The sequence below is a fragment of the Etheostoma cragini genome, chromosome 15, assembly GCF_013103735.1.
Source record: "Etheostoma cragini isolate CJK2018 chromosome 15, CSU_Ecrag_1.0, whole genome shotgun sequence".
NCBI lineage: Eukaryota > Metazoa > Chordata > Actinopteri > Perciformes > Percidae > Etheostoma > Etheostoma cragini.
Window position 1 is genome coordinate 8,265,274 of NC_048421.1, and position 133,465 is coordinate 8,398,738.

At 39.9% G+C, this 133,465-nt stretch overlaps 12 protein-coding genes and 1 pseudogene across 25 annotated transcripts in view; 7 read left to right on the plus strand and 6 right to left on the minus strand.

Annotated features, from left to right (window-relative positions):
- Positions 1 to 11,180, plus strand: part of LOC117957795 (heparan sulfate glucosamine 3-O-sulfotransferase 6-like) — a 12,482-nt gene extending 1,302 nt beyond the window's left edge. Inside the window, exon 2 of the mRNA XM_034893838.1 lies at positions 9,618 to 11,180. Within this exon, the coding sequence (XP_034749729.1) occupies positions 9,618 to 10,236 (619 nt within the window). The 3' untranslated portion in view covers positions 10,237 to 11,180. The remainder of the gene's footprint in view (positions 1 to 9,617) is intronic.
- Positions 11,181 to 17,956: 6,776 nt separating this feature from the next.
- Positions 17,957 to 19,050, minus strand: fahd1 (fumarylacetoacetate hydrolase domain containing 1). Its single transcript, XM_034893850.1, has one exon. The coding sequence runs from the start codon at positions 18,826 to 18,828 to the stop codon at positions 18,166 to 18,168; it is 663 nt and encodes a 220-aa protein (XP_034749741.1). The 5' UTR covers positions 18,829 to 19,050; the 3' UTR covers positions 17,957 to 18,165.
- A 2-nt stretch (positions 19,051 to 19,052) lies between these two features.
- LOC117957797 (hydroxyacylglutathione hydrolase, mitochondrial-like) lies at positions 19,053 to 23,288 on the plus strand. Its single transcript, XM_034893842.1, has 9 exons — positions 19,053 to 19,315; positions 20,062 to 20,246; positions 20,858 to 20,922; positions 21,303 to 21,420; positions 21,506 to 21,614; positions 21,825 to 21,928; positions 22,121 to 22,222; positions 22,318 to 22,397; positions 22,505 to 23,288. Exons 1-9 carry the CDS (start codon positions 19,249 to 19,251, stop codon positions 22,602 to 22,604), a joined length of 930 nt encoding a protein of 309 aa, XP_034749733.1. The 5' UTR covers positions 19,053 to 19,248; the 3' UTR covers positions 22,605 to 23,288.
- A 133-nt stretch (positions 23,289 to 23,421) lies between these two features.
- Positions 23,422 to 26,904, plus strand: LOC117957801 (hydroxyacylglutathione hydrolase-like protein). Of its 2 annotated transcripts, XM_034893847.1 has the most exons (9): positions 23,422 to 23,601; positions 23,811 to 23,958; positions 24,245 to 24,309; positions 24,430 to 24,547; positions 24,672 to 24,780; positions 25,019 to 25,122; positions 25,404 to 25,505; positions 26,108 to 26,187; positions 26,515 to 26,904. In XM_034893847.1, exons 2-9 carry the CDS (start codon positions 23,854 to 23,856, stop codon positions 26,663 to 26,665), a joined length of 834 nt encoding a protein of 277 aa, XP_034749738.1. In that variant the 5' UTR covers positions 23,422 to 23,601; positions 23,811 to 23,853; the 3' UTR covers positions 26,666 to 26,904. The 2 variants fall into 2 exon arrangements, with proteins under 2 accessions (XP_034749738.1, XP_034749739.1); XM_034893848.1 differs by lacking the exon at positions 25,404 to 25,505.
- Positions 26,905 to 27,768: 864 nt separating this feature from the next.
- Positions 27,769 to 31,712, minus strand: narfl (nuclear prelamin A recognition factor-like). The gene is made up of 11 exons (XM_034893828.1): positions 31,592 to 31,712; positions 30,629 to 30,724; positions 30,397 to 30,540; positions 30,139 to 30,268; positions 29,887 to 30,021; positions 29,504 to 29,622; positions 29,245 to 29,374; positions 29,081 to 29,153; positions 28,857 to 28,994; positions 28,430 to 28,587; positions 27,769 to 28,167 (listed from the first exon to the last, which is right to left on the minus strand). The coding sequence occupies exons 1-11, from the start codon at positions 31,655 to 31,657 to the stop codon at positions 27,926 to 27,928; spliced, it is 1,431 nt and encodes a 476-aa protein (XP_034749719.1). The 5' UTR covers positions 31,658 to 31,712; the 3' UTR covers positions 27,769 to 27,925.
- A 1,039-nt stretch (positions 31,713 to 32,751) lies between these two features.
- Positions 32,752 to 39,334, plus strand: e4f1 (E4F transcription factor 1). Its single transcript, XM_034893811.1, has 14 exons — positions 32,752 to 32,932; positions 33,197 to 33,318; positions 33,411 to 33,495; positions 34,038 to 34,219; positions 34,388 to 34,508; positions 34,603 to 34,755; positions 35,100 to 35,290; positions 35,500 to 35,736; positions 36,343 to 36,454; positions 36,657 to 36,874; positions 36,970 to 37,168; positions 37,256 to 37,419; positions 38,422 to 38,484; positions 38,669 to 39,334. Exons 1-14 carry the CDS (start codon positions 32,836 to 32,838, stop codon positions 39,041 to 39,043), a joined length of 2,319 nt encoding a protein of 772 aa, XP_034749702.1. The 5' UTR covers positions 32,752 to 32,835; the 3' UTR covers positions 39,044 to 39,334.
- Positions 39,335 to 40,243: 909 nt separating this feature from the next.
- grid2ipa (glutamate receptor, ionotropic, delta 2 (Grid2) interacting protein, a) lies at positions 40,244 to 66,806 on the plus strand. Of its 6 annotated transcripts, none has more exons than XM_034893797.1 (24): positions 40,244 to 41,371; positions 42,925 to 43,178; positions 43,309 to 43,641; positions 44,302 to 44,456; positions 53,183 to 53,458; positions 54,359 to 54,444; positions 54,664 to 54,733; positions 55,107 to 55,403; positions 56,017 to 56,168; positions 56,391 to 56,561; positions 56,967 to 57,073; positions 57,183 to 57,330; positions 58,461 to 58,792; positions 59,691 to 60,971; positions 61,020 to 62,108; positions 62,244 to 62,331; positions 62,814 to 62,903; positions 63,028 to 63,224; positions 63,343 to 63,498; positions 63,635 to 63,721; positions 63,836 to 63,965; positions 64,064 to 64,182; positions 64,310 to 64,474; positions 65,164 to 66,806. In XM_034893797.1, the coding sequence occupies exons 1-24, from the start codon at positions 41,290 to 41,292 to the stop codon at positions 65,242 to 65,244; spliced, it is 5,946 nt and encodes a 1,981-aa protein (XP_034749688.1). In that variant the 5' UTR covers positions 40,244 to 41,289; the 3' UTR covers positions 65,245 to 66,806. The 6 variants fall into 6 exon arrangements, with proteins under 6 accessions (XP_034749688.1, XP_034749687.1, XP_034749685.1 ...); XM_034893796.1 differs by having other exon boundaries at positions 59,691 to 60,167; positions 60,204 to 62,108; XM_034893794.1 differs by having other exon boundaries at positions 59,691 to 62,108.
- A 359-nt stretch (positions 66,807 to 67,165) lies between these two features.
- slc5a11 (solute carrier family 5 member 11) lies at positions 67,166 to 74,665 on the plus strand. Of its 2 annotated transcripts, none has more exons than XM_034893814.1 (16): positions 67,166 to 67,412; positions 68,112 to 68,258; positions 68,511 to 68,582; positions 68,751 to 68,855; positions 68,962 to 69,021; positions 69,102 to 69,206; positions 69,352 to 69,457; positions 69,572 to 69,652; positions 69,739 to 69,944; positions 70,722 to 70,857; positions 71,086 to 71,193; positions 71,296 to 71,446; positions 72,113 to 72,281; positions 72,581 to 72,796; positions 73,316 to 73,490; positions 73,616 to 73,777. In XM_034893814.1, exons 2-16 carry the CDS (start codon positions 68,112 to 68,114, stop codon positions 73,636 to 73,638), a joined length of 1,860 nt encoding a protein of 619 aa, XP_034749705.1. In that variant the 5' UTR covers positions 67,166 to 67,412; the 3' UTR covers positions 73,639 to 73,777. The 2 variants fall into 2 exon arrangements, with proteins under 2 accessions (XP_034749705.1, XP_034749704.1); XM_034893813.1 differs by having other exon boundaries at positions 67,169 to 67,412; positions 73,594 to 74,665.
- A 94-nt stretch (positions 74,666 to 74,759) lies between these two features.
- arhgap17b (Rho GTPase activating protein 17b) lies at positions 74,760 to 96,993 on the minus strand. 6 transcript variants are annotated; one of them, XR_004659592.1, is made up of 21 exons: positions 96,600 to 96,993; positions 92,457 to 92,496; positions 87,070 to 87,174; positions 86,419 to 86,495; positions 86,106 to 86,217; positions 85,766 to 85,842; positions 85,502 to 85,604; positions 85,052 to 85,120; positions 84,803 to 84,884; positions 84,225 to 84,352; positions 83,551 to 83,662; positions 83,382 to 83,463; positions 83,138 to 83,218; positions 82,103 to 82,216; positions 81,907 to 81,998; positions 80,947 to 81,085; positions 79,889 to 80,173; positions 78,662 to 78,783; positions 78,181 to 78,579; positions 76,818 to 77,043; positions 74,760 to 75,587 (listed from the first exon to the last, which is right to left on the minus strand). XR_004659592.1 is itself a non-coding variant. In XM_034893809.1 (21 exons), the coding sequence occupies exons 1-20, from the start codon at positions 96,650 to 96,652 to the stop codon at positions 76,856 to 76,858; spliced, it is 2,280 nt and encodes a 759-aa protein (XP_034749700.1). In that variant the 5' UTR covers positions 96,653 to 96,992; the 3' UTR covers positions 74,760 to 75,587; positions 76,818 to 76,855. The 6 variants fall into 6 exon arrangements, 4 of the variants coding, with proteins under 4 accessions (XP_034749700.1, XP_034749699.1, XP_034749698.1 ...); XR_004659591.1 differs by having other exon boundaries at positions 76,812 to 77,043; XM_034893809.1 differs by having other exon boundaries at positions 76,818 to 76,863; positions 96,600 to 96,992.
- Positions 96,994 to 99,730: 2,737 nt separating this feature from the next.
- Positions 99,731 to 104,593, plus strand: LOC117958150 (annotated as a pseudogene).
- Positions 104,092 to 114,204, minus strand: LOC117957798 (meteorin-like protein). The gene is made up of 4 exons (XM_034893843.1): positions 114,026 to 114,204; positions 113,075 to 113,481; positions 105,927 to 105,986; positions 104,092 to 104,973 (listed from the first exon to the last, which is right to left on the minus strand). Exons 1-4 carry the CDS (start codon positions 114,109 to 114,111, stop codon positions 104,636 to 104,638), a joined length of 891 nt encoding a protein of 296 aa, XP_034749734.1. The 5' UTR covers positions 114,112 to 114,204; the 3' UTR covers positions 104,092 to 104,635.
- A 2,502-nt stretch (positions 114,205 to 116,706) lies between these two features.
- cbx8a (chromobox homolog 8a (Pc class homolog, Drosophila)) lies at positions 116,707 to 119,530 on the minus strand. Of its 2 annotated transcripts, XM_034893839.1 has the most exons (5): positions 119,251 to 119,529; positions 119,085 to 119,128; positions 118,603 to 118,668; positions 118,140 to 118,206; positions 116,707 to 117,694 (listed from the first exon to the last, which is right to left on the minus strand). In XM_034893839.1, exons 1-5 carry the CDS (start codon positions 119,317 to 119,319, stop codon positions 116,861 to 116,863), a joined length of 1,080 nt encoding a protein of 359 aa, XP_034749730.1. In that variant the 5' UTR covers positions 119,320 to 119,529; the 3' UTR covers positions 116,707 to 116,860. The 2 variants fall into 2 exon arrangements, with proteins under 2 accessions (XP_034749730.1, XP_034749731.1); XM_034893840.1 differs by lacking the exon at positions 118,603 to 118,668 and having other exon boundaries at positions 119,251 to 119,530.
- A 5,203-nt stretch (positions 119,531 to 124,733) lies between these two features.
- On the minus strand, positions 124,734 to 131,976 carry cbx4 (chromobox homolog 4 (Pc class homolog, Drosophila)). Its single transcript, XM_034894721.1, has 5 exons — positions 131,648 to 131,976; positions 131,507 to 131,550; positions 130,849 to 130,914; positions 128,741 to 128,807; positions 124,734 to 127,702 (listed from the first exon to the last, which is right to left on the minus strand). The coding sequence occupies exons 1-5, from the start codon at positions 131,714 to 131,716 to the stop codon at positions 126,287 to 126,289; spliced, it is 1,662 nt and encodes a 553-aa protein (XP_034750612.1). The 5' UTR covers positions 131,717 to 131,976; the 3' UTR covers positions 124,734 to 126,286.
- Between the last annotated feature and the right edge of the window lie 1,489 nt (positions 131,977 to 133,465).

Sequence of the window (133,465 nt, forward strand, 5' to 3'; positions counted from 1 at the left end):
GCATGCTGCACTGTAGATCAAAAGGCTAGTGGGGTCTCTGAGGAGCAGTTCATCATCTTGACAGTAATCTAAACACCATTTATACCCTTCAACATGATATCTTGTATTAACACTTCCACCGTGCTCTGTGTGGTTCTGCAAGAGAAGGAAGTCATGCAACCAGTATAGTGATTATGCTACGCTCATGTTTTCCACATATAAAGGATGTAAGAGCAAATGAATGCCCTTAGTATAAATAGGAACCAATCTTTGGTTCCTTAGGTGCAACCCAGAAGCACATACAGTTTTTGACCACACACACACACCAACACCACACAAGCATATACAAGCAATAATTTGTCTGGACTACCAACTTGTATCTCATGGAACTGGAAGTATGACTTTGACTTTCAATAATCAAAGAGGTAAAAAGTGCATCAATTACTCTACCCGTGGAACGGCACCTCCGGGGCTTAAAGCTTGGGCTCAGCCTCTATAAAGGATATAAACTTGATTGATACAAATTAATTCACAGTAGGTCCTGGCTACATGTCACAATGATGTTGCACATAAAATGTTCAATGTTCAATGTGACAGCAGCTGATTTGGGGTGACCAGGCTGACCAGAGCTATCATTTGGGTGTAGTTAAGGCCGTAAAGAAGGATTTAGGTCTGGATGAAGCTGGTCTTAATCATCTCCAGATGCTCTACAAGCTCCCAGAGAACATCCCAGTTTTGCTTCAAACTTTTCACCAGTGTCAGAATACTATGTTTGACCTGCGAGCATAGTATTGAAGGTGCCATAAGGTGAGACACAGGTTGTACAGGATGAAGAGCACTTATAAACAAGCACTTTGATAGCATGATGGTACTTAAAATGTCAAGGTGTAATTTAATCCTCTCTTGTTTTGTTTTTCCCCCCCCCCTCCACCCCCTTAGCTGTGTTTTAACACATGGAAACACTTTCACCACTGATAATTTTAGCATGCTGCTAAGCTTCCTCTCTGTTTTTCTCACTGCACATAAATACATGCATCACACACACATACACACACACAAACACACACACACGGAGGTTAGCATTTAGCTTTAATTAATACGTTTGCACTTTTCTCTGCTGTAGTCCATCCATCTTTCTCCTTTTATTCAACCTTCTCACCACATTCTTTCCCTCTTCTCCCCTCTCTCGTCTGGTTTTACTTCTTCTTACTTTTATTTAAGTGTAGAGGATGTCTTTATGTGGAAATACCTGTGGCAGACCTGGTGTTTCCATGGCTTGTTTTATGTGTGTTTTTGTGTGTTTGAATTAGCTTGAATGGTGCAGTAAAACGGTTATGCTTTAATGCTGAAATTTTGTTGGTGCTGTAACATTGCACCACCAACATGGTCTGTGAAAGTAAGAGAAGTAGAAATCAGAGCTGCACCTTACAATTAGAGCTTAAGGTGACATATTCCATTTTTTTGTTGTGTTCAATTGACAGCATAAAACCCACCAATACTTAGTTTGCTTTCATATAAGACAAAGTAAAGCTACTTATCCTTGATTTTGAGAAGCTGGAACCCCTCCGATGTTTGGCATTTTAGCTTTAAAAAAGGAGTTAAAGACAAATTGATTATCAAAAAAGTTGCTTTTCTTGTTTATTTTCTACCAAATCTAACTACTACATAATCATTTAATTTCTAATCTAGTGTTTTCTATTCTGGATAGAAGTATACCTAGCTTGAGGAGATGGAGAAGAGTTGGAGGGATCAACACAACAATAGTGACAGCAGAAATGTGATCATGGGTGAAATCACTGAAAGATGAATCTCTTGTTGTTGTTGAATCTCAGAAATTGGGGGAAAGGTTTGCTGTCTCTAGCAGTGACCTACAGAGAAAGTTCAGGAAATCGTCAAGCTCAGCGCTGTGTTTTGTGTGTGTGTGTGTGTGTGTCAGTGACAGTAAGAGCTCAACCATGTGGAACAAGCAAGCACTCCTCACTGTGAATACCAGGTCAACTCACTGTCACATCTGAAAGCTAACACTGCACACACTCACTCACATACACACACACTCACACAAACACACACTCACACACACACAAACACACACACACAGTTTCCCATGTGAGTGATTCGGTGCATGCCTACTGTGTATGGCCGGCTCTGAAAAGTCAACCCTGAGCTTTAAGATTTTATCTTGTTGATGGTCAAAACTTCATCTACAACTCAGCATCGTATTTCGACGATATAGTATATATGGGTATAAATATTTCACTGGATCATTAATTTAATCTTAGTAAATCCCCAATAAACCTACATTGTCTTATTACTTATCGACTCTCCCTTTCAGACACTTATGACCTTTGCATGCTTGTATTTCAGCCATGATCAATACAAAATGCATCCAAATCACAACATTTTTAACCATTTTGTGGACAAGTCATTATAAGTACTAAAAAATAGCCTTTGCCAAAGACGCACATTTTCAGATGAGCATATCTGATAACAATTTGTGCATTGTGATGCTGTTTCCACGTGTCTTGGATGGAGAAATAAGCACAAACTGTAGGGGATTTTAGCAGATGGATGAGAGTCATGCACTCATATTGCTGTCAGATATTGGCGATCTCCATGCTGGAAACAGTTCAATGGCACAGCAGTTCCGTCCCGTGCATGTTGTTCCAACAGCATTGTCTTCTGCGGGACAAACTTAGACCTCATTCATATGCGTTTTCCATTGCTTTTATCTTGAGCGATCCAGTCTGTCTTCTCTCTCTCTTTCCACTCCACCCAGCCTGTCTTTCCGTTGCCTTCTGTCCTTTGCATGTGTGCATACGAGCCCATTTCAGGAATGAAAAAGCCACAAATAGTGCTTTCAGAATTAAGCAAAGATTTAATGAATTTCTGTGTTGTTTTGTGGCTTGAAGGGAACTTCATGGAGTGATACTTTTCATATGGGACTTGAGGGCCACCACACAAAACTATAAAAAACCTCAGCTTTCCATGGCACAATGGTTGTGATTGTCACGTCTTTGTCACTGTGACATGGGCTTGAATGACTAGGTCATAGATTTTTTTTTAAAGTTGTATCTTCAGTTTCTTGGTTATGTTAAAATGAGGACATTTTTTGTTGTTGTTGTGTTGTAGCAGAACAAACCGTTGTGATTTGATTAACACTGTGCAAATACACAGCTTTGGATCTAAAATAACACCCTAGAAAACAAATGACCAGTCTCTATATATTTAATTTATTAAAGAAAACATGCATGTCTGCATTTTTATTTTCTGGAAAAACACTAGTCCACAAGTTCCATCAATATTTTGAAAGCTTGTCAATTGGCTGACCTACAGTCTTGACACCAAAGGCCATGCCCGATAGAATTGCTATTAAAATGTAGTATAAATCCTTAAAAGGCAGTGGCACAAGGGCAAGGAGAAATAACAGCACTGCTAAAAAAGGACATGGTCTTCAAAAAGACGGAGTTTTGTAAATAAAATTATGAAGTGGCAATAACAGGTGATGTATTGATATTGATATAGTCTGTATGTTTTGTCAATGTACTGTACATCATGTTGGATCAATTTTGTTACATGAACAAAGGTGATGATCTTTCAAGATAAAGATTCAAACCCTTACCATTTCAGTCTAGATATTTCACAGTTGCAAATGCGAAGGTGGACTCTAATGCGCATGGGGCAACGTTTTCCAGAGCGAGGATTTTCCCGACACTTCATTCTATGTTCAGCCCCGAGGCCATTAGTGATACTGAACACGGATGATTGGTGTAACAGACCAGGAAGTGGTCTCTGCAGTGTTGAGTTGTACTGTGTTTTAATGGTGGTGGGGTTTGGCTGGTGTTGGGTCTAGGTGGTGTTATAAGGTTTGAAAAGGCCCACACTCACACTCCATATGGTGGGAATTATAATAATTTGCGGCGCATTGTGGTCCATTTTGGGGCGCCTGTCAAATGTTTCAGTTGTGCCGTTTTAGCTCTGGACTGCAGTAAGCTGGTGACAAAAATACTTTGTGTCAGTTAACCAGAATGAAAATGTTTCAGATGCTTGGTAGTCATGCTCAGTTGCGCTGCTTTTTCCAGAAAAGTAGGTGCTGTTGAGATATTCAGTCTCAACAAAAGAAATGGACCAACTTATTTAGTTAAATAAAAAAAAGTTGTTGAACAAATGTTCAAACAATACCTATCCATCCATTATCAGCACATATTTTACATCCTGTTGAGTCTTTTAATTATGATTGGACGCTCATATGCCATGCAGTCACTAATTAGCCCTTAACCGACAACACATATTTAATGTCTTTACAGAAAAGCACGTGTGCATGCACACATACACACACATATGTGCATGATTTTACCCCCTACCCATCCACTTTCCTACAAACATAGATATTGAAAATCATACAATGGAATCCTACTGTAAACCACTAAAGATGAAAATGTACAACACTGTAGTCTCTGTTGGAGTATAGCACTACAGCTAACCTGCTCTTGAGAAGACCCTCCTCTCCTTTAATACTGCATCATTATTCGTAGGGAAGTAGACCATCTGATAACAGTCTTTCTGCCAGTTTCCCAGAGAGATCTAATCCATTTCCTCTCTGTCCATGGAGAGAAGTGATTGCGCAAGAGCGCTGGAAATTCACCTCCAGCCTGACACTTGCATCAAGATATAGTGTGTTTGTGTTGAATATTAGTCCAGCTTGTACATAAACTAGTTGTTGTGAAATATTGTTTATAATGTTGTTGCTCAGTGTTAAGCCCGTCTTCAGGCTACTTAGGGTTTTTGTATGTTAGTTTTTAGTCTTTTCGACTTTGGCGTTCATTATAGTTTGAGGCCTCGTCGCTTACTTAGATTTCTGTTTAGACAAAGAACACATACTAGACAGTATGGCGGCAGTCACCCTTAGTATCCCACAGACAATCATGACTCCTTTTGTGTGTGTTTAGGCTCTTGGGTTGTATCACATTGATAGTAGCATCAGTAGCATGTTGACATTGGCCTATTATTAACTTTCTATCATTAAATGAATAGATTGATAGCGCTATTATTTCAGGGATTGGTACCGTCTCATCTATCTCCAAATAACAAATACAAACAAATAAGACAAAAAAGACAAATAATAGATAAGCGTATCTCCCAAAATGTCAAACTATTCTTTTAACTGCTATATTTACTGCTTGTTAAACGTTTTTTGTTGTTTTTTGGAGAGGAGATTTGCAGCATATGTTTCATCCAGGGATGAAGGCGTAGATCGAGGTTCCCACACTCATCCTGTCAGCCTGACAGGCCGTACGTGGCCCTGAGGCTCCTTCTGTCACCCTCTGAGCACAGCAGTACTGCTGGGAAACGTTTTTTTTTTCAGTTTGTTGTGAGCCCCCCCTCTTATTTTTTACGGCCTTATTTTTCCACTGCTTCGTTAATTGTGTTTTAGCTCTGAAAGCATTGGACATAGAGTCTCTTTCAGCAAGGCAGCGTTTAGCATATATGATCCAGTAAATAAGTATATTAACCCATGTAGGTTTAGATCTGTTTTTGTTGTTAGAAAAGGGCTTGCTAATTGGATTTTTGGGATCTTTTTGTCTACAGTCAGCTTAACTTTCTGTGCAGAATGCCTTTTTTTAGGGCCCTACAGGGGGATGAAACTGCTGCACTTTAATGGGAGAACCCATAATCTCGGGGGCAGGAAGTATCTTGGCCACATCCTTGTTGCCAGGGTTAGTATTTAATCCTCTGATCCAGACTGCCTAGAACATATCAGTAGTGTAATCAGTGAATCAAAAGTGCTACATCCTTTAAGCAGCAGGGAGTTCCAGACCAATATGTCTAGTCAGCAAGGCTTTCCAAGTTACTCTCTTTGCACAACAGCAGACTAAAAGACATGTTTCCTTAAGTCAAATGAAAGAGCTACATAAATACCATAACAATAGATTTACATGTATGGGAAATTGACAGTACATTAATCATCCCCGATCTGTTTACAGTTTCTCCTGCCATCACATACAGGAGCAGATTTATGATAGAAAATGGCTATTATTGATTCTCTGATAATGAGACAGATTGGGATGAGGGATATAGGGACACAGAGAGAGAGGGAGTGGGGAGAGAGCCACAATTCATTAACTATTAACTATTCATGAGTATGGAAAGACAACTTATGGTCAATTACTGAAGTGACACTTATGTGAAGGAGTGAAGGGCAAATCGAGAGGAGTATGGATGAGAGAGGAGAGGACAGAGAGGGAGACGAACACTCATCTTCTCATCAGTAAACACTGACACCTCCGCATTTACATTTGTGTATGAGCATAAGCGCACCCATGCCCACGCACACACACACACACACACACACACACACACACACACACACACACACACACACACACACACACACACTCACAGCACATGCACACAGTGAACAATCTGTCATATAGAGACAGACGTATTGATTAGACACAGATAAACAGGGGACAGAAAGGCAGCGACAGGCCATTTGCAGCTCTTGTACTTAGATAATAATCAATTAATGGTCTTTTATTATAGGGATCATTTGATGGGGGTGGGTTGAAATGACTTAACTTTAAGTAAAGAGGGAAACTCGAAACTTACACAGGAACAAGAATGCTTCTTTCCTTCTTCACACTTATGGTCATAAACTTCTCAATGTGACAACAAATATTTTGTCATATTTACAGAACTAGAGAAGGTTTTTGTATAGTTGCAGCACACTAAATTTAAAACATGCAGTTTTACCTTTTATTTTCCGTTAAGTAGTTATTTTTTGTCTTCTACGCTGTCGGACTTATAGTTGTATTGAGTATGAACTTATTCCAGCTCTTCATTAAAGCTCTTTGATGTTTACACTGATTGATATGTTTGTAAGTACTCCTTATTTTTATGACTTCTATGGAAATAGAATAGTCTTGTGTGGCAATGGAAAACAGGGAGAAGGTCTTAGCTTGACAAATATCAATATGTCTGCTTTTGTTTAATCCTTAAAAAACAACATGTTTTATATTTTATGGGGCACAGAAAATAACTGCACTGGGCCAAGAAATATTCTGGCACATAACCCCCCCCAACCCCTAAACCACATATGTTGCTTTTGAACTTCTGTTTTTGTTCAGTCTAAACAAATCAGATACAATGTGTTAGTTAGTAAGTGTTAGAGATACATTTTGTCACCTTTGGTGCTGGCTGCTGGCGGTAGCTTCTTATTACCATAGCTAAAGACATAACAGCGGTATCCATTTTCTTATCTAACTCTTATCAACGTGTTTTCCAAAATGTCAAAGTTTTTGTTTGAGAGCTCTACTACAATTTGAAATAACCTTATGTGGCTTTGCTGAATGTAATGACTAATGCACATCAGAGTGCTGCTTGTTAAGGGTACACTGTGCTGCATTTGACCTCAGAGTAAGAGTGAAGTCAGTGCAACCTGTACTTTGACCTCTGACTACTGCTCCTATATAGTAGTATAGTCACTACTTTGTGTACTTTACAACTACTAGAGGGTCGTTTTATCAGCATCTTTTTACTCACACATTCAGGCTTTGGCACATTTTATTCTCTCAGCTGGAACATTAAGAAAACATTAATTTTTTTGGCATATGGCATTCAAGAAGTATAGATTCAGTCTGTCTACATGGCAGACAAGAGTGTTTTTTTTTTTTTTTTTAATTGAATAAAATTCCTTCCAAATGTTTGCTTTTGCTGTGGATTTTTAATGCTGACCATCGTTAACTTTTAGTATCCACATCTGAAAGCAAACTCTGGATCTAATGGACAATTACATTATGAATAGCCCAGTTGGCTTTTGAATCTTAGAGCAACTGCCAAATTGAAATTAATTTCCCCTTGGATGTCCATCATTGTAATTTCTTTCTTGCCATTGACATTTGGACTTATTGCAGACTTCCAATCTGAAACAAATAAAGCACACAGACTCCATTACTTGTTTATTTTATAGTAAGCCCCATTAAACTTTCTGATTCCAGTAACAAATAATATGTGTTGATAAATAAACTATGGGCGATTCATTCATTTCAGTTTTAAAAATTGATCTTCATCTGTCTGTCATGCAAAACAATCTGTCTCTGAAATTCAAATCCACCACAATGTGGACACACAAACAAACGTCTGTCGCATACCATTTTACCCACAATGCCTGTTTGCCAGATAATACTGAAAGTGTATAGAACAGCAGATATGCACAGTTAGTGCTTGAAGTTTAGACATGCAATGTAAGCTATATCAGTAGATGTGCAGTCATGGATTACAAATGAAAAGACAATGGATTAAAATGCTAAATGTATTTCTGAAATATAGTAGCACATCATTCAACTGATGTCTTTTTACTGTCGTATTCTACACAGCATCTCTCCTCATTGTAGCCATATGTTCAACACTCTAGCTGAGCTCAGCACCTTGCCATCCTGTTTGCACTTCCTAACATTGGTCTGTTTGAGTCCTTGCAGGAACCCGTAGTTGAGGTGAGGGTAGTGTGTTGGGGGGGGGGGGGGGGGGGGGGGGGGGGGGGGGGGGGGGGGGGGGGGCATTTTGCTCTTGCAGGAAGAAAGGAGGGGGTTGGAAATCTGTAGGAAATTGCTGTTAAGTGGTTCTTGAGGCTTTGTGGTTTTGACTTATCAGGCCCATAGTGGATGGTCCTGTTGTGCAGGCCTTACAGTGAGGCTCCAACAGATGGGCTGTCTGTGGCTCTGGTTCATAAACACTCTGTATGGACCTTTAATCACACAGATTTTGGGCTGCTTTAATGTTTAGCATGGATAATGTGTTTACGTTATCCTTTTGATGTTCTTTTAGCTTTATCAGTTTCTACCCCCACATGTAATGAAATACTAATGGTGCAGTTTCACAAAATGTAAAGCGATAATGCAAATGGCACTCTTTTTTGTTGTTGCATGAAGCAATATTTATATAACTGGTCAAACATACGTGTAATGGGAAAGGGGTTACTCATAGTGTTGGACCCAGAGAGAATTATCACCCAACTGAGCGTTTCCTTCAGCTCCACAGACTGTTTTAGTGTCTTTTAGCCCATTGTTTTGGTTCAACGTCCCATAACTTAAATCTTTTGGTTAACTCTCATTGCTGTGATTAGCAAGGTTTCCAGGTGTAGAATGCAACTGTTTTCAATGAAAAAGCCCTAACAAACCAACTCTACAGCACCTCCCCAACACCCAACAGCAGACAGACATGTAAACAAGCCGGTGAACATTGTAGAGCATTCAGCAGCTGGAGAGCCTAATATTTCCTCAAAGGAGTTGGTGAACGGAGCTAAAATAATCAGAATCATTTTTATTTGCCAGGTATGAGGACACATACGAGGAATTTTGGATTATACATTGCTCACATTGTACTTAGTCATACAAAACCAAACAAACAACTAAAACACACTATAAACACACTGTAACAGTATCAATACAAGCAGGTTGAGGCAATAGTGCAAGGAAGGAGAGTAAAACTTGGATTTACATTTATAAGGTGGACTCAAACACAACTCCAAAATGGATGCAACTATTTGCTGTGTATCTGTTAGCACGTACAGTCTTCACAATTATGGCTCTGAGAGATGAATCAGAATTCTGCATCTGACCAGTTTCTTTTTTTTATTCATTCAGGAACCTGATGCCTCGGACACTGGATGGCCAGATCACGATGGAGAAGACCCCCAGCTACTTTGTCACAAAGGAGGCTCCTAGCCGTGTCTGCATTATGAACTGCCAAACCAAGCTCATTGTTGTGGTTAGGGATCCTGTGACGCGGGCTGTATCTGACTACACCCAGACACTGTCCAAGAACCCAGGCCTTCCATCCTTCCAGAGCCTGGCTTTAAAAAACTCCACCACAGGTCTGATTGACACCACCTGGAGCGCTGTGCGCATCGGCCTCTACGCCAAACATCTGGAGAACTGGCTACAGTACTTCCCCCTGTCTCATTTTCTGTTTGTTAGCGGTGAGCGGCTGGTGTCTGATCCGGCGGGGGAGATGGGCCGAGTTCAGGACTTCCTGGGTCTGAAAAGGGTTGTTTCGGACAAACACTTCTACTTCAACCAGACCAAAGGTTTTCCCTGCTTGAAGAAGCCTGAAGGGAGCAGCAGACCTCGCTGCCTTGGTAAGTCTAAAGGCAGACCTCATCCCCATATCCCATCCGAGATCCTACAGAGGCTCAGAGACTTCTACAGGCCCTTCAACCACCGTTTCTACCAGATGAGTGGACACGACTTTGGCTGGGACTAATAGGGGAGATTCCTGTCATAGCCCAGATAAAAGCCAGTTTTACTGTTTAATGCTCCACAGGACTAACGTTCTCAGGGATCGGGTAGAGGAATACAAAGTCCACCAACTTCTGCCTCAGTATAGACTCAACTTGACATGCAGCACATGGACTGTTACTTTGTTGTTGTAGACTAGAAGCCGACATGAACACAGTGCTGCCAATATGCAAGCTACGATTATAATATTATGGTTAATGGCTTATTTATTACACCATTAAAATATTAATGTTAAGCGGAAGTTAGAAGCAAAGTACATACCAAAGGGATGGAAAAAATATTGCCTTTGAATATAATTTTTGACTATTGTTTATAAAATAAGCTGATATTTATAGTTTCTGTTGATTTGAAAATCAACAGTTACAGATTTATTTTATGAAAGACATGTATTTATTACACAACAAGGCAAGACATAAAACTGAATTATGTTTTCATTGACAGGACATTGGAAAAAATGTCATACTCCATGATACACCACTCTCTTTTTCTCTCTAATTATTAGCAGTGTTACTTTGATTGCATAATGTTTTCATTACATTTTCTGTTTCCAAATGTCCTTTGAAATGTTACGTATCTTAGTTTGATGTGGCAGGGTATTTCTCTGTACATTGCAGTTGATATACCAATGATACCTCATCTGTAAATTTTAAATGTGTTACGATGACCAGAAACCAAACATACACACATTCCATTCGTAGATATTTCTCCTCTCAAAGACACACATATTTGAATTGCCTTGAATAGTACTAACTGTATCCACTGGTACTCACTTAAATAAATTACTGTTTTGATCTGTGATTGTTTCCAACTGTTTCAAATTCTATATGTAAGGTACAGAAAGCACAGTGGTGTGTTTAAAACTGTAGCTCTGATGCTTTGTGTTGTGAAGTAAAGCTGTATCTGACATGACATCCCAAGTACAATGTTTCATCTTTTTTTCATTTCCTGTATTACTGTGAAGTTATCAAGCAAACTGAGGATGTTTCTATAAAGACTGCTAGAAGAATAATATATATACATGTGGCCCTCAAAAAGTAAACCCAATCCAATAATTGTATCTGAAACCTATGCCTATTTTAATACACGTAAAGCTTGACAAGCATAGCAACATTAACTAAGGGGGGCTTAGTGAATGGTCACTTCTTCCATGCTAACCCTGTCAGGGCTGCCCATGGATGCTTTATATTAACGGTGGTTAAATCTGATTGACCAAAATATCTCTCCCTCTTTCTGTCCCACACTTTATTTATGCGTTTAAACTCCTGCGTCCTCTCTTTCTCTCTCACACTGCTTTTCCCTAATGCCACTTGCACACAGTGAGACCACATGTACAGTCTGAGGCCAGTGAGCTGCTGTGATCTTTAATTATGAAACATGTCAGTTCACTCAGAAATCCCCCCTCCTTCCTCTCTGGGTTTAGAATTAGCAGCAAAGCCATTCTCTTTTATCGTGTACACTATCTTGTATGGAAGGAGAAGAAAAAAAACATTTGTTGGCTGGAACAACCCAAATATAAGATACCCACTTAAGATCTGAAAAATACACTGAGCTGCAGATGTTTCTGTTTCTTTGTAACAATGAATGGAAATATGCCTGACCAGTGATCACATAAAATGGTTAAACCAAAAATGTTCAAACAAAACTATCAACATTGAGCTATGTGTTTGGAAATGTAGTGGCTGCTTGCATTAGCGTGGTAGTGTCTACTGTACCTGCAAGTTTGCATGCACATACACCCATTGCCTTGGCTCTTTCCATACATCTTGCCTCCTCTAATTTTACTCAACATTTCTGTCACATTCCCCTTCTGTTTTATATGTCTGGCATTAGTCTTTAGTGGGCCTCGCTAAAATTTAAATGTGCTTGCCTTACTCAATCTGTGCCAACTTTTATTACCAGCCATAGTGATAGCTGCCTTTTTGCTGTGCCAGCCCAGCAGCAGGCATTAAAATGAACTGATTTCCCATTCTGCCATCTGCGAAAGATGTTAGTGTCAGTGTTGGCAGCACCCAGATGTTAAGTTTCATTAAATCAGCAGGACATTCGGATAATCTACGGTTGTCACTAAACGCTGGTAATGATGTGATAAATCGAATTGAGGGTGAAGGAAGAAAGAAGGAAGGAAGAAAGAGCGAGTATAACGTAGACATGATTGAGAATGCGTTCTGTTTAAGCGAGACATAAAGATGTACGTTGGGGTTCTTCAAAATGAGGCACTGAATACTTAATAAACCATAACTTCATCCAACGCTGTGATCTAAGCAAACAAGCCTTACAGTATTCCTTCTGGTCTGTATTTGCACAGACTGCCCTGTAGAGAACATCAGCACTTAGTCATGTTTAATGACTCTGTCATCAATATTGTAGTTGTACAGCAATTCATAAAATTCAGAATTTACGGGATTTAGGATTCACAATTTAAATTCAGGGAGTACGGTGCTGTCACAGTCCCAGACCTGCAGTCCTCACTGCAGCTGCGTAAATGTCTTACTTTTCCATTACAAATTTATTTGAGGATTCAACTTAGGCCTAGTATAGAATACAGTATAAACCATTTTGAGTGGTTTCTCAGCAGCTAATATACAGTAATAAATATCAAAACGTGTTTACAACATCTCAAAAACATGCTTCATCATTTTAGCTTAATGATCAAAACCATTCATTGTTCATCAGATTGAAAACAAAACCCATTGCAATTGAAGGATAAGAGAGGGCAATAAGGAAAAAATTGTAGATATGACTTATCCTTTATGGTTTAGTGTTGATTCTTTTTGTATTGAGGGAAAGTTTGTATGTAACTATCTAAAGAGACAGTTCACCCCAAAATCAAAATGCATATTTTAAATTTGAAAAAGAGATTTCAAACTCAACACCCAAACCACATCCAGATAGAGAGACAATACACTTTTCTCAAACATTTGTTTGAAATCCAGGATATGGTGGATTACGATTGCTTAAAGCAACTGAAATTCATGGACAATAAATCCCAGTGCCATACAACTCCAAATCTTCCCTTCTCATGGGAGTAGTAATTTGTTTAGCTTTGGCTGGCATGCAGCTTCCAAGGATTTTGAGCCCACAATTTAATGCATGCCATCAATTTCTATCATTGTGGATTTGTTTGCATGAGTGAAAATAGCTCAATGTGGATTGAGTTACTGGCCACTATGACCACTTGAGATTAGGCGTGATGAGGGCCATATATTTTGTACGGTGACTCTTGTTTGGGGATAATGGGCACATGGCAGACTAATCAGAAACACCTCAAGGGAGGGATGAACCACTCTGAAAGCTGCATTGAAGGAAAGGGGGAATAATTGCTTCACAACAGATAAAAAGTAGGATTAGAGTGTAAAAGCGCTTCTCCTTTGAGGTGCCACAAATGAAGACGGTTCATACTGAGGACTCCACACATTTTCCACCCATACCGCAGTCTCCTTCGATTCAGAGAAGAGATGCTCGGGTATTTTCTCTCTTCTCTGTGGTTGAGGCCTCACAGCATCTTGTAAAATTGTGACTCCAGCTTTAATTGATGCAAGAGTAATTTGGGTTAGAGAGATTTACAAATGTTCATGGTAGCTCAACTCAAAATGGTGAACTTTTTTAGGGATATGGCATTAGGAACTTTTACAATAGGATTTCATAACAATGTTTTTCTGGAAAAATGTCAGTGCATACTTCTGCTGCCATTTTAGTCAGAAAAATACCAATGGATGGAAACCTTTTAGACTACAAATAAAAACAGCAGTCTTACATTGAAAATAAAACTATTCTAGAAACATCCTAATTTGTATTGAACTTTAAATATTGTATGGAAGAAGCATTCTTAAATGAAATGCTTTGTTAAGATGTCAAACCTACAGTATATTCCATGGCACACTAGCTACTTTGCTTTACACCTGCATCTTCAAAGAAAATGTTAACACACTGCGTGCAGTCAATCACTCTGAATGAAAGAGGCTTGCACCTGGCCTTCATGCATGGGTTCATTTCATTTGCCAAAGACCCCATTCATTATTCTACGAATGAATTACAGTCCTTAAGTTTTACATTTAAAAAAAATCATGATTTTGCTCCATGGTGCAATTAATTTCCAACCACCCACTTGTCCATATAGTATGACATTGATTAACTACATGCACTGTAATTGTTACATGCAGAAGAACCAGTCAAGATGTGTCAATAGTTTTTGAAAAACATGGGGCAAGGACAACTTCAAGGTGTGTTCAATGTTAGCACTTAAACATACACTCAGTGCAGATACGCATGCAGCCATTCTGTCTTTCCTTAAACTAAATAAAATCAATTTCCTGCCCATGTGAATGTGTCTTATTGATGCGATGTGTCATATTCACCCTGTCTGACTCAGTCCTTCCAAAGGTTGCGTGTGTTGGTGGTTTCTTTCTAAGAATGGCCACGGCACAGCACTGTCTAGTGAAACACAGTGCAGCATGCAATGGGAGGCATCACAAATGGTCTTCTTCTGAACACACACACATTGCCAAGTTGTAAATCATTTTCCCATGTTGGACCTTCTTGCCATTAATTTCATCTCATGAGTTGCTGCTTTAATCCACCCAAAAAAGGTCAGTGCAAAATTGCATGTAGGTCAGCGTAAATTTTGTCAGGAAGACCCAACTTTTAATTGATGCACTCCTAAATAAATTCAGCTGGTATCCTAATAATGTACATGTCATCATGCTGTGTATAACTGTCACATATCTGCAAGACTTACTCTTAATCAGTGCTCTACCTAATTTGAATCAGCTGTTGGAGGCGTTCACCTTCCTGCTAAACCAATCAGAATCTTACACAAATTGCAAGGGCCATTACACAGTCACAAGCCTGCTTTGAATCTGTTTCTCGCTTTGCTATTTAGCTGTCGTTGCAGGCAAAGAGTGCAACCCTCCACCTCCCCCTCCATCTCCAGTCATCTACTCCAGCTGACCGGTCCGGAGCCTCCTTTGGTCGGGTCTTTGAGCTCCTTCGTCGCCACCACCGTTGTCTAGATTCCATCTGGGGGTCTGATGGTTCTCTACCCCCATATAAATATATAAAATTAAATTAAAATGAACTTTCTGTCATCTAAGGACATTTGTGCAATTTATGGACAAAAAGATGCTGTTATACGGTTCTTTTTACAAGTTTCTTTTTATAAAAATTAACCTAACTGGGCATACTGGTGAGAAAAAGAAAGAAAAAAAAGAAAAAAGGTACAAAATCGTACTTCCCTTCAGAATCCATGGATACATGTTCAAGCCCATATTCATGTTCAAGTTATTTTCCGTGTGAACCTGAGAGATTTGACCCGGTAACCTTCAGCCGGATAAATGGGCTACTTCTGCACTAAAACTACTGCTAAGCTGATGGCTAGTAACAGATGTTGGATCATGTCTGTGGTAATATACTCATGTATCCTGTCTTATTATTGTACAGTCCCTTTTGGTTTATATGTGGACCTAAATGTGTAATATGCTAGCATGTTTACAATTTTAATTGTTTCTGTGCTGTAATTTTTAAGCTGTGAACTTTGCACTTAATTTCGCACTATAGTGTACTGTGGAAGGACAATAAAGATATGTTGAAATCTTCAATGGGCATTGGGAGCTGTCATTAATAAAGTATTTATGAAACATTTATAAAGTATTGGACAATACAAAATTTGACTTGTTGATTTCACTAGATGAAAAGCCAAGGACTCACCAATTTTATTGGCAATTCGTCTAATAGTAGTTGAGACGTACAATATCTCAATGTAAAAATGTCTCTTAATGCCGTGCTTTTTCAGTACTAGACTACGAGAGAATTCCCTCAGATCTCTCTCTTGCACAGTTACCAACTGGCTTGATTTCATGTCACAGGTCACATCATGGTTTGTGTGTGTTAGATCGGAAGACTGTGGTCTCCCCGTAATCCCCTCTCCCTTGAAAGCGTTACCTCAGCAGACTCCCGCTCGATGACAACACCACTTCATGTGGTGAACGCTAAACCAGAGCTGAGCACAAGCTTTGAAGCCATTGTTAAAACCTTTAAGGGTGTAATACCTTCAGTCAAACAGGGACAATGAACAGTATGAATCCTATCTCATAAAAGATGACACCTGTGTGCACATGCCACACCGTGCACTGCTGTAAACATGTTTAAAAAAATAAGCCACGACTACATTTCCCAGATCCCAAATCTAATTGAATCTGTCATAACTCCTCTGATGATGGACACACATAACCACATAGTCCCCCCAGGGCCAAGGCTTGGGTCCTGTGAGTCTTGGAGATAGCATGCCCCACAGGTGTGGGAAGATGATGTACACAGACTCGGGTTACTGCAGACTGGCCTGGGACAGGTTGATGGAGGCTCTGATTGATCCTGAAAATAGAGAAGCCTGTGGAAGAATTGTAATTGAACCTGGAACAGATGTTAGCAGTCCAGCAAGAATGTGGATATTATAAAGATTCACAGCCGGAAAGTGAAAAATCACACTAGAAGAACAGCAATACTATGACTAGGGGAGTCTTTTCGGTGCGTTGTTAAAGGTCTAACCAGACAACGTACATTAAAGAGGCAACAGGGTTCACTGTGTAGTCACATAATGTATCAAAATGTGGTCCATCAAACTTTCTGTAGAAAACACATCTCAGCTAATCCGACTAGCAGCAAAATGTGTTCCAAATTTACAAATAACCACATGTAGCCAGTGCCAAACCCTCAGTCCTCGAAACTCCCTCATTAACATGACTATTTTCTCAACTTGAACTCATCTGGATAAACTCTACTTTACATTTAAGCTACTGAAGGGAACACCGCATTAATTCAGACTATGAAGCTTAAATTGACTGTAAATATTCTTATCATAAGTACCTCACTTTAGTTAAAATATAGTAATGCATACAGTATGAAAAGTTGAAAATGCTATAGATGTTGGTTCTTTACACTGCTATTGTTAGACCATCACTATAATCCCAACATATATTTACTTTACTTCTAGTAGATCAGTAGTAGTAGTTGTTTAAGCGTATTAAATCAGTAGTATTGAAGCTTAAACATCGTCTCCTCTACATTTTAGAGGGAAATACTTCTTCTACACTATTACTAATAACTCAGATGTTTAATACAAAACCTAATCAACAATAAGATTATGATGTGTTTTTATAGGTTAAGCTTCCCAGCAGTTTATAAAGTAAGATTAGCCACACATTTACCAGCTGCAACATTAAGGTGATGAAAAAAATTAATGCATCAATAATAATATTAAAAAATTCAATTATATATTATTTTGAAATGTGTCATTCTGAATAATTTTGATACCTAAGGTACATTTAGCTGCTAATAATGTTGTACTTCTAATCACGTAAATTTAACATAGTACTTCTACACTGATATATCTGTACTTTTACACAGTACTTTTTCCACCATTGTATTTGACTCAGTATGTACAAATAACAGTATAACGATTTTAAAATAAATAATTCTTAATGCATAATGTAGTAATTCTATAGATAAAAATTAAAAGTACAACACTGACAGGTCTGTTGTCTATATTAATAATAATAACATTTTATAATAATAACATACCTTTTGATCTTTTTGCTGATTATACATTTTTATTTTAACTTTATTTAATAACATGCTTTTTAACAATCCCTGGTTTAAGTAGCTAATGATCATAAGTGGACTCTTGAAATCAATCAATGTTACCAAACTGTTTTATTCAAGTAGCCTGCAATGCAGCATCAGAAATATGGTGCTGATGGCACAGCACTGCCATCTGCTGAACCACACAGATATTGAAAATATATTTTAAAAAATGATTACGTTTACCCTTTAAGTAAAACACTCTCTTTTCATTAATTGGTGTATTCTTTTCACCTAAAGTCAATGGTGTTTTTTGTTTTTTCTACTGGTGTTGTCTGTCCACTCTGAAGCTCATGGTGACAATGTCCTCGATCCCAGCCTGCAGCGTATCATGCTGCTGCACGGCGGAGACTCCTTTCGGGGTCCCCGTCAGGATGAGATCCCCCTCCTCCAGGGTGATGAACTCGCTGATGTAGCTGATAAGATAGGGGATGGAGAAAATCATCTGGGAGGTGCAGCCGTTCTGCCGCAGCTGGTCGTTCACCTTTAGCCACAGCTTCACGTTCCCCGGGTCAGTGATGCGCTCTTTGGGGATGAACTCGCTGATGGGACAGGAGGTGTTAAAAGCTTTAGCCTTGGTCCAGGGCAGACCCTTGGACTTACACTCGTCTTGGACGTCCCGGGCTGTCATGTCCAAGCACAGAGCATAGCCTGCAACGTGCTCCATAGCGGCGGACTGAGGAATGGTCGTGCCCCCTTTCCCGATGACCACTCCTAACTCGACTTCATGGTGCAGGTTACTGCTGTACAAGGGAACCAGGATGGAGGAGCCCTCTCTTACATATGCAGAAGGTGGCTTCAGGAATAGGATGGGCTCTGTGGGAATCGCATTTTTCAGCTCTTTGGCGTGGTCGGCATAGTTTCTCCCTACACAAATTATCTTCCTGCCCCATTCCCAAAATCGAGATATATTTCGTGCTGTCATTGTGGAGAAATGTGAACGCTTAAGCCGCTCTGAAACTGTCAGCAACAGTTAAACCAACCTTTGACCGACACTGGTTCCATAAACGATATTAACCTACGGCAAGCCTGAAAGGACATACAGCAAACTCAACACATCAAGTTAATAGCTGTTATGTCAATCTATTTAGGAAGTTTATCAGGACTAAAATTTCAAATAACTACCAGCCACATGTAACATACTGTATCTTGATGAATTCTTCGTTAAAAAAATGCGGATACAACCAATGTGTTTGTGTTTTTAACGGATTATTCCTGATCTACTCCCCCAGACTTGATTGGTGGAGCCTGAGAGGTTAAAGTTGAAAACGGACGGACGCGGAACTGAACTGAACTAAACTTTTCTGGTTTACGTGAATGCGATAAGGCTTTATCTGCTGTTGCTATGTTATTCAAGTCACTAGTAGGGAGTGCCTGCACTCTGCTTGGAGCTGCAACAGCATTCAAATTTGGTACGTGGTCACGATTTTTCACTATGCAAACATCTATCTTAGCACGTTAGATTGTGCAGTTACATGAATGTAAACTAGTTACTAATGGCTAATGTTGTTCTTTTGTCGTGTCTGAAGAAGAGGGCCGTGAGCACAGCTGGCCTGTCTCAAACACCTGCTCCTAATTACATACAGCTATCTCCATTAACAGTCAAGTTAGATCAATGGTGGGGCAGCTAGTAGCTAGGTGAAAAGAAATAATGCATTTTTAAAGTTAGCATTGAAGCTAACGTTGTTTACTTTATTGTCGTGTTATAGCTTCACCTACAGGTTCACACTTGTCTATGGTCCAGCCAATGGCGAACGTCACGGTTTAATGCCATATGTCCTGTTGTGGCTGCAGTAAATAATATTTTTAGGGAAAGGGTCCCTGTCATTAAGACAGAATATTTTATAGGGAAAAAAATGAATTATGCAAGACCAACAGTGTCCTCATGTCAGTCTAAGCAAGACTAGTCTATATTAGAAAACCACGATATAAGCTATACACATTGTGATAGTAGTGATAATAATATGAGAATATTGACCTGTGTGTGTGTGTGTGTGTGTGTGTGTGTGTGTGTGTGTGTGTGTGTGTCAAAACTGTGTGTATGATTACTAACAAAACAGTGTAAATTGTAATTTCCTTACTGGGGATCACTAAACATTATTATTATTATTATTATTATTATTATTATTATTATTATTATTACTATCGTTTCATGCAGCACCTGTGGAAGTCCAGGCCCAAGCAGCTGCCCTCCTTCACAGTGCTGTGAGGAAATCCTCTTTGGTAGAACAAGCAAATATGAGGGTTGAACTTCTCCCTGCACTCAGTGACAACTACATGTACCTCCTGATTGATGTGGACTCCAGAGAAGCAGCTATTGTTGACCCTGTGGAGCCAATAAAGGTTTGTGTATTATATTGTAGTACTTTTGAGGTACCTTTTAATCAAGCATTTCCATTCTTTGTCACCTTATACTTCTAGTAATACATGGACAGTTAGCGTTTTTGTATTATTAAACTAACCACCATTTAAATAAGTAGTTAAAATTAGCTCCGCATTGACCAGCCGCCACGTCAAAAGGCAGCTAGCTGTTTTTGCATTAATAATCCAATGCAATACTTTTATTTTCAATCCTGCTTTTACAATCTTACTTAAGTGAAAGTAAATTAATATTAGCAAAGACTTAAGCAATAATATTTGTGCTTCCATTGAGGGCTACAACTATTGATTATTATTACATATTGTTCTTTTGACTAATCTTTTAGTTTGTAAAATGTCAAATCATAGTGAAGAATTCCCATCAGAGATTTTCTGAGCGCAATATACTAAGTTCTTCACTCCCAAACCCACAGATATTCAGTTTGTAATGACATAAAACAAAAACAATACAGCATATCTTCACATACAAAAAGCCAGAATTAACTTCTTTTTTTTTATTTTTTACTTTTGCCAGATAAGATTTTAAGCAATCATTTAGGCACTACTGCAGTTTGACCCTTGACTGTGTTCAACAGGTGGTGGAAGCTGTCAGAAAACATGGCGTAAAACTCACAACAATCTTGACCACTCATCACCACTGGTAAGCTGCAAGTTAAGTTAATGTTTTATTTAACACATAATGTTAAAATGGCTATCATTTGTTTACTATATTCATGAGAGAATTCTGAAAACTAGTTCAGAAAACGGCAATGTAGTGCACATCCATGTAGTTGCTGGTGCAGGACAAAAAAGTAAATGTAGAAGGAAGGTAAACTCTCCACAAAAGCTCAATGCTGATTTTACACTTTTATAGTATTTTTCGGATTATTAAGCTGTGAACTTCTTAACTACCTTCTTTTATAATTCTAAAAACTCTCAAATTAGCCAGCCAAAAATGTCAGTGTGCTAAGAAATCATTATATCTGCATAAAATGTTTGCTGAGGAATAGTAACAATACACTTGTCATTTTTCCACCTCAGGGATCATGCTAGTGGAAATGAGAAGATGGTGAAGCTAATGCCGGGACTGAGGGTCTATGGAGGAGATGACAGAATTGATGCTATTACAAAAAAAGTTTCTCATTCCAACAATCTCAAAGTAAGCCCATTAAACTATTTATTCTACCATCCAAATATAAGCCTCAGATGAGTGATGTTTACTCACCAGGGTCATTCTTTCCCAGATTGGTTCACTCAATGTCAAATGTCTGTACACACCATGTCACACAACTGGCCACATCTGCTACTATGTGACAAAAGAAAACAGCACTGAGCCACCAGCTGTTTTCACAGGTACGTCTAATCACATCAAATCAGTCAATTTCATTCTTCACAAGAAGTCGTACAAGGTATAATCGTAGTGAAATGTAATCTGCAGATAAACTGCACAAATAAGTACCAGGAGACAATTAAGTCACTGACAAAAGCCTTAAATCTGTCAAGGTTGATTAGGTATTGATGCAAGCTGTATGTCTGACTTTCTTTTCTTTCTTTTTCATGCAGGGGACACACTGTTTATGGCTGGTTGTGGTAAATTCTTCGAGGGTACAGCAGAGCAGATGTACAAAGCTTTGATAGAAATTCTGGGAAGCCTGCCTCCTGAAACAGTAAATACATGTACTCTACGTACTATATGTAACGTCAGTGTAAAGTGTACTATTGAAAATGTTTTTAAGATGTTTCTTCAGCAGAGATATGAAATACATCTTCCATTTTGGATGTTGAAACTGACATGTTCTGATAAAGTATACCTAAGCTGTATTGCAGACTGACTAACAATGGTGTGTTTGTGTTTTAAGCGTGTTTACTGTGGTCATGAGTACACCGTCAGCAATCTGAAATTTGCCCGTTATGTGGAACCAGACAATGAAGTCATTCAGAAGAAGCTAGCTTGGGCAAAGGTATTTGACTGATGTGTCGCATCAAAGCAGTGATTACCTCAGATGATCAACCCCTGAAACGGAAAATCAAAGTCTGTGTGTTTGTATTTCTGTAGGAGAAATGCAGCAATGGAGAGCCTACCATCCCATCCACTTTGGCAGAGGAATTCACATTTAACCCCTTTATGAGAGTAAAGTATGTAGAGCATGATTTAATTATTATATGTATTTACTTACAACATTTGTATATGTATTGAGTAGTTTTGTTTAGAACTAATTGCAGTTCTTTGATGTTTAATGCAGAGAGAAGTCAGTGCAAGACCACGTCAAGCAGACAAACCCGGTTGAAACCATGAGAAGTCTCCGGAAAGAAAAAGATGGCTTCCGGGTGCCCAAGGAGTGATGTCCAGTGCACTGCTGCATACTGTTTCTTTACTGCTTCCAACTCGGTAGCCCGTCAATAGAGTACTACAAAAAAATATCTGCAATTTGATTTTAAAGCGACTTAAGGTAGATATACTACATTTACTGTCAGTCAAAGCACACATATTTCATCACTATATTCAGCCCCAATATGGCTCTAAACTTCATTTAGTTGTATCTGGGATGATATTGGTGTGATAGTAATATATATGGCCATTAATTGAATGATTTTTAAATTAATAAGAAATACATTTGTTCATCTGTAAATCAGTTTTGGAGTATATTTAGTATTATGTTGTAATATATTCATGTAAAAACCTCAACTTTATGAAGTGTTAAAATTCAAAGATTTTAACAAGCCAGGGAGCTGCTTGAGGAACAAATGTTGGAATATGTGTAAAATTTCTGTAAATTGATTATTTTTTTGTAAAGATCAAATGAATGCTTTATTTAGGAATTGTGGCTTTTGTTTTCACATTTGCTTGGAAGCTGTTAGTTTGACGATGAAAAGCATTTTGTGAGCAATTGTCTACACATTGGTTTGTCAGCATTAAATACTAGTTACCCTGACTACTCTTTTGCATGTAAAGTACAATCTTACAAAGAATATTGCATTGTGTTCTTTGGAAAAAGCAATAAAACACATTAATTCAAGTCAGTGGAATTAAGTCTTGAATTAAAAACCTACTTTAAAATGGCTCATTATGCAGAATGACCCGATCACGATGCTATATTATTGTAATAGTGTGTGTGTATGTATATAATTATATATTTCTATACGACATTTTCAAACATCGAAGATGGAAAGACATTGTTGAATGTTTCCGGCTTGATTAAAATGCCTTCGATTTGACATGACGTCTCGATGATGTCACATTAACTTCACGGTCTGAATTCATAGATGAATAATAACTTTCAGACGGTATAACAGTCGGACAAGGATACAACAGTCTCTAATCGATATCAGATAAACTTTGGTAACTGGGTTTATTTATTGGCTTGTGTTGTTCCATTGTTCAAGCTGTAGAAAACGTTCAGTTTTATGACACATCACCAGAGCCAGCCAGATCGTTTTAACGCTGGTCCTGCAAACCGAAGTCTGAAGACCGTTGCATGCTTTTATTAGCTAACCCTATCGGTGATAAATTCACAACAATAATATTGACTAATTAAACTCTTACTGAAGTGTTGCGCACTGTGGTGCGCAATCGCATGCGTTTAACGGTGCCATGAAGGTAAAGGTGATCTCCATACTGGAGGACAACTACATGTACCTGGTGATTGAGGAGCAGAGTAAACAGGCCATAGCTGTGGACCCTGCTGTACCACACCGGGTGAGGGACAGATCCTCTTTCTGTCCATGTGATGAATATTAAAAATGTGTCATTATCTGGCCTTTTTTGCACACCTAACACAATTATATAACATAGTATCTCACTAATCAGAATGGATTAATGAGATGCAAAAATATTATATAAAAATGCATTGGTTATTTAAAAATAATTATCTGTAGGCTACTGACAATAATATAAATCTTAGATTTTTTTTCCTGTCAGTTGACTAAAAGTTACATGCATATGGGTATTGCTGATAACAGGTATTTGTCTGTTTTTTGTAAAGCTGCTAGAAATAGTGAAGAGAGAGGGCTTGTCTCTGAAAGCTATCCTCACCACACACCATCACTGGTAAGACCACTGGTTTAGTACAGGAGGGCAGTAGCCTTGGCTTAATACAGTAAATAAATAATACCAGAAAACCCAAACAAATCACTAATCATAATTGACCAACCTGTTTTTACTGATCAGGGATCATGCTCGGGGGAATGAGGCTCTGTTGAAGGAGGTTCCTGGGCTGAGGGTGTATGGGGGAGACGATCGGATCGGGGGTCTGACTGATAAAGTCACCGACGCCCAGGAACTCAAGGTACCCAAAACTAAGAGTAAAATGTGTTCAGTTTCCATTTTCAACATTATACAAAAAAAAATCAGATTTTCTTGTTGGGTCTCTGTCATGTTGTCTTTTGACATTTTGTCTTCTCTATTTGCAGTTTATCTCAATCAATGTGAGGTGCCTATTCACTCCCTGCCATACCTCTGGGCACATGTGCTACTTTGTTTGGGAGGATGGGTGCACTGATGCGCCTGCTGTGTTCACAGGTCTTTGTAAAAATTAAAATCTGGGGAACCAGTTGAAACCTGTGAAGAACATTTCTGAACAGCTTATACCTGTACAGCACACGTCATGTGGTATCGATTGTAAATATAGTAACTTCATTTTGAGTGGCTAGAGATATAAATCCTTTTTGAACAGTACAATGTCCATTGTTCTTATTGTTTGAGACAAGGACTGACCACTTTCTTCTGCCTCTGCTTGTCCTTTCTTTTTGGTTGTTAGGGGATACATTGTTTATTGGTGGATGCGGGCAGTTTCTTGAGGGCACGGCAGAACAGATGTTCCACAATCTCACCCAGGTGCTGGGCACCCTACCTCAAGATACGGTTAGTGGAAATAAGAGATTTTTATCGTGGTTATGTGCAGACATCACAGGGTTAAAGATAGCTAACACGACCTCAGATAAGAACTGGTGTAAGACTGCGTCACAGTGATGAACAAACACACGTACAATGAGGTGATTGAGTGCAGCCTGGCTCTCTTTTCTGCCTACACCTAAGTACAAAATGGCCACAAGCCCAGAATGACCAAGATACTCAAACTCTACTTCTATGTGTGCGAGTTAATCAGAAATCCTGCCTTTTAATCATTATGTGTTCATCTGTAGAAGGTGTTCTGTGGACACGAGTACACCATTAAGAACCTGAAATTTGCCATGCTGGTGGAGCCAGAGAATGAAAAGGTTAAAGAGATGCTGAGCTGGGCCAGGGTGAGCAATTCAAGGAAAACTGCTTAAAAGAATAAAACTCATATTCTCTATTTTTTTTATTGTCAACAAAAGATAAAAAAAACTAAAAAAGTCTGTCTCATAATACTTCATTCTCCCATTTCATCCCCAAGCCCACTGAGTCTGACGTAAATCTTTAAAACTAGGTCACAATATAGACTCTTTTTTTTTTTTACAGTATATAGTATATTCAATTTCCTTAAACAGCTGGATACTGTTTCTTTGCAACAATACTCAAAAATGAGTAAATAGTGCATTTGCTGTGAGCTGTTTTCAGCCGTGGAATAATAAATATTTACTCTACATGTACAGTTTTTCTAACAACAGAACAGTGTTTGTGGGAATGAATCAAAGATGAACTACAGTGCATGTTAAGGTAATAAAGTCGGCTCATTGAAGTGTTTTCAGTAGTTGTTTCACAACAATGGAGGTACATAGAACAGTGAAATAAGCTTTACATAACCAGCAAACATTGCTGGTTATGGTCTTTTCATGGCATTGGACAAAAGCTAAAATCTTGCAAGTCTTCTTCTTTGAAAACAAATAGAGAACAATTTATTTTGCTGACAGTTTTTGTTTTGCAGGCGAGAGATGAAGATGACAAACCCACAGTGCCGTCTACCCTAATGGAGGAGTTTGAGTACAACCCTTTTCTTCGCCTCTCGTGAGTTTGAATATTTATATACAACATTTATGAAGGATGAACCTGGTGAGAATATGTCTCCAGACATTTTGATTTGATTTCTAGTTTTTCAACCAATTTAAATTTAGTTTAATTTAGTTTTGGCATGGATGTAGTTTATCTTTGCACTTGTTTGGGTGCTTCTAATAGTTTCAGTACACAGCATATGTTGATCAAACAAGTTTGTTTGGTGAGCTTGTGTTTCCAGATTAATCAGTGGTTTTTAAAATCTGGATATTTCCTGCCACAATTTTGTGTTATACATTGTCTCAGTTGATGTGTCTGTCTTATCTTCTTCCTTTACTGTAGAGAGGAAGGAGTACAAAAGTACACTGGAAAGACAGACCCCATAGAGGTGCTGAGGGTTCTGCGGAAGGAGAGGGACACATTTAAGAAGCCAAAGCAGAGACTTCCTCCCCATGCCATGTTGGCTTTGGAGTGGGGGCTTCTCAGACCCTGAGATCCAGTTTCAGAGATCTAAACATACTCAACTATCAAGGAGAGATGGTTTGAATGACTAAATGCAGCAAGACACAACTCTGTAGAGTGTTATTCGTTGCTCTAACCCTCAATGTAAACCGATGTATACTGCTGGGAACCTGGTTGACCCTAGTGTGTGTTGTTTTAGTAATAATGAAACAATGACTGCACAATAAGCCAGTGTAAAGCTGCTTTCCTTAATTATTCCTTCAAGCTAAATTAATTAAGGGCTGGTCTCCCAGTCTGTTACGCACAAACTAACTGCACCAGGTAATATTTGCTAAGACTAATTTCCTAGATACTGTGTTTTGTTTATTTATTTATTGCTTTAAATAACTGGTTTTGGGGGGGGAAAAAATCTATGCTTTATTTATTTATAACTTATTTCTATTTGAATGTTTAAGTTCTTTGATATGCACTTATTTTCTTTCTGGCAATATTGTTACTGCCAGTGCGTTTTACTTTACTTTATTTACTCATTTCAGTTTGGACATACGGTAAATATACTGCTCTCTTTCTTGCGTTTGCAGTTGGACACAATTGATCTACTAAAAAGACTTTTAATTAAGACTGCACATACACATAATATTGGAACAGTAGTGTGATATGTTGCACTTATACATTGTACAAGGGTAGAAGAAATACGCAGTGTACATCATTATGCAATGTAAATTATTGCTTTTCATCCAAAGTGAATAAATCCTCACTGCTAGAAAGTAAATTAGAGTCAAGATTATTCAACAAAAGATATCAGTCTGAAACATTGTTCTGTTGGAGAGCTTTTAAAAAGAACTTGCAAAATAAATGGCTAGAATTAAATAAAGTCTTTATTTTTATATGTATACACACACATATACATACATACATACACTGTATTGTTTAATTAATCATGAGTTAAATAAGGAATGATTATAATTTGCTTTGTTATTTCAGCTCACGTTCCAGTTCCAGTTCCAGACAATCAGCAGTTTACTGTAATGGCAAATGATTAGACCAAATAAATAATTTTGCTTCAACATTGTGTCTATTATCTACGCCCATTGTCTTCCACTTTGCAAGGCACATCATTTTTAGACGAGGGGAGAAGTGGTTTAAAATGTTATTGGCATACATCCAAACAGCTTATATTTGACTTGACCCATAACCCTGAAGAGAGACAGAAATAGTCAGTAATATTTGGACGGTTCTGTGGTCAGTTTTTGCTGAAAAATGATCTGCTTATCATGGTTTGTAGTTTTCTTCACCACTTCATAGTGAGTCCATTTTTCATCTTCTCCACAGGGTGGTAGTGTGTGTGCAGCAGCTCTTTGGCTCTCTCCTCCCCTACGCTGTGGAGCCAGGACTGGTACAGCTCGGCTACACGGGTGTCGTCTTCTGGCGATAGGGGGCGCTCTGCTTTGTAGAGCTCCTCAACCTTCTGGAGAAGCTCCTTTGGGCTTTGACCAGGTTTGGGCTTCACCTGTCCACCACCATTTAGACAGCCTGCATAATGACAAAAGGTAAGAGGAACATGCTGGGGTTATTGTTTTAATTTGCTTGCAAACATCGGCAAATATCAAATTAGTAAAGCAGTGCTGGTGAGACTACTCTGCAACTTGTGCTCGTCAGTTATTCCTACAACAACTCAATGCGTATGTTTAAATCGCCTGTGTATTTCCACAGATGTGACTGACCGCTGTACCAATCGAGCAAAAGCACAATGGCTCACATTAGGAAGAGTTCATATCTGCATGTATCACTTTACCTGATGGACAAGCCATAACTTCAACAAAGTGGTAAGGCGACTTTCCCCTCTTAAGTTTCTGCACCAGGTTCTGGATGTTGCGGAAGCCGTATGTGGAAGCAAAGTTCAAGAGGACTACTCCATCTTTCTCTAGAGTCACTTCCTGGAAGTCATTATTCCTGTGGCAGAGGGATTAAGTTAGCAAAAACAGGGTTTGGCAGTAAGCTGGTATATTTTGATATGCACATGTAAAGTCTGTAAAATAACATCAATACCCTAGGCTACTGGTTGAGTAATACTATAATTAGGCGTTACCGACAAGCATTTTGGGATCACTGAACTGGAACAGCTCTTCATTTATACTGAATTTAAGCCTGACTATTCCAGAGAAAATGAGCATCCCCAAACACCACTAAACAGGCTTCTTAAGTTGTTGAGACAGACTCACCTGAGGATCTTGTACGTGAGATCCTTCACCTCCTCTCCAAACAGCTGCTTAGCAGCATAGGTGAAGACATGATGGAGGTAACCCCCTGACCCGCTTCCGGCATGGTTCAGGAACTCATCCCCACTCACACTGCTAAACCTGGAATAATGTATAGTGTGTGAGTTCATTTATTCTTCTGGAAATTCATGTTACAGAAAACAAAAACAAAATGTCACAGAACTTACAATGTATCTAGGGGTGCTGGTTCCACATCATTAAGAGACATATTTTTCTCCTCCAGCATTTTCTGAACCTCTCCTATACACGAGACATGAGAAAAGTATAAAAGAGAAGATACTCCACATTCACATAGACCAAAAAAAATGCATCATTACTGTAGTTCTTGTACCAGATGTGATGACACAGTCCACTTCTCGAGTCTCATCTTTTTCCAGGTAGAAATCTGACCTTGAGGCCTCAAGTTTCTTGTCAAAGCAGGGCATAACTGCCACGTGGTAGATCTGCTGTGGACTTAGCCCCTAACAACACACACAATACACAGCTCAATGGCAACTCATTATTTCAAGAAATATATATAATAAAAAGTGTCAGAGTCACTTTCACCTCCATGAGGTGGAGCACACTGTAATCCCTGATGTGTCCGGTACCTGTTGTTCAGCAAAATAGCCTTTAACCAGAGAGCCCATCATCGCCTGGGGGGAGCGAGTGGTACTAATGTATGGAAGAATAAACTCGCCATGGGTCTTCTCTGCATAGCAAATCCAACCTGAGCAACACACACATGTACACAAACAAGCACACACATGCACACACATACACACAATGGGAGAGGTATTTGAACAAATACTGATATAATAACAAATGTACGTATTATTTCATGACAGTGAACGAAGCTGCCACTTCTTGGCTTTTAGTTAAGTATAAGTTATGTGGTCCACCACGAATATGACAAATGAGGTTGACACGCAACAAAGGCCAGCATGGCAGGATGCTCCAACCTTACAACATAAGAGGGTTTGTAGTGGAATACCTGGACAGGCTGATGTCAGCATGGGAAGTCTGTTGCTGTCCTGCTCCTTCCTCTGGAAACGCTCCACGAACTCTCTCTGGCTCTCCAGCAGGCTAAAGGTCCGACTAAAGCTTGTTTCAAACACATGATGAACACCTGCCATAATGATAATAATCTTCATAAGTGACTTTTTATACATCATTTTCATTTCCTTTTTTACTTTGTGCTGTTTGACTTAAATAGAACAGAAAAAAAAGAATATTTTACACTCACCAAGGCCTTTAAAGAAGGATGTGAGCCTCCTGCCTGTCTCACTACTGCTGAGGTCAAAGTATGCTGCGAGGGAGGCTCTGGACTGCGGTGACACCGACACCACCACCACCTTCTGCTCTGTCACGTTTTCCTGTAGAGGGAGTCCAAATTATGCATACAGTGACACTCAAAACTATCACATTCAAAAGGCTGCAAGGGCAATAGTAACCAGACACATATTACACAGGCATTCAAACACATACATACATCCATCTTTACCTCGTTGTTGCGCAGCACTTTTAAGAGCTCCTCGTGGCTCTGCTGTGTGATGAGGACACTCTCAGCTGAGGTGACACAGCCACTGCAGGCCAAACAGTCATTCAGTGAGATCTTTGCTTTCTCCAGCTTCTGCTTCCCGCCATCCTACAAACAGAAGAGGCGAATAAATCCAGGGTAAATAGTGGTGCAATACTTCAATACACGCAGGTTTTGATTAAGCCTCAAAGCCCACCTGGTTGACTTGGACGTAACTGCCATCATCTTCTATTTGAATCTTGGCCAAAGATTTCCCTTGTTTCTTCTCTATTTTAATAGGTTTGACACATTCCTGCAAAAGAAACCACACATGTAAAGCAAACACACTTGTGTGAACTTTATGCACAAGATAAACACAGCAATTTATAACAACACCCACAAGCAGCTGACAGAACTGTGTAAGAACATCTAGCTAAAGAATACATAAGTAGGTAACGAAATACAATTCCAGACAAAAAAAAGTCAACACTCGGTTTTAGATAGACCAATCTTTTAGACTGATTCAACAATCATTTCATGTTTCCCCTCACAAAGATCAGAAGAATTAGTAAATTTATTGCAACAGGTAAGAAATGAGAGTTCATAAGGGAAATGATCAGTATCACTCAGTGCCACACCATAACGTTATTTCCCAGGTGATAATTAAATGATATAAAGTGGCATATACCAGGTCTACACTACCGTTTTTCAAGGACTTTCAGTTAGACAAGTTGGGCAATAACTTAAGCTGCAGTAACGTATTGTCTATTGAGTGAAAGTATAACTTGTATCCACTAAAAACCAAGTTATCACCAACAGAACTATTTCACCGTAGTAGCATCCTTGCTAACATTAGCAGCAAGCTAACTACTTAGCAGGCATTTTATGTTTTTAACATTAGCGGGGTTTGTGATCAGTGACAGTTAAACCAAATAGTTAGCATTGCAATAGCATACGCTTTTGTCAAGCGGGTTTTGTGGTTGTGGTTATTTTGTTGTTGTTCTCTTTCAGCCGGTTTGTAGCATTGACAGAGACCCCAGTTGGCTAACAGTAACCACGAATGCTATGTCGGTACGTTTTCGCTATCGACTGCTTTTTATAAGGGAAGTGAATTATTAGCTGTACCCATGTCTTTTTAAAATAATCCCGATGTTATAATATGTTAGAATAGTTCAACTACCTGAGAGGGTGTGATAAAATCGTCGAGATCTGTCAGTTGCAACACACTGCTAAAGTGCGAAGCCATATTTGCTGCCGTAAAGTGTTTGTTGTTTACTTTTGTGTCGTGAATAGGTATTCTTCTTGATTCAACTCCATTAGAGATAAATCTCACCATCAACCAGATCTTCCTGTGCTTACCTATCATCTTTTATGTATCTTGTCTATGTGTATTTTATTTTTGTTTGTATTATTTTATGTTTTTAACGTACTGTAAGCTTGTAAGAAGAGGAATCAACCAGGTTATAATTTTAAAATGCTGGTACGAGTCATGTTCATCAAAAATAAAGTGATGTCAGGCAAAGACATTATCTTTATAAAAAAATAAAACAGTTACGCCCCTCACCCAGTTATCGGTCTTTCTAAACTGCATCTCTCTCCCTCATTTACATGATTTCTTTTTTCTTTTCAGGGATTTCATATTTATTTTAAATTGTAGCGAGAAATGCAGAACAATAATCATTGTACAGTTTTAAGTTATATGTTTCTTGATGCGGTTACCCATGATCAAATTAAAGAAGTTGATTTTTGAAGTGTTGAATGTAAAGTTGCTGCCTGGATTGACCTTTAGTTACTTGTTTTGTGTGTCGGGAAATCACATGTCATCATCATTGAATTTATGGTCACTTTAAACATGTAAGGAAAAAAATGCACCATGGCTCATCTCCCTTCAGTACCAAATCCTTCTGCACGTTTAGTTTTTATTTAACCTTTATTTAACTAGGAAGTCCCTTTTTGCCGTTGGATTTGTTTTCAATGTTTAAGAAAGCCACTCCATATTCCTGACCACCCATCTTACATTAATACAGCTGAACATGCAGATACTGTTTAAAGATTATTTATCTAAGAGCAAAACATAAATGCATAATGGCTTAAAAATATATATTTTTAATAATCATAGGCTATCACATTGGGGATGAATGGAAGTATATATAAATATGTATATATATATATATATATATATATATATATATATATATATATATATATATATACATAGGCTACATATGTATACATACATTTGTGTTTTAAAATTATTTTTGAACATAATGAAATATATATTTCAAACGATTCTTTTTGTCTCTTATCTGTCGGTGAAAAGACACACGCACGCGCCCTTTTGTTGTTATGACTACGAGGTCGTAAATCCGCCATGTTTTCCTCTCTTGTGGCGGCGTTGCGACAGAGACGGAGAATTCGAACGACATGAATGTAGAAAATAATCATACGGCAGAAACAGAAAGGGAGCAAACGACGAACGGCAACGAGACGATCACCATTAAGACAACACTGGGAGATGAAGGTTAGTTATTATTTAGGTGAAACTAGACTGAACTATTTATCAGATATTTTGTTTGGGCCTAGCCAACTTCCTCCATCATGAAGTGTTGCTAGCAGCTAGCTAGTAACAACATTAACCAGCTAGCGTTAGTTGTAGCTTTACTCCTGCCAGTGAGCAGTCCTTAGAATGGTTTAACGTTAGCTACATCAGCTAGGTGGTAGCTGGCTGCACAAATACATAATGAAGTTGTCTCATTCTGTAATGCGTATATCTCCGTGCTGCCAGATGAAGATGTGCACAAGTGCGGACGCTGTCAGTCCGAGTTTTCAACGTTGGAGGCTTTCATCCAGCACAAGCTGCAACACAACTGCAAACGGGAGGCGAGCAGCCAGGAGGCCAACCAAGAGGTGTGGACTGTGATGTGTGGGTTTATATGCAGGAAACACAATACACAGCAGAGGTAGACCAAATATTCTGTAATGTATCTACTTTTTGCCAGGTTACTGCAGCCAATGGAAGTTCTTCTTCAGAGTTGAAAACAGCTGAAGGTGCATCCTCAGATGAACCAGTGAAGACCACTAATGGTGGGTCCACAAATAAGAGTGCAATTTACTATTTATTATTATTTCTCGATAAATCTTGACAAAATGTCCATTATAATTTTCTGCTGGTGACTAATTCCAAAGCCTAATCTATCCAACTATCAGTCCAAAACCAAATATTTTCAGTTTACTCCAATATATGACAAAGTAAAGTATTTGCACATATTATTTTGCTTGAAATAATAATGAAGCAGTAAACTCAAATAAAATAGCTGCAGATTGTTGTTGATGATGGACTAATACATTTATTCAGTTCAAGTTCCACTTTATTTATCCTTTTTAGAAAAGGAAATTTAGTGTGCAGCAGGATGTCTGAAAAACACATACAAAGAAAAGCACCACCAGATGCCCACAACACAACATTACACAACACAGGACAGACATTAACACATCAGTGGAGACACTCCTTCTCCCAAAACCAATGATGGAATCTACTCATTGACTAGTCAACATAATTTCAACCTGTAAATTAGGTCTCAGATTTGCGGGAAGACTCCTTTTTATTCTGTTTGTTTATCAAACAGATGAAAGCAGTGGCATATTGGGTCGAGGTCGCAGGAAGAAAAACGTTCAGCTCAAAGTCACTGACCACTCGGATGGGACTGAAGGATCATTATCTGACAATGCTGACAGTGACAAGCCTCTTTACAAAGTCAACCAACAGGGACGCTACATTTGCCAACTTTGTGACAAGACATTTAAAACAGTGAGTCAAACATATCAATTGTGTGGTAGTGTCTTTCATGGGAAAGTGTGGGTTTTATTTCCTAGTACCTGAGATGAGTAACATGAGATTTTGTTGTAGTTACCAGGGTATTTATCACACTTTATTCCTTGTGTTGTCTCTCCAATATGTTATATTTTTGCCCAACAGACTAACATCTTGAGAACTCACCTGAAAACTCACAGTGACCAAAAGAACTTCTCATGTGACCTATGTGGGACCTCATTTCGCACAAAAGGCTCCCTGATTCGTCACAACCGTCGCCACACAGGTACAGCCAGTAAACAGGGACAGTTTGTTTTTCTTGAATGGAGGTCCTCTAATACATTTTGATATGACGCTACTTTCTTCCTGGTCTCTTGCAGATGAGCGGCCGTATCGCTGTACCCTATGTGGCCAGTCCTTCAGAGAGTCGGGTGCCCTCACCAGACACCTTAAGGCCCTCACACCCTGCACAGAAAAGATACGCTTTGTTCAGTACAAGGAGATCTTGGTCAGCAAAGATGGAGTACAAAAAGGTCAGATTTTTACAGAAGGAGCTGTTATCTTGTGCCAGGTTTGTCTAGGGCTGGGTACCGCATTAAATACTTTTCAGGCACAGACCGAATTGCCTAAAAAAGTATTAAGTATCGAAAAATGCCTCGCCAGTCAATACCCAAATTCAATACCTAAGGAGTCAATCTTATCAGAGTCAAGGAGCCAATAAGCACGAAGCAGGCTTCTACCAAGATCTAATAATGTTTGTGATTGGTTGTGTAACATTACATGTCGTAGAGGCAGGCAGGAGAAACTCCTAGATTTAGAAATGCCCAAGGAAGTAACAATCAATTGAGTCACTGACCGGTTTGTGTGAATTGTCCAGGAGTCGAAGATGATCACGCTGCAGTGGCTGGGCAGCAGCAGGAGGTAGTGGTTGTGGAGCAACAGCCAGAGGATCAGGAGATGGTAGAGGCTCAGACTGCTGTTGTCAGTGTGGTAGAGGCTGATACCCAAGAGGTCCTCCATCAGGTCCACTTCACAATGGAAGTGAATGGAACAACGCAGGAGCAACAGGTCAGTTAAAGGGTGCACATTTAGCTTAAAGTCCTGTATTTGCTGTAACTAATCATATTTCACACAAACCACATATTCTTTCATTTCCTTAAAATGTTTTTTGCTACATTTTTGCAATGATAAAGAAAAACTGTAGTTGTAGAGATTTTGTTTGAGAGTGTTTTGCCTGTAACTCTAATCTGTTGTTCCGTTGTTCTGCCTCTGGCCAGGTTGTAGTAGAGCAATCACAGGCAGAAGCCCTGGCTGCTGCAGCAGCAGCAGGCAACAACCTCATCTGCCAGGCCATTATCAACTCTGGCATTGCATTGGGGACGGAAGAAGCTGTGGTTGAGGAGACCTCGCAGGCAACTGAGGATAAAAATAAAGTAGTTTCTGAGTGCCCTGATGTTGATGAAAATATCACTGAGATCCAGGTTAAAGAAGAGTTTGTGGAGATGGAGGCAGAGGTAAGGAAAGAGTCATTTGGATTGACCAGTAGATTTACTGCATTTCATTGTGTCGTTAAATGTTTTGCAGTGCTTTGAAAACAGGGTCACCATTCGTTTCACAATTTACACACACAATTTATTTTTCCTTTTCTGCAATGTTTTCACTTTGTCCTTTTGAGTATTAGCTTACTCTGTAAAAAAGTACTGGTTGCCATCACAGACCCCAATAGAAGGAGGGAGCTAAAAATACCACTCAGTATTAAAATATTTTGAGTTGCTCACAAAAACATTGTAGTTTTTCTTAGTTGTAGATCGACAGCTACTCTTTGCATCATGTGTTTATGAGTGACTTAAAATTGTCATTCAATGTAAAACTAGAGGTACGTAAGCTGTGTGTTCAGTTCAGTTAAGTCATTACCATGCCCTGTTTGTGAGATGTCCTTAGCTGCAGAAATCAGATCATATTGTGCTTCTGCAGAAAAGTATACTCTTAGCTGCAAGTTAAATTCAGCATTCAGTTCTGGCAACATTTGAACCAGATCTCAGCAGAGCTCGTGCTGGTGTTGCAATGATTATTTGTATTCCCCTTTATTAGCTTTAGTTTGCTTTTCATTTCGTCTGCAGGAAGCAAGTGATGGTGATGATCAAACAACTTTAAAATTGCACATGTGTCCACACTGTAATCGCTCCTTCAAGGGGCTGAATTACCTCCGCTTTCATGTCAAGGGCCATATGGGTAAGACCATAACTATTAAGAATGACCCAGAGCATGACTTTGCTCTATTCTTATAATCAACTTTTGTGAACAATGTAAAATCAAAAGAAAGCACTTGATGGTACACTGACTGAAAATAAAATACATTTTTGAATTTCATGTACTTTATGGACCTTTTGTTGGACCACAAAACATTGTCTGTGTGATCCTTTCTTTCATGCAGGTTACAAGCCTTTTAAGTGCACACTTTGCCATAAGGAGTTTCTAACTGGTTACCTGCTGAAGAAACACATGGAAGTCCATGTCAGTGAGAGGAGGTACAAGTGTGGTGAGTGTGGCAAACTGTACAAAACCATCGGGCATGTACGTGAGCACATGAGGGCCCACTCAGATGAAAGACCCTACCGCTGTGCCAGATGCAACAAGGGGTACAAGACCAAGGTGAGTTCATTCTTTATTTTATGACCAAGTTATCACTCAGACACAATGAAAAGCAGTCCAGTTCCATCTCTAACAGATCTCCTTGTCTTGCTCAGAATGCCTTGCAGGTGCATCAGCGGACCCATGGTGACGAGAAACCTTATGTATGTGAGTTCTGCTTGAGAGGCTTCAGGGAGAAAGGCTCTCTGGTGCGACATATCCGCCATCACACCGGAGAGAAGCCTTTCAAGTGCCCAAAGTGCGGGCGAGGCTTTGCTGAGCACGGGACTCTCAATCGGCATATGCGTGCAAAAGGTCTGTCTGATTGACTGACAACAAAACTTAAAAAAAGAAAGTATTTGTAGCACTGACACAAACATAATAACGTGCGATTTCCACCAGGAGGCTGCCAGAAGGACGATTCCAGTGAGCAGCAGGATGCGATAACGGAGGAGCAGGCGTCGGTGGACAGCCTCACTTCAGAAGCCATTATCTCAGAGGATCCTCATGCTGTCCTGGTAGAATTCTCCTCAGTGGTGGCAGACACACAGGAGTACATCATCAAGGTGAGACACAGGGAAGCAGGGTTAAGAAAACGTGTGGTTTTTCCCCTTACATCATAGCTTCAAGGTGCATCATGTAAATTTGACCTCTGTCTGAATCAAGGAGGTTGAGGTTGTTTTTTGTTTTTGTTTTTTAAACTAGCAATCAATAACAGGATACAGGCTGTTACATCAGAGAGGAGTCACCATACACTGAATTGACAGGAATGGAAATGCCTAGTATTTGTTGTGTTCTACATTATTTTGTATATGACTGACTGACAAAATACAAGTAACAAAACAAGTTCCCTAACATTAGTTATTTTCATTCATGAATTCTCACTAAAATAATATGATTAATAATTATTTGTTTTATTGTCACAACAGAACAAAGGAACATCAAAATATATTAAAGTTCTGATAAATAAAATGCATAAAAGTACAAACTTATGAAATGAAACTTAAAGTCCTTTGAACAAAAACACAATAACAATAAAATAATCAGTGTTGCCAACAGGGACGATGTAAAGCGTCCTCTGGTGGAAAAACTATGCAGTGGCAACACTCATCACATGGTTGACAGTTGTTTTTATTTATTTTTTTAAATATTCATTCATCAGAATCATTTATTTAAATGCTGATACTGATAGTTAAGGAAACACTGCTGTAGAACTGGAGAGCAGCAACTGAATTTGCAAATGTCTAGTCTGTTTATTTTTTTGTGCAAACTAGAAAGACTTAGCTAACGGTGATTTATGTAGATAACTTGGATAACAACTTTCACCACAGCAAGGTAAACTTTTACCTTAACTGCATGCATAAACGGTGTTCTTAAAAAGTAGGATTGTTTTTGCTAATTTATTTTTGGATTCATATGACTTTTTAAACCACACAAGAAATTACTTTATTCATTTTTTATTCCAGTTATTGTTGAGAAGTCAATTGCATGCACTTTATTAATGATTGGTGTAACGGTCTGCTAGCTTTTGTCATTAATTGCATTTGCTCTGCTGTCATATCCTCTAGACTCAAACAGAGGAGGAGGTGCAGGAGGAAGAGGTTACACTTATTCATGACAGCCAAAATGAGGTCAGCATACGTTAATACACACACACACACACACACACACACACACGCACACACACACGTACACAAGAACATCTGCATGATTTATAGCAGTTACAGAGTGTGGATCTGGTAAGAGCTGTTAAATGTTTTTTCATTATCTTACAACTCTCCTCCAACTTTTCTTTATATCAAATCACCCTGCTAGATGGGAAACCACATCATGAAAGTGGTGCAGCAAATCGTCAGCCAGTCACATGCCGCCGGCGGCACAGGCAGCCACCAGATCATTGTGCGCAATATGGCGATGGACGAGGAGGGCGCATCCATCTCTGACTGCGGGGACACCATCACCATCGCTACACCCGAGAGCCTGACGGAGCAGGTGGCCATGACGCTGGCCTCCGCCATCAGTGACGGCACGCTGCTGGCCACGGCGAGCACCGTGGAGACGGCAGACGGAACAGTTACTATGGTTACCACAGAGGAAGCTGTGGAGGAGGGAATACAGATGGTGCAGCAGCAAGAGGAATATGTCATCACCTCCCCAGAGGAGGTGGAGATTCAGACTGTCATTGTATGATCAAAGAGAATACTGACTGAAGACGGACACATTTGGCTGGACTGTACCTGTGTAGCCCTTAGATTTTATATGAGCCTCATGTGTGAGATTTGATTACAAAACAGGCCAAAGTATTTCTACTGTTCATAATTACAGAAATAGAACAACCTTCAAAGAAAAGTCAGTGTGAAACATCAAGAATGAGTGTGGACTGTTCTATCGTGTATTTAATTTCAAGTGAATTGGATTACTAAAATGAAGCACTTCATTTAGTAGTTTAGCTGCTTTTTATCTTTTAGGTGCATTCAATTTTTTAATTTTCGCTTTTTTTTTGCTGCAGTCAAAAAGTGAAATTCCTTCTTACTTTTTTGCTACCTTAAATGCCATCATTCCATTGCAGTTTTTACTTCCGATGTCTAGGTCAACAACAGTACAAGTTTTGAAACTCTTCACCTTCAAATTGAAGTCTTTTTGCCTTTTTTTAAAGGTGGAATCTGTGATTTTGGAGAAAGATTGTTGATATTTCAACTCTCAAACAAATACAACCCCGTTCCACCAGTGCTCCTTTTTTAACGTCCCTCTCGCTTTCACTGCCTTTCTCTTTCTACATCCATACCCTTTCCCCTGTCCTGGCTACAAGCACAAACACGGCTGTTGCTGTTTTGCTTGAATAATGTTTTGTTGGTCCAACTTTGTTTGTTACCCTTTTACAGAGCCAGAGCTACACACACACACACCGACACTAAGGATTTATATATTTGACCAACAGTGCAGTGGGATAAAATCACAGACTCCCACCTTTTAAAGAGCCTGCCGGTTTAAAACCAATCAAGAAGAGTATAAACTTTCCATGGTACAGTGTTTAATCATAATGGATCTTTAAGTATGACAGATACACTAGGCACATTAAATGTGGTCCGTTTACTTTAGCAGAGCTTGCGTTAAATAAATGCTATTTTCTTTTTGTTGGCCTTCTTTGCTGATATTCTGTTTCTCTGAATGAGAAGTTAAAGTGTGTGATTGTTTAGTGTGCTGATTAGATTTCTGTATTCATAATTACTTGTTTTTTCAAACATTTTTGATTCATGATTTTGTTAGTGAGGGAAACAATCGCATATAACTTTGCCATATATATATATAGCATTTGCCTTGGTCACAACCCTAAATAATAAATTTTAGGCCGAAGATTTGAGGTATTTTCAATGGAATAATTCACTGGTTCTCTCACTATTACAGAACAGTTTACTGTTGCTTGTTGATTTTTGGGTTCCAATTCATAGTAGTTGTGCTTCCCTAAAGACCTCCCCCCCACAACCATAGTAATGAAAACACATCAGTTACGTGCCTGTGTTGCCATAGTAAAATCATGCCATTATTTTTTTTTCATCATCTTTTGTAGCATTCTTATTCCATTTTTTTCAATTTGTTTTTAGAAGTGTGTGGCTGTGGAGTGAATGTCATCTTCCATCTAATCATGGGAATACCACCTGCTTTAAAACCACACACACCTGCCAGGTAAAACACAGGATCATCTGGTACACATGTACACACAACCAAGCTTGTACTGCCTGATGTCATTCGGTCACATTTGTGTTAGTATTTGCAATCCTATGCTTAATTCATCATAGGTAATTGGCTTAGCTGAAATTTTGTGGCCAACCTTGAGCATATCTGCAGGCTACATCTCTTGTCTCTACATCCAGTACTGAGGTTAACGCAGTCGCTATAATCAGAGAAGTGTCCCTGGCTGGTATACCACACACTGGTTTCTGGGTCACTTCTCAGCCCTCTGAGAGGGCCCTATCAGAAAGAGAGAGAGGAGAGAGAGAGAGAGGTATTTATAGAAAAATGGGGCTTTGCAGTACCTTTTCTTGCAAAGAACCATTTCAGGACCAAGTTAGTGTGTCCCAGTTTTCTGATCACCAGTCAGCCATAGGGTTTGGACTGAGGCTGAGACTGGACCACCTCACCCAGGATGAAGAGCCTGACTTTCAGACACTATACCCTCTTCACCGGCCTCCCTTTCCTTAGCTGCAGACTGCTGATTCTCTGATTGAGAACAGAGGGAGACATTGGCCTAGATAACCTACAAATGTGACCTTTTAGGTGGACTTGTTTAGCCTAGCAGGGTGAAGGCTTTTGGCGCCAGCGAGTTCAGGTAAGGAGCAGCACAAAGGTGTCAGAGGGCACTCTTTGGCTGCATCAACCTCCAGGCCGGGGGCAAAGAGAGGCTGGCTGGAACGTGCCCTGCCGCAAGCCGGGCGAGGATGAGGCGTTTCCTGAGCAGAAAGGGCCGCTTCTCCCTGCGCCAGAGCAAGTCTGGGACCCGGAGTGCCTCCAAAGATTTCTGTAAGTCTCTTCTCTGAATAGTGGTGTTTACATTATGTTCCTGAACTGCTTCATCTGCAGAAGGTAAGATAAAGAGGAGGGCTGAAAGGAGCTAAGGCCGACATTGTGTAACTGGGTCGCAGGCTAGAAAGAATAGGACTGACAGAAGTCTGAGCGCTGCTTGTGTTCTGGTGGAGAGAAAATATTACAAGCTCAGTGTCAGTGATTTCCCAATCTATTTTAGATCAATGATCAGCTGCAGTTTGTTTCCTCTCAGAAAGCTCTTTGAGTCTGGCTTTGTTATATGTTTTATTCACTCAGCCACATCTCACCCTGAATATGTAGCCCTGTGCTGCAGTGAGATCTGAATTGTCTTTGTTTGGCATTTAAGCAGATCTGGCATTTCTACATTTCGTACAAGTTTTGAATAGACTTATTTTCTCACTTCTCATGCACTTGTCACTTTTCTTACATCCTGTCTCAAATTTGGTCTTTCTCCGACTTCCTTTTCCTTTGTCTCCATCTTTCTTTCTGTCTCTCTGATCATACAAAAAGAAAAACAGAGCAGTTTGGTGCTGACTCTTTCTCTGAAGAATGACTTCTTGCCATTGTTTATATATATGCAGTTTTATAATGTGTCTTACATGAGTGTGCTGTTCTATTTCCCAATGTTAAATGGGATTTTTATTTAAATAATTTTTTACCTTAGAGTTTTTACCATTTCCTCACATGATAAGACTTTCTTTGATTTCTTTTATGTGAGTGCCAGTGCTGCCTTGACTTGAGCCAGACAAATTACTTGTATTCACACATATTTACACAGAAATCTGAATACAAACAAAACATTTAATGAAGTTTGTAATTCTGCTATGTTTACTCTAAACAGCTTTTTAATATAAATATGAAAAGTAACTAAATTAAACAAAACAATCGGCAAGTGTTGTGGATTTTCATCTTAGTGATCAGAATATGAAGCGGTTTTGGGTGTGTTCATATACTGACCAATCCCTATAATAGCCTATATATATCTTTTTGACGTATCTAGATGGCTGTAGATAAAGTCAAGTGAGCCTGCTGGGACACTTTCTGCTGCAGTAGAATGAGGCCAGTGACCAGGGGAAGGCCAGCAGTTCATGCGGGCTACATACCATCAGTCAGAAATAACCTTCTTCCCTCTATTCTTTTCTTCTTCATTCAACTAAGAGAAAATCCCTTCTAACAAGATGTTTAAGTGACTTCTGTCTCTTAATGTTTGTGAGTTCATTACGTAGACCTGTGCACCTGCTGTTACAGCTATGCAGCTCCATCTCTGAGATGCCCTATTTAAACCAGTGGACTCATTTTACAGCTCACAACCTGTGTGTCTGTATAAGCATCTTGCTCCAGATTAGAAATGTTCCTACATGTTAATATGACAGACACATCGACAAACAGTAAAACAGTTCACCTCCCAATTAAAAACACATTAAAGTCTAATCTAACGGAATAACTCTGGTTTTCCTTTGACACTAAGCCCCTGCCCTGTTTATTTTACTTAAGTCTTTTCCAAGTTTCATGTTTTGTCCATCCTTCAGACCTCGGCCTCCCAGCCACCAATCAGAACTGGCCTGAGGCATTTGGCTTTCGACTAGGTGGCACTGGGCCCAGCTACATTCTGTCTGTGGTGGAGGGCAGCAGTGCCTACCTGGCTGGCCTGCAGCCCGGGGACCAGGTGGTGGACATTGAGGGCCAGGATGTGACCAACCTCAGCACACCGGCACTGATTGCTCTGGCTCAGACCCTCAAGACGGTACCACCCAGCATCGGAGTGGTGTCACGGATTGAACAGGTCAGACAAGACCCAGTAATACACATTTTGTGTGTGTGTGTCTATATATATTATATTGGTGGAAAAAACACGAAAAAACATTCAGGTGAAAATGCTAACAAGGCGGCAAACATGCTCTTCCCTTCCTTAGATTGACATCACACCCGGCCCAGATGGCCGTTTTGGGTTCACCATCGTTGGAGACTGCCCTCTGATGGTGGAGGACTGCATGCCTAACGGTCCTGCTGGACGCAATGGCCTCAAGGCTGGGGACTATGTTATGGAGGTCAATGGCATCCCAGTGAAGCATCATGAAACGGCAGCGGCCATGATCAAAGCAGCTCAGGGTCGGCCTCTGCGTCTGGGCGTGCTCAGTATGGCCCGGCGGCCCAAGCGCCTGAGCAGCAGCATGAGGGTGTTGTCTCAGAGCGGGGACAGCATCAGGGAGAGTCGCGCCCACAAGGCCATGGAGTTTAATAAGAAAGTGGGTGTGAAATCGATGTTAATGGGTTTGCTGCATTTTTTACATATTTACAATAGATCTTTTTCACGGCTGACATGTTGACATGTCATAGTAGGAAAAGCACAGGTGTATTCAAATGCCTGCATTTCACTTAGAAGAGGCCCTGGTATTGTGCATGCAGACTCACTTACATAGCTTACTGGGACACTTGATGGAATTTAGCCGTCATTAAAGGAGAATTCCGGCAAATTTTTATGTTAATCTTAATCGCTATAGTTACCTGTACTTTTGATTGAAAATGCCCCAACCTAAATTGGTGAAGGCAACACTGAGTAGCTGCAGCTACGTGTACAAGCTTCCACTGAGCTAAAATGACATTAATCATATGACAAGTTTTAGAGTGCCTTAACAGACAAAAATTGCAATTAATATGCCTGTACAACATGAACAGGGCCCTTACATGACAACAAGATGCGTTTTCAATTTAGACATTGTTTTAATTCACCTACCCTGTCTCAATCTTGCCGGTGGGTAGCATGCATGGTTAGCTGCTAGCTTCCGTCAGTGATGTGTTCAGTCATGCTTAATTTCAATTTCAGCTGTGCTTTTCCTACTATGACAAGTCAAAATGTCTGCTGTGAAAAAGATCCATTCATGTCTGTGCATTTATTTACCCATCAGGTGGAGGAAGTGCTAGGAGAGGAGCTAGATGTGAAGGAACATCTGTTTGAGGTGCTCAAGCAGTACGCTACTGAGAGGGATGTGGAGACTCTGGCCGAGGCACTGCCCGACATCTTGATCACAGAGGAACATCAACAGCTGATTGACAGCGTCAGGTAGCCGGACAGTTGCTCAGACAGATGCTATTAATAGTGAAACATGGCTGTGTGTCTTGTTTTGAGTCTGTGTGACCAACTAGTCTTTTAGTCCTTCTCGTGCAGTGATCAAAGGAGTCAGATGCAAGAGAATTCTTAAAACTGTTTATATCCCCTCGTCCCACACACTTAAACAGACTGCAAATAAAACTCAGATTCACTCTGCGCCAAAGTTCTTCTAGAATGGTGACTTAACATTTTTTTCCAGTTATCTGTCAATGCCAGTGAGGTAACCAGGACAATACATGCATATTTTAACCTGCAGTGCTGTTTCAAGTCTAAATATTCAAAGAGTATATGTGGTTGGGAATATAGGGTTACATTTCAGCTAAATTGTTTGGGAGGTAACCCGGGTGTTTATTTTTAGGGGTAGTTACTGTGTTTTGACCAAACAACCAAAACTCTTCTTCCATTTCTTTGTTTTGTTTCAGTTGTACATTGTAAGGAAGTGTTTAAAACCGCTGTAAATGCTTGGATTTGAATAACACCTTAACTGTAATACATTACTAAAACATGGGAGCACAGTTTATTAACAGCCAAGCAGCACATTCCAACTAGTCCAAACTGTGCATCTCAATAAATAATTAACCTTTCTAGAAATGCAGAAAACATCCAAAAACGTGAGGCTAAATAAAATCTCTATGCAGATAATGCCCTGGCTCGGTTGTACATTTCAAATTGTTTTGTCATTATTATTGTTTTTAAGAACGCTTGCAAATGCTAGAGGGAGAGTTGCAGTCCATTGTGTCATCGATAGTTGAACTATAAGATTTACTGCACAGCACAGCCTTTACACAACGATAAGGGCACAGTGAGGGAGCAAAACCTCCTTAACCACCTATTAATTAGAATTAATTAATTAATTATCATGAAATCAATAGTTTTTCTCTTAGCATTTTTTTGTTAAATGTAGGACAGGTGTACATCAAGAGCACATATTTATAGCTAACCTGATGTCAGCATTGATTGCTGCCCTTGGGTGCTGCTTAAAATGTTCTGTTTCTCCCCTCTCAGGTACAGTACACAAGAGTATGGTTAACAATTTACTGCAGCATATTGCATTTCCCTTCTCCTCAGCATAGATCAGAAAATCAAAACCCAAATCACAATAGCTCTCTTTTTTTGTCCGCCCCTCCCCTCACTTTCTCTCACTTTGACTTTGTCTCTGCTGGTCTCTTTCTTTCCCATTCCTCCCTGTCAGCTGTGATGCACTCTTTGATACGCACACAGATTTTTTTTGTGCATCACATCACTGGATCCTCTTTACTCCCTCCTCTGCAAACGGCTCTTAGCCTTGGAGCCAGTTTGCTGCTGCTGGTTGAGACATGCACACATACGAAAACAGAAAAACATGCAGGTGCTTGGACGCCGTGCACACTGCACTGTTTCTCACACACAGATGCCTGCAGTCCTTGCTTTGAAGTTTTATGTGGGAAGAAATTATGAATTGCTGTCTCAGGTGAGTACTGAGAAAAAATTTGGCATGGTACATTTGGAAGCATGCCATCAAGTTTATTTAGGATTGGTCATGAAGTAAGCTGCAGTGCATTTAAAGCATTCTATATTAGCTCTCTAGTAACAATCCATTGGTGTTCAAGTTTTCCAGCGACAGTTTTTTGGGAGTAATTTGTTCTCTTTCCAGCTTGGAAACAAAGCTGTTGTCCAGTCATCTCAGTTTCCTCCGACACAGCTGTCTGCATCTCAGCTTTGATAGCACATTTCCTTCCTTAGAAAGCTGCCTGTGAAAATGCTTTGTAATGTTTGTTTTGCACAGGAGTCCCATTAATTATGCAGTAACTGTATCCATAGAAGACTGAGAAATGGTTTGGCTGTACTGTAACTTTCCCAAGTAGAGTCAGAATATCTCTGTAGATGAATCTTCTTCAGATAGCTGTAGTTACCCATAGTGGTTCATCCAGGTGTGTTTAGTTCAGGTGCTCTGTAACCTTGACAGGCTTTGATATGCAGAGTTATTCCTCTTCCCTTCCTCTGGCTGCTTTGTGTTGTTGTCATTTTCAGCACAAAATGTTTTTTTTAATCCCAATTAGGCTCTGGAAAGGGCTAAAAAATATTTAAATGCCAGATTTGGAGCAGGTCTTGATGTTTACAGCAAAATCTGGTGAACAAGTTTCTGTAGTAGGAACCTGAGGAAGTTTTCTCAGGGTGGTGTTGGTGTTAATGGCTGCTGCTGCTGCTGTGTAATGGAATGTGGAAGTTCTCAGATTTTTGGGGAAATGTGTTTCTGATTCTATTTTTAATAGGTATGTTGAAAGTTAGCTTTTTTTTGTCTTTGCCATGCATGCGGCATTGCTGTAAGGAAGGCGAAGTCAGTTGGTCCACCACTTTGGGCTAGACTGAAATATCTCAACATCTATTGGCTGGATTGCCATGAAACTTGTTACAATTTAGGGTTTTCAGTATTAACACGTTCATCTTGTTTTTAATTGCATGCCACCATTTATATACTTATTTTAAACTTCACTCAGCTTCGCGTCGTGCCTAACATTTTGACCCTGTGCAGCACTTGTACTTATCATCAAGGGCTGTGGGGTAGCTGTGGCTCAGTAGTAGAGCGGTCACCTGCCAGTCGAAAGGCTGGTGGCTCGATCCCTGGCCCTGCAGTTCTGTGTCCTTGGGCAAGTCACTGAACCCCGAGTTGCGCCAGTGTAAATGTGTGTGAGTGTTTAACTGATGTGGCAGCCTTGGCCACGGTGTATGAATGTGTGTGAATGGTGAATGGTTCCTGTAAAAGCGCTTTGAGTAGTCGTTTGAGATTAGAAAAGCGGTACATAGGAACAGGCCATTTACATCAAGATGCCATACTTCCTTCCATACCTCTTAACACACGCATCCTACTGCTGCATGATGGAGAAACACAGCAGAATGGCACTTTTTATTCTCCAAAACTCCCTGACAGCTCAGTAGACAAGTCGAAAGCCATATGCACATTGTGTATAGCCAAATATAAATTTCACAGACGCACGTCAAGCTTGAGCTACCACCTACAAGCTAAGTGACTCAGGTTGATGCTTGAAAAACTATTTAGGAGAGTGTCAACCTGTGGATTGTTTGTATGAGCAAAGTGTTAGTGTTAAATTTCACTTAATTCCTGTGGTAAATGGATAGGGATTTTTAAGTTTTTAGTTACTTTTTAGCTACCTTAGTTACTTAAAGTACTTGGAGAAATTATGCAATAATGACAGATTCACACATTTTTCATTTGTTTACACTAAATATATAACTAATAAACAAAAACAAAAGTCAGTTCATAAAATAACTTTCTTTGTATTTATTTGATTCCCAATCAAGATACACTGTTAAGAATAACTTTCCATTGTTAATATGTCCTTCAAAACAATTCAGAAATAATAGAATTTTAATCATGTAATAAAACATGCAATTAATTGTGATTAACTGTAGAAATTCAGCGATTGATTGCAATTAAGAAATAATTAATTGTTTGACAGCATTAATTGTAATAGCTGCTTTGGTGTACCCCTCAACTATTCCGATAATTAACGCAACCATCAAGTAAATTATTTTCATTTTAATTTGTTCAGTGCTTCGGATAAAGAATAAATATCTTCAAAACCAATGACCATATGATCAGCTTCAGCTGTACTTTGAGTTTAGTGTTAATTAGCAAATAGTAAACTAAAAGATACAGAGTGAGAGCTAATGCATTGTTTTTAATTGTCAGTTGTTGATTATGAATCACTGGTTGTCGATGACTAAGATATAAAGAAACATGAGCTGTGTGCCAATGTTGTCGTTTGAGGTGTGGAGCATTTGTGTGTCTGCCACTGACGCTGTGTGTCTCTTTTATGCGCCCACTGTGTCCTCCCCCTATTTCTGTCTTCCAATCTGTCATTCTCCCCCTACCTCGATCACTGTCACTTCACACACACACACACACAAACACACACACACACACACACACACACACACACACACACACACACAAAAACTCTCCACTTACCCCACCTTGGTCCAATAATCAGAGGGCACCCGTCAGAGGATGTTAGGTGTACTTTAAAGCTTACGGAAGTTACTTCTTCTGTAGTACCTTGTAAAACTTGACCAGCTGGGTCACGCTCTGTTCAGTCTGCATCAGTCCCCTCACCGATTTGCCTCGCCCTCCCACAGGATGCGTTCTATTTTTGAGCAGCCTACTTCTTTTAATATATTCTCTTTTAGGTTTCTGACACATTTGCCAGTCTTGATTCTTAAATGGCTCTGAAACCCAAGGGTTAGCGAATGCTTGAACACTTGAAAGTCATGCAAAAGATTATTTATCTGGAGGGTTGTTAGAGTCAATCTTGGAACATCTTTTCGCTCTTTGTTCATGCGGTTCTGTAGTATTATGGTAATTGAATGTAATTATAGTGAACTGAATGCCTGATACCCTATCTGTATATAGACTTCAAACAAAGGAATTATTAGACTGATGCATTCTCAGCCGAGGATTCAGTGCAGTCTTTTCTTTCCATTACTATTTGAATACTATACTGTTTTTGTATTTTACAAATGGTTTATGAATCAGTCAAGTTTTTTTTAGGGACATTTGGATAGATGTTGTCTTAGATATCACACAGACATGGCTGTCAAAGTTTCTGTGGATTCTCTAATGTGAACACGATTGGTTTTAGACACACACACACACACACACACACACACACACACACACACACACACACACACACACACACACACACACACACACACACACACACACACACACACAGACACACATTATGCTGACCTGACTATGAAATTCCACTGGGGCACTCCTCTCCTCTCCCCTTCTCTCCTTTCTCCCTCCTCACGCACTCCTCTGTTCATCTCATTCTTTTCTTCCTCTTCCACTGAGGAAAGAGAGTAATTGTCACTCACTATCTCTTACTGCAAGATGATGGTTGACTCAGTGACAGAGATTATCTTTTCACTATGGTTGAGAAGACTACCCTGCCGTGACCTGGCTTGACCCTGTCTTCTTTGGACAAGGAACGGGACAAAAGATGGGGACAAAGAAAGAGTGCGGCCCCAAACATGAGGTTGGAGAACAGCTGATGATGCTACTTGAGGATGTTTTGGAGGTGTGGAGGGATGAGAACCACAGCCATCCTCCCTCTCTCTCATTCTCTCTCTTTCTTCTTCTGTCTGCTTTCCGAGCCTGTAGCAACTGCTTTTGAGAACCAGGGCACCTTCCTTTTTTGCATCTTTCTCTTCTTTCTCCTTTGTCCGGGAGAGTTTGTTCAAACTAGATGGGGACTCATCGAGTTAGAGGAGAGGCATTAGCATTGCTTAACTGAGCTCTGGCACTTCCTCAAAGCCCAGAAGAGCCATGGGAAGGGATAGGAGCCTTTCCAGACACGTTCGGTATGGAACTTTTCCTTTGATCTCAGCGGTGTTCACTTTGCTTTGTGTTGTTTGTGCTGACTTGTATCTAAAGTTGCTGATGTATTGTTGTACAACAATTTATTGTGTGTTTTGTCATCAAGCTTGTATTGATTATTTTAAACTTTCAGACAGCACATAAAAATGTGGAACTCTGTACTGTCCCTAAAACTGACTCCAGCATATGAAACAAACTTTGACATCTCCAAATAACTAATGGTATTTTTTATTCTTGCTTTCTGTGGCTTTGTAATTAAACTCTGTGTCTACAGATATGCTTTGTGTTTGCAAATTTACAACTGTTCCAGCTGTCAAATTAGCAGATCAGAAGTGGGTCTGATAATAATGGTTCTTGCAATGGGTTTTCCAGCTGATTGCAATTGTCATTCATCCCTCTGTGTGCTCTGTCCTTGATCCACCCCCTTCTTCAGGCCTAATTAAGAACTCCTCTCGCCCTCCTTAAAATTGAGGGCATCCTAAGGCCTACATCCAACTTCAGCGGAGGAAAGCTGTGAAGTTCCTGCTCATTTGTTTTGCCGGGTTTACAAGATTTGACAAGTGAAATATTCTTTGACTGAGATTGCATCATGACAGACAGGTGTTGGAGGTAATAACGTTATTGGAAATCAACAGAGCCCTGTCACTGTCAGAAATACACTTTCTCTTTAGTTTTTCCTATCCTCTGTCTAAGTAACCATGGTAATGTATGAGTGTAGTTTAGGAAAGTTCTGTGGCCTATATTGCCTGTAATCGCATGCCCGCTTTATTCCCAATAGTTACATGACCATGGCCTAGAAAGAGCTCTAGTTCTCCACCTTCTGTCTTTCATTGTCTCTGACTCTACCATATGGTAACTGATTGTGTTGTCATATCTATCCCTGCAAAGTTTTATGCCATTCTTCATATTGATTCACCACTTTAGACTCTTTCAACAACTTCTATCTCTTTCTTTCTTCATCACTCACTTTGCCTTTTCTATGAGCTACGGTTACTGACTGTAGTACTACTTAATGTTGTGTTATTGATCTAGCTCAAGTTGTTATAGTTTTACTTTTGCTATGCAAAACTGACCCTGGAGATAGCACTTCAGAGCAGCCTGCTGTCAAGTATGAGCACATTTCAACCTCCAGGGAAGTGTTCTTTGCAGAAGTATCTTTGCTGCATGAACACATCCAACTTGTTATCCCTGTCACCTACAACAACTATTTTCCTTGGCTTTTATTTATATGGATGACTTTATAGTAAGCAGGTGAAGTTGTATCTATGTAAGTGATTTCTTTCAAGATGAGTCTTCATGTTTGTTTGTTTTTGTCCTAGCATCACATCCACTTGTTTATGTCTGAGCCTGTACCGACAGGACTATTAAATAATTGTTTATTCATCATCATCATCATCATCATCCAGATTGTGCTTATTTAAAAGAGGCTGAATAACAGAAACTTTTAATGCAATAGTGATTGCATTATTTGACAGTGAATCAGCAGTTAACTCAAGACTTCCATTACATGATGACGTTGTGTGGATAACTCCACATACTATCAGACTAGGATAAATACAACGATACTGTTGCTGCAGTGCTATTTCACTTGCAATGTACAGCAGTAAATTAGATGCAACTGTGTCGTGCTATATTGGTCACAACGCTCTGAGAAATGGATAACTACATTCAGAAATCTAAATCAGTTGAAGGACGTTGTTCACTTGTGGTGTTAAATAACAATGTTGAGTCCGATATTTCACTAGGTAAGAAATCTCCAAAGTGGAAATATGTGTTAGCTTCCATCAACTTTGGATTCTAAGATAATAGAGGTAGCTCCCTTCATGCGTCCCTTTTAATTTAAACCCACTACCTGCTTTACGTTTTTATGAAACTACCAAATCATGTAATCCTTGCCTCCTAACAATGTTTCTCAAACGTACCTGCAAAAGGACTGTAACAGCTTTGAAAACCGCACCGTCCCGCTGAGCTCTAATTTCAACAGTATTGTTTGAGTTGTGCTGTGTATCTGCATGTAGATTGGAACTGGTGCGCTGAAAAACCAAAGCACTCTATTCTTCTTTGTACAGTGGAGGTACCCAGGAGATTCATGAAGACTGAGAGATAGAGAAAGGCTTGTGTTGAGAATGGAGGCAGTATCATTTTGTAGGCGGGATGGGTGGGGGGTGGGGGTATGCAAAATAGAGAAGGGACAAATGTGTGTGTGCATGGGTGTGAGATTGAGGTTGTTTTTGTATTTGTATCACATAAAAGAGAAAAAAAGGAAGAAAGCGTCCTATATTTAAAGGAAAATCGCAGCCTCCAACACTTTGTACAACACAGTTATTGGCAATGATTCTTCCATTTCTGGGTCATTGTTTTGTTATATATCTTGTTCTCGCAGATAATTGGCCAAATTTTAAGCTCATGCAGCAGACAACATCTCTAGCATAATTGGGTTTAAGGGGAGTAGACTTTTAAAGAAAAGTAAAACATCAGTGGTAAATGTAAGGTTTTCGGAAATATGACAAATGTGTGCTGATGTTGAACAATCCTACACTGACAAATCTGTCACAGAAGAGACAGCGATACCAATTTTTACACCAAGCTCAGAGCTTAAATACAATTCTTCTTTGACAAGTTTGATGTCAAAGACACTGCTTTTCCCTATTCCAATCTTCCTTTTATTGACTGGACACTTTATTTTCATCTACATGTAAGCGGCAAATAAAACAGACTGGAACAAACTAAATCTCACAAACTAATACCTAAGATATCTTATGGTGGGTTTTTTGCTTTAAGAAGATGAAGGCATTGGGAGTTTAATACGGGAGGAGAAAATAACAGCGGTAGGGGCAGAGGAGTACTTTCTCCCAGAGGTGGCTTTGTCTCTGAGCTTCCTCCTTTTTACACATTAGCAGGTAGCTCTCACTGATACTGAGCAGTCTTACCTGCAGCTGCTAATGTGAGAGAACCACACAAACAAAGCTCATCTCTTATCTCTTTTATTCTCTCACATACATGCATACTCTTACAAAAATACACCCACAATCTAATGTTGGACCAATCCCTTCTACCTGCCTCTGCCCTCCCATGAGACCACATTATCAATTAAGCGGATCCCGCAGCTGGAACAATAGTCAGTAAAAGGATCCCTCCAGATTTTGGATAATTTGGACGATGGATGGTTTCAGAGATCAGGATAAAGAATTTTAGAGTTTTGGGACTGTAGTGCTGCTTTGATTTTGTTGGTATAAAGCTTTTCAGTAAATCCTCTTCCTGAGTTTTTGTCTGATTTCACAATGTTCGCCAGGATCTTCATTCCCAAGAAGCACAGGGAGCGTTTTGACGAGGTGGTTTCCCAGAGCCTGATGACCCGGCTCAAAGGACGGAGCTTCAGTGACCCTAGCCGCAACCATCTTCGCCGCAGCCGGAGTGAGGATCACCCCGAGCGCCTCCTGGTCTCCACCCGCGCCAGTTCAGTGCCACGCACCCACGCAGAGGAAGGCATGGCCCCCCCCACCCGTGGCATGCGCAAGACCACCTCACTCATAGCTGGGCACTCCAGTGGAACCACCACCAACTGTAGGTCTGTATTAAGTGTCATGTTGCAGGTTTTTATTTGACAGTATTTTGATGGCTAATCCTGTCTTTATTTAGGTGGGGTGTGTGTTGGCTTTTTATCAGCAGGAGTCCCATCATCACTCTATTTCCCAGCCGGCTAAACAGTTTATGTAATTTTTAGCTATCAAAGAAAACCCATTTCCTAAAATAACATCACTTCTCCCCTTACGTCTGATCACATTTATAACCAACAGCAGCTGTGACTGGTCTTCTTGTGTAAGCATGGCATTCATGTGAATTAAGATGAGTAGGAGTAGATTGAAAAATAGACTATTCAGTGGTTTAAACATAAACCTATTTAGAAAGTCATGTATGCTTTATTGCTTTCTTTATCTGCTGTGATGTTGTTTCCTGTCTTGTTGTTATGAATTGATGACAGGTTGTTCTCAGTCTAGATATATATAAAGACTATAAAAAAATTGATCACATTTTTTAGGATTCAAACAAGTAAACAACGTGATTACAAACTATCACCTATCACTCTCTCTTGTAGGAATAAAGTGCCCCAAGAAACTGCTTATCCCTTCTATGGCTTTGCCTTATGAGGATTTTATACAGCTCCCCTGGGATACACTGTCCATATTTAAGTGGGGTTGTTCATGCAGGATGGGAATTTAAAGTAGTCTGCTGAATATGGAAATATCCTGGAGGTCCACAGTTGGATACAAACTGCGTTAAATGTCTCATTGCAGATCCCACGCATTATTTCATATAAATAATACTTTTATCACATTAACGACGCATATCTTGCAATTACTTGAGGTAGAGCTGAGTATTTCTGCATACCAACTTTTCTTTTATTTCCTATGGCCCTTGTTTATTACTCAGTCCTGCATTTAACTAAAGCTTAAATTTGTCTCCTTAGGACAGTGAGAGTGTGTAAGGGTAACACGAGTTTTGGCTTCACTCTCAGAGGCCATGCTCCAGTGTGGATTGACTCTGTCATCCCTGGTAGGTAAACATGTGTGTGGAGTTCATTATAATTAATTTTTGTATGTGTAAATGGCTTATAAATTATATGAGTACTTTTCATTATTACGCTGTACTAAAACTGTTATTACATTTAACAGACTGTTACAGCTTAACAAAGGTTCCAATTCTACCACTGTACTGTTTTTGTAATGATAATAAATCAAATCAGACATCTCTTACTCAGTTTCTATTCTGCAGGAAGCCCAGCAGACAAGGCAGGTCTAAAACCAGGAGACCGCATCCTGTTTCTCAATGGACTGGACATGAGGTTGAGCTCTCGCCTGCATTCACTCTAGAAATCTTTTGCAAATTTGTGCCAAAGTTCTACATAAAATCATGCAGTTTCTAAATGTATAGAAAATAATTGTATTTACAGGAAAACATGAATATGGTAATAAGGTTTCAGTTAGACAAACAATGACAAAGAAGCTCCCCAGAGAATGTAAAACTGCAATGTTCTCTGCAGAATACAGAACACTTTTCTTTTGTTGTTTATTTATTTACACATCAGTAAGTGAAATGACTAATTTCAATTGTAGGATTTTTAACTTCATTCCAAAAAATAATTGGCACATGCAATAAAAGGCTATGACGGTGTGAGTGTGCATGTGTTTTCATGTGTACGATGTGTCTGTCTGCAGGACCTCCTCCCATGAGAAGGTGGTGTCCATGCTCCAGGGCAGTGGTGCCATGCCCACTCTGGTAGTGGAGGATGGCCCTCCTACTTTCACCCTGTCAGAGCAGGACCTCGCAGGGGGAGGTGTTCCCATAGAGCGTTCCCGCTCACCTATGCTCAGCTCCCTGCAGTGGGTGGCAGAGATTCTGCCCCCCAGTATCCGGGTTCAGGGCCGTACTTTTGGACAGCAGCTGGAGCACCTGCTGACCATCCAGGAGAGGTACACCATCTGCAAGGCTCTGGAGAACTTCTTCCAGCACAGGTGAGCAAGAGATTGGAAGAGAAGGGGAGTGGGGTGAGATAGAGAGGGACAAAGGATGGATGTGAAATAATTTTTAAACAGGGAGGAAGGGAGGGGGACAAAAGGTATTGAGACAAACAACTGAACATGTTTATGTTTTGTACTGTTGGTGTTATTATGTTCCTTTTTTCTTTAATCATAATTGGCATGTCAGTTACAGTAAAACATGCATTTTGGAGATATAAATACATCAAAAAATTGATTTAATAAAAGGGGTACTCCAGCAGAAGTTTTGGGACTGAAAGAGAGATTTTTCAATGAGGCCAAGATATCATCATTTCATCAGACCCTGGCTGCTTGGTAAATGCCTTTTAAAGTTTGTTACAGAGGCTTTGTCATATAAAGTCCCTAAGCTGAACAAAGATAGCATTGAGCCCCAGATGACATGATGCAACTAAAACTCCTTGTAATGAGTAAACTTGCTTTCCTGTGTAAAATTGGTGGAGTGCCCCTTTAATATCTTATATCTAGTTTCCCTCATACATGGGTGACCATACCCACAAGCTCAACTTCTGACCTCTGATTGGACAGCCAGGCGATCTCTGTCACATTGCCTGTGTTTTCATGGCAACAGGAATGTTGACACTCTGATCGTGGATGTGTTCCCGGTGCTGGATACTCCAGCCAAACAGGTGATCTGGCAGTTTGTTTACCAGCTGCTGACGTATGAGGAACAGGAGCACTGCCAGAGCAAGATCTCACGCTTTCTTGGATACAAAGCTCCAGGTGTGTGCAGACATTTGTCCTTTTTTAATTTGTGGTGTATGTGCTTTTTGAGGTTTAAATGTGTCTGAATGAAAATGGGTCTGATTGCATGAGATATATGCTGTCATTGGGGATCTTTAATAAATTCACTGGCCCAGTAAAGTGCAATTAACTCAGGTGTCACAGCCCTTCATACACCTTTGGATCTTCCTCTGCATTGCCATATATGTGTGTGTGTTCCAGTTCCACAACCACCACCACCACCACCCCCTCCTCCCCCTCCTCCGGAGCCTGAGGTTGCCCCTGAGCCCCATCGACGTAGCAGCTCCATGAGGGTGACAGGGACTACGTACAGGAGCAGTGTGAGGGGACGTAGCTCTGATGACCTGTTCATTGGCACACACTTGGGGCAGGGTACAGAACTTTATTATTTTCATTATCATTTATAGCAACAGTAACACTATGACCACCATGACACTCTTGATCCTTATCCCCACCATTGCTATTGTTTTCAGAATTCACATTATCCTCATTGTGATCATGAACACAGTCCTGTTAAATCCTAGTTGGATTTTTTTTGGTAGAATCTATTTGCTATGTTTCCAACTTCCAATTCATTTGATGTGGCAAGAGTGGCTCATACTACTTCAATTAATACTGTATATTATATACAGAATAATGTTCCCATGTAGCCAAAATTGTTTGGTTGGTTGCTTCTTCCTTACTGGCCCAAAGATAGCCTGATCCAACTGGAGCTGACTGTCAGCCCAAACATACTGTACATGGGCCAGGGCTAACTCGGCTACCTGGTTGTCACAGGTTTCCGCGCAGAAATGCTGCTGGAGACAGGGATGAGGTTGGCTCCAGGAGAGAGACAGTCAGGAGATGGTACTTCCCTTCCTGAGACTCCCAACAACCTCACCAATGTAGGTACCTAAGTCCTCATGGGAAAAGATACAATGAATATGAACATAGGATTCACCTTTCATAGAGCAACTCTTACTCTGGCTTCTTTGTACATTTCTACCATACAAGCTGTCAGCGGTGTATGCTGAACTGGAGAACATGTATTCAACCAAGAGGTCCAAGTCTCTGAAGAGTCGTGCTCCTCCTGCTCCCGAGAGTTTGCTGGATCTGGAGCCCCCCTCGCGCACAGCCTCCCCTACAACACATGCTAACACAGGTAGCTGAAAGTATACATATAGACTGAAGTCATAGCAGCTCACATTATATTTAATTGACTGTATAAAAAGATTACCTTGCAGATCTATTGTATGCGTGATTGAGAGTGTATATTTTAGTGTAAGAGAGATAGACAAAGATAACAAAATGTTTAAAAAGTATTGCAGCGCAAGAAAACCAAAGGTAGCCAACCCATTTCTGACTCAACAGAATATACATGCATTTTACATTTTGCACACATGAGTTTTGTTATTTCATGTACATAAATACATACAGCAAAGAAGAGTCTTGAAACAACCCACTGCTTTTGTCAGGATTAGTTTAAGATAAGTTTAAGTCATTTTGGTAAATTCAATCCTGTGTATGAAGTGTCAGAGCTGGCATCACACACCTTAATATAAAACATTATTTAGATTTTTTTTTAACAAGTTGCCATCTTTGACTTGATTTGTTCTGCCCATGAGGGATAGGGATGCAGAGTGCACAACCCAGGGTAAAATCTGTATATCATCTTATTCAATTTACATCAGGCAGATCCAGGCTCTTAGGTTGCAGGTCATTTTAAATTGTCAGACAGTAGTGTAATAAAGATTGAATGTCATAAAGTAATGAGGATATGGTGATGGTGGAGGTGGAACTAGAACATAGACATTTAAAGACCCTCTTCATTCAAAAACGTGTTTTCTGCTATGGTTAGCTATGGTTAGCTGGGAGACATGTACAGATTACCTGTTTTGTGCAGAACCTTCTCCAAAGGCAGAACTTTTCACATTTTGCAATTGTAGAGGGAAAGCCTCTTCTCATTTGCACACACCAATAATTTGTTACATTTCCTTTGTTAAATCTAGTTCATATTGACACGTTTTAAATTGGATGGGGGGGGTGAGTGATTGGGGGAGTCTCCTACGGATTCTCAAGAAAAGAAAGTGTGTAGATATTTTCAGTGATTTATTGTAGATTTAATTGGAAAAGACATTCAACAGTTTAATAAGGCTTAAGTACTTCTGGATGGGATTTATATGTGTACAATGCAGGGTGAGAAAACCTGACCACACTTTACTGAATTAAGGTACTTATTTTGTACTTGCTCTACTGCCAATTTTTCCACTGAATGTCTCTTCCTAATCTCAGGTAGCCGTATGGGCCCCCCTCCCCCTACATCATGGCCGGAGCCTCTCCCCAGCCCCCCAACACCCCAGTTCTATCCATCAGGGCTGACAAGCCAGACCAGTGGTGAGTCGAACCCTTACATTAGCCTGGACAGTCCCCCTCCGTCACCTCCAGAGCCTTCGGACTTCCCATCTAGTCCCCCCACCCACCGCAGCAACAAGCGGCGTTACACCTTCTCCAAACCACCACGCTCAGAAGACACAGATCGCTTTCTGGATGCACTGAGCGAGCAGCTGGGACAGAGAGTGGCCATCGTTGATGACTTCCTGACTCCGGAGAATGACTACGAGGAGGTAAAGTCACAGTTACATGAAGTCTGAAGCCTCATTATGTAGTGGAAAAAATATTTGATAATTTGATGATTATTGATGTTGATTCAGTAACCATGTGTTTGAGTCAGATGTTATCAGCTTTCACATGTTATGAGTATGACAATCTGAAACATGAAATCTTTATTTGTGCATGTTGCACTTTATTATTTTCCCACAAGTTTTGACTCTACAAAAGAAGCTCTAAGACTGTAAAGAAGTTTCAGACAGTCTGGTAAAATGATTATAGACATCGTTTTGTTTGGTGTAGAAAAAAAAGAGAATGTACAAATATCCTGAAAGTATTGTGAAAATATGCATGTTTCCATGGTTTCTGGTGCTAGTGGGTTAATTCGGCATGGTACAGTCATTCCCTATTGTATGTAAGCCTTGCGTCAAAATGTGAAATAGGACAGACCCCTTGACATACATACACTGACAGAACGGGTACAGAACATACCCTCCTGTAAAGTAAGTGACAAAGTGAAAGTAGAAAAAATCTAGGTTAGAATCTTTTGCATAAAATTGCAAAACAAATGGCCTCACATACAAGTATTTTCTTTCCCTGTGTATGGATATACAGTTTCTTTCAGTTATGTTTTGCGGTCCTTCCCTAATTACCTTGACCCTTAAAATAATTCAAAACAAGCTCCAATCCATTTAAAACACAACATTATAATCTGCTGTTAGTGTCTAAGACATATAGCCGGGAGATCCTGCACAACACGCCCAGTGTTAATAGACAACAATTATGTATTTTAGGTTTGGAATTTGAAAAAAAATCCCAATAAATTCATCTAGGTTTAGAAGTTTACTAAAAGCATTTCACATGTTCCTCTTTGACATAAAACGGCTAATGAAGTGTAATTGGTGTTAATGCCAGGATGTTGTGCAGATGGGCTTCCCAGATGAGGAGGATGAGGATAATGACGAGGAGTTGGGGGTAGACGAGGATGAAAATGGAGGATTTGTGGCTCCAGAGCTCAGCAGCCCAAGTGATGTTCAAAGCAGCAGTGGAGAAGAGAATGCCTCCTCCCTCACCTACTCTTCCTCCTCTGACCACATCCCTCCACCCCCAATGACCCCTCCGCCACCCCCTCCTGTTCAGTTCAATGACCTTCCTCCTCCCCCTCCAGCACCTGCACAGTCTCAGTCTCAGCACCAACAACAGCAACAACTCAGCTACACCCCTGAACACTCCCCAAGAGCATATGTACCCATCCGCCGGAAATCTGGTCCCCCTCCACCACCTCCACCCCGCAGTAATCCACCACCTAAACGGCACTCCTTACATAAAGTGCTACCAACAAGGGAGGACCTTCAGGTCCAAGCTACCATACAAGAGCTCAAAGCCTTCCAAGAGAAACAAATCTACCAGGAAAGATTAGCCTATGAGGAGCAACAAGCATATAAGGAGAGGCAGGCGTATGAGGAGCAGAAAGCCTTTGAAGAACAGCAACTGTTCCAAGAGCAGCAGGCTTACACGGAGCAACAGGCCTATCAGGAGATAATCTTCAAGGAGAGACAGGCTTATAAAGAGCAAAAGGTGTATGAGGAGCAAAAAGCCTTTGAAGAGCAACAAATGTACCAGGAGCAACAAGCCTACCAAGAAAGACAAGCATATGAACAGCGCCAAGCCTACCAAGAACAAAAAGCGTACGAACAGCGCCAAGCCTACAAGGAGCAAAAAGCATTTGAGGAACTTCAATCCTACCAGGAGCAAAAAGCTTTTGAAGATCTTAAAGCTTATGAGGAGCAAAAAGCTTATGAAGAGCTCCAGTCCTACGAGGAGCAGCAAGCATGTCAAGATCAGCCGATATACCAGAGCCACCACTCAATGCCGAACCAGCCAACACAGCAGAAATCTCACTCACCATTGCCGCTCCAACAACTGCACCAGTCCTTACCCTCACTCCCCTCTCCAGACTCCACCCATCAGCACCCTAACCATCCTCTATATATGATGCGCCAAGCACAGCAACAACAGGCCCTCCAGAGTCATCTCCTCCGACGTCATTCCCGTTCAGCCCCACCGCCACACCAGCCACCACCCCAACCAACAGTCCACCCCAGCCAGCAAGGTCCATACGCTGAGGGCATTTACCAAAGCCATCAGGACATGAGGCCACAGGCCCACCATTCCTCTGCGGAGATGCTCCACAAGGCACACCAAGCCCCAGCCCATCATTCCTCGGCCGAGATCCTCCATCAGTTGCAACAATCCCAGGCCCACCACTCATCTGCTGAGATGCTCCAGCAGATGGAACAAGTCCATGCACACTTCTCCTCATCCGAAAGGCTCCACCAAATGCACAAAACCAAGGGACATCATTCCTCAACAGAGGTTCTACACCAAGGTGACCAGATGCAGCAAATGCAACCCCACCACTCCTCGACCGAACTTCTCCATCAAGCGCACCAGATGCATCGGGGACAAACGCACCATTCATCCACTGAGCTGCTTCATCAAATGCACAATTCCCAGGCCCACCACTCCTCCACTGAGCTGCTCCATCAAGCCCACCAGATGCACAAAACTAAGTCCCATCACTCCTCCACAGAGCTTCTGCATGAAGCCCAGCAAGAGCCTGCCTCCCTCCCAGTTCAGCTAAACCGGGACAGCCACTCCCATCAGAGTCGGAGAAGTATTAAAGGTCATCATCAGACCCAAGTGTCACAGCAAGGGAGACACCAAGAACAGCACATCCACCAAACCCATCACCCCCAGCCCACCAAACCCTCTCCCCAAAGACCTCACTCTATCCAGCAAACCCACCACCACTCCAACCCACCTCAGATCCATCACATTCACCATATGACCCCACAGCCCCCTCCGCAAGACTACCAACACCAGATTCATGTCATCCACCCTCCCCATCAGCCCCACAGGCCTCAGCCCCTTCTCTCCACCTTTCAGCCACTCCAGCCGCACCAGCCCACCATCTCCACTTTCCAGCCTCTGTCTCAACACTACCAATCCCAGCACCAAGTTCAACCTTCCACTCAAGCCACCCGTCCACAGTCCCAGCCATCACATCACCTGCTGCAGTTACAACATCAGCCCCAAACCCAGTCCCACCATAAGCAATCCCATGGCCAAAGCCAGCCTCAGTCCCTCCCCCACTCGCTATCTGACCCTTCAGAGCACCTGGAGCCCCCTCCGCCTCCCCCCCTACCGCCACCCTGCTCCCCTCCACCCTTGCCCAGGCCTTTGCTCTCTAGGATGGACTCCAACCACATGAGTGTGAAGAGGCTGCGCTGGGAGCAGGTAGAAAACTCAGAGGGGACTATCTGGGGACAGGTGAGCATTGTGAGTTGTGGACACTTGGAACTAAGGGCTCCTTAATGTAATACCATTTTAGATTTAAAATGACAAATTACAAATATTTCAACAGTCATGAAATTGTAATTCATTATTTTTGAATGTCTTTGGTAGTTAGGAGCCAATTCTGACTATGAGAAACTACATGACATGGTGAAGTATCTGGATCTGGAGCTGCACTTTGGGACACAGAAAAGCTCCAGTGAGTACACTTGGCTGTATGCAGTGCAGTAACTTTAAGCACAGCTAAAGATCAAAAAATGATATGTAAATAATTATGGTTTTATCAATAAGCCCCACAAATGTACATAGTATGTTAAAAATACAAATGTTTAAATCAGAATGGCCGATTCTTAGCAATACTATTATTCAGGTACTTGGATATCTGCATCCTTGGAGTGTGATTATTTAGTCATTAAGTCTGCAATATTTCACCCCTGAATTATATCGCCAAAGAATATTACAACACATGAATCCCCAGCTCTTTTTTTATTACTTTTCCTACCATTTCTCTCACTTTTGACAGTAATTGTGGCTTGTAAGTTTATTTTGCACTTGTAATTTGCTTTTAACCGGCTACATAAAAATGTAAAATGTACACAAAATCTTTATTCCCATTCACCTACTGTCTATTTGGACCTCCATAACATCTCGGCATTTTACAAACACTGATCCTATTTTTAGTACCTGTTCCAGAGCCATCCCATCTACCAGAAACCTTTAAGAAGAAAGATGTGATTGAAATTCTGTCCCATAAAAAAGCCTACAATGCCTGTAAGTATACTTAAAATGGTAATGGTATATTACTTTGTATTTCCAGTAGCCCAGATTATTGGGCACATTTATGGTTCAAAATTAGGAATCTGTAATCCTTTTTTATTTCCCTGTCAACCTTTAGCCATCCTTATAGCCCACCTGAAACTGTCTCCTGGTGAGCTGCGTCAGATACTGATGAACATGGTCACTGATAGGCTGGAGCCAGCCCACATCAAACAGTTGCTACTCTATGCCCCAGATGCTGAGGAGGTAAAAAAGTATGAAGGATACAGACAAGACCCCAGCAAACTCAGTGAGCCAGACCAGTTTGTGTTGCAGGTACAGTCCTGGCAGGGTATGGACCGGTGGGTTGATTGTGTCAATTACCTGTTTCAATGTGCTATATTTGTGTATCATTATTCACTCACTTTTTGCTTGTTGTGCGTGTTCCCATCAGATGTTATCAGTACCAGAGTATAAGACGCGCCTGCAGAGCCTCCTCTTCAAGTGTTCTCTACAGGAGAAGACGGAGGAGTTGAGGGGAGCGTATGACTGTCTCTACAAGGCTTCGATGGAGCTGAAGACCAGCAAGAAGCTGGCTAAGATACTAGAGGTAGCCAGCTGTTAAGTAAAGTACATATGAGTGATAAAAAGAATATGTTGCAATTGAAAATGTAATACAAATCTTTAAATAAGTAAGTTCTTTGAGAGTGTTATACTTCTGCTTCTTACACCCCGCCTTTCATTAGTTTGTGTTGGCGATGGGGAACTACTTGAATAACAGCCAGCCAAAAACCAACAAAACTACAGGCTTTAAGATCAACTTCCTTACAGAGGTACATCATACACTAATACATGTTCAAATCATAGGTTTTTTCAATGCAGCCTGGGCTTTCTTTCTCATCATATTATGCTTATGCAGTTTATAACTTTATTATTATATACTGCAGTTAAGCACAACTAAAACAGTGGATGGGAAGTCAACATTTCTACATATTCTGGTCAAGTCGTTATGTCACCACTTCCCTGAGGTTTTGGATTTTTCCAAAGACTTGACCATGGTTCCTCTTGCTGCCAAAGGTAGATACATTTTTTTTGTTTTGCCTCTGCACCATGGCTTGATAACATTTTTAAATTGGCTTAGTGTACTTTCCTTCTCCTTCTTTTTCGGTCTATAGTTAACCAGAGGACTATCACATCAGATCTGAATGACCTTCATACAACTATCCAGGAAATTCGTTCAGCCTGTCAGAAGATGCCTGTGACTGCTGAAGACCGCTTTGCTGTCGCCATGAGTGTATCCTTCACAGAAGTGCTAAAGACATTACTAAAATATGTAGACTGATGAAAAATACAAAAACGATTAACCAATGTAGTAGAAGAGATGATGTGACTTTTATGCCCCTTGACTCCAGTGTGCGTAGAACTTCCTTGAAAACAGTCATCCTGCAGTCCAGTCTCTGGATTCCCTGCAACAGAGGGCTATGGAGGAATTCAGCAAAACTGCATCTTTCTTTGGAGAAGACGGCAAAGGCACAAATACTGAGGCCTTCTTTGGTATCTTTGCTGAGTTCATTGGCAAATTTGAGGTGAGCAAGAAAGATTGATTTATTATATACTGTAAGTCCTGCTGTCCTACTTCTACAGTGTTACAGTAAAACAATGTCCCCCTCTGTAGTTCCTTCTCAGCCTTCCACCATCAACATAATTGTTTAAAAAGCTTCATATTTCTTCAGTCAGCTCCCAATGCACAACTTAAACGGTTGCAGATAAACACCTCTTATGATTACCTCATTACCTCCTAGATTTTCTACTTTGCCAATGTTTTGTCTTTAGAATGCAGTGTGTTTGGTAATGAGCACAGCCTGCATTTCATCAAATATGTATAAAGAAAGTCTGCCAGGCTGCATTACTAATAATGAGCTGCACACAGTGACAGGATTAGCATGTTGACACTGAGTATTCAGCACTGTGCTGCAGCCTGGCAGGCTCCTCAGGAAAAAAATATGAATTTGTTTTATTCAGCAACTCAAAATGAGCACAGTAGTCAGATTTATGCAATTTACATTCAGTTTTTATGAGCAATTTTTTTATTCAGCCTTATTGGACAAATTCTAATTATCCTTGAAATCTGTTGTAATATATGTCTCTATGTACAGTATATGTATTGAATATGTGTTTATATATGTATAGTGGAATATGGGTTTAGGTTTTCTGTACGCAATTTAAATTATAACACTTATGTGAGCTTACAAACTCTGTTATTTCTTTACCACAGAAAGCTCTCAATGATCAGCAAGCTGCAGAAAACCAGAAGAGTCCCAGAAGTCCACGAATGGCCTCCCCACTGGCCTGGTAACACACACAGATGCAGATGACTACATACAGTAGTTCATACAGTACATACACATGTCCACAGACACATTCGCACATACTGTATATACATGCACAAACACATACACACCACTCAAAGCACAATTCTGAGCAAAAAAACAAGAGTTTGTGTGTTTGTGTTTTTGGTAAAATTAAGGGAGGGAAGCTTTGACATGAGGCAAAAAAAAAGTCTTTTGCATCAGGATGGACAATTTAGCTTTAAACCAGTGGTATAGTATATACTGTATATCCTTTAAAAACAAGTTTTTGTTGAAGTAGAAAACTGTAATTTCTACAATAAGAGTGCTACATAGAAAACAGCTCCCTGTTTGTTTGGCTGTCAAGGTATCTCTACTATTGGAAAGACTTTTACTCAGTAACATCTTGTAGTTGAAGTTTTCTTTCTCTAAGTGTGCAAGTGTGCTATTACAATTCTACTGTAAAATCTTTGTTATATGTATTCAAGTTATATATTTAACAAAAAGGAATTATATCCTGAAATAGATATTTAATTAATATACATTCACATTCTCATTGTGGTTTGGAAGCAAATCCACAAAAGCAGTTTTCCTGCTGATAATTTACATGTTGTGTATTTTTGTAAACTACCCACTACACTGAATGTAACATAAGTTCTTTACTGACTTATTTTCTAAAGTAAATACTCTATGAAATCATCTGTCTTGATGACAGATTGTTTCATGCTCTGCTTTGTATCTCTGTCTCACTGTCAGTGGATTTTCCAAATCCTTACCATGTCAGTTATCGCCACATCCTTTCTTTTTTTGTAAATGGTATTGTTCTAACCTCTAACGTTATTAACGTGAATATATGAGACAACCCTCAGTGCAAAGTTGGCACCTACTATTTGTTTTTATAAAAGACAATTTTAACTGTTCCAAGGATCCTTTTTCACTGGTTCACATTCACACTAAGTACTGTAGAAGTGCGATGATCTGGCACCAATAGCGGGCAGTGTGCAATATGTGAATGTTGTGTTCCACTGTTGGAGATTATATCAAACATTATTACACTATATGAAACTATAACAAAATTATATTGTGTCGGTACTGTAAAAAATGAGCGTGGATTTAAGTAAAACAGATACAGATGCTACAGTATATGAAGCACTTTGTAACTTTCATGTGTTACCCAAATATTTATTTTATTGATTGTGTCATATGAACCGACCATACAGTAAAACCGTTCAGAAGACAGCAATGTCATTACATTTATTGTAGCAGATGCAGCATTTTTCATACAAACAACTAATAATACAGCTTCTGAGATGTGCCAGTGCTCTGTAAAACATGGATCTTAGTTGTCAAGTGATATTTTTTATTTGGTAAGGCAAATTATTTTAAGGATTATATGTGCAGCTAGTAAAAGCTTTGTTTTCTAAGGCTCCAAGTTAGTTTGTTCTGCTTAAATTACAGAATGTTAACCTCTAGAACATTAATGTCCATTTAAGGTATGTAAAGTGTTAGGTCTGTATTTTGTATTGTATCCTAACAATGTGGACAACTATAAATAGTGGAATGAAATCTGCTTTTGTCTGGATGTCTTTGTTTTTAGGATTTGTGGTGTAAAAAACAATCATGGTATACTGGGTTAACAGGGTTATCTTACAGAGAAATCATACTGAATGCACTCGTGTTATATTGACAAAGGAAATTACAACGCGTACACTTGTTTCTACATTCCCTGCAACTCTCTTACATTGTAAATGACATGTCTTTACAACTGTTGCTGACACACCTGGCAAAATCTCTCTCCCCCCTCTCTCTCTCTCTCTCTCTCTCTCTCTCTCTCACACACACATTCCCCTTACCTTGTTTAATGTTACATTATCACTGCCCACTTCATCCGTGTAAATGATGCATTTACTCAGCAGTCACTTAACTCACGATTTGTAATAACAAATAAGCATGGAGCTTGTGTTATTACAACACATGAGCTGTTACAAGTAATAAATCATTTACGTTTTAACTAAACCTTCCCGAGGTTAAAGTGGAGTTTGATCTTTTGGCTAGTGAAGGAAACTTTTGAGAAAACCAGATTCCTGCGACGGGACTCATGTAATTTGTGACATGCTGTATTGTTTGGGCCAGACAACTCAGCTCAAGGATAGGCAGTGTGACAACTTACTGTGAGGTGAGTTTATTTACAAAATAATACCATTTAATACACAGCCTGGAGATAGTAAGAGACTGAGTTGTAGCTTTTGCTGAAATCTGCATTGATGTAAGACCTCAATAGCGTATGTATTATATTTGTCTTTGCAACAGTGCTATACAGATGTGTTAAAGTGCAAAACATTTATGGTAACATGCTGATAGAAGTGCAGTTGATAATAAAAGATTAAGTTGCGTTCCACTTGTCAGCAGTTATTTGGCTATAACAACAGTATAGCAGGTTTAAGAATCATACTGTATATCCAGTAACTAACTGACTAGTTGTAAATTGAGTGTGTCTCAACTGGTGGTCAACTCAACTCTCAACTGGTCAGTGTCCATGGTTAAGCATGTGTTTACAATCTTTCAAGTGGACTACTGTCTTAAAGCACTGGTCAGGTGCCCATGTGTACGTTTAAAGGGGAACTCCATCTAAATTAACAATTCTAATATGTTATTTCCATGGCCTAGGAAAGTTCAATCAACATTTGTTCTTTTGTATACACAAATAAGCTTTATTCTATGTTTTACTTGTACAGTACTTAGTTTTGTTATTATACAGCAATATTTTGTCATGACTTGAAACTATTCAAGACTAAATAGCCTTAACATTTGATTACTGTACTCACTATCCACTACCACAGCTGAGGATAACAATTTGTCAGTTCTTATATTCCAGATGATTTTTGACATGACAGAAAGCCGCCAAGGGACCAGCATGCCCCCTTCTCCATCACCCTCTCCCGGAGGCACACCTACCCTGGGTACTGTGGATATAGTTGTGCTGGTAGTCTACTTTCTGCTGGTTCTCGCTGTTGGCCTCTGGGTAAGTACAGGAGAAGAAACCGGTCTCTCATCTAATACCTTTACTACTAACTGAAGAAAGGCACCTTGAATGGTCAACAACATCTACAACCATTGTTGTCTTTAGCTTAATGAAAGAAAATATCACAAAGGTTGTCCCAGATTTTCAGTTGATCACTAACACAGTTGGGGATCCTGCTGTCTTCTCAGATGTTTTGAATCAATATTTCCTTATGCAATTATATATTTAAGAGGTTTTTCCTTTTTCTACCAGTCCATGTGGAGGACAAAGCGCAGCACGGTGGATGGGTACTTCCTGGCTGGAAAGAACATGACCTGGTGGCCGGTGAGTCTAACAAATATTATTTCACATTGTCAGACTTATTAAAACTAACTAGAGCACATTAGTCAAGAGCATTTAAAAAAAAAAAAAAAAAAGTTAGACAGAGGCAAAATTAAAAATGCCCTTCAACGTGAATTAGTGAGTGCATCCTAATTCTGACTCTATATTTAGGTGGGTGCCTCGCTGTTTGCCAGTAACATTGGCAGTGGGCATTTCATTGGCCTGGCAGGGTCAGGAGCCGCAGCGGGAATTGGGGCTATTGCATACGAGTGGAATGTAAGAGAGGTTATTCATATGCTCTTAAGACATGTTAATGTAAAAACTAATTTGATATGCAATGCTGTTTTTAAAGTGTTCAAAGTTCACATTTGATGATCAACAGGGGATTCTGATGGTGCTGCTGCTAGGATGGCTCTTTTTGCCCATTTATATTGCCTCTGGGGTAAGGGTGTCTACCCATGAAACATAACGCACATGCACATTCCTTTATATATAATCATTTTTAAACCCTTTTTTCTCCAGGTGATGACCATGCCAGAATATTTGCAGAGGCGATTTGGTGGTCGAAGAACTCAGATATTCATAGCCGTCCTTTCCTTATTTATTTACATATTTACAAAGATATCGGTATGACACAAATCCACAATATATCTCTGGTGTTTCTATGCTGAACCTATTTAGTATTTTTATGCATGTATTTGAATGCTGTTATATATGTGTTGGTAGCTTGTATCTACACCCCACGTGTCCCGATGTGTGTGTTTCTGGCCAGGTGGACATGTATGCTGGTGCATTGTTCATTCAGCTCGCCTTACAGTGGAACATCTACCTTGCTGTGGTGATGCTGTTGTCGATCACAGCTCTCTACACAATAGCAGGTTACCTTTCTCCTTCCCTCACCATATTAAAAACCTCTTGCTTAGAAATTAGACATTTAGGTTGCATTTACTGCTTGTTCTGTGTGTCACTGGCTGTTGAATGATGTTTTCTAGGTGGTCTGGCTGCAGTTATCTACACAGATGCTGCTCAAACTGCCATCATGCTGGCAGGAGCTCTCACCCTTATGGCCTTCAGTAAGTCAGATCTGACTGAAATTACATCCTCCCGTCACCAGCATTTTATAGTACAGTTTATCTGACCCTGCTGTCCCCCTGTTGAGGCTTTGTGGAAGTTGGAGGCTGGGATGCTCTGATGGACGGATACCTCAACGCCATCCCTTCTGTTCGTGTGCCAAACTCAACCTGTGGCATTCCTCGAGATGACTCCTTCCACATATTCAGAGACCCAGTGAACTCTGACCTGCCTTGGCCTGGGGTCATCATTGGCATGTCCATCCCCTCCATGTGGTATTGGTGTTCTGACCAGGTACCAGTAAAAATGTTTTTATTGCAAATTAAAAGGTAGATAACAAGTACCGCAATGTCAGAAATGTCAAAAAGTGTATAAAAGAGTAAAATTAGATATTACAAATCAAGATATAAATGTATATCCAGACAAAAGAACATATATACAACAACACTGTGCAATAAAATGCTTACAAATTGTTGAGTAACGTATAAAAAAGGACCTCCTAATCCTGGATTCATTTAAACTGGATCATGTGCTGCCATGCCTAGTCTCTACAAGGATATAAAGCATGTAGGGGCCAAAGATTATACATAGATATATAGATACAAGATATCACAAGGTCTTAAGTCTATAAAAGATGAAAGTGTAAGTAAGTGTTTTTTAAATCTTGTTTATGATGTTCTCCAAATTTCTCTGAAGTTGAGTATGAAAGAGTCTTCATCTGAAAGTCCCCATCTTGAGGATTTGGCATGTTGTTCTCCTTAGAGAGGTTAAGAAATCCTTTTATACAATATCAGAGATATGATTTGCCAACCAGCCAAACATGGCACAACAGAAAGACACAAGTAGTTCTAATGAGCATTCCCTTACTTCTCAGTTCAGTACATAAAACCTTTACCCTAGATACTTGCCAAATTAAGTAATAACTGCAAGCTATGTGATTTCCTTATCCATTCTGATTACGGTAAATAGGCCCTTGTGAAAACTTACTTAAATACTGCTGCATCTCTTAATTATTAACCAAGTGTCCCTGGGAGTTAACTGAGGGTCAGTTGTGGTTCTGATTCTCTGCAGGTGATTGTGCAGCGATCCTTGGCTGCTAAGACCCTGACCCATGCAAAAGGTGGCTCGCTCATGGCTGCTTATCTAAAAATTCTGCCTTTCTTTGCTATCATGCTGCCTGGCATGATCAGCAGGATACTTTACACAGGTACAGTATAAAATGTAGGTTTTAATAAAATAAGCCAGCAGCTGGGAAAATTTTCTTGATATACGCTTAATGTGATACTACATATGGTTTCTGTTAAATAGTAATAATGTTATAAAAATTGGATCTTCAATACTGGACAGACTGGTTACATTCAGGTTATATTAACATGTTGAGAGTTTTAATGTTTAAAATTGATTGAGTGTTGTGTGTTTGAATGATATTGTGTAGATGACGTGGCGTGTGCCGACCCTGAGTTATGTAAACAGATTTGTGGTAACCCAGTGGGTTGTTCAGATACAGCCTACGCCAGGCTGGTCATGGAGCTGCTGCCTTCAGGTGAAAGATTTCATCCCCTTGTTACACCTCCTGTACTGTCCACTGATGCTGTTTACATACAGTCCCTTTTTAATGCCAATCTCTGTGTGTTTTCCCTCCCAGGGCTGCGAGGTTTGATGATGGCGGTAATGATTGCTGCACTCATGTCCTCTCTGACCTCCATCTTCAACAGCGCCAGCACCATTTTCACCATGGATTTATGGAAGACTTACAGATCCCGTGCATCAGAGTGGGAACTTATGATTGTGGGAAGGTGCGGTATGTAACCACCTGTGGACAAGCGGGCACAACCCGAATCATGGTCCTGGTTGCAGCATGTAATACTGAGGCACTTTTTTAAGCCTGCAACAACAGATTCATTTATCTTTGGGGAACTTTTGCCTTTATTTGATAGTATGGCTAGAATATTGACAAGGAAGGGAGAAGAGAGAGTGAGTGGACCACATGTACTAAAGGGCACTGGTTCAGAATTGAACCCAGGCCGCACTTCCCTGGTGCTTCATAATAAAAATGTTTAACATGTCAGGAAAGTTCAACATTTTCTGAGAAACACTTTCAAAGTCCTCTCTCTTCAGGACCACCCTGCTGTTTGCTTTTTCCTATGAGGTCTTGAGTTACTGGTTACTGGCTCATACATCATGTAGAATATTTCATTCCTACTCAGACCATCTACAATTAAAGTATAAACCTTGAATGGCATTATAATGCACTCTGGATACATCATGCACCAAGTTGCATATTAAATTATTACAATTTTCTGTCATGCTTACCAAAACCATAACCCCTTTTTCCATGAATGTACAGTGCTGTTCATCCCTTCCCTACAAGATGTCCTGTGATTAAATCTTCAGCATGCCATGTCTTTGCAAAACTGAACTGAAGTATTTGGCATTAAATCCTTTTCATGTGTATGCTGCAGGGTATTTGTGCTTGTGCTGGTAGTGGTGTCCGTGCTGTGGATTCCTGTCGTCCAGGCCAGTCAGGGTGGGCAGCTTTTTATCTACATTCAGTCAATCAGCACCTACCTGCAGCCACCCGTCTCCATCATCTTCCTCACAGGCTGTCTCTGGAGGAGGACTAATGAGAAGGTAACATGGTAGAGCCTCAGACCAATCCCACTGGTCAAATTGATCAAATCATTTTGACAAGAATATTATTTATTCATTGATAAGAAAAAAGAAATAATGCAGAAGAAAGAGATTCAGCATACTTTTACTTACTGTAGAGCACCCTCAACAACAGGCTGTACACATAATTATTATTAGGTACGATCAGAAGTAAAAACTTTATACATCTTCATGTGAAAGCTGTTCTGAAACAGCTGGACCTAAATACATGCGTGATTGGGCTTTTCATTGATTCTCCTCTCCCTCCTTCCATTCATCAGGGTGCATTCTGGGGCTTGGCTGTCGGCCTGTTGGTGGGCTGCATCCGCATGATGTTGGACTTCATTTACCCTGCGCCCCTGTGCTACGAGGTGGATGACAGGCCCGGGGTGTTGAAATACGTCCATTACCTATACTTCTCCATGTTGCTGTCCTTCATCACCCTAACTGTGGTGGTTGTAGTCAGCCTGGCTACAGAGGAGCCCAAACCGGAGCAGGTGAAGCCACTAAATTTCAGTTTTAGGTTTATTTTCTGTGTTGTTTTATTCAATTATATTGCACTCATATTGATGGGGACAAGGCACAGGAAGACTTCTTCTTGACCCACTGATTCAGATGTAAAGCAATTCAATTATATTTTTAAGTTTATATTGTAAGCAAACCAATTTTTTTTTTTTTACTAGCTTATTGCTCTGGTTCATCAATGCCACTACCCAAGACGCAAAGAATACAAGGATGTGCTTATTTTAATGTCTCTACAGCACCACTAGGTGTCAATAACACTTCAGGGTACCTTTAAGACAAACAGATATTAGTTTTCAAAACCGTGACCAAATGTATCATTATTTGGGTCCTTCAGTAAAGTATTGTCTATTTTGTGCTGACTGAACCTGGCTGAACAGCTTTAGGTGCCAGCCAGAGATATACTATCATTTTGTTGTCCTTTAATGTCAAAAGGAGACTACATCTCATTCCCTGAGATCTTTGGAAGTTAATCTTTTGAATGTCTTGAACAGATAAGTCGCCTCACCTGGTTCACTAGGTTTGACCCAGTGGAGCCCAAAGAACAAGTCTTCTCAGTGGAGCGGAGCACAAAGAGCTTAGAGGTGATCACTAGTCAGACAAATGAGATGGGAGTCACAGGAAGAGAGCAGGAGAACAGCAACGGAAAAGCATGTCATCACAGGAAAGGTGGGTCTCTGTCTTGCGTTGCTATTACACTTTTCCATTTGACCATTTGTCAGTCAATGAACACGCCCTCTCCACTCTTCTCTCTCCCTTCTGAACTCTCCAGACTCTTTATCCTCCGTGTCCAGCATTCAGAGCCAGTCCAGGCTGATGTCTGCGCTCTACTGGCTGTGTGGGATGGAGAGAAGGAAGAAGGAAGATGATAAATCAGTGATGCCCCCGGCACCTGCCATCTGTTCTCTGGAGGAAAAGCCGCGTCTACGACTCATTGTCAACGCCAACCTCCTTGTTTGCCTCTCTGTAACTGCCTTCATCGTCGGCTACTGGGGTTGACAGACACTCTCAATGGACACATGGTGTGTGTGAAAAGTTGTGAGCAGATCTTTTCAGAGTATGAGAAGAAATTCTACTTGCTTCTTGTTTTTGTCCTATAACTGACAATGCATACATTATATATTCAGACAGTGATTCTATTTCCTTCAAAACATGTTTTAGTTGTAAAATGGATCATATGAGAACATTGTTCATTTATAGTACAGATTTACGTCATTGATGCCTGAAAGATTGCACATGTCAAATATTTTGATGAAAGCTCCACTTAGTGTCTTGAGTAAATTAATCACAGCTGAATAATATATCTAAACTCGCTATGATGATGGGGGCAGACAGCCTTTTGCAGACTTTGTGTCCATCTTTATTTTGAGGATTTTCTTTACTACATTTTGACAAAATTACAATTAACTAATGAGAGGAAGCTGACAACACTGTACAATGTTGAACAATCTTTAATTATCAAGTGTAATGATGCATTGTGCAGAAAAGCCCACTTAGAAATGCTGGGAAGAAATTAAAAAAAACAGAGAGCTGAAAAACACCCCAACTAGCTAAAGACTGTCAGTTGTAGTAAAATTATACACAAAGACGAATTTGGCTGTAATTTGTCATAGCTTTGAGGGGAGTGATCAGTTACAAGCTATGTATTGAAAATACACTTATCACATTCAATCGATTAGAAAAATCCAGAAAAACAATCCCTTTAAATTATAAAAGCTAATCTTTGAGCATCTAAGTAAATCAGGTCAGTTGGAATCAAAGTTCTAATAGAAAACAAAACTCTAACCCACTGGATGACTAGAAGGAAAACCCCTGAAATACCCAAAATACAGCATGTACTGTGGCAAGGACATCACTGAACAACTGCATTTTGTATTGCACAAAATATGTTGTCATCAACAACCATAATTGAAGCAGAGCAGCTCTAAATCTTGATTAAATTTTCTTTGGCCCATTTCCATTTCTTTGGTCCTTTACACTAGTATGTTTAGTGCGGTGCTGAAGTGTGTGACAATTATTGAAAAGCCCTTCTAAAAAAGCCAATTGAAACTGATAAATTGGAAAATGACAAACAGATCATCAGTGGCTGACACTCAAATATCGCCACACAACTTTTCTCAATGAAATACTAGTTGTCGGGTCTATGTGGTGCTAAAACCAGATTCACAGATTACTGTCTCCAAAAACATTCATATCTATAGTATCCACAGCAAGATAAAAAAAAAAAAGGAGACAAGTGAAATCTTATCACCTGTTGAGTTGAGCTACTATACAGTATATTCAGATTAAGTCCAATAAGCGTTCCGCTGTCCTGCCATCCAATCTGCAAACACCCAGCAGTATTTAGAACAAAAGGAGAGTGATATAAAGCTAATAGCTGTACATGAGTTTTGTGGTTTTGAGGTCTCTGGTTTGAATCTCAGAAAAACAGATAAAAAAGGCAGCCAATTTTTCCTCCAGAAAGCACTCTGGCATCCTGTGAGTGGAGCAAGAGGAGCTGGAGTGAACCGAAGCATTTGAGTTACCAGTCAATATTTGAATATAAACATTCAAATCTGTTACATAAACTAGCTGTGTGAAGGAAGATTTTGATAAGAGCGATCCCTCTTTTTCTTCACAGAGCGGTGAACTCTGTCTGGATCTGAGGGTTTAGTTGCTGGGCTGGGGTAGTGGTGGGCTCTTGACCAGCAGAGCTCTCCCCTTGTTGGTCCGCAATCACCTCAGGGATAAGGGCTCGTCCAGTCCCCTTTAGGAATAGGCCTCCGTCTGCATAGGACAGTTAGGGGGACTGATCAGCAAATTTATTAGATCTTAGATCTTGTCTTAAACAATGAACCAAACTTAAATTAGCAACACACACAGTTTCAAACTGGAGAGCGTACACGCCACCTTTGCACACTCCTTAAGACACCAAGGATCAATATTTCTATTAAAGTTGCTCTAAGTGATGTGACGTGTTATTTAAGCTACAACAATTTTTTGTCACATACTACAAACATTTTCTCCCTATTAGCTAGCTGCCTGTCCCCTGAACACACTGTAAAATAAAAGTTGACAGCCCAGGTTCTACAAACAGCAACAAAAACAATCTGTGCCAACCTGCACCACCAAATCCACAAATGTGTTCCAGCCAATAACCAACAAGAAGGATTTGAGGGTGGGGGTTGGGGGGGTTAGTTAGAAGGGAGGAGGAGGGAGGGGCAAATTAGTTTTGTTTAAAAATACTTTGAACATCAACAAGAAGTAATGTCACCCAACATAGCTTAGAGCACCTTTATGTCGACATTGCAAATAGAGTAGTACCAGTTAACGTTACTTAGTAAACAGTTACTATACTGAAGAGGATCCTTGGTGTGTTAATCGTTAAATGTGACAAACTTTCTACATACCGTAGATTTGTCAAAAAAAATGCACAAAATGATAACCGTCCACTGTCAGTTTAAGGTCTTTAGTATGTTTGATGTGTGCAGTTTAGACAGAAAACAGTTACGGGGCATGTTAGTTATTACAGAAAACTTGCTACAAACAGGTAAAAGCCATCCAACCATCCAGCACTGATGATGGTGTGGGAATCACAGGAATGTTAGTTTTGTTGGAGAGCAGAGTTAAAGTGCAAGACAAATGCATACTAAATATATGTATACTGATTAAGCATGGGCCAGTTACCGGTTTCAAGGTATACCACGGTTTGAAAAAGTTAAGGTTTTAAACCATTTACATTCTGTCATACCGTTCCTAAGGTACGAGTTGTTTTTTTATGGGTGGTCAAGGATAGAAACGGCAGTTTGGTAATCCCGCTCCCTGCCAGTGTGCAGTTTGTTTAAAAATAAATACTTTTCCCCCCCCAGACATTAAAAAAGTAATCTATATTTTTGCCGAATGTTATCATACCATCAGAATCCTAGAGGCCCATGCCTATTACAGTATATGCACAGCAACTTAGACGTGCAGTGGACACAGAAGCAACACATCAGCCAATCAGATCCTTACCATTACCTGCCTTGCAAAGCTCATCTTACAGGCAGACCAGCAGCTCAGACATCTGTAATATTTACACATTTCCTGTCATGCATCAGATCACCACAATTACATTTAGTGTGTGAGGCACTATGAGACAGTGAAACCAAAAGCCAGAAAGATAAATAGAGAAGAAGCTGAAATTACTTAATACAGAATAAAGTTATAGCAGACATTCAGCAAGTGATTCCAGTCGTTGCAATGCCTACACAGAAGAATAAATCATCTTTAACAATGTTAAACATCAGTAAAGATGTGTTCCTTACATCTGGAATTATGAAATTATTTTATTAAAATGGTGCAGGAGTGTTGACACAGTAAACTCCTTAGTTCTTTGCCTGACTTTAATGGTGGGACGTAACCAAGTGCATTTACTCAAGTACTGTACTTAATCTTGAGGTACTTGAGCATTTCTATTATGCTACTCATTACTTCTACCCTACTACAACTCAGAGGCAATATTGTATTTTGTATTCCACTAGATTTATTTGACATCTTAAGTTACTTGGCATATTTAGATAATACTAAATATGATAAAGACATCAATGATGATGTATTGTTATTGTTAAGCTACCAAACGGTATATGAAGTAATTTGCATTAGCTCCACCTTTACCAGCTGCAACATTAAAGTGAAGAACACATTAATTAAACAATAATTGTACTATAATTATATAATATACATCATTCTGAAATATCCAATTCTGCATAAAGGGTATTTTTACTTTTGGTACCTTAAGTAATTATTTTTCACCAATACTTACTTGTGTACTTTTATTTAAGTAGAGATTTTAATGTAGGACTTTTAATTGAAAACTGGGTAAAGCAAATATTTTCTCATCTATATTTATCTTACAGCTAAAGTTACTAGTTCCGTTGCAGATCAGGATTTTACATTCTAAACCTCTTAACTTATAAAATACGACAAACTGCTAAAGGTAAACAACAACAGTGTATAAAGCAATTCATTTGCTGCATCTCGACCGTTAAACATTAAAATGGTGCTTAAATAGGATTACCGTATAACACTTACAGGAGCCTTACACATAGCCTAATGAGTTCTTTTACTTTGTTACTTTTGATTCCACCTGGAAAACGTATACACTTGATCATATAGTAGGCTACACGTTCTGCACACAAACTCAAATATATAATATAATAATATCAAATATAATAATATCAAATATAGAAGCTTCTTCCACCAATATTTTTGTTGCAGTATAAATACCCTTCTCTATTTAATAGAGAAGGGTATATATGTAATACTGCACACGTTTCATATACTGTATAGTGTAGTACAAATATTGAAAAGCGTAATTTGCGAAGCGCATGAGACCGTTTACCCGTTATTATTTTGGAGGCGGAGCCGCACAGGCCATTACCGTCGTCAGTGGCATTGACTGCAGGTTGTGGGGGCGGCGGCATGCTGGGTCGGGGCCGTGGTCTGGGTGCCGGCCTGGAGGGGCGAGGGAGGGACCCAGAGTGGTAGAAAGACAGCGGGATGGAGTGCGATCCATCATGAGGCGGAGTGTCAGGAGGGGTGGGAGTGCGGGGGGGAGAAGGCTCTGACTGAGGGGGTTGTGGAGGCGGGTGGCTCGGGGCATGGATTGGGCTGTCTTTGCCGAGGTGGCGCCTGGGGGTGATGGGTGGGTGATGAGTGGAGCCGGATATCTGGGTGTTGCTTGGCTGGGAGGCAATGGCACTGGACTGTTTGGGCGGGGCTGGGGCCTGCTTTTTTGTGCCTATAGAGGGAAACATAATTACATTGTATTAACAATATTGATGGTATTAAAATAATTAGTAGAGGAATGTACATTCTCTCACCTCTGCGAACCATGTGTGGACTAGGCCCCCTGGATCCACCTTGAGAGTGGGGGCTTCCTACTGTTAGATTTACTGAACCATTCCTCTGGGGAGGAGGGGTGGACAAGAACTCACGGGCTGGGCTGTGGGAATACAATGAATCCAAATATTAATACATCATCAAGTCATCTCTACTTTAAAGGTCCCATGACATGGTGTTCTTTTAATGCCTTTATACAGACCTTAGTGGTCCCATATTACCAAATCTAAAGTCTCTTTCCCAAAAGTCAGCCTTGAGCCACTGGAGCCAGTCCCCCAATGAGCTTTCCTCAGTAGTGCCATTTCTGAGTTTGTAGCTATTGAGGAGGAGAGATGGGGGATTAAGGCTGAGGGTGTGGCCTTGACTAACTGCCACTTTGCTAATTTGAAAGCCATGATGTCTCTCTCTTAGGGGTGGGCCAAATTCTCTTGGCAGGTAAAGCAGAGAAAGGGGAGGCAACTTGCTCCTTACGACATCATAAGGAGCAAGATTCCAGATCGGCCCCTCTGAGCTTCCATTTAGTCAAAGGCAGAGCAGGATACCCAGGGCTCAGTTTACACCTAACGACATTTCTAGCCACTGGGGGACCATAGGCTGGCTTGGGGAACGCAAATTGATGTTAAAAAAAACTCAAAAGTGACATTTTCATGCCATGGGACCTTTACCAAAGAAGTGTTGAAAGAACTCATGCAAGCAATATATAAAACAAAATGCACATAATTCAAGGTTATCACACGTTGATTAACTCACAAAACAATGTAAAGACAAATGTAGAGAAGAGGATGCAAAATCATAAAATCAGTTGTTCAAAAGCACATTAATATGTTACATGCAAAATCAGACATTTCCACAAAGATGTCAAACACTCAACAGACATGCAGGCAAGAAGGAGAGTAGATCTCTAAAAACAGACTGGTCAATCACCACAACAAGCAGGGAGGATAAAAGTTGCCTGTAATCAAAACATCACATGATTTGTGTTGCACTGCATGTTTGATTTGTGAAAATGAAGTCAATTTAAAATCGGAGGATGTAACAGACATTGTTATTCTAATGATTTTCTAGTTTAGGCCTTTTGACATGGGAACTAAAACTCAAAGACCAATCAAACACACGACAAACATAAAGGGCGGGTGAGCACAACATTTGCTGATTGGCTGTGAGCAGGCGGTGGAGTATTGTTGCTACCTCAGCTCGCTCTTCCTTACCTGCTCTCCTCTGCGCTGAGCTGGGTTACAACCTGAGGATGCACTGTGGCTACCTGGACCCCACCACCCAGACCACCACAAACCCCACTACTAGCACCCCTCAAGCCAGGCTGCTCAGCCTCCGTAGTTGGGGACAGGAGCTGGGGCAGGGGCTCAGGCTGGGGAGGACCCCCGGCTTCCAGAGGGGGTAATGGGGGTTGGAAGGTAGGCGTGGTTAGCTGTTGCTGCTTTCTATTTACAGTGTTGGTTCTACGTGGAGTGGGCTCCGGCTGTTTGTTAACAGTGCTAGGGAGGGGGGGGAGAGGGGAGAGAGTTCAGGAGGGCAAACTATACACCATCAGACAGAATGAAAGAGCAAGAGACCGAAACAGACAGGAAGAGAGAGATGGTGCAGGAGACAGAAAAGACGCCACTTCCTGAGTTCAATGAAATCAGTTCAGAAGGAAGAACCCAAAAAGGACATAGACCACATGACAGTGACCTCTTAAATAGAACTGTGAACAGCGACATCTCTGCAGGGACAGAAGAGACAGATGCCACACCATACAAACAAAATGCAACAGAGGAAGCCCACACAAAACATAAAACCAGCAACCTACAGTGTGACCCAAGCTTTAATTGGGAAACAAAAGAGATAACACAAAAATACACAAGAGTAACACATGAGAATTATAGCTCTAGACAAAATGGTATCCCACGGAGACTGAATTTTTTTTTTTCATCACGTTTGGTACCAATCTTGAGAAAAACAAAACAGATTAATTTGTGCGGAAATAACCTCAACATGACAAATGTGCTCCTAAAAAAATCACAATAAAAACATCATTCCCTTCTTTTACTTATCAATAACTGGATTAATGGGAGCTACATTAGACTGCGACACAGCTTTGAAGTCTGGACTGGGCAGATCTTCCGTGGGTGTTTCTGTGACTGTGATGGACTCGTTGGCCACTACATAGAGAGCCGACATGACTGGGCCCCGCGACTCCTGCCTGCTCAGTGTCTTGGGGCGGGACGAGAGGGTGAGAGGCAGGCTGAGGTTGGGGCGAGGCAGGTACCTGTCTTTACGGGGGGTGTGACTCTCCCCATCCTGCCCCACTAGGCTGCCTGGGCGTTTCCTATCCAGATTGGGATCGGGGTCTGGCATGGCTGAGTGGGTGGGCATGGCAAACATGCCCGACACATTGAAGTCCACCTCTGGAGTTAAGAAGGTTGGAAGCAAATTGAGAGACAAAAATTACAATGATGGTAAAGATTACCTTCAAATGTAATAATTTACAGTAGAATATATCAAGGGTATGAGATGAACAATAATTTGATGGACATTTATGCTCTTCTCAGGAGGATTATTAATAACTTTATTAATCTGATTTTTTTTGTTTAAAACTATTACAATAATTGCAAGTGCTAACATGCTAACAAACTAAAAAGGTGGATGGTGTTCTTGGTAACCATTATATCTGCTAAACATCAGGATGTGAGCATTGTCATTGTGTGTCGGCTCAAATCCCCATTCTGCCTAAATACAGCCTCACAGAGCGGCTAGCGAAGATGTATACGTTTAGTAATGAATGCTGTAATTTAATTGTTTGGTGGATTCAGTTTCTCTCAACCCATCTCAGCTTTCACTTCATCGTGTCACTAGGTTTGGAAATCCCTAGATTCTAGGGATTTCCAATTTTTCCCCAAAAAGCCTTTTAACAATCGCTAAGGGCCAGCATTAGCTTGTTAATTGCCCATGTCTGAGAGAGCAAAAGAAATGGAGACAGCATATAGGAAACAAATTAAGGGGCTGAAAGAAATCCTGTTTATACATTTTGTTGGCACTGCATTCAATATATTCAGATAAAACACCACAGTCTTAGTTTTGGCATTTATCATTAGGAATTAGTACACCAACAAACACTGGATTACATTTCACCACCTTAATCTCTTGTGTTGTGTGATCTTTTCTGTTCTCTTCTTAGGTGAGACAGAGAGAAGAAGTACTTTTGCAAAAACAAACCAAGATGTTTTACCTTCAGGGAAGAACCAATCAGCATGCTGGATAATAGGCTCAATGATGGCGACCACATGGACAGATGTGGCTGCTGCCATCTCTGCCAGCGTCCTGAACCCAACCAAAGACAGAAAAGGACAGGAAGAAGCTTTATCGACCTCAGCTTCATTTTGTACTCGAAAAGGTAACATGACGTAACGATACACAGTTCTTACCCCTCAGTCTTTGCCCATAGCAGGTTGGGCCCAAGGACTATGGCGATGTTGCTGGGAGTCATCTTATTAACCTCACTGTTCTGAGCCAGTTTAGCCAGAAATTTCACCAGATACCTGAAACAGAGACTCCAACTGCTTTAAAAAGCTCATTGCAGGCTAGTTAGCAAACTGGTATTCTAAGCCCCAAAGCAAACGGATGGCCTTGGTGTGGATAGGAGTTGTAGCAGCTCAAACAGAGTTTTTTGTCTAAAATTGTTTGGAGATTTTGGCCCTGATGGAGGTCTAAAGTGATAAAAGTGACTAGTATTTTACAACATAAACTAGAATTATCACTTTGGAGTTGTATGCATCATCCATCTTGCAGTTTACATCCATGTCTCTCCAAACTCATAATATATGTAGTAAAGACATTGAAGCAATTTAATAAAAAGGTATAAAGTGCATTTTATCTTCAACTGGGCATCACAGAAGATCTATACAATCCCCACTATTTCAAGGTGGACACCCACGATTAGTGTCAATTTAGTATCTTCAGTACCGTTGACAATAAAAAGCTCAGAAAATATTACTTCCTCCTTAAGTCCAAGTGGATTTAAATGCCAAATTTGAAGAAATTCTCTCCAGGGTCTCCTGAGATATTACATTCTAAAGAATGGGAGGGACGGACAACCCCAAAACAAAGCCTCCAGCCACGGCTGTCACCCGGGCAGAGGCATAAAAAATAAAAAATAACATATGTTAGAGAGAACTTAGAAATGTAAAGATAATTTTCTTTTGTTCATAATCACTTCTAAAACATTTTCAACCCTTCAGATTTATCTTGGGACCCCAGGCTGAGAATGATTGTTAGAAGCGAGTGCTCTATTGAGACGTCTAACAAGACACCAACATGACTTCCTGAAGTTGGTTGAATCTGCAGAATCACTTATGAAAGTGAAAAACTGAACAGAAATCAACTCTATACATTCAGTTCTGCTGATTTACTTTTTGAAACTAACCAAAAAATGCAACAACACATTGTGGTGATGCTCTTACCTGAGGTTTGCTTTGTGATTCTTTGGCAAATGGTCACATGTCACCCACAAGGCCTGAAGCCTCTTGTCAGGGTCAGACACACTGAGAACAGGAACAAAGTAACACACACGCAGCTTGTAAGTACCACAATATCTAAAGCAACCTGTGAGCACACATCTTCAGATGTAAGTGTTTAATGCTTATTTACACAGAATGAGCTTGTTTAACAGGATATTAAAAGAGCCATATCTGTGTGTCTTGTTACTTGGAGGCTTGTGTCCACTCATCGTACAGGCCAAAAGTCATTAGAGGTTCAGGAAGTTCCCTGAGGTAGGATTTCAGGGCTCCTGTGTATGAAAAGAAAAGCTATGAGAAAATGATCTGGACCAGATGGTTTCAATTTCTTTTTTACGGATTTATAGAAGAGGTTGTACCGGCAACGGCATGGGGATCAGAGTAGAACTCCTCAAGCTGCGAGGTGGAGCAGTCCAGCGCAGCTTTCAGCTTTTTCAGTTTGGAAGCTCCGGCAGCTATTCTGAAGAGACCCTGCCAGGAAAATGTAAAGAAAATGACTGATTAGTGCTTTTTTCAAAAAGTACCGCTGACCTTCACCTCCTCGTTAAATTAAAGAAGTAAGTCTGGGTTGGTATCAAAAAAAGAGAAGTAAAGCACAAAAGTGTACCATCTACTAAATGACAGAGAAAGTCAAGTTTCAAGTTGTTTCTGTTGGCAATAGAGATGTGGCTCTTTCGGGATGAGTAGCAGACAGCTGTACAGCAAGAGTTTTGTTTGCGTTAATAAAACTGCCCTCCTTGGGGAGTCCAGTGATATGGTTACATTTTTAAGAGTGCAATAGTGATCATGATAATGCATAACAGATGCCTGCACACACAGCGCTTGTTCTCTCAGCCTGTGGCCTGTCAGGCAAATTGACCACAAGTTGGACACAGATGTTTCCAGACTATATGTGCCATTTCTAGAGAGTAATCTCCTTCCAGCTCTGATAGAGTGAAGTTTTATGGGTACAAGTTTTTGTCCAAATTCTGGTTAATTAACCCCCAACTTTGCCCTTGTTTCTCCTACTCTTCTGCCATGACTTTATCCATACCTCCTCCTTCATGCCGGTCTCCAGCAGCATCATGACGCAGGCCTCCATAGGCAGTGCAATCTCACGGTTACTCCTCTTCAGGTGCTCCTCTAGAGCCATGCCGAATGCTGGCTTCTCCATCCAGCAGTCTGGGAGAGAAGTCAGTGTCTTTACACCAAGTGTAGACTAGTGTTTGACAGCATTTCTGTTCTTTGTCAATTATTCTTCTATAGTCATTTTTAACAGTTAAGATGCAGTTATAATGCTAGGTGTAATGATCTCTCCTTTCATCCCACTGCCTTGCTGTTACAGCGATACTTTCCCTGCCTGAAGTCTTTATAATGCACAGGCATACATGTCAAAAGCCTAGAAATCCTCTTTCTCTAGAGAAATCTAGCAAAGTAAATCAAGTTTCTCCAATCCTCAATTAAAGAATTTCTCATTAACATACTGCAGGAAGATGACTGTAACATGGTTACTTAACGGCATGTAAACACTATGGAAATACAACTTAGGAGAGAAACTGTGTTTTTTAATTTTAGTCATTTTGTTTTCGGCAAATGAATGCATGAATGCATGTTTGATTTCTTGCTGTTCACCTTGCTGTAATTGGATAGTCGGTATAGCTGCTTCCAGAGCTGCCAGAGACCTCCTGTGGTAGTCTGCCTGCGCCTCTAATAACTGGTAGACATACACAAACAAACAAACCTAATCACAGTTCATATGAACAAACCTTTGGCATACGGTGAAGCAGGGATTCAACAAATAATACAGTTATAGTGGACTGGAACATATTTGCATCACATTTGCATTTTAATTCTAGGTCTTTTACACTGAGGTGCACCCACCATGACAAAATAGCGTGCATGATCTCCCTCTTTGGATCCAAAGTTGTACAAGTCTGCAGCAAGCTGGTCCTATAAGATTAAAAAATATAAATATATAATATATATACACATTTCTATACACAGCAAAGCATTATGGCAACCTTAAACCTTCTACTTTAATTTTCACAGAAACCTTTCATTAAAACGCAAAATTAACTCCAGAGGACAAAGCAATGACCTTTAATTATGTGGTCCTAATAATGTGCATAGCGTGTTTGTTCCTGTTACAAGGCTTCCTTTGTTCAACCAGTTCAAAAAATGTGATCCTAACCTGATGAAGAGACCCTGGCTGGAATGTACAGCCATCAGATTAAAAGTGTCTTGATTAAATACTGTGTACGCGGCATACCAAAGTGAGTGAGTGATAAATTAGAAAACTGAACAGCAAGAGAGATTTAAAACAAGATCTACCTTGCATATTTCTACTTTGTTGAGAGCCTCATCCATCTCGTCTTTAAGGGAATCAGTCTTAGCTGCCATAGCCTGGTTGTTGGACTTTGTCGCTTGGAACCACCTGCAGGCCAAATCATTATGTAGACACTTAGTCTACTGTTAGCATGAGCATATTTGATATGAAAAGGTTTTACTTTCTATCTATGCAAACTTTTGTTCATTTGCAATTCAAGTTAACATTTAATAATAATAGAGCTGGATCAAGACTAAGAGCCAGTGTACCTCGTCTTGGCCGAATCATAGTCCAGAACCAGTTTGGCGAGTTGTTTTCGCTGTTTTAGTATATTGGGAATCTCGATCTGTGAGAGAAACATTGAGGATCATGAGTACAGCATGAGTACACACACACACGTCAGTCATCACTTAGGATAACACCTTTCCCGTGAGAACATTTTGCCAATATGCATCACGCAGAATGGTAATGTAACACACAAGATGCCAAAGGCCATGTTGAATTTGGTTCAATCTGAAGATTAAACACACAGTGTGTACAGATCCTGGACAGGCTTCTTTTTTTTCATAAGGGATCACCACATTATGAAGAGAGTCGCAGTGTTTTCACCTCAGCCAGCTGGTTGAGAGGATCTAGGATGTCTCTCTCAATCTGGACTTCATGGTGCATCAGTTCAGCCGCTAGCTTGCCTTCAGCCTCCCCACACACATCCATCATCTTGCTGCTCACACACAGGAATGTATACAAATGACTGTTACTGTCTCACAGTAAGAAAAATGTTAATGTCAAAGAAAACACTCACACAAGAGCCCCCTTGTTATATCTTTCACATTTCTTTGACTTACATCAATCACTTTCAATGTTGTATTATGGTTAATTGAGATTAATGGATTTTTATTTTTGAGATAGACAGGCGTCTCACCCAAACAGACTCTCGTCTCCCAGCTGACTGCCTCCCTCCTGCATGGCTTGGGACAGCGTTGTCAGGGGCAGCTTTTTCTGCAAGCAGATCAGCAAATAATGTTTGGCCTACTTTAAAGTATGTGGGGAACAAATAGCCCAAAGAAAACCCAAGGATAAGTGTCTACGATTTAGGTAATTAGTGATTTATTTTTCATCCATAAATATCAAAAGCTTTTGGGAGTTTTCCTCATTTAATAATTATATCCTTAAAAATATTAAAGTACGACAAGGTAACATAAAACTGATTCACTGTGTGTGTGTGTGCGTCTGAGGTAGGTCTGTTATTGAGTGATAGTGAAGCTGGCAGGAGGCCAGTGCTGAATATCTTCCTCTCGAGATCTTATGTTTTATAGCACAAGATAGCAGGTCCTTGCTAATACTGACAATGATGTTACAGTGATTCACCCTTATTTAATTTCTGTATGAGCTACAGAGGGACTCTGACAGCAAAGTGTAAAACTTAAAATAGAGAACCTGACTATGTAGGGTGTTGGTAACATGCCGAGATAACAAGATGAGGTCATGAAATGCCTGTTCAAAGTTGAAAGTGTCTACAAAGTGCAACTGGCGAATGAAAAAAAACTGTAATGAGAAACTGAGTGCCACTTACATGTCTCTTCTCTGTGTCTGTGCCCAACTGACCCTGCAGGCAGGACACCAGCCTCTTGTGTGTGTTGTGTGACACCAAACGCACCAACTCCAACCGCCTCTCGATCTGTATATGCACAAAAAATGTTCTAAAATCAGCACAAACAAAACAGGCCAACTGTGACTGTGGATACACACACACGTTTCCCTGTTTAACTGAAACAATCAAGGTGAGAGTTACAAATGAAAAACACAACACGCTGCATCAGCGCATATCCATCTCTAAACTTTCCATCCTGCTCTTGTTATTGAAAGAAGATGAGGATGTCAATGCTGTTGCAGCGTGCGGTATTAAAACAGGCATGTCTGACAGCCAGATGGAAGGAATCATGGCAGATAAGTAAGAGACTGATGTATTGACTGATGTAATATGGTCTTTGCTGCAAACAAGGAAAGCTTCTTTTCAACATATGAGGACTCCATGCAGAGATGTGAGGAAGAACAGATGAATCATTCCGACTGCGGGCCTGATCTACTGGTAAGAGTTCATTAGCAGTAAAGCATCATATGTAGTTTTGCGTGTTTTAACCCCTTATCTACAAATCAAGTATGCTTTACCTTACATATTTCAGATTGCTTTTCTATTTTCCAGGCCATTGGTTTAAGTTAATTTCACAACAAACATTGAATCCCCATTCAATACATTTTTTACCAAATGTAAACTCTATGTAATGGTTACTTCACTGCAGGAACTTATTAGAAAAATATAATAAGACAATGTGCACAAGGGATTGCTTTGATCAAATGAATGTAACTTACAGCAGAAACAGTGACTTTTATATTGTAATTGACACAGAAAATGTATTCAATCTGAAATGGTCATATGTGGATGATGATGGTTGACACCCAACCTGCTTCATAAGGTCAGTGTCAAGGCCGATTTGGATTGAAAGCATCAGTGCATTTTGGTGAGATAGTTAATCCTTCCAAGTTACTATTTAGAAATCCATTTCATTTGTGGAAGTTATATTTTCTTCACACAGTAATACAGCTAAAACTTGTGCGTTAGAGAACAATCCATTAGGATTGGGCAAAATGTATGAAGTTATCTATAATACATTTTCTGGAAAATCAGTTGAGAATATAAGAGTCTGTTTTAGACAATTCAGCAATGTAAAAACAGATCAAGTTACTTCATCACATTGAAAATGTTAAAATTATATAAAAATCCAATTCAGTCATAAACACGTCCTGTTCATTTATTTGCAACATTGCCCACACTGGCCTAATACAAAAAGATGTCTTACTGCAGAAAAACACAGTATCCAGGAGCTCAAAAATCAATAATAAAATACAAAGAACGCTGATGTTCTAAACATAAAAACCTGAATTTTGTACCGCTGAAAGAAGTTGCCAATTCGCATCGAACCCTTTGAGCTTAGATATCAGAGGGTTCCTGAATGCACCACATGTGAAGGTTTTCCGGATTGATTTATGGTTTTCAGTCTCTGCTTGCAGTTTCATGACCATGTGACAATAACTGCCCTGAAGTCTGAAGTCTCAGATCTCTGCTTGATTTCCATACATTACTGAAATGAACTGAAGCCAGTGGCAGTATAGTTTAAATAGTCTAATAACTAATGCTTTTGGAAGTGCAGTAATGTCAAGTATACAAACATTATGGTTAACCTGCTAAAGTATGCAAAACACTAGTATAGTTTTAAAGCCAATTCATATAATGTAATCTGTTGCTTGTTTGTATCCACTTCCTCTTCCGGTTTGAGTGTAAACATCTAGCTGTCTCACTACAGCTCCTTGTTTGCGGTCTCTTCTTCCTTTAATTTTATTCTTGCTGATTCGCTGTTCTCCCACACACACACACACACACACACACACACACACACACACACACACACACACACACACACACTTTTCCTCCACCCTCTCCCATTACTCTCGTCTCCCTCTTTCCTGCAGCTGTTGCTCGATGCCAGACCACAGCTGGACTTGGCTTCCTTGCCTGGACCCAATTGATTCGCTCACCATTCAGCCGATCCCCAGCTCTGATTAATGCATGGAAGTTTAGCTCCATCTGGTGACAGACCGACTGGATCCAGACCTCAGACACTCGGTGCCAAGATGGAAAAAAAAGAGGCCAGAGTGACTTCAGTGTGGGCGCAGACTGGATACAATGGGTGATTGCATTGTCTCTGCTGAGTTTTTATTAGTGTATAGAAATGCAGTCTGTTTTCCACCAGTTACATTTGAAAAGTCTCAAAATTGAACTTTCATTCTCTGTTAATTGTTCACTTCTTTTCACCTATGGCGTTATAATTTCATTATGAAGTATTGGCATAGATTAATTAATGGAAAAATACTCCTATTACCTCCTTTTAACATAACTTATTAAAAAAACAGTCTGTTAATCTTACCCTTCAATTAGCCAGCTTCTTGTCTCAAGCAGCCAGATTAATTCTGCTCACAGAAAGAGTTCTGGCCTCAGGGAGGAACTAAATTATGGTAGCAGTCTTGCACGCACGCACACTCACGCAAAGTTTCCTTTTGGCGATTTTATTGGAAATTGGAAAAAAATTTAATTTGGAAAATAGCAATATATCGCGGAATATTGCAGGGTGTCAAATTGCAATAATATTATAACAAACACACACACGTTGAGTTGAGGAGGAAAAAAGTTAAATGCAGGAAAACTCCCTGATCATAGACCCAGACAAGCGCACACACACAATCACTGAGTACTCTCCAGTTATGGAGCTGTCCAAAGGTTTACAGGATAGTTACTGCCATCTTTTTTTTTTCAGACAGCAATGAGAATAGTGAGCAGGGCTGGCTGACGACCTCTGACCTGCTACAGCAAAATTAATGTCTATTGAGTCACTGAGGAACCCGCAAGGCTGGATACAGTTTTGTTTTCTGGCTTGGAGCTGCTTTGGCAGACTGATTAACTGGTGAACTGATGGCTGATCTTGTTGGAAGTATGACGAAGTATGAAGTTAGCTAATCACAGAGCAGAAACAGGATCTCCAAATAATAATGTCTGCTTAAAGAAATAGTTTGACTTGCTTATTCTCTTTCTAGTCTAGAGTTAGATGAGAAAAATCAAATATCCCAATATTTTGAACTAAAAATACACCAATGTCTATATTGCAGCAAATAATAGATGAACTGAATATTAAAAAGGCAAATATTAGAACAGCTAGTAAGTCTGATAAGTTTAGAAAATTAAACCACTTTACTGTAATACTGCCGTTAAAACCAGGAAACCATAACACATGTCGTATCATATCATGATAATGAAGTTACAAAGCTAATCTAGCGGTTTCCCTCTGTTTTCCGTTTTTGTGAGAATCTGAGCTGAACAAATTTCAACATATGAGAGCAATATGGATCTTCTCATCTAAAACTCAGCAAGAAAGCAAATAAGCGTGTTCCCAAAATGACGAGCTGGTTCTCAACGACAAGGAAAACTAAAACTGTAGTTGTCGGTTGAGCTCACTCGCTGGTTAGCTGACAGATACCTGTTAACATAAAAGGTATAAGACATGAATAAGCTCAAGTATTCACAACAGCTGCCCATTTTGTATTCCAATCAAATACTAAGCTATGGGACCAGCTCCAGCCTGACTCTCTACACTCTATGTGAGAGCCTCCTCAACTCTGCCAATGAGGCAGAACATGTCTAAACAAGACAAATGCCTTGGCCAAAGGACTATGGAAAAAATGGAAAAGAAAAGACTATTACTACGACACCATGGAAATCATAGTGTCAAATTTCAAGTTGGACAGTTCAAGGAAGGGGTTGTGGGAGTGAGTTGGGGAGGGGGAAAGGAAAAAATTATTCATTCTCTGCTCATGTTTGGAAAGAGGGAAACAACTTTCCCAGCTATTGTGATTCAATTTAAAATGTGGACACTGATTCACAGCTCTACAAATCAGTAAACTGTGATTTACACATTCATTTATGAACATGACATTAATCAGAGTACAGATTCTGACTTGGAGCTCAAGTTGTTGTGCTAAAAGACAGCCAAGCCACTTTAACTATGCTGACCGCTTGACAATCACATTCCTCACTGAGAGCTGGAGCTACAGGAATGTCTAACGCAGCACAAAGCTCCTGTCGTTCAGGTCGAGGACCAAAGACGAGAGAAGCATTCTCTGGAAGGGTTGGGTTGGTTTGTGCGCTGTGGTTTTGGGACAATGGTGTATAACTAAATTTAACTATTACCACTGTTAAAGCAAAAAACAAGCCTTAACTGTCTTGAGAAAAGCAAAACAACTAAATGCATCTTTGCTTAAAGACACAATCTGTGTGCTCATCACCAAGTGTTTGTGTTGTGTGTTATTGTGTGTGCAAACCACATGGGGTTCATAGTTCACTGGTGCATGTCATAAAACATGGCCTTCCATGACTGAATGAGAGGCTTCACTTTTTCTTTCACAAAAGCTCCATTCTACTGTAAACATGCTCTGTTTTTCTTAGGTTACTTGTATTTCGTTACACACTTTTCCTAGCAGTGAGATCAGCTCGTATAGTTTCAGGAGGCAAAGTACTCCCATCCCCCTAGCGCGCACATACAGACAGAGAGAGAGAGAGAGAGAGAGAGAGAAGGAGAGAGAGAGAGAGAGAGAGAAAGAGAGGCAGAGAAACCCCCCCCCAGTAATGTTTTAATGCCAGCAGTTGTACTCTAAGACTGCAGAGAAACTTGGCATCAACAAGCTTCTCAAGCATGATGGCTTTACCAGAGCCTGTGAGGAGAACTTGTAAGCCTTTTAATAACTTCCGCATTTTACTCTTCCAGAAATTACTTCATAAGAAGCCATTTTTACACAGAGCAGTGTGTATCACAATATTTTCCGTGGCAATACTGTATCACTACACAAACGCCAACTATTGATCTATTATTATTATTATGCATGTGTTGGTCAGTTTGTCTGCTTGACAATCTTATTTTGCAGCAACAAAATTGAAGTGAAATGAACAAACAGAGATTGTTAGATAAAACAGATGTTGACAAAGTTTCCTTTTGGTGGACATTCTTTGAAATTGGAAAAAAGGTAATCAATTGCAATATATTGCAGAACAATGCAATATTTTTCAAATCGCAATGATATTTTATTGTGACATAAGTATTGTGACAATATCGATGTGAGGACTCTGGTGATTCCCACCCCTACATGCTATCGGCCAGTAAGCTATGCTGTGTCTGTTTTATATTTAAACGTGCGCAAGTGGGCAAGGGGAGAGAGAAAAAAATACTCTGAGAATAGCCAATCCTGCTTTTGATTTCGATAGTCAAAACCAAAAGCCCATTTTTCGTTGATTTTCAATTCTTTAATCGTGACACCCCTACCCACGACAGTGACAGAGAAGAAGAATGTCATATTCACCTGTAGGAGGTCATCCTTTAGCACCTCAGTTTTCTCAGCCCTGTTGAGGGAAACACAAATATGAAGCCAAAGGTTAAATACTGACAATACATTTTGAAATACAAACACAGACAGAAAAACACACCTTTGACATACAGAGATAAGATATAATACCATCAACACCCAAACAATATAATGCAAATATACATGCAATGCAGATAGGGGCACACCTGTCCTATGGTAAGGAATTGTAATTAAATGCATATTAAACAGATCTGCAAAGATTAAATCAATTAGTTGTCAACTATTACATTTATCAGCTACTATTCTGAGTAATTTCTTATGTAAAAAATATCAAATTCTCCGACTTTAGCTTCTTAAATGTGAATATTTTCTAGTTTCTTCACTCCTCTATGACAGTAAACTGAATATTTTTGAGTTATGGACAAACCAAGACATCTGAGGACGTAAGAATGGACTTGGGAAACCACTGAACAACATTTTTTTGGCATTTTATAGACCAAACAACTAATTGATTAATCAAGAAAATAATCAACAGATTAATCAACAATGAAAAGTGTTAGTTGCAGCCCTAGTATTGAATGAGTATTTTGAACTTGTCTCAAACTCTACTCTAATGGATCACAAGTTACATTTTAAAAAATACACGACCTAACTTGCGGTTCAAACTCAGATAAACCAATGAGCACACAGCGAACAAGACTATCAAACAACAACAGGTGAGCACTTCCAGCCCAATCTGTCTGCAGTTGTGCCTGCAGCAAAGTTACAAAGCTCATACTATGCTTAAATCCACAATAAAATTTTGTCACACGATAGACCTGCAAACAATGAGAAATATAATTTCTGCACACATGTACAAGCCCATCACCACTTGTGCCTGTGGCTTTTTTCCATGATGTACCTGTTTGATTCCTCCCCCGTGCCCAAACCCAAACTTCCTCTTGTGTCATCTTCACCCTATTTGTTATGGCAACAGGAGAGGTGTGTGTGAGTTTGTGTGTGTGTGTGTATTTGTGTAGGAGTTGCCAAGTGGCTTGTTGATGTCTGAAACACACTGAACACATTGCACATTGTAGCAGAGTCTGCAGAAAACAGGACAGAATCATTCCAAATTGCTTGGACCTCAAAAGATATTTCCACCCATTTTGGAATGTTGCTGAGCTTGTGAGACCAGAAAATGAGCTCACCCCCCCCCACAGTCGATATCTAACAAATACAAAGACCACACAGGTATTGCATCCACACGCCAAATCCCTAAAGACCTCTTCTCCCTTCTCTACCAGAGCAGGCCCGCACTATAGATTTAAATCTCACAGGGATCAATTAACCATCTCCCACGCAAGAGCAATTACCTAATACTGCTGTAAACTACACCCTACAGATACAGACTTACCTCACTAATGCCTGAAATATCCTCACCATCTTTGGAAAACGCCTTCGGCTAGTGCACACTGTGGCCAGCTCATAAAATGAGTAGAAAGCTTTTAACTGGTCAAAGATTCGTTTTGACAGTTTTTCCTTATACGTGATCAGTAATTTTCTGTTTAGCACGCAGTATAAGTACTGGCACTCATACTGATATGGGGGCATTGAGTGTCTGATAATCATTTTTAAGACTCTCAAATGTAAATTGTGTAGTAGTGCTAGTAGTATTGTAATATTGCTCACTTTTACTCACAACATGCAACCAGAAACATAGGATTCCGTTCACTATGCTAAGCTAACTAGCAGTGGCGCTGCCGGTGTTGTACTTGACTAAAACAATGCATGCACTGAGACCAAAAATGCAACGGCCAACCTATCTACAGCTAGGGGAGACTGTGATAGGCCCTATTTTTAAAAAATGGTGCCGTATTCCTTCAACATTGGTCAGGTTGCAGTTGTTTTCGAAGAAAATATTGGTACTCTCAGTATATACTGTAGCTTCTTGAATTGATGTCTTGACTCTTGATATGTAAAAAAACTGCTTTTTTATGCTAACTTTTTCAACAAACACCTCATGTCATGAGCAACAGAGCTTTTTAAGTTAAAGAGGAAACTCATAAAATATGTTTAAAACAGATTGTATAGACCGGTATATAAAATGGGTACAAACAAATTACTTTCATGTAACACTAATGCAGGCAGCCATTATATACTTTCACACAAGAAAGTTACTGCTTGTTACTGTTACTTTAGCAGTTGAACAAAGGTTGAGATGTACGATATACATACGCGTATATATATATATATATATATATATATATATATATATATATATATATATATATATATATATATATATATATATATATATGTGTGTGTGTGTGTGTGTGTGTGTGTGTGTGTGTGTGTGTGTGTGTGTGTGTGTGTGTGAGGGCATTAGATACAATCTGCAGCCAGAATACCTACACACTGATCCACATGATTGCATTACACATTAGGCTTTAGTGGCTTCTGAAGGAGATGCTACATGAGAAATCTTTAGATGCCTATCAATATTGAATCAGCATTGATTTGACAGGAGTGCAGCTTAGCTCTGGCCAGCAGCTATTGTTCTAAGAATAGACTCACACAATGCTGGAGCCCAGACCCTCAAAGAAAGCTTCGAGCAAAACAACACAGAAAGGCAGAAAAAGTAGAAACAGTAACCGTTTGTTGTAAAAACAATAAAAAAAAAAAAGTGATTACTTTGCCAGTGGGACAATTCATCAACCACAGAGTAATGACAGTAAAATCCTGTTTATTCATGTATTATATAAGTTTTGTTAAAAGTACTCTGTGTAAGCTTATCTCTCCAAAGTGCTCCAGAAGTATGCAGGGAATCATAAACACTGCAATCTTAAAGCCACACTGCAACAACTACATGTAAATCAAACTGCTTCCTCTTTTATAAAAAACACCCCTCTGTGACATCCCCAACCCTCCGTTGTGTCCCCGTCAACACAACCATGGAAATGCTTACTCCACAAAACCCCTCCGTGCCCGGCCCTTCCTATGCCAAACAGAGAACCACATAATCACAAACCATCACGTGGGACACAGATTCACTGGTTTGTGAAAAAAAGAAAAGGTCATCCGAGTGCTATTGTGGCAATCAAAAACTTACAGTTAATAATGCTTTCATGTGTGGAAAAAGATTACTTTTCATAGTTCATGATAACAGTATCCTAAGTGGCGGAGGGGATGTGGTGGAGAATAAATTCATCAGGTTTAGGCAAAATATTCAGTCTCAAAAATCAAAAGGAGCAGCTTTATGATGATTTAAATGTATACTTTGTCTTTAAGTGTGTGTAATCAAACTGATGTAGAGCAGCAATGATTTGTAGATTAATGGATAAGGTGTTCAACAGAAAAATAGTCGGCAACTATTCAACTATGAAAATCAATTAGTCGTTTCGGTAATAAAGAGAACATTGGAATAGACTATTTAAGTAAACTAAATGTCTTTGGGTTTGTGACTTTTGGTCAAATGTATCTGAGAAAACCAAGGGCAGTGACTACAGGCTTGGAAAGTCATTTTGACAACACATTACGAGGATCATCTGCAGACACCATTAATGCAGTAATGACCGGAGTCTTAATGGTAGCTGCTGATAGACAACAGGGCTTGAAACCCCTGTAGGGACAGAGATGAAGGGAGAGGAGAGGAGTAGATGGTATAGTTATTTTTTGTGTGTGTGTGTGTGTGTGTGTGTGTTTTTAAAACTCACTGCCAGTATTACCACACATCAGGAAACATGTGTTTGTGTGCACAGAAAATGTCATCTACAGCCCTAAATCTAAAGAAGTCACTGACTTATAACATCAAAGACACACAATAAGCCCCACATAAATAGCAGGAGAATAGTAATACTTAATTAAACGACATCTGGAAAACCATTCACCTTTTTTTAAACTCTTTGTTTTTCCTTTAAAAAAAATCAAGTTCATGTGACATGTGGACAAGTGTAGTTTCTTTTTGACATTACTCAACTTCAAACGGATGCTTTACTTTCCTCAAACTTAAACTATATTACGCATAAAACTTGGCCCAGCCCAGCTCAGCCCTTCCGCCAAGACAGATGATAACACTAAATTTGACAAACCATGAGAAGCAACAGTGTTGGCCTGCCAAAATATCAACTTGAAATAATGCATGTTGTTAAAACACACACTCACCTTCCAACTGTCTGGTTGGCAAGTTGCTTCATGCGATTAAACTGTTTCTTCATGTCTTTTTCTTGTGTGTCTCCTGCAAGTGTGTATAGGTTAGCAGCACCTCGGAGTGCTGTCGTTTATCCACCGTGGATCTAAAAGTTGCGCTACGTCGCAGCCATTGTGGCTGAAAGAGCTGCGCTCCGACCACTTTTACGCACTACAACTGGATGGTTTTACCGATTGAACTCGGTAACATTTGGCTGTCGGTTGAAACGCAAAGAAGTTAGTTTAGACAACTCATGACAAGCTGCTGGCTCTCCATTGACACGAGTATCCGACTTCCTATTAAATTAGTTTGGGCGCAACCAGTGTGGCTGGTAAGAAGGAGGAAGTGCCTTTACTTCCCTACTGTATGCTGCATGGCCCAATGGTGACATGTGATACCTTTGCAAGAAAAAAAGGAAAAAAGCATTGACTCTATTGGTCTGTCATGGACATGTCGAATTCAAGTTTTCAATAGAAAACATATCCAGGTGTTAAATTAGGCTGATAATTAAAAATTAATTTGCTAAGTAATGGGACAAATTGGAGAAAGATGACAAAAACTTTAAATTAAACAAGCTACAATTTACCAAAAAAGTTAAATCAGTTGCATTTATTCCACTGTTCCAGCGTCAGTCTGGGTCTTCTCGGAGATGGCTAAATACATCCGTGTAATGTGTTTCCCCCTCCGGACTGATTGGAGATCAGTTAACTCCAATCATTAAACAAGGCATCAGCACTCTGGTGTTCAGAGTCATCTGCTGCCATCTTGTGGCTGCTGCTCTACCATGACAGACGCCTCTAAAATCAATCTGTGGTTCATTTCTTTCTTTTTTTTCTGTTTCCAACTTCTTATTTTTCTTATTTATTTCAACATTATTGCACTATAATGCTTTGTATTATCAGAATGAAATGCCTAAACCTAACTGATGATTCACAATCATCTTAGATTTTGTGCTGTCACCCAAATAAAATCATTATCAGAAAAGGTTTTATTGACATAATAAGCACACTTATGTGGAATTTGCCTTGGTGAAAGGTGCATACATAAACAACCTTGTTACAGGGTTTATGACATTCAGGCTCACATAGCTCAAAAGCATACCTTTTCAGACAAAGGGCACACCTTGTCGGCTTAACATAGCCTAAATCACGAGGTCAATATTATATAGGACCTATGAACTGTTTGTCATGGGACTGAGGATGACTTTATGAGCCCAATAAATGGAGGAAACATACGGTGTCTGTTCATTCATTCTATTTGCATGGAGCAGTCTTAACTTTGCTGAAAATACCATAACTCCTTTGTTTGCATTTAAGAACAACTAGTGGCAAAGTTTCACATTTCTCATGTCAAGTGAGGATTCAAAGCCACACAAAACAGGTTCCACAGAGAACATACTCTCCTCTCTAGTGATTGAATCAGGCTTGATTAGTCCCTGTTTTCCTGGGTATATTGAGAATTCTGGGAATACACTTTTCTCACATTCCACTTAGTAGTGTCAAAGGGTTTTAATCGAGACTTGTCAAGAAAAAGAAAAATGACACCTGTGGCCAAAATTAACTGTTATGTAGCCTTCTTATTGACAGATAAAGTAGGAGGGGCTCTTTAATTGCAGAAATATTCAATTTATTCCATGTGCACAGGTGATGCTGATGTGGTCCATTGACTAAATGCAGGCAACATTGCTATGATACATACACAAGCTTGTATTCTCAGAAACTCCTGTGGGTTTAATTAGGTAAATGTAAACTTCAACCCAAAAGATCTTCATTGATCCTGAGGATTATTTTGTTTGATATCTTTGCCTACTGGTACATCTCAACCAATTTGAAAAACTATCATTTTGAGACCGTAAGCAATTCTTCAGTTCTTTTTATTACTATAATTGTTATGGTTGGGTGTTGTGTCCCCATCCTGCTTGTTGTCCTCTTCCCTTTTTCCCCATGTTTCTGTCTGTCTTGCGTTGTCTCCACCTGCTGTGACGAGAGGCTGTTACCTGAGGATCCAGGCTAAGGGGGCATGGCCATTCACTAGCTCCAGCTCCGTTTCCAGATCAGCTGCAGCTCGTTTCCACTGATCATCTCCAGCAGTATATCAACCCCGGCTGAACACCACATCAGCCCAAGACTGTACAACCATACTTGTGGTAGCTTGTCTCAGTTTAATCTAGTGATTGGGCTCTTAGAACCCTGCTGTTTTTTTGCTCTCTGTGTATTTTGTGCTCGAAGTTCATTTTTGCCATTTTGTTCAGATCCTCCTTGAACCTGCTGCTTCTCTGCCAACCAGCCGTGGTGTCTGAAAACCAATGCTGGATGGTGTGTCAAAAGAAAACCACCTGGACACTGTTTCCTGATAATAAAGTTTATTATATCAAAGATTCAGCGTCAATTTACAAGCTCTGCAGAAGCTTGGAAAGTGGTAACCCAATGAACACACTCTAGCTTTCAATACCTTAGACATACATTATATAGGATATGTTTAAGTCACATGTTAGATAACTCACAGGATTTGCTACGTGGTAAACCAAAGATCACGTCAAAGTCATCACTTTTTAGCCCAAACATTCCAAATCATGACCAAAACACAATGTAAACCCACTTGCATCAACAGTATTTAATTTGAAAAGATCCTGATTTAAGTTACAAATCATTAGATACTACACTGCTGAGCTGCCTACCAACCCTGGTACACCCCTCTCGTCGCTCTCAAACTGGACGCTTTGGTGAGTCGAGACTGGACTCTCACCACTTCCTTCTTTGTGTCTCAGATTGGCCCTGTCTGTCTCCTTCCAGCTTTAGTCCTGATCTTCAGCACTTGTCCAAGACCAACTCGCTATTGCATATTCCTTTTTGACTGTTCTAATAAACTCTTTAACTGTATCTCAGTCCGTGGGCCTGTCGTTGTGTTCTGGGTCAAGCAAGAGTTTAACAATAATTCCTATACATGTGAAGACAAATCCAATACGAACAGCAAACAATTCAAAATCACAGTTTAGGCCTACTTTTGTTTCCTGCAAGTGAACTACCAAATAAAGATGTCGGCAATTGGTTTGCATCTTGTTTAATAAGAGGTCTTTGCAGGCCACTTTGTCCTGCTTGACCCTGCCATGGAAAAGCAGCATGCAAAAACAGGTTTGTGTAACTTCGCAGTAAATTTCAGGTTCCAGTCACTGACATTAACTACCTGATTTTAAATAGTTCACAAACTTGTCACCAGATTCATCAAATGTTTATATTTGCAAGTGTACTCTTGAAATTTGAGAGGACTTGCGGTGATCAAACTGCTACACACCTCAGGGTCACACGCTCAGTGTAACATCCTCAGCTTGTGCAACCAGACCTCCCTGGTGGCTGATACAAAGATGGAGATGGGTGAAGTCGGAGCGACTCTTGTGTCTTCAGAGTCCAAACTAACACCAGCCAGGCATCATAACAAATTAGAGAATGTCTGGGCGAGGTGGTGCAAACTATTTTCTTTGTGTTTATTGGGTGTGTGTCCGTTGCAGAGAATGCGGAGTCTGCGGTGAGGCTTCTGCTAGCTGTGGTGCACGGTCTGGCTGTATACATGGTGGCCTGCATGGCTGAGTTCAGATGAGGATCACCTTCAATATTTTAAACAGTTTATTGTCCTATGACTAAAGAGTCGTCTAGTTTAGTCATCATAGAATCCTCTCCTGTTTAATTCATGGACAATAATTAATCACATACAAACTGTCTTTTTTTTAGAAACAAGATTTTTTTTGTGTATTTTAAAAAACATTTTCCTGGTGACATTAACTCCCATTTGGATCCCATTTCAACCATCTATTCACCCTGGCCATCTATCTGTGTTGGGGGGGATGGAAAAAATCGTGGTGGCCCCACATCTCACATGTCAGTTGGTCGGAGGGGTGCTTGGAGCAGCTATGGCGAAGGTGAACATGTCTCATTTTTCAGTAAAGCATCCGTCTTTCCCTCTCTTATATGTACATATAATAGACCTGAGTTATGGCTGAATTGATGTCAACAGACGATGACCTCAAGAGAAAACTTTGACTTGTTGTTGTTGCTGGGGGCCGTCAACACCAAGAACAGAAGCCCCTTGGTGCCATTCATGGTGTGCTGCACTGTTATCATCAACATCTTGGCTGGGTGAGTAAAAATTAGTGAGGAAAAAAATAACTGTGAATCTACAGATTGTTTCTGATAAAGTGGAGTATGACGGTCAATTTACAGTATGTGTGTATGACCCAATATCATGTGGAGATGCATTTGAGATTTTTCACAGGTTTGTCAAAGTCAGATATCAAATATCACATCCAATTTGCATTATCCTAGCTAAACATCACATAGGACCTCAGTGTGTCATGTTAATGCTGCAGCAATGATGGAACTAGGGCAGACATATACAATGATGGTGGATTAAATCTAGATAATTAATATTGTTTTCTACATAAATAATGGGAAACTCATCTGAATATCTCGTTCTTGTTTGTATAATCAGTGGAGATGTACCTGGCACCTGTCTAAACCCAGCCAGAGCCTTCGGTCCAGCCATAGGAAGCAACTACTGTGTTAATCACTGGGTCTTCTCCGTGGGACCCATCACAGGAGGTCTAATAGCAGCTGTGCTGGTTTGGTATACACAATTTATACAATCTATACTTTAAAGAATCCTAATGTTACTGTATTTTGATTAAAGATAGATCACTGACTGATCAAATTACAAACTGTATTCTTGCATTTGCTGTCTCCTCCTTGGAGACAGGAAGATTTGACCTGAAATCATCTGAAATTAACTGAAGTGACAAATCACAAGATTGCTTCATCATCTAAAGTCACAACAAAACAACCTTATGTTGTTCCACTAAGACGTTTGTGTATGTTCATGCTTTCTTTGCTTTGCCATAAAACTGGACTTTTTTACTTAATTATGGGTAATTATGTTTGTTTTTTGGCCACATTAAGTGTGTAACTTGACTCTTAATCCTCTAAAAAATTATGAAGTTTAATGGTTATGAAACAAAGTTTGCACAGAATATTATGCTTAGCTTACAATTTGTTTAATGTGATCGTAGTTCCGCCAAACTGCTATGAGTAAAGTTAAACATAGTTGTAGATGATTAGTAAACTTAGTAAATGTATCTCTCTCCAGCGCAAAGAATTACATGTTGTAGTTCCTTGACTGTGTTTTATTTAAGGAGAAGGACATTAGGGAAATCTAGTTTTCATCAGGTGCAGTGACCACAATTACTATGTGGACTCTAGAAAAACTCTGAAACGTATTAAATTTTCAATTGAAAAAAAAAAAAAAAAAATGCATGAGCTAAAATTCAATTACTTCACATTTTCAACCACAAATGCTGCCCACCGTTAAAAGGAGACCAAATGGCAACCTTTTCAAAGCCAAAAGACATCCCTGCTTCAGCTTTGTATCCCGGTACCCTGTCCCTGGTCTGTATGGCCGGGGAAATGAATGCCTGTTCCTCACTGGAGGGTATCATGCTGTTTCCATATTGTACCCATGGGCCTCCCCACAGCAGTGGCCCACATGGGAAAGCAGGCCAGGCGGTGGGATAAACCAATTACCCCCAAAGTCTGGGTGGACTCCTGCCGGTGCACCACGCAGCAGCTCTGGGCCGAGCCCTCCTGGGCTGGTTCCCCTTGAGAGCCTGCTGGAATTCCCAGAGATGAGAATTGTGTGGTCTCAAAAGCCTGCAGAGAGGTTATATTTTGCTTGGAAATTTGACATGGTGGCCCCCCTGGGACAATACCCAGGGAGGAGACTTCCAACTAGGCTTCTGCAGGATGTAAAAAAACACTTGTGGAAAGCTTGAGTTTTGGGCAAGATTTGTTGACATGAGATGTTTTATCTTATAGATACTTAGATATGTAAAAACACTACGTTTTTTTCATATTGCAAGAGATTTCTTTTATCTTAAACTATTTGTGCAATGAATCTCATTTGTCTATTTCATGTGTAATAGAGCTATAAAATGCCTAAAAACACTCCCAGAAGTACATTTAAAGGTTTTTAGTGGTTGAAATGTTTACTATATATGATGTTTGTCAATCAAGTTCTAACTGAAACTGAAAAACAAGACATGCACACAAAAAGGAGCAGTGGAGAGAAATATGAAAGAGCATGGAGCAGAAATACACAAGAAGTAAAAATGCGGATGAAGTGAGAGTAAAAGGAACGGATCCCCTCGTCTAGCTTCTTGGATTCACAAGCCCTGATGGTTTCTATATGACAGCAGCCGTGACAATGGTCATTATGTCTGCTGGAGGCCTTGTCACTGCAGAGCCATTGTGTGGACCCCATTCACCACGCAGTCATTTACACTTTCATTGGCAGCTATTTAGTCCTCATAAAAAGTTCAACACACCAATTTGTGAGCCCTGCTCAGCCAAGGAGAAGTGTGGAATAGGCAGAGAAAGCAGTTGCTTTAAAAGTCAATTAATTGTTCCCCTCTTCTGGGAGGGGCCGAGGGGGACGATCCCTTGGCTTTGGGGCCTCACATCTGTTCAATGTTCTTCTCAGGGCGTGATGCAGGGGCCACATGACTCAATAGAAAAGTCCAATTCAGTCTGCTCAGAGCTTTTCACCACCTAAGGAGATTTTTGTATTTCATTTTATGGTGGGGCTATCCTATTATCATAAGAATCTGATTACAGGGGAAAAGTATGGGATGCAGAAGGAAAAGGGCCAAAGTAAGATTTTAGAATACTTATTAAATCCCATTCTACTCAGAAAAACAGAGATTGTGAAGCATATAATGGGAAATGGGGGTGTTGGTTCATTTAAGCCTTCACCCAGAGGCTGGAGGGCTTCATGAAGTTTAGATTTCCATGCACTGATCATGAGCTCTGTTCACTTTTACACTTCACCAGACACACAGCTAATTTAACTAACCAGATTTTCTGTTAAATTCAAAAAATAAATCTGCAAATTACTGTGTTGGGAACTTTATTTGGTATTCATTTTGCTGCTCAAACAATCACAATTTGACAAGTACATTTGCATCTGTTGATAAAAAAATGATGAAATGTTCTTTTGTATAGTTAATTTACACAGGGTAAGCTAATCTTGCTTAATCAAAATGTGGTAATGTTTGATTTGAAGTTAATTTTGTCTTGCCAGCCTGGCACACTTCAATTATTAAAATATTGTGTCTCACTGACAAAAAAACAGAGACTTGCAGACCTTTATTTTATCATGATTTATCATGTCCACTCAAAGCTGAGCTTTTACCAAAAGTCTCAATTATTAAAAACATCTCATATAATAGTCTCTGAGTTAAATTTGTAAAATATTACTACTGACACATTCAATGCCAGTATGGTAACTGAACAGATCTAAGGGAGAAATCACTTTAAAAACAGAAGTATGTGACAATGTGTCAAATGATCCTTTGAATAAATTTAAACAAATATCATTACTCATACACTGTAGGATTTATTTTTCATTATAAACACAATAATCCTGAATTAGATGCAAAGATGTTTAATTCAAAGAGTACAATACACAAAATAAAGAGGATTTGAAACTTGAAATTAATCAGAATAAAAATAACTTCACAGTCATATATGTACAAGGCTATTCACTATAGGACAAACTGGCAATTACGAATGGCTGTGCTTTAATCTTCCCTCCCACCTCAGTTAAGGGGGCAATTGTCACACAAGAGCCAGCAAAGTGAACAACAGTTGATGTGGAGAGAAGCACAAAGAGAGAGTAGCAACCCAACCCCTTCTCGGTCTCTCAGGACTGAGGGCAGTGATGGGAGGGAGCCAAAGGCCGGTCCTCTCTGGGCCTCAGGGCAGGAGGCCCTGCTTTTTGCCTTTGCTCTGCTCCTCCAAATGTGTATTCCACCAGCAATTCAACAGCTACGTCCATGCTGTTGATGCTGATTGCCATCTTGCCATCACAAGACAACATCACAGGGATCCCACAGTGTCAGGACAGGGGTGAGGATGCCTGTGGATAAAGTCTGGATGGCTTCAGTATAGGGCTAAAACCACACACTTCCTCAGTCTAAAGGAAAGTCACAGGAATTCCGCCGTGCTGCCCAGGCAGTCTGGTAAACAGACAGGAAGTCTTTGTATCGTGGGGCACACCCTAGCCAAGCTTCCCCGAAGTGTTCTGACCCTGTGAAAAGAAACTCTCCGTCCCCAGGCTTAACGTGGCACTGCAAGAGTGTGTGAATGTGTCCCCGCCAAGACGGGATGGACCGAGGTGACCCAGAGGCAGCTGCTTGTTGCTCAAACACTGCACTGCGCTGCCAGTACACCCTTGCTGCTGACACCTCCACCAGCGACATTTGACGTTCAGAGTTGTGGGAAACACTGTTGATGAAGCCCCGGACCACTGAAAGAACAAAGAGGAAGACCATATTTATACACTCCATGCATTGAGTAAATAAAGTGAATAAAATGGTGAAAAAACAGTCTACTTTGAATGTAGAAATCCTAGTAGTTTCCAACATGTTATTTTTTCTATTTCTTCTATTTCTATCTCTTTTCTGTCTTTGTTTTCTCCATTTACACCTTAGCTGGTCAACCATGCCTTATCTTTAAACAAACATGGCAGGTTTGTGAGATTGAGGCACGTAAATGAAGCCCAATGGACAGATTACTTCTGCTCTAAAGCACAGATCTCTTCTTTTCTACAGCTCCTCCTGACATCTGTTTGACCCCTCTGCACTGCCAGCAGAGCTACTGCTTATTGACCACACACCAGACCTTAAGAACAGCTTTTAAAAGTGTGTATCCATTAGGGTTGTAGCAACCTCTGGAGCTAATTTGATGTACTTTATATTGTACTGGTACTGTTATAGCGTATGACACTAATCCTATTTTATAAAGTGATCTCATGTTTTTTTTTACATAAAATCTGTGGATGAATGAGTATGAATATTTTGTACTAACTAAATAAATGTAAAGAAGTAGAAGTATAAAGTTGCATGAACATGTTGCATAAAATGGAACATGCAAGTAAGTATGTATTTATACTGTGTACAAAATTTGAATGAGTGTGTTACTTTACATTCAACAAATGAGAGTTAATGTTCAGTTTTGTCACACGTCACTCTCATTTATGCCAATATACTTTATGCCATGCATACACCATTATGTCACGCAAATCACATTCATATTCATCAAGTTTTTTTTTAACCCTTTGGCTACAATACCTTACATTGTTTATTTGTCCAATATATCTTAGTAGGACTTTGATTTGGCTCTGTCAGTGTGTTTGTATTGTACAGTAAGTAACAGATCTTGGGTTTGTAGACCCAAGATCTACAAATATTATGTACCCACCAAAGTCACTGTTGCAAATAGCCATGAGGAGTTCTGTGTCATTGCAGGGTCGGCATGAAGCTGTGAGTAGAGATAATCAGAACAGAAAATGACAGTTAAGAACATGAAAACTTGCATCAAATCTGTCAATCATAATCACTCTCTCCTACACCATGCATGACTCAGCATAGCTCTATGACTGACTATGATTGATAGCTGGGTGTCAATTCTCCTCCCTTTCACTCCCAGGCCAAAAATCTGACACACATACCAGCTTTATTCCTCTCCCTCCTCACATCAAAGATTAAAGAAACCAGGGGTTTGATGAAGGAATGCAGCTACTATGTTTCTGCTCTACCCACCACGCCGCCTCCCGATCAAAAAAACTCACGAGTCCTGACCCCGTGTTTGACACCTATTGTGTCCTTCTAATTGAATAACCCTGTGCCAATGCAGGACACTGCAGGAGTCAAACACTTCTGCAAGACTGGCAATGCAGAAAAGATAAACCAGCAGCTGTCTATGATGGACACAATGACATCACCATATTGGGACAGGCCTGAACACTTGGATAAATGCTAATAAAGAGACACGAACAATAAAAAGGCATTTGTGGAATCTGCGAAGTATTTACGGTCTCGATTCATGCCCCTTGGCCCGGTGCCCTTCAGCCGCTCTGTGGTCTGCTCTGTTCTCACTGCTTTGTCCCGCCGATATAAACCAGACAAAACACATACTGACCAGCAGCTGCAAGCTCCAGTCAGCATGTTTGGGGTTTATAATTAAATAACGACTAGTTCTCCTAGGAATTAGTACAGGCCACTCCATCACACTCCACAAAAGTTAATGCAATTGAAGGTTTTAAGATTTTATTTGAATTTTTGGTGCAAATTTCTAACTAGAAAATGCATTTCCTGCAGAAAATGTTTGTGAAAGCTGAATAGCTAAATTACTGAAGCTAAACTGGATTGCTGGCATAATTGCACAAGAAGAATGTGAAGTGGGGAGAATAAAATAAAATAAAGAATAAAAATAATCATAGTGTATTATGTCAAAAAAGTGATAAAATGTCATAGTACAGTATATTGAAAAAAGTGGTAAAAAGTCATTGAATAGTATGTTGAAAAAAAGGGATAAAAAGTGATAGAATAGTATGTTGATAAAAGTCATAAAAGGTCATGGTGTAGTATATCAAAAATTGATAAAGGTCATAGCAGATAGTATGTTGGAAAAGGAAATAAAAAGTAATTGTATGGTATGTCAAGACAAAAGTGGTAAAAGGTCATAGTAAAATGTCAAAAAAAGTCAGTATTTAAAAAATAGTCACAGTTTAGCAAAAGACACGTGCTAACTTCACGTAAAAATGCCAAGTCCTGACTGGGAATTGATCAAAGTGTGAGCATCTGAAGTGCCTAAAAGTCATAGTATAGTATATCAAAAAGTGATAAAAAAGTCATAGAATATACTGTAGTATGTTGGGAAAGTCCTATAAAGTCATAGGCTAGTATATCGAAAAAAGTGATGAAAAAGTCATAGTATGGTATGTTAGAATAAACCGCAGTATAGTATTTTGAAAAAAGTGATGAACTTCTTAATATACAGTAGCAGTATGTCAACAATAGTCATGGTATTGTAAGTTGAAAAAAGTGAAAAAAGTAATAGCGTGTCAAAAATTGACAAAACAAAATGATTGTATAGTGCGTTAAAAAAAAGTCATTGTATAGTAAATGGTAGTATACTGTATAGTAGATAGTATATATACTATGTTTCTTATATAAAATATATATTTATAAAAAATAAAAAAGTGACCAAAAGTCATAGTATATATTAAAAGAAGTCATAAAACGTCATAGTAAAGTGTAGTATAGTATATCATAAAAAGTAATGAAAAATTCATAGTATATAGTATGTCCAAAAAAAGTATTAAAAAAGTCATAAGATAGTATGTCGGAAACAGTGATAAAAAATAATTATGTTGTTTGTCAAAGAAAGTCTGGAAAAATCTGCAAACTCCAGACAAAAAAAGCAAAGTCCTGACTGGGAATCAATCCAAGGGTCAACATCTGCAATGCCTACTTGCTAGTCACCATGACAACAGATAGTGGCAAAAGTGACAAAAAGTCATAGTATAGTATTTTGAAAAAAGTAACAAAAAGTCATAGTATGTTGGAAAAAAGTGGTAAAAAGTCATAGTACAGTTTGTTGAAAAAAGTCATAAAATGTCTTTGTATAGTATACTGAAAAAGGTCATAGTATAGTGTGTCAACAATGGTCATAGTGTAGTATAGTATGTTGGAAAAGTAATAAAAAGGCATGGTATAGTATGTCAAAAATAGTCATATTATAGTTGAAAAAAGTGAGGTAAAAGTCATAGCACATAGCATATCTGAAAAAGTGTTTAAAAAGTCATAGTACAGCATGTCGAAAAAAGGGTTAGAAAGTCATAGGATAGTATGTCAAAAAGGTAATAAAAAAAATCATAGCACAGTATTTAAAAATGGTTTTAATACAGTACATTGTGTCTGTTAAAGTTTTATCATAGCCACAGTGACAATGAATTACTAAAGAGTTATAAAAAAGTCATAGTATAGTGTGTTGAAAAAAGGGATAAAAAGTAATAGTATAGTCTGAGAAAAATGGTCATGGTATAGTATGTAAAAAAAGGGACAACTAAGTCATAGTATGATATGTTGAATAAAGTGATGAAAAGTAATAGTATAGTCTGAGAAAAATAGCCATAGTATAGTATGTAAAGAAAAGGGACAAATAAGTCATAGTATAGTATGTTGAATAAAGGGATAAAAAGTCATTGAATAGTATGTTGAAAAAAAGGGATAAAAAGTGATAGTATAGTATGTTGATAAAAGTCATAAAAGGTCATGGTGTAGTATATAAAAAATGGATAAAACGTCATAGTAGATAGTATGTTGGAAAAGGCAATAAAAAGTAATTTTATGTTATGTCAAGAAAAAAGTGATAAAAAGTTATATTAAAATGTCAAAAAAGTCAGTATTTAAAAAATAGTCATAGTACAGCGAAAGACACGTGCAAACTTCACGTAAAAATGCCAAGTCATGACTGGGAATTGATCCAAGTGTGAGTATCTGAAGTGCCTAAAAGTCATAGTATAGTATATCAAAAAAGTGATAAGAAAGTCATAGAATAAACTGTAGTATGTCGGGAAAGTGCTATAAAGTCATAGGATAGCATATCGAAAAAAAAGTGATGAAAAAGTCATAGTATGGTATGTTAGAATAAATCGCAGTATAGTATTTTGAAAAAAATGATGAACTTCTTAATATACAGTAGCAGTATGTCAACAATAGTCATGGTATTGTAAGTTGAAAAAAGTGATAAAAGTCATAGTATAGCATGTCAAAAATTGACAAAAAAAATATATTGTATAGTGTGTCAAAAAAAAAGTCATTCTATAGTAAATGGTAGTATACTGTATAGTATATAGAATATATACTGTATCAAAAAAGTGATGAAAATGTTACATACTATTTCTTATATAAAATATACATTTAAAAAAAATTGACAAAAAGTCATAGCATATATTAAAAGAAGTCATAAAAAGTCATAGTAAGTCTGAAAAAGTCTGGAAAAATCTGCAAACTCCAGACAAAAAAAGCCAAGTCCTGACTGGGAATCAATCCAAGGGTCAACATCTGCAATGCCTACTTGCTAGTCACCATGACAACAGATAGTAGCAAAAGTGACAAAAAGTCATAGTATAGCATTTTGAAAAAAGTAACAAAAAGTCATAGTATGTTGGAAAAAAGTGATAAAAAGTCATAGTACAGTATGTTGAAAAAAAGTCATAAAAAGTCTTTGTATAGTATATTGAAAAAAAATCATAGTATAGTGTGTCAACAATGGTCATAGTGTAGTATAGTATGTAGGAAAAGTAATAAAAAGGCATGGCATAGTATGTCAAAAATAGTCATGATCTGGTCGAAAAATGTGATGAAAAACTCATAGTACATACTAGTATGTCTGAAAAAGTGTTTAAAAAGTCATAGTACAGCATGTCGAAAAAAGGGTTAGAAAGTCATAGGATAGTATGTCAAAAAGGTACTAAAAAAATCATTGCACAGTATTTAAAAATGGTTTTAATACAGTAAATTGTGTCTATTAAAGTTATGTCATAGCCACCGTGACAATGAATTACTAAAGAGTTATAAAAAAGTCATAATATAGTATGTTGAATAAAGTGATAAAAAGTAATAGTATAGTCTGAGAAAAATAGTCATAGTATAGCATGTAAAAAAGGGACAAATAAGTCATAGTATAGTATGTTGAATAAAGTGATAAAAAGTAATAGTATAGTCTGAGAAAAATAGTCATAGTATAGTATGTTAAAAAAGTGACAAATAAGGCATAGTATAGTCTGTTGAATAAATTGATAAAAAGTAATTGTATAGTCTGAGAAAAATAGTCATGGTATAGTATGTAAAAAAAGGGACTAATAAGTCATAGTATGGTATGTTGAATAAAGTGATAAAAAGTAATAGTATAGTCTGAGAAAAATAGTCATAGTATAGTATATTGAAATAAAGTGATAAAAAGTAATAGTATAGTCCGAGAAAAATAGTCATACTATAGTATGTAAAAAAGGGACAAATAAGTCAAAGTATAGTATGTTGAATAAAGTGGTAAAAAGTCATTAAATTGTATGTGGAAAAAAAGGGATAAAAAGTGATAGTATAGTATGTTGATAAAAGTCATAAAAGGTCATGGTGTAGTATATCAAAAATTCATAAAACGTCATAGTAGATAGTATGTATGAAAAGGCAATAAAAAGTAATGGTATGTTATGTCAAGAAAAAAGTGATAAAAAGTCATAGGAAAATGTCCAAAAAAAGTCAGTATTTAAAAAATAGTCATAGTACAGCAAAAGACACGTGCTAACTTCACGTAAAAATGCCAAGTCCTGACTGGGAATTGATCAAAGTGTGAGCATCTGAAGTGCCTTAAAGTCATAGTATGTATATCAAAAAAGTGAAAAAAAAATATCATGGAATATATTGTAGTATGTCGGAAAAAATGCTGTAAAGTCATAGGATAGTATATCGAAAAAAGTGAAGAAAAAGTCATAGTATGTTATGTTAAAATAAGTCTACTAAATGGTAGTATACTGTATAGTATATAGTATATATGCTATATCCAAAAAAGTGATGAAAATGTTACATAGTATTTCTTATGTAAAATATATATTTATGAAAAATAAAAAAGTGACAAAAGGTCACAGTATATATTAAAAGAAGTCATAAAAAGTCATAGTAAAGTGTAGTATAGTATATCATAAAAAAGTCAAAGTAAATGTGCTGTATTTATATAGCGCTTTTCCAGTCTTAACAACTGCTCAAAGGCTTTTACATCTACACGAAACATTCACCATTCACACACATTCATACACTGTGGCCGGGACAAGGTGCCACCTGCTCATCAGATAAACACTCATACACATTCACACTCCAATGCGCAGCACCGGGGGCAACTCGGGGTTCAGTGTCTTGCCCAAGGACACTAAGACAATGACTGCAGGGGCAGGGATCGAACCACCAACCTTCCGATTGGCAGGCAACCGCTCTACCACTGAGCCACAGCCGCCCCTATATACAGTATGTCCAAAAAAAGTGTTAAAAAAGTCATAAGATAGTATGTCGGAAACAGTGATAAAAAGTAATTGTATTGTTTGTCAAAGAAAGTCTGGAAAAATCTGCAAACTCCAGACAAAAAAAGCAAAGTCCTGACTGGGAATCAATCCAAGGGTCAACATCTGCAATGCCTACTTGCTAGTCACCATGACAACAGATAGTAGCAAAAGTGACAAAAAGTCATAGTATAGTATTTTGAAAAAAGTAACAAAAAGTCATAGTATGTTGGAAAAAAGTGGTAAAAAGTTATAGTACAGTTTGTTGAAAAAAAGTCATAAAAGTCTTTGTATAGTATACTGAAAAAGGTCATAGTATAGTGTGTCAACAATGGTCATAGTGTAGTATAGTATGTTGGAAAAGTAATAAAAAGGCATGGCATAGTATGTCAAAAATAGTCATATTATAGTTGAAAAAAAGTGAGGTAAAAGTCATAGCACATAGCATGTCTGAAAAAGTGTTTAAAAAGTCATATTACAGCATGTCGAAAAAAGGGTTAGAAAGTCATAGGATAGTATGTCAAAAAGGTAATAAAAAAAATCATAGCACAGTATTTAAAAATGGTTTTAATACAGTACATTGTGTCTATTAAAGTTTTATCATAGCCACCGTGACAATGAATTAATAAAGAGTTATAAAAAAGTCATAGTATAGTATGTTGAAAAAAGGGATAAAAAGTAATAGTATAGTCTGAGAAAAATACTAATAGTATAGCATGTCAAAACAGTGTCAACTTAGTCATAGTACAGTATGTTGATCAAAGTCAAAGTCATTGTTATGTTTGTCAAAGAAAGTCTGGAAAAACGTGCAAACTCTACACAAAAAGGTTCAGTCCTAACTGGGAATCAATCCAGTGGTGAACATCTGCAGTGCCTACTGGCTGGTGCTATTTGCAGCATTGCTGATCACTGAGCCACCATGACAATGGCTTAATAAAAAGTCATAAAAAACTCATTGTAAAGTATGTCCAAAAAAGTAAGTCATACTATAGTATGTAGATAAAAGTAATAAAACAATAACTGTATAGAGTATCAATAATGTAATATTGTGTGAATCAGCATTCACACATCAAGGTACAATTTATAAAGGGTTTATTCGTTGTAATTTATGGCTTAATTGCATCCACTACTACTTAATAAAACAGTTCTGAACTACTAATAAGAGCATATTTTGGGTTAATATGTTGTAGAAAAAAAACTTTGTTGATATTTATCTTTTATTTAAGGCAGCTGTATGTGTTTACAGTCCATTAATAAAAGCTTAATGAGGTATTATTGATCAAATAATATGAAGGTAAGTGGTGGTATAGTGGTCATTTCTTTTTACAACCTGGCAACCCAGGGGTTAGCCTCATCAAATGTCTTGTAACTGTCCTATGAAGCTTTAGTTAATGATTTATTAAATTATTAATGCCATTTGTCACACACACCTTTAATAAGGGTCCAAATGTGTAAATTCATATTTTTTAGATTGCTCATGATAATTCTACATTAGAGAGACTCCTCTCACCCTGAAGCACGCTGTGGCCCACGTTGGGTCCAGCAGTCCTGTTGCCCAGTAGCTCATATCTGAAGCCCATCGTGCGTCTGCTCCAGGGTCCATCATTCTGCGGTCTGGACTGGAGGTAGATTACGGGCCTGTGCGGGCCATCTGCCGTGAAACAGAACACCTGCTGCTTGGGCCGCCCGGCCTCTGTCACCAGCAGCTCCAGCTCCCCGGCTCGTTCAATGAACAAGCTGGCTCCACGGAAAGAGGTAGACGGTTTGATGCAGACAGTGGTGCGCTGCGAGGAGGACAGATTGGGCTCCAGGACCACCCGGAGAGCCTGGCCAGGGTATATCCACCTCACCGAGCCCTCTGTACAGCGCAACTGCACCTGGAGGACAATCCTGGAGTCCACACCAGCTGCAAAACCGCTGAATGAGCGGGAAAAAACAAGAAATTTACACATTCGTGTGAAATTCAAATTGCTGTCACATGCTATGGCATGGATTATATAGTAATGGCTTATAGATATATTCATATGCGAATGCTATAGATCAGTTATTTATTATAACATATTTATAATAGTTATTAAGATGATCCTCTTTTTATAATAATGCAACTTTAAATGCTAATATTTAATAAATAAATGCTTATATGCTTATTACTAACTTATAAGCATCAACTCTTAAGGTTATAAGCTTGATGGTAGTAAGTCAGTAACACAAGTTTTTTATCATCAAGTCTGCAGTTAATGTTTGTTAAGGTTGTATGCAGATACTTTCAGGACGTTTTCACAACACCGAGTAGGCTAAGCCAAAAGTTGTTCTTGTAAATGTCTATTAACGGATCTATAAAGCATAATTTAACAAATCAGCGTTAACATTTAAAAGGCCGGTTTGGCCTCCAGGGTGTTATGTCCCTCTTTTCCCCTCTTCAAAGTACAAGAATCTTGCAGAATTGAGAGAAGTTGCTTACCTTCCAGTCCAGTTGCACAGATCAGCCGCACAGTGGTGTAACAGAAGAATCAGGATGCACATGAAAATGTTCAAATTTGGCAACATCTCATCCACATGAAGATAAAAATTCAGACTGAAGTGGACGGTGGTGCATGGCTAGAAAGCTTGTCGGTCGAGAGTAGACTGCTTACACGCGACGCGACACTGGGACTGTGACGCTTCACGGGATTCTCTCTCTCTCCTTCTCCCTTTCGCTCTCTCTCTCTCTCTCTCTCTCTCTCTCTCTCTCTCTCTCTCTCTCTCTCTCTCTCTCTCTCTCTCTCTCTCTCTCTCCCTAATTAGGACTGATCCAGTTGTTGGAGACTGCAGGTCTTTGTCTTTTTTCTCTAAAGAGACACTTACCGTATAGTTTAAAAACCTGCAGCCATCTGTTAACATCAGTGCGCCTTTCTGCACAATAATTCATCCACTTCTAAGAAGCTGTCAGCGGTTTATTGTTTTATTTTAGAGAAGGGCTCAGTATACTTCGCAAGTCTACAATTATCCAGGAAAATAGCAAAAATGAAATACAACACTTTAGTAAAAAATATCAAAGGTGTGTCTAATTTGACCAACCCTTCTCCAAAAATAAACAGTTTTTATTACTGACGAGCAGCTGATTTTATTTCTGTGTTCGAGCTGCATCTAGTGGAGGGATGATGCAACACACACAACGAGGAGGCTGTAACTCAACAGCCGCAAATACTGTAGATCAGTGCCAGCTTTCACCAATAATTAATCCACCATGGATGAGTGGTTTCACTTCATTTTAACTCTCAGGGTCTTTGTGCGAATGTAGGTTGGGACCGTTTCACGGTCTTGCTGTGGCGACATCTTGTGAAGGTATTGACTTGGAAGCGAAGAAGCAGGCCTTTGGCATGAAGCTTGTATATAGGCTATATTTAGGGCCGCAGGCAGCATCAGATCAGAGGGTTGAGGTTCTTGATGGCTATGTTGTTGGGTAAATTACACTCATATGAAGTTGGCCAGACGTTGTCACAGCTGCAGCAAAAGCCTTTGCTGCTATTATCCCAAACCTTGAAGTTTGGATGACATTGAATCTGTCACAACTTTGAAAATTCACACATATTCACAACACAGAAGAACGAATGCAGAACATAACCGATTAGGCTATGGTGCACTGCAAAGTTACCAATGTTGCAGTGTTATGTTAATATTTTGCGTCAAAAAGCATTTCCAGAAAACTGCTCTGCGCCACCAAATTCAATTAAATCACATCACGAAATTCTGATAATAGCCTAACAGCTTAGTCAGTGATCATTGGAGAGCCAGGAACCAGACGGAGTTTTCTCACAGGAGTACCGGATGGTCAGATTGGTTCATGTGTCCCAGAGACACAAAGCAAAGTCAAATGAATGGAGGCTTTGTGCCTAAAAGAAGTGGCCTCTTATTGGCGCAGTGCAGCCGGGATCCTTCACATAGGCTCTAAAGGTCTGATGGGCTAAGGTGCTGAAAATTGGTTGCTGTCAGAAAACACAGTCAATGATGGGAGAAATCACGGCCCCTTAAAAACTGACTTTTAAAGCATTAAAAGCTCAACTCGACACAGGGTCACAGTTTTGGACTTCCTGTGATTCAGTCTGTGTTGTGCATACAGTAATCAAATGTCTCACTGATGTTAATAAGTAATCCTATTCAAAATCATTTACAGTGTAAAATTCAAACTGACTGCTAGATTGTAAACTTTGAGTCTTGACTTGCCCCTGTAAATCTTCCCGTCTTTATCTGACCACGTGCAATAAACGACAGTGCTGGTGATGGAGTAAGAAGATAATGGTGTTGATGATGAAACAAGAATATGCTTGTGCGTTGTATTTAGTATCTAGTAGTATTTATCAGGTCCACCAAAGCTCCAGAGTTCTGATATGTATTTTCATTCTCATGAGATATGATCCATTGCTTTTTAACTGTTGCGTAACAATAAGAGGAATTCAAGTAAACATCAAAACAGCAGGATTTCTTGAATTTAAAATCAGGCCCTCATTGATTGAATTGGTGAATTGATGGAGTCACATGAACATGTGTGACCAAAAACTCCTCATACTAAATTACAACAACAAAACCACCTATTCTTAATAAATTAAAAAGACCAAATTTGATCTCTCGGACGTGCTAGAATAATTCGTCGTAAAGAAGTAAAGCCTTTACAAAAATACTTAATTCCGCCGCCTAATCATTTTTAGATTAGGGTTTGGGGACGCGTGGGTAATTTATTCAGGTCTTCAATAGTTTAATTGTCCTGCTGTCAAATATAACCAATTCTAAGTGAAACTGAGTATTTCGATTATGTGACGTGATCCTGCTGCCTGCTAACATTATTAATAATTAGTTTGGAAAATGAAAAAGTAGGCTTTATAATATAGCCTTCATTTTACAACCTTGATACTTGTGTGGCCTTCCAAGATGAAAGACGGGATTGGAAAGTTTCTTCAAAATCCAGACTCACTTTGAATCCCGGATGAAACTTTGTACAGTAATCATCAATAGCTGGATACGTTTTGGCAAATTAATGTTGTCGGATTATTCCACAAATTAGCGTCTATGATAAGGTTGTTTATGATGACATGTTAGTGCAGTTTCTGAAAATAGACAAAAAACAGATAAGATAGAACTGAGTGTAAAATACAGAAGCTCACCATGTCACTTTCATTTTTTTTTATTTTCAGCATATTAAATATCTGTATGCACACGTTTGAAAGTATAGAAAAAAATATAGTATTACAGTAGCTTGTTAGTTAGCTTCTTAAACAAATATTTACGCATATTAGCCTCTTGACCTTTCTCCGAAGCATACTCATCTTTTCTCTCTGAAAAAACCTTTCTCTGTTTTGCTCTCTCTCACGGTTACTGTCAAGAAGTTCATGGTGACATCTGTCACGGTCACTGTGTCCAGGTTGGTGTAACTGGGGGTCCAGGACGATGCTGGTCGCGTGGACTTATCGTGGATGGACTCGGACTGTGTGGAGACAGCCGGTTGTTCCCGGGGCAGACAGCACTCTTTCATCTGATGTCTGCGGTGTTCTGCAGAGGTGTTTGGCCGAGGAATAGACATCCTGCTCAAACATTTAGTCCTGTCTCCCCCCTGATCACGTTTCAGCACATCTGGACTGAATGCGCAGCTGTAAGACAACCCTGCGTGTCTCTGCTCGCCGCTGTGTTTGGGTGTTATTGTGGTCTTCTCCTGAAACCTCCTAGTAAGCTGGAGGAGGCTGTGATCTGACGTCTCTCCGTGATGAAACAAGCGTCGGGGCATTTTGGACAAACCGTGTGACACCGGCTCCTCCAGTGACCTGCTCCTTTTGGTGTCCGGCTCTGAGCTGCCTTCATTATCTTTCTCATATTGTAACTGCAGCTTGGGTTTGCGCCCTCTCTTTTTGGGGAACCGCACGGCTTCTTGGACTGTCAGAGAAGCTGTTGGAGTCGGTCTAGGCCTCCTCTCTGGCTCTGGTGGTCGCACGTGGACACTTTCCCCTCTGTTGACCGCGCTCGGTGGGAAGATTGTGGGAACCACGGTGCGTAAACCCTCCCGGGCCCTCGGTGTTATGACAGGCTCCGGGATGGGATAGGAAACCTGGATCCCCCTGGGAGCCTCTCTTCTAAATTCATACGCCTTTTCTTTTGCTTTGGCCTGAGGACAGAGCAAATAACGTTCATAAGAGGAGGCTTTCCGGAGATGAAAATTTGAAGTCTCCTGAGGAAATTTAAAGGGTTTAAGAGAAGCAGCTGTAGATCTGTTTGGTCACACTGAGTGTCCAAGGCCTCGTCCTAAAACTGCTTCGCTTTTTAAGGAATGCATGTCAGCTACATAAAACAGTCTAATAGCAAATAAAAAGGACGTTAAAGCAACTAAACGACTGGCTACTCAACTTAACCTCATGAAAATCACAGGGTGGGTACTAAATGAAGGATTTTCTTTGGGTTGCAATTATCATTCCTCCAGTTTGTAAATACCAATCCAACAGTTTCAGAATGAATACGGATGTAGTTGTCATATGATGGAAATTGCTCATCATCTCAGAAAGGTGAAAATATGAAAAGAAAACCATTGAATGCGCATCAAAAGATGCACCCACCTTTAAGAGAAATGTCTCAGGTTTGGGACCCCTCTTCTTCGGCCCGAACAGCTCCCTTTCGCGCTCCCTGATGCATAAAAATCATTAAAAGATTAAAAGATCACAACACATTAAGAAATGTATTTCGTTTACTCTATTTTTGAAACGGAAAATCTAATATTTTGAAGTGAGGGCGAAACTCTGCCAACGGCGTGAGATGTTCCCAGTTATTAAGTCAGTGTTTTATTAGAATAAAGCTTAATCAAAATAAATCAGAATATAACAAATTCGCTGTTTGTGATAAGAAAATTAAATTGCGCATTGCAACTGACTAAACTGCAAACAGAAAAATCCCGGAATCACTTCCTTTAAAATATATTCAAAGATTCAAATGTTGACTAAATGTCTTATTTAAATGAGCACGTTTGTGGTACAGAAGTGTTGTTTCGGAGAGAGGCCTACTGCTGCGCTGTCAAACCCTCACCTCTCCTCGAAGGCAGCGAAGAGACGTGCATCCAGAATGTTTTCCTCCGGCTCCCAAGTGCTGTACCTGAGTCCCAACAACAATGAGGAAAGGTGTCTGTTACCGCGAATCACCTATCAGCACTCACACACACGCGCGCGCACACACACACACACACGCGGTGTAATACTTTAATCAAAGCGATCGCGCTGCAATTCCAGACTAGCGGACAGTGACGCATGGTGAACCCAGCCATTGCTAAAGCTAGTGTGGCCTTTAATGCACCCCAGCGGGCCGAAGCGCAGACATTTACAACCTCATGACTTGTGCACACGAGCCACCAGGCATACCGTGACATGACACTGACCTACTGAACACAGAGCAAGCAGACGAAATGATTAAAAAAACATCCACGAACTGAATTACGACAGTCTGCTGTGGTGTAGTTGTACGAGCGGCCAGGATGGAGCGCTGTCCTTCGCAGCCTCGGTTAGAATACTCACTTGTGAGACCAGCCCTTCCATTTCACGAGATATTCCCAGCGACCCTGCAAAACAGATCCGTAATAGATTCACGTTATCAGAGAATTGGCTGTAGGCTCCGAAAAAACAAACGGTTGCGTAATAGGTGTGGAGACACAGCCTGTGGGTAAAAAAAAGCAGCGAGTACCCGTCTGATCCGCCGTTTAATTATAGACTCAGCTGCGAAGACGCTCTCACCAACAGCCGAGAGCTCCATGATTCACCATGCACTTCGTTTATTTCTGTCTCTTTTATTATTTTTGGCTTCCCCGTGTCCTCTTCGGGTTGTTTAATTCCGCACATCCCATAATACGCAATCTGGAGAGGACGTCATCACGTCTTTTTCTGTTGCCAGGCACCGCAGTCGGTAGGACGGATCGTGGTGGAGCACATTGGCTCGGTTGTTGCTACGTGCTCCGGGTTTCTGAGTGAAGGGGCGGAGTCCCGCTGCTCTGGCTGCTGTACAGGAATGTCAAGCACAGTGGGACAATCCTAGTCAGAGCGGTCCACGGACCCCCCTGAGGTCCCCGAGGGGGTACATGTAGAAGAAAAACATATTTTAATTTCACTTGTATTAATAAAAAAAAAAATTTGAAGTTAAATCAATGAGAGAAGAAATTGACCGGTTTAATAAAATGTTTCCTCTTCACGTACAACACATTTACAAAACACATTTGTAAATATTTGTCAATAGTCAACATGTAAAAGCAGGAATTATTCAATAATAACGTTCAAATGAATATCCTCATTGATGTAAATGCATACGTAAAATTATACCAAAAGGGAACATGAACGGTCAGATGTGTCCCATATGGTGAAAACGTTACAGTAACCATCAGACACACTTTGATTTGGATAAGTTAATGATTGATAATTTTAAATAATGTGTTTAATACAATCTGTTTTATTAACAATTTCATCTTTTCGGGTGCTAAATTGCAACAGAAATTAGCCCACAAATCACAACGTAATGCCACATGGTGCGTAATGCCCATGCACGTTTTACGCACGCTGTGTCTGTCCGTGATGCAGCAAACAATCGTTCACCTTCTAACATTGCGTTTATAACAAAATGGATTACCCCAAAAAAACGTGTCAAAAAGTCGGTCGGTTTTTAATGATCAAGGGGCTATTTATTTTTAGATTAATCTATTGCACGTAAAATGTAAAGGGACGTTAATTTAGAATCATTAGTTATCAAACAGCCAAATTACATAAAATGCAAATATGGTCCAAAACGAGCTCATTACTGTCGATTTCTTCACTCAAAGAAATAAAAAGAAAATTCACAGCCTTCATAGTCAGCAGATTTTATTTTAAAGTGCTAAATGTAATTAATTCTGAATGAGTTGAGAGTTGTTAAGGTGGAACTGCTTTTGGTAAACTGGCTGGTTGGAGTTAGAGTTAGTGAAGTTATGTTTTGGCTAAATTTACATTATTAAACCAGCTGAACTGTTTCTGGTACATGTAAACAAAATATTGAGAGTCAACTTTATTTCTGTAATCAAAGGAAGAATGTTTTTTGCATTAAAGACAACAAAGATGTCTTGTATTATTCCATCTTCTTCATTGCTTCTTGTATAAATGAGGGCCCTCAGGGCTTGATGTTTCTAAGATGTCGGTTATTCCTCAGTATTAAGATTATTACTTTGGAAACATAATTGTGATAATAATAATAATTCTTGTTACCATTATTTTTTATTCTTTTTTATTTATTGTCTCTGGCTGTTTACTTCACACATAAAACGAAGCACTTCTAATGTGTTTAAACATAACATGTTTGTATTTCTGCAGTCAGTAGCAAATTGTAATTTTATTATTATTATTATTATTATTATTATCATTATTATTGTTATTATTGTAGTTATTATTATTTGTATAAGTATGAAAAAAAACAGACAGCTTTTCTGGAAGCTCAATGGTGGCGATTTAAACCTTCACTCGGAATAGTAATCACACAAATTAACCACAAGTGCGGAACTTTAGCTTCATTTTCTGCAGGCCTCATCTGCAATTCCATACATTCATAAGCTACATTTTAAAATGGAAAAATAGAATTAAAAAAAAAACAAGACATTTGGCCAAAATCTTAAATTTGGCAAAGAGAAACGTCAGCGTAACCCTGCAGTCTTTTTACCTGCCAAAGCCTCCAGGTCATCATTACCCTTTCAACTGAGCTGAAAGGTCAAATAGGTTACAATTGGAAAAGGAATTCAAATTAAGTGAAATGCTCTATACATCATGGGCATAACACTGAAAAATTTAATTTTCAGAGTTTTTGGTCCGTTTTTCCTTCTCTTTTCCAGTCTGTCTATACAAAATGAATACGAGTGCAGTCAGGCTGTGAAACATGTGCAGGCCTGTGAGAGTGTACTCACTGAAGGAATAAAGCAGGTCTAAAGTCCTCGCGAGCCTTTTTGATGATGCTGTGGGCCAGAAACGTCCGCTGACCGAGAACCAATTATTTGGCCACTCAGGCCATTTTAAAAGACGTTGCGGCTGATGCAGAGAAAATGTGACATAATAACACAAACCCTCACAGCTAATTGACACGAATTAACCAAAGATTCATAGTGTAGGCCTAATTGAAAATATTGCCCACAAATGGATATCTCTCCATTTCTTCTTGATCAGCGCTCTTTATCGTGTTGTGAAATCTTGACCTAATAGTTACATTAAATGGCGCTAATGATAATAAATAGGCAGGCCTTTAATTAATTGTAATAATTTGTGATGTTAATTCGATTTTGGATCATTTACTGGAGATGTGGGAAATGAAAACGCAACATAAGCAGGGAGGCGGTCTGTCGTCGGTCCGTCTTCCTTCTCTGACAAGACACTGACGGATCCATTTGCTGCTATCTGTTTAAATTCTCCCCGCCGTGGAGCAGACAAAGGCGGGCGCGCCGCGGACAAAACATGCGTTGTGGCTGCCGTCGAAATATGAACCACCATTTTGATAGTCATAGACCGACATTTCCTGTCGGTACTAGAATGGCTAGAGCCTGCACGGTTTGTGTTCAGAGAGAAAGGCGGCTGGCGCGTTTAGAGCGCAGGCAGCTCCACACAGACTGCTGCGCTGCTGCGGTTCTCCATATTTGGCTGTGAGTCGACGAAAAGTGAGTCTGCGGGAGCTGCAATGGCGACAGCCGTACATGAATAAACAGTGCTGGCTCTGTGAGAACATTATTGGCTCTCTGGTTTCTGGGTAACTGCTGCACACAGCTCGCTGTTCACTGTCCTACTTTACCGGGTGACATTTTCTGCTGAAGGTGACTCACACAACCACAAGCGAGAAACCTGCAGCTTTGCCATATTTCAGCGCTTGCTTTGAATTAGAAAGCATCCTTCACAGCAGCCTGATACACAACACCAAATCACTAGCTCGCTTTTCACACACTGTAACTATTTTAGGTTTTTAGATTACACACCTATTTGTGTGCAACAGCTCTTTGAAGGTTCAATAAAAAAATCCACTCAGGAAATCTCCATTTTTTTGTGTATTTGAAAAGAGAATACAGGTAATAACATAATTAATGAAAGCCCCTTCTATTTCTTTCCTTTAAATTGTCAACTCTTTTTAGATCTATTAATGTTCTGTGAAACAGGCCTCCTCCAGGTCACACTGGGCTTTACATTATCCAAACAATCCTGCTGCTGACATGATCATGTGAGGCGTCACTGTGCAGGGATGAAACCGACACTGTGCAGGCTGCTGGTGGGTAAGATGATAAAGGGGGAATGTGAAACATCACACTTGGTCTATAAATACGTTCCCCTGCTCAACGATGTTTCAGTTTCCTGATGCATGACTGACTCACATAGTTGGTTCAGGCATATAGAGATCGCCTTGAGACAGAGACAGAGAGAGAGAGAGAGAGAGAGAGAGAGAGAGAGAGAGAGAGAGAGAGAGAGAGAGAGCGTAGCTGTGTGTGCTCATGACTTTTGAAATTCCACTCATATCAACTGATATCGACTGAGTTTGACGTGTCTTTGTCAGACAGTTTTAGACAGTCCCCCTTGGGCCTGTGTGGAGTAATCGATTGGATTTTCACATTTTGCTCTAAATAGACTTCAGGAGCTCACACAGCGCAAACAACAAGGGAAATCTGTTCGTTATTTGTTAATTAATATATTTATTTGGATGTATAAAGTGGCCACTGACAGCGATGTTTGACAGACAGGCCTAACTCTTAACGCGCGCTTCGGCTACTCCTCAGAGGCCATTTCCAACTCGAGATCCCAGAAAGGTAGAGGGAGAGGAGATGAAATGTCAGGTTTTTTTAGTGAAAATGGGTTGAGGACAAATGTACAGTTAATGTAAATGTAATTCTTGTAAAATGGTAGCCCTATATTAACTGATGAACCACCTGATACAGAGCCATACAGAAAGGCATGTAAAGGTGTCAGGGATGTGTCACCTTCAGTGTTCCACCCCATTTGAAAATCATTTTCTTTCGCTTTACGTGGATTTTATGTACTTGTAAGCCAGAAAATTACTTATGTGAGTTAGTTAGTTATATTGAGTTAGTAATTTAAAAAAGAAACAGGTGGAAATGATGGAAAGCTGGCATCCTTCCAGCTTTTTGACATTTGTGTCACATTCGAAACACAACACAACACACACACACACACACACACACACACACACACACACACACACATACACACACACACACACACACACACACACACACACACACACACATATCCCTGGGCCTTTCCATCACTTAAAACATTCAAGAAATATTCTCTTTACAAGCTTGAGATTCCAGCATAATAGCAGATTATAATTTTAGATCAGGCCTTTTCATGATCCTAAATCAAGTCAATTTTGTTTATACAGCCCAATATCCCAAATCACAAATGTTCCTCAATGGTCTTTACAATCTGCACACCGTACACACCCTCTGTTCTCAGACCTTTGCTTTGGATAAGGAAACCTAACTGAGGAGGGACCCCTATCCCCTGGACGGACAGATGTACAATAGATGTTGTGTGTACATAGTAACCAATATAATACAATTATAGACAATATTGACATGACAAGACTGAGAAAGGCCTACACATTTGGCAATGTCATGAAAGGCCAGCTGAGATTTGTACAAATGTGTGTCAGAAGCTTTGCATATCTGTATGATTGGGTTTGAACTTGGATCTGTATTTTACTGTATAATAGGAAGAATTGGTGTCATAATAAAACCGGCCCTTTACAAGACCACACAGCCCTTGATAACAGCTTACCCAATGATCTGGAAATGCCTCAAAACCTTTTGTAGATACATTATTTTTAAGTGTCATACTGACTGCCTCATTGTGGTGGAAGGAACAGGCTTTTGGGGTCGCGCTGCAGTAGAAAAATAATGCATGGGTAAAGTTTTAATAATACAAGTGGCTGGTGCAGTTATGCAATACAGAGGGCCCTTTGTGCAGGATCATTTGTGATTATGCAACACGATCTGTTTTTCTATTCACGGTTAACAACCAAGTTAGTGTTTCTAGTGTTTATTGTTCCATTCTTTCTCTCTATGAGAAGAAAGTCTCCGTAACAACTGCAAGGCATAAACAATGATTACATTTTTTTTATGAAGTTTGCCAATATCATGCTCAATATAAACAACCAACATCATATCAGGGGTCATGTCTTTCTTTATTGTGAAACATACCATCCAGTTAGCTGTATCAACAGCAATAAGTCAACCCACTCTTGGTAGAACATACTTTATATCAATCATTTGATTTTAAACCAAGTGCCAGAAAGAACAAACAAAACAAAAATATCTTTTAAACTGTTCAATTGAGTCACCTGCAGCTTCTGATGCAGAGAGCAGCTTTGTAATTGTTTTTGAACAACAAATTACATGTCAATAAATATGCTTCATTTTTTATCATAGCATTTTAGCATCCTTACTAGTTCTGCAATAAATGTGTGTAAAAGGCAAATTAGACTCCAATGCAGGTTATATCCAACAGCTTTGACATTTGAATTTTCAGCAGCATAATCAAAACAGCTTGCACTTATTGGATCACATGTAACAGTATACAAAGGCAGCCTCCCGACACATTCAATCGTGTAACGTACTCATAGTAGAAGCTTTTTCTAAAGCAAATAGAAGTCAACGTGTTTTTCAGATCATATAATGAGCTTCAAAAGCGAAATGAGATGAACGTTGCTAATCTGTGTGACATTAGGGGACTCCTAATGAGACTAGCATATGTATTTTTAAAGTAACTTCAGCCATATCTGAGGTCAACTATAACAAATCCCAACCTAATAATGGTAAGAATCGATATGTCGTGAAGGGAACGGGAAGTCACACATAAATGACACCATTTTCCTAATGATAACAAACCTTTGAGTCACATTTTCTTCCACAAATGTTTGCTAAAGGTGTAATGTGCAACATAGCAATAGATTGGGTTGCAAGGGCATATCCATTGACGGCTTTGTTGCTTCTCAATGACAAGACAAAAAACTGGCAAAAGAAGAAAAGACCAGGACATTTCTTTAAAGTTGTTGACACAGCCGAGCGTGTCCCACACTGTCTTTAGACTCTATTCAGACACGCCTGCTTTTTACATTTGCAAGTCATCATGGCTAATCATTTCTCAAACAAGCCACAAACAAAACATGTAACTAAATATGCCAATTCAGTCCGAGGGTTCCTGTCTGGGGTAAAAAGTGAAATAAGACTTAAAGAGAACAGCTGTTTCTCCACTCGTAATGACACAAACCAACATATTAAAATGTTATTAAGTGCTTTCAATTTGATCTTTGATCACCATTACTCAACAACATCCTCTACTTTCTATCAGGACCAAAATACGTGATATTATTCATACAAAATATGTATAAACTTTCATACATCTCAGGTTATAAGTTTGGTACAGATATGAAACAACAGCAAAAGTATCCCATTAAGCTCCATATCACAAATAAACAGTTTTTAAAAAAAAAAGCAGAACACATCCACCTGAATGCATTCGCTCAAATCCTCGAGGGCACTTTCTTGGCTACAACGTCACAGAGGAGTTACGGTATAAAACAGTATAAGAAACATATTTAATTTGAATGATAAATTATTAATTTCCACATATACAAAATTCTGATGTTTTTACATTATGTACATATTAACAGAATTCATCCAATTCGTCACTGGTAGTCCCATTTTACAAACGGTTTATTAAAAAGAAACATATTCCTTGAAGGTGACGGTGAGACTGTTTGTTGTGATGTCAGTGATTATGATATTTCCCATAAAGGGGGAGGGTTTTTCAACAGTTGCTTCTTTAGATTTCTCTGTGGATTTCTGTGTGTCTTCTGTCAATGCAGGTGTGTTTGTGACAACAAGCTCAGGCTCCGGCTGTATTTCAAGCTCCACCTGCTTCTTAGTCTTTGGGCAGCTTAGGTCCATTGGCTCCTCTTGGCTGCCAGAGTCCACAACCTCATAAGTACATGCACTGCTGTGGCGTGGGCCACTACAGTGGAGGTCCATAGGTTTGTCCTGAGGTGGCGAGACTACGGTGCTGGGGACACTGAAGCTTCTGGAAGTTAGGTAGGTTTTGGAGACATTCCTGTCCTCAACATGATCTGATAGCTTTCGCTTGCGGTCATTGGGGAAAGAAGGGATCCTGATCTGGTCGATGGATGTAGGGGTCGCGATGTTGGTGTCAACAGTCCAGGACGTCAGGGGTGAGCTAGCGGTCAACTGAAGGGGTAAATCATCCGGTAAATCAGCCTGGCCGCGAGCCACTTCAGTGTTGTATTCCTCTGCTGTGCTTGGTGAAGGTTTGGAGAAATGTCGGTCCTTTGGGGAACACTTTAAGGGATGGTCTGCGGCAGGGAGGGAGCTGCCGTTACAGAGCTCTTTGGGGATACCGTTCTCCGGGTGCTCCATCATTTTGGTTGTGTGTGCTGGATTGTTCTCTAGAGGTTTGGTGTTTTGGTGTTTCACTTCGCTCGATGATTCCCCTTGTTTACCCTTTGCTCCATGAACCTTGTTGCCGTCCATATATTTGCTCATGACAATAACAATACGTCCATTCTTGTTTTTGTTCTTGATTATCTTCATTTTGCTACTATTAGTGCTAGGCATGGTTGCCTGTTTAGGATTGGGTTTTAGGGCTTGTTCAATTTTAACGTCTTTAACAGCTGGTTTCCTAACCTCCACCGCCAACTCTTTGACTTTGCTCAAGCAGCCTGTGTCTTTGTCTCGAACCCATTTCTGCTGCAGTGCCAGCGGTAAGTTCCAGCCAGGATTTGTTGGTTTACTGGCCAGTTCCTGAACTTTCACCACCTCTTTGAGCCTGGAAGCCTGAGCGTCATACATGTTTGGGTCCGGTTCATAGTGGTGGTGCTTCTTACTGTTGAGTTGGTAGATGAACTTCTTCTTGCCATTGGTTGGCTGGTCAGCGGGGACCTCCTGGCTGCTGGGCTGGTACTGATGGTGCTTCTTGCTGTTGAGCTGGTATTGTTGAGGCTGAGGCTGAGGCTGAGGACGCTGGACCGGGACGGGATTGGACTTGAGGCTAACCTCTGCATCCTGAGATGATTCCTCAAAACCTGAAGGGATACAGGATCTTCTGGCAAATGAGGGTACCTTGAAGTAAGAGACAAGAGACCAAGTTGAATGTTTTAACTGTTTTCATTAAAATCTTACTGTCAAGTCAAGAACATAATAGGCTGACTGCCCAATGTACCCTGCTGGCATAAAGCCTGTCATTGGCTGCCTTTTTCAGCCTGCATCCCAGAATAGATAAGCACTGCAGCTACAATTTAGGATTGCACTTGTTTGGGGCTCAGATTTCCTGATTTTTAGATCTTTCTATACAAGAAGCTCACATGCAGGCCTGAATTCAGAGAAAATGAAATTAACTATCCAATCAGACCTCAGGTTAAAACAACCTCCCTCCCACCATCTTGCCCCCCCCCCGCTTGTACAGGCTGACCCTTCAGGCCGTCAAAGGGGCACTGCAGCGGAACGCTCAAGACGCTTTGGCTGTGACCTCAGGTCAGAGAAGTGCCACCAGACATGTCACGCTCTATCCTTGATTGCTGGCCACGTATGACTCTGGCAGAGTGGTATGCCTCTTAAGGAGTGACACTGCATAGCAATCAGCTCAGAGTCTCTCAAAATATATAATCACATTTGGCTCAGAATAAGGTCCTGTAAAGGCCCGACCTAACTTAGTCATAACACGATACAAGTGCTACTTTGAGCCATTTATTTCTGTCTCTTGCAAACAGGGATATTCTGATACAGATTCAAAAATACCCTACAATAACATGCTCTCTTTAAAACTTATGATTTGCATATAAAGCTATTTAGCACAAAGCAATAATAAACATGTGTGCACTCAAGCGATTCTTGCATAACCTCAGGCAACAACCCGATTCATGAAGAGTGTGCAGACAAGTCCAGCAATAGAACCCCATCCTCTCTTTGCCTTTTACTCCATCTCTCTAAAAGAAATCTATTAATAACCACCATCATAATGACTGCACCTGACAGGCCCTTTCCTCCTTTTTGGTTCCTCAGAGTGAAACTTACTGGAAGGCTTACAAAAGCAGGACATTTACATTTCCACAGATACTATCATGTCTTTCGATGATCTCTGATGATGAAGAAGAAAATTACCTGGAGTAAAAGATGTTTTGGTTTTGGGCCCCGTTTGCGATATCCCATCAGCTGCTCCTGACTCTCTCTGTGAAAACAAAAGATAATAAAATTTCTTTCCACCATATTTACCTTCTATACACAGCATTTCATTTGACAGACAGTGTTTCACCTTTCTGCATTAAAAATCTAATTAGATCACATAGTAAATTACAGGTTTGACATTTGGAGTATTCGTTAATTCTTTTCTACCTAGTCAAGGTCAATAGTGGAATTTAGATTTGGAGGACTAATGAATGCCCACATGTGACCTGCTGCAAAGCATTATGGTCCTTATTTGCATTGCTCTCCATGGTAATCGGCCATTCCATATTCTCATTATCCTGGAGAAATTCAATTAAGGCTACAGCAGGGAAAATCTCTCCTTGTCTTTCAAACATCCTCCCTCCTCCAGCACGCCCTTCCTTCTACATTCAATCTCTAATTAGGGTCATGAGGTAGGGATGAAATTGGATAAATACAACATTGTGGAGTACTTCTGGGATACATGCTGCTGTTGAAAACATGCAAACCACCATGCCTTGTGAAACACAACGCCTATGATCTGACTAATAACAAACATGGAACTGTTTTTATAGAGGGAGGAGTGGGGAAAATGTGTTATTGTTGTAGTGACTAGACTGAGCACTTGGGTTGTCTATGAAATATTGCTCCCTGATATAAACCTTGACTCATCATTGTATCATAAAAAACAGTGGTGGTTGAAGGCCGGCGACACACAGGCTTCACCGACCTGCATAAACCCAGCCCATTGTTGGCCTCTCGCTACAGATGTTCAAACTATCTGAGCTGCCAGAAAATTGCCATAATAAACAGGCTACAATTTAATGCTATAATGTGTGCGATTTCAAACAGCGTCCAACGGGGTGACCCCTATTCACAGAAGATTTGGCAATTACAGCCTCCCTCGTCGGATCCCCTCCCCCATCCTCTGGGAGCAGAGAGGAATCCACACACACGGCACAGAGGCAGCCCTCCATGACCATCAGCCCAGAGCCAGACACACACACACACACACACACACATATATAGCCAGCCAGGCAGGCAGGCTGTGGGGGAATATGAGAGCAGTACACTAGAAACGTTGGAGAGCACTGCGTGTCAATTAGCCTTTCCAGAAATGTGAATTCCTTTCCCCAGCCATCGTGTCTTTACACCAGTCCCACAACCAACCTAGTGGCCTACAGAGAGAGTATCTCATAGGCCTCATGGGTCCAGCAACCCACACAAGATGTTGTGCATGCGCCACAGGACTAAAATGACAGCAACATTAGTATTCATTAACATCTTCACCTCTGAGATTGACATTGATGTGTTTCTGGTTATCTTACAGGCCTCTACTAAGCCTCTTGACCCAATGTTGAAAGCAGGTTGACAATGTATGCATCCAAGCTGAGATATTCTGTGTCCACAACATTATAGAGCAAAATAACGGTGGCAGTTGCATGAGATGTGTTAAAACTAGTGTTTTTTCTTCAGTGAACAGCACTACAAGAAATTTAGCCTGACTGGTATGGTGATGAGGCAGCAACTTGGCCTTCTCACATTAAACCTCAACAAACTGCTGCGCTAAATAAAAACAGCCAGGCTCTGAAGGGCAGCTACTAATTTAGCACCTGTCCTGCTAAAGCTTTTAAGTTGAAAACTAGTAAAAATACGATTATAAACAAACATATGTAGTTTTATCAACACAGGGATTGCTTTTTTAATTTAATTGGTCCATCATGCACTATCTGACAAAAAAAGGCTCCTTATTCAGTTTTTTTGTGTGAAATTGGGTCATGGCACGCGTTGAGCCTTCAAATTCAGATAATAATCTACATCTACAACTGTGATCTACATCCACGCATATTTCTGCGTGTCCGATCTTCCCATTAGTACGATTTAGGAATTCTCACTACTACATCCCCAGCCTTTTCCCCAGGAGACAGTCCTGTGGGGAGGGGAGGGGAGCGGAGAGGGGGGGGAATCAGTGATAGAGTTACTAGAGCGCCCCTCCTCCCATGCCCTTTTATGGTCATGGCTGAACTGGAGGCTGCGCGGCCTTGTCCGAAGTCCATCTTTCTCACCTGTGTTGAAACGCGAGGAGGAGACGCGGGTCAAGGATGTTTTCCTCTGGTTCCCATGTGTTGTATCTGAAGAGAGGAGAGAGCGACTGTCAGAGCGCTGTCACGTTCAAACTTCCTTTTTCGAATTTACACAGTTGCAGGCCTCAGCCCGTCACCCACAAATACACATTCCCACATCTTCACTGTGCTGTCAGTGTAGAGTGGACAGGTAAGGCAGGCCGCCAGTTTACCATCAGATTGTTTTTGTGTGCAACAACTGTGGCAGTCACATTCCCGCTAAAGCAAATCCACCATGGAGGACATGCATCTGCAGAGCCCAAAATGTCAAACACAAATAAGTATGTGCTATCCAAAGGGAGCACCAGCATACAGTCGGCCATTTTAGCACCAGTGTCTCGTAAATTCGCTGGCGGAGCAGAAATAATTAAAACGGGATTACAAGGCTGTGCCTACCCCCTTCCCTCGCATAAATTAGTGAAGGCATCCGCGGATACACTGAAACACGCTCTCGCAGCTTTTTCTCTCTCACACACTCACACGCACACAAACGTGCACGCCCTTGATGAATGGCATTTTTAAGTAAAAACACTTGATTTTGTTGCAAAATACAAGCATTTAACACGTTAGTTATTGGAGAAAATGTTGCATTAAGACTTACTTGGGAGACCAGCCTCGCCACTTGACCAGGTACTCGATCTTGCCCTGTGATGGTAGAGAAGGAACATTTGTAGAGGCTCATGTCAAACGCAATATTTCAACGTCCTGAGCGAGTATGCAAAAATGCACCCTCTCACGTTACCTTGCGGATGCGCTTCTTTTCGATGCCCTCCACCGCAAAGACGTGCTCTCCGGCGGCAGGGAGCTCCATTCTCGCCTGAATCCGATCGCGGGGGACGGTGGGTAGGTAATGTTGGCTACGCACCGTCGATGTGCCTTCCGCTAGGTACGTGCAGTGCGCGCCTGGTAGTCTTCCAGTTGTATCCAAACTGTATTCCCTCCACCTCTCCTCCTCGCTCTCTCTCTCTCTCACTCTCTCTCTCTCTCTCCTTCCTTTGCACACTCCACAGTCCTGGCTACGTGCATACAGATATTCACAGTGCGGCTGCGAGCAGCTCTTTTCGTGCAATAGCTTCAGCTCTGTGGATGACGTCAGGAAGGGGGGGGGGAGGGTGGAGACTTTACACAGAGGTTGGGATTTGTCCCATGCGTACTTGACTGCGGTGGGGGGGGGGGGTATCTGGAAATCTAAATTAATCACTACGTTACTGTTACAGCACAAAATCCACTTTATCCAGTTGTATTTTTTCTTTCGATAGCAAGGACGTTGGAATCCTCCTCCAACAGCTGAGGTAGCTTATCCACATGAGAAAATACTTTAAGTTGTTGCGTTTTATTCAAGTAGGCCTACATATCATGCGTGGATGTATAGATGCATTTACGATAGACATGTATAGCCTACATAAACTTCTATTCAAATTCACACAACAGTTATTTTATTGCTTGCCTTAGACATGTTTGATCCAGCAACATTGAACCTGACGGAGCTGAAATTACCAGTTTTGTCAACCATCTCCATTTATAGGTAGCCTATACCTGCACCAGAAAAAAACAGTTTTTCCATGACACTTGTATAGCCTAATAGGCTAACAGTAATACAAGTCCTCACTACTGCCAGCCCTGTCACCCAATGTTTATCACTCGAACTGAGGCACTGATGAAAGTTGTGACAAGTTCCCCTTTTTATTTCCGATCCCCTTAAAGCAGCACAGATGTGCAGACGGAGGCTTCGATCTGCTGACAGAGCCCTGCAAATATAGGTCACACACACTCTGTGGACCGTCAAACCAGTGCTATGTCCTTTGGGCTCAACTGCCATTCATTTTACACACAGCAGAGGGTTGCTGTGCAGCCTTCAGCCTACCTGTGGCAATTTTCTAATTCCCCTAAAATCAGCATGACAGCCTGTTCTAGGTTTGGGTACCATTGGTTGTCTGTCTGCATCTTGACAATTTAAATCCAGAAGCATAAACCACATCACCAGTGGGTATGTACTTTGTGCTGTAAATGTCATCCGCAGTAAGTCACTGGATTTATGGGGACTTAATTGAAAACATGAGAGAAAACGCACGTCCGTGCATTAAACGCATGTTTTTTGTGCGTAAATTGCGATTTGTGCGCATGATTGTCATACAAAAGACGCAGTTCGTTTGAGTATGTGGCACTGATCGTGTCAAAAGAGAATGAAACAATCTACGACCCGATGCTTTTCTTGTTCCAAATATAATTCAGCACCACAAGGGTTAAAATGAAGCCTCTAAGCAGAGCGGCAGCGGCCAGCCTATTAAATACAGGCACGATATATCTCTGCCCTGCCATATAAGGCAATGGAGAAAAAGCGCCGAAATGTGTCAGTTTACACTTATTAATTCCCGAGTTTCTGTCTTGAAATGTGTTCAAGAGGGGGTTAAGACTCAAAGACCCCAAACTGCTCGATTAAAACTCCGTATTTTCGCCTTATTCCAGTCTTTTTTACTGTGCCCTTCAGCCGCGGCCAGGGAGCGCATACGCCCTGCTTCCCTAGCAACAGCATGAAAGGAGAGAGAGAGAGAGAGAGAGA

Coding starts and splice junctions, on each gene's coding strand:
- fahd1 (XM_034893850.1), bottom strand. CDS start 18,828: ATGACAGCACGAAATATATCTCGATTTTGGGAATGGGGCAGGAAGATA.
- LOC117957797 (XM_034893842.1), top strand. CDS start 19,249: ATGTTATTCAAGTCACTAGTAGGGAGTGCCTGCACTCTGCTTGGAGCT. Junction 19,316..20,061: donor TGCAACAGCATTCAAATTTG/GTACGTGGTCAC, acceptor CGTTTCATGCAG/CACCTGTGGAAGTCCAGGCC. Junction 20,923..21,302: donor TTGACCACTCATCACCACTG/GTAAGCTGCAAG, acceptor TTTCCACCTCAG/GGATCATGCTAGTGGAAATG.
- LOC117957801 (XM_034893847.1), top strand. CDS start 23,854: ATGAAGGTAAAGGTGATCTCCATACTGGAGGACAACTACATGTACCTG. Junction 24,781..25,018: donor TGCGCCTGCTGTGTTCACAG/GTCTTTGTAAAA, acceptor TTTGGTTGTTAG/GGGATACATTGTTTATTGGT. Junction 26,188..26,514: donor AACCCTTTTCTTCGCCTCTC/GTGAGTTTGAAT, acceptor CCTTTACTGTAG/AGAGGAAGGAGTACAAAAGT.
- narfl (XM_034893828.1), bottom strand. CDS start 31,657: ATGGCTTCGCACTTTAGCAGTGTGTTGCAACTGACAGATCTCGACGAT. Junction 30,022..30,138: donor ATCCTTCTTTAAAGGCCTTG/GTGAGTGTAAAA, acceptor TCATTATGGCAG/GTGTTCATCATGTGTTTGAA. Junction 29,375..29,503: donor GCTATTTTGCTGAACAACAG/GTACCGGACACA, acceptor GTGTGTTGTTAG/GGGCTAAGTCCACAGCAGAT.
- e4f1 (XM_034893811.1), top strand. CDS start 32,836: ATGAATGTAGAAAATAATCATACGGCAGAAACAGAAAGGGAGCAAACG. Junction 36,455..36,656: donor TCATGTCAAGGGCCATATGG/GTAAGACCATAA, acceptor TCTTTCATGCAG/GTTACAAGCCTTTTAAGTGC. Junction 37,169..37,255: donor TCGGCATATGCGTGCAAAAG/GTCTGTCTGATT, acceptor GATTTCCACCAG/GAGGCTGCCAGAAGGACGAT.
- grid2ipa (XM_034893794.1), top strand. CDS start 41,290: ATGAGGCGTTTCCTGAGCAGAAAGGGCCGCTTCTCCCTGCGCCAGAGC. Junction 54,734..55,106: donor CTCAATGGACTGGACATGAG/GTTGAGCTCTCG, acceptor GTCTGTCTGCAG/GACCTCCTCCCATGAGAAGG. Junction 63,499..63,634: donor AGCTGGCTAAGATACTAGAG/GTAGCCAGCTGT, acceptor GCCTTTCATTAG/TTTGTGTTGGCGATGGGGAA.
- slc5a11 (XM_034893813.1), top strand. CDS start 68,112: ATGATTTTTGACATGACAGAAAGCCGCCAAGGGACCAGCATGCCCCCT. Junction 68,856..68,961: donor CTATTGCATACGAGTGGAAT/GTAAGAGAGGTT, acceptor GATGATCAACAG/GGGATTCTGATGGTGCTGCT. Junction 71,194..71,295: donor CATGGAGCTGCTGCCTTCAG/GTGAAAGATTTC, acceptor TTTCCCTCCCAG/GGCTGCGAGGTTTGATGATG.
- arhgap17b (XM_034893807.1), bottom strand. CDS start 96,652: ATGAAGAAACAGTTTAATCGCATGAAGCAACTTGCCAACCAGACAGTT. Junction 92,497..96,599: donor GCCAACCAGACAGTTGGAAG/GTGAGTGTGTGT, acceptor TTCCCTCAACAG/GGCTGAGAAAACTGAGGTGC. Junction 87,175..92,456: donor TAAAGGATGACCTCCTACAG/GTGAATATGACA, acceptor GTGCATATACAG/ATCGAGAGGCGGTTGGAGTT.
- LOC117957798 (XM_034893843.1), bottom strand. CDS start 114,111: ATGTTGCCAAATTTGAACATTTTCATGTGCATCCTGATTCTTCTGTTA. Junction 105,987..113,074: donor GGGCCACAGCGTGCTTCAGG/GTGAGAGGAGTC, acceptor CTCTACTCACAG/CTTCATGCCGACCCTGCAAT. Junction 104,974..105,926: donor TATTTGCAACAGTGACTTTG/GTGGGTACATAA, acceptor TTGTTCTTTCAG/TGGTCCGGGGCTTCATCAAC.
- cbx8a (XM_034893839.1), bottom strand. CDS start 119,319: ATGGAGCTCTCGGCTGTTGGTGAGAGCGTCTTCGCAGCTGAGTCTATA. Junction 118,207..118,602: donor TTCGCTGCCTTCGAGGAGAG/GTGAGGGTTTGA, acceptor TTTATGCATCAG/GGAGCGCGAAAGGGAGCTGT. Junction 117,695..118,139: donor CTGAGACATTTCTCTTAAAG/GTGGGTGCATCT, acceptor CTCTGTCCTCAG/GCCAAAGCAAAAGAAAAGGC.
- cbx4 (XM_034894721.1), bottom strand. CDS start 131,716: ATGGAGCTCCCTGCCGCCGGAGAGCACGTCTTTGCGGTGGAGGGCATC. Junction 131,551..131,647: donor AAAAGAAGCGCATCCGCAAG/GTAACGTGAGAG, acceptor CTACCATCACAG/GGCAAGATCGAGTACCTGGT. Junction 127,703..128,740: donor CAAAACATCTTTTACTCCAG/GTAATTTTCTTC, acceptor TCTTACTTCAAG/GTACCCTCATTTGCCAGAAG.